At 34.8% G+C, this 138,640-nt stretch overlaps 1 protein-coding gene and 1 long non-coding RNA gene across 2 annotated transcripts; both read right to left on the reverse strand.

Moving 5' to 3' along the window:
- Positions 1–33,261: 33,261 nt before the first annotated feature.
- On the reverse strand, positions 33,262–96,186 carry LOC126882287 (zinc finger protein 112-like). Its single transcript, XM_050647147.1, has 2 exons — positions 95,045–96,186; positions 33,262–36,355 (listed from the first exon to the last, which is right to left on the reverse strand). The coding sequence occupies exons 1-2, from the start codon at positions 95,280–95,282 to the stop codon at positions 35,016–35,018; spliced, it is 1,578 nt and encodes a 525-aa protein (XP_050503104.1). The 5' UTR covers positions 95,283–96,186; the 3' UTR covers positions 33,262–35,015.
- Positions 96,187–97,606: 1,420 nt separating this feature from the next.
- On the reverse strand, positions 97,607–100,391 carry LOC126882288 (uncharacterized). Its single transcript, XR_007697258.1, has 3 exons — positions 99,851–100,391; positions 99,598–99,792; positions 97,607–97,783 (listed from the first exon to the last, which is right to left on the reverse strand). It is a non-coding gene; the product is annotated as an uncharacterized LOC126882288 (long non-coding RNA).
- Positions 100,392–138,640: the final 38,249 nt, after the last annotated feature.

Consider the following 138,640-nt stretch of genomic DNA (forward strand, 5'->3'; position numbering starts at 1 on the left):
CCTTGATGTTACTTTAATATATCAGCTTTCCTTGTTTACCTCTTACTAAGTTATATAAGTTTATTCCATAAAATGTTTGAGTCCAAAATGATCGTACAGTGAAAATATTATATACATTTAGTTCAGTGTTTTACCGTTTTGTCGCTGCCGTTATATACATGAAAACGTATATCCCACTTTCATTATCAATCATTTTGGCATCACTGTTGAATACAATATTATTCACAACGAAAAATAGACAATTTGAGAATGTATATATTATTTTCATAAAGAAATCAGTCTGGCATCATGTTTTATTGTTTTCACCCAATTTTGAAAAAATGTGAAAACTTTGTATTATCCACGTCCGTCTGTCCGTCTGTCTGTAACCACAACTCCTCCGTCAATATACCAGCTAGAATGACAAATGAGGTATCAAATGAAAGCTGATAATCCAAGGATGGTACTAAAGGTGAGATATTTGACCTTGGCGGTCTGTCCGTCGGTCTTTACGACCGCGAATATAACTCCTCCATCATTATACCAGGTAGAATGACAAATGAGGTGTCAAATGAAAGCATATAATCCAAGGATGGTACTAACGGTGAGATATTTGACCTAGGCTGTCTTTCCGTCGGTCCCTCCGACCGCAAATATAACTCCTCCGTCATTATACCAGGTAGAATGACAAATGAGGTGTCAAAAGAAAGGTTATAATACAAGGATGGTACTAAAGGTGAGATATTTGACTTAGGCGGTCTGTGACTCGGTCCCTCCGACCGCGAATATAACTTATCCGTCATTATACCAGGTAGAATGACAAATGAGGTGTCAAATGAAAGCTGATAATCCTAGGATGGTACTAAAGGTGAGATATTTGACCTAGGCTGTCTTTCCGTCGGTCCCTCCGACCGCGAATATAACTCCTCCGTCATTATACCAGGTAGAATGACAAATGAGGTGTCAAAAGAAAGCTTATAATACAAGGATGGTACTAAAGGTGAGATATTTAACTTAGGCGATCTGTGCGCCGGTCCCTCCGACCGCCAATATAACTCCTCCATCATTATACCAGGTAGAATGACAAATGAGGTGTCAAATGAAAGCTTATATTCCAAGGATGGTAATAAAGGTGAGATATTTGACCTAGGCTGTCTTTCCGACGGTCCGTACGACCGGGAATATAACTCCTCCGTCATTATACCATGTAGAATGAGAAATGAGGTGTCAAATGAAGGCTGATATTCCAAGGATGGTACTAAAGGTGAGATATTTGACCTACATGGTCTGTCCGTCGGTCCGTCCGACCGCGAGTATAACTCCTCAATCATTATACCAGGTAGAATGATAAATGAGGTGTCAAATGAAAGCTTATAATCCAAGGATGGTACTAAAGGTGAGATATTTGGCCTAGGCAATCTTTCTGTCGGTCCGTACGACCGCGAATATAACTTCTCCGTCATTATACCAGGTAGAATGACAAATGAGGTGTCAAATGAAAGCTTATATTCCAAGGATGGTACTAAAGGTGAGATATTTGACCCAGGCTGTCCTTCCGTCGGTCCGTACGACCGCGCATATAACCCCTCCGTCGTTATACCAGGTAGAATGACAAATGAGGTGTCAAATGAAAGCTGATAATCCAATGATAGTACTACAGGTGAGCGATTTGACCTAGGCTGTCTTTCCGCCGGTCCGTACGACCGCGACTATAACTTCTGCGTCTTTATACCAAGTAGAATGACAAATGAGGTGTCAAATGAAAGCTGATAATCCAATGATGGTACTACAGGTGAGCGATTTGACCTAAGCTGTCTTTCCGCCGGTCCGTACGACCGCGACTATAACTTCTGCGTCTTTATACCAAGTAGAATGATAAATAAGGTGTCAAATGAAAGCTTATAATCCAAGGATGGTACTAAAAGTGAGATATTTGGCCTAGACAATCTTTCTGTCGGTCCGTACGACCGCGAATATAACTTCTCCGTCATTATACCAGGTAGAACGACAAATAAGGTGTCAAATGTAAGCTGGTAATACAAGGATGGTACTAAAGGTGAGATATTTGACCTAGGCGGTCTGTCGGTGGGTCCGTCCGACCGCGAATGTAACTCTTCTATCATTATACCAGCTATAATAATAAATGAGGTGTCAAATGAAAGCTTATAATCCAAGGATGGTACTAAAGGTGAGATATTTGAGCTGGGTACTCTTTCTGTCGGTCCGTACGACCGCCAATATAACTCCTCCGCCATTATACCGGGTAGAATGACAAATGAGGTGTCAAATAAAAGCTTGTGGGTGAAAACCTAGGACTTACGAAGTCCAATTTAAAAATAGGGCATATCAGAGATATGCCTTAGACATCATAGAAGACAATGACACAGAAAAATCAAACAAGCAATATGTCAAAAGGGCCTTAGTTATGTATCTTCGGTCCTGTTGGTCCAATCGTGATGTATAGCACCTCAAATGATAGGATTTGACAAACAGAATACAATGAGAGAAAAATCAAATACAACCTCATGTCAAAAGGGCCTTAGTCGCGTATCTTCGGTCCTATAAGACCAATCGTGACGTACGGCATCTCAAATAATAGGACTTGACAAATAAAATACAATGAGACAGAAAAATCAAATACAGCAACAAGTCAAAAGGGCCCTAGTTATGTATATCTAGTCCTATTGGTCCAATTGTGACGTACAGCAGCTCAAATGGTAGGGTTTAATGAACAGAATACAATGACACAGAAAAATCAAATACAGCAATATGTCAAAAGGGCCTTATTTACGTATCTTCGCTCCTATTGGTCCAATCGTGGCGTACAGCACCTAAAATAACTGGATTTGACTAATATAATACAATGACGTATGAAAATCAATTACAGCATCATGTCAAAAGGGCCTTAGTCTTGTATCTACGGTTCTATTGGTTCAATCGTGACGTACAGCGTCTGAAATGATGGGATTTAACTGGCAGAATAAGATGGTGTAGACAAATGAAAATGACGGCATGTAATAACACTTTAAAATTGTAGAAAAAAAATGGATTAACACACATGGTATGACATATTAGGTGAGAGTATTTAACAAATAGAATACGATTACATACGTCCAGTTTTTGACAAGCGACTTCTCTACATATGATAAACGCGAAAGGGCCCCAACGTTCACTGCTCGACATAGGCCTCCCGTTCACTGCATATACCCACTGCTTTCTGACGCTGTGACTTGAGAGGATAGGATTTAACGAATAGAACGACAAAGAAGACTAAACAAGGCAGCTCACGGGAAAAACACAACTGTCCGTTTTATACTCTACAGGGAAGCATCAAATATTCAACGTAAGAATATATTAGAGTATAACGGTATGATAAATCTTTTTCTTCTTTTTTTCATTTAGTGCATTCCGTACGTTTTTTAAACATAATCAGGAGAAGTTGTTGAATTTCTGAAGTCTATAAAAGAATTTCTTAACAAACCTTTTTTTAATTGTGTTATGGATTATTTTTAAGAATGTGTTTAAAAGGCAGTTCGCAGGCTTATTGTTCAATGGTCTTATCACTTTCAAGCGCCTGTCTTTTTTGTAGGACTATTAATTGTTACTTGTGATTTCAACCATTCTAGCGGGGCAATGCCTTTTCTATAACTGAAATGAATATTGTTATCCATTTAATTTTTTTCCTCAATTAATTGAATGCCTCCTACTGGTGTTTGGTCTAAGCTTACCGCTTTTCCCCATTTAAGCTAAACTGCTCGTCAAAAGTTAGGGATATAGAAAATTATGCTCATTTTCATAGCTAATTTTTTCGAGAACAGATTAACGGATTCCACTATTTTTTTTTTAATATTTTAGATTTTTCTTTAATATTTACACAGTTGTGCAAAGGTTTACACAAACTTCTTTTTTGTACTTATACCGAGTGGTAGGTATAAGTACAGAAAAGAAGTTTGAGTAAACCTCTTGATAGGTATTAGTTACGTATCTTCACTCCCATTGGTCCCAACGTGTCGTACGGCGGCTCAAATCATTGGAATCAGCCAACAGAATACAATGACTAGGGAGCGGATTTATATGCGATCAATTTTGATGAAATATTCGCATATATATGCGGTAAAAAATTACGAAATATGCGCAAGATATGCACAAAAATTCAAAAAATGCGCATTTCGGGAAACCACAAATTTTCTGTCTTATTTAGTAATCTTATTTATTATTTTTCAAATAAAATCATTTTTTATATATGCAATTTATTCACAGTTTTTACAAAAACTGCTACCAATAGTTACCTATTTAAAATAAAACAACAATATCACTATAAATATATCTTCGATTATAATTCACTACAATGTGTTTTTCCAAATTCTTTACGAGGAAACATATTCTTTGATCAGACAAAATATTTTTATAACTTGAAAAACTCCTTTCAACATCGATAATTGGTGCGTATTTAAAATAACTTGTTAATTTCCGTTAGAAAATCGTAAAACTTTGGCTAAAGGTGTAAATTCTCTTAACAATAGAGGATTTAAAAAATCACCAGAATTATAGGTAGGTACCTACCCTAATAGCACAAGGGCGTCCAATGGACGTCCTTCACGGACTTTAGGGACGTCCATTGGACGTCCGTTTTCGTCCGAGGAACGTCCTTTATACGTCCTATTTTGGTCCAAATGTCGCGCTACCGAACGTCCATTGGACGTCCATCTAATGTCCGAGGGGACATATATTGGATCTTAATCGGACGTAAATTGGACCTTAATCGGACGTCCTAGGGGACGTAAATTGGACCCTAATCGGACGTAAATTGGACCTTAATCGGACGTAAATTGAACCTTAATCGGACGTAAATTGGACCTTAATCGGACGTAAATTGAACCTTAATCGGACGTAAATTGGACTTTAATCGGACGTAAATTGGACCTTAATCGGACGTAAATGGGACCTTAATTGGACGTAAATTGGACCTTAATCGGAGTAAATTGGATCTTAATCGGACGTCTTAGGGGACGTGAATTGGACCTTAACAGGACGTCCAATTTTGGTCCAAATTCCACGTTGCCAAACGCCCAATGGAGGTCCACCTAACGTCCGAAGGGACGTTCGGTGGACGTCAATTGGGCCTTCATAGGACGTCCCAGTTTGGTCCAATGTATTGCTGCCGATCATCCATCTAACGTCCTGGGAGGACGTTCGGTGGACGTCTAGAGACGATATTTATACCTGTGGAGAATGTATTGTGGGAAATAAAAAATATATTTTTTAAGGAACTTATATTACATCTTATATTAATTTACAATTATTGGATATTAGATTATTTACATTAAATTATAATTACATTTCTCCAAGAAATTAACGCACCACCTTAAAAATGGGCCATTTTTGATGTCTCGAATTTCCTAAAGCCATTGTCCCATCTAAGTGATTTTTTTAATAATATTATAGCCTAGGCTATATGGGCTACCTCCATAAGCTTGTCATGCACGGGGAGCTATACTGTAATAATATTATATCACATCGCTGAGGGAACTCTACATTACATATACTTTTCGAATCAAAACTTTTATTCTCTTAATATTATTACTTAAAAAATATATACTACATTCGTCTCGCTAAACTCGAAAAATAACTTATAAACCATAAAAATCTCCAAAAATATAAATGACATAAATGAGAATTGGCACAATTATTATTATGGTTTTAAGTTGATTTTTCGGATTTAACTACAATATTATGCAAAAAATTATGTTATATCGCAGATTTAAAATGGGTTTATCTCGAAAACAGTTATATTAAGTTTAGCGAGATGATTGTAGTACACTTTTTTTAAGTAAAAATATTAAGAGAATAAAAGTAGACTGGTACGCAGTCTGATTTTTGCATAAGAGTTTAATGAAATGGTAACAAATCAATTGGAAGTTCTGTCCGACAAAATACATGGAACGTTTTCGGTAGTCTGATGTTCCAAGTTTTTAACCTGTTCCACAATTAAAACTTCCCCGGTTCCAGTATTCCCGTACATCAAAGTTTGTCCGACTAGACACCGTGAAGCTATTAACAAATTTTCAGCTTGCTGTTAATCAACTTTTTTTATTACGCGGGATCCAGGTCTATAAATGAATACAATAAATAAGTAGGTAGGTACATATTATACACTTATTTATACGAGTACAATTAATAGTAGAGCTGGTTTTTGGGATGTTACAAGCAGCATTTGCATTTCCACAGAGATACTTATGACAGAAATAATAAAATACCGAGACGGACTATTATTATAATAATTTACAATAGGACCCGACGGCCGACGCTATAGGGACAGGTAAAATTTATGACTGAACAATGCACCGAGCATCGATACAGCAATATGTACCGGTCGAAGGTTATTTTTTATTGTGCCAAATGGACGTATATAGTACAGTTTATCCACTAATAATTTTCCAACATAATCAGCAGTCATATTGATATCAAAGAGACCGGCTTTCGAATCAAGGTTGTCAGATATATTTCCTAAAATTCCTAAGTTTATATATTCTGAAAATGTTTTCTCTACTTTACTATTCAATTGTTATTCAATGACACTGTTAGAAAGATAATATCAAAATATTCTTAAAAAATATATAAATTAGTTAACTAGGTACTTAAAATTTCAATGGGCCTTCACTAATAAATTGAACCAACTTTGTATATATTATACTTTAAAGAAATTTTAGAGTATCGGCAACACTGTAGGCGGGACAAAATTAAGAAGCCCCTTTTAAATTGACGTTGCCATGTTGATGATTTTAACGAGATATTAAAAATTTGCTTTAATGTTAAAACAAGTTTAAACATTGAAAGTATCAAATTTTAAGTAATAAATAACCAAACTGTGATGGTCACATCCATTACTTATATATTTCGTTTTAATTCAACAACAAAAGAACACTATTAGTTAGTTCGTCCCTACTCTGCCTAGCGTTAAATTGGCATCGTATTTTTCGGCCATCGTTGGTGGCAACACAGCACAGCGGAACACCTGTCTCTACAAACAAATTTTGTCGTTGTCCATCCAACAGTGGCGGAGTTGTAACTGGAAGGTTAGGTTATATTTTGCTACTATATAAATAATAAATCGAATTAAAAAACAACGATTTGCACGTCCAATGGTAACTCGTTTCAAAAAAGAAGATACTGGAATGACTGACAATGCAATTGTTTCGAGAATTCAGGAATTAACAAAAATCGAGTATAAGACGATCTAAAAAATTGTTAAATTAGGAACTATTACATATCATTCCTTAAAACGAAAGCGACGAAATAAAAAATTGGGTAGGGTTGACACCGCTGCAAAGGACGTTTATCAATGTTTATAAGACAGTTTATAACTTATTAGTTTATTACAAAGAAATTAGGTAGATATTCCATATTGTGAGGACGTTCCAATCTGAAAAAAAAATATAATTCGATTTATTTGCAAATTCCTGTTCAAAAATATCCCCTTAAACAAATCTTAAGGGCGTCGAGCTAATTTTTTGTGCAGAATTTGTTTAAACTTTAAAAGATCGCCTTTTTTGCTCCAAAATATATTTTTTTAAATTTTTTGGTCATTCTAAACAAGACAGGTACCTTGACATTTTTCTCAAAAGTTGATAGTTTTCGTCTAAGAAAAAACTCATATTTAAATTATTATTTTTGAAAGACTAAGTTTTTCAACTAATAAAAATATTTGTAAATTAAATATTTTTAAAAGATTTTTAATTGAAAAACTTTATTGGCCCATTTCCTGGTGACAACCTCCAAGGCTTCTACAATATGCAAGCCAAATGGATGCTGCAGTGAAGACTAAAGGGAAGGAATTCTACACTATGCAATTCACAACCCCCGTCTGCAGCGTGGTAAAGTTCCAACGGAAAATGGACCTAGTTACTCTATAGGAGTAATACTAATATAAAAATAAAAATGTATACCATTTTTATTCATTCAGTTGCGGTGCGAAACCAAAACTGTCTTAATTTTTACTCAGATCAGAGAGTGCAGCCAGCACCCTTTAGCAGATGCCGCTAGGCACCTACTACCATCTCGTCAGTTGCGGTGGGAGATGGATATGTCGAAGATTTTTACCTGGGCCAGAGAAAAGCAGCCTATGCAGTCTCTGATGAACCTCTAACAAGAGGTGAAATCGTCGATAAGGGTGCTGGCTGCACTCTCTGATCTGAGTAAAAATTAAGACAGTTTTGGTTTCGCACCGCAACTGAATGAATAAAAATGGTATACATTTTTATTTTTATATTAGTATTACTCCTATAGAGAAACTAGGTCCATTTTCCGTTGGAACTTTACCACGCTGCAGACGGGGGTTGTGAATTGCATAGTGTAGAATTCCTTCCCTTTAGTCTTCACTGCAGCATCCATTTGGCTTGCATATTGTAGAAGCCTTGGAGGTTGTCACCAGGAAATGGGCCAATAAAGTTTTTCAATTAAAAATCTTTTAAAAATATTTAATTTACAAATATTTTTATTAGGTTGAAAAACTTAGTCTTTTATTTAGCAGATGCCGCTAGGCACCTACTACCATCTCGTCAGTTGCGGTGGGAGATGGATATGTCGAAGATTTTTACCTGGGCCAGAGAAAAGCAGCCTATGCAGTCTCTGATGAACCTCTAACAAGAGGTGAAATCGTCGATAAGGGTGCTGGCTGCACTCTCTGATCTGAGTAAAAATTAAGACAGTTTTGGTTTCGCACCGCAACTGAATGAATAAAAATGGTATACATTTTTATTTTTATATTAGTATTACTCCTATAGAGTAACTAGGTCCATTTTCCGTTGGAACTTTACCACGCTGCAGACGGGGGTTGTGAATTGCATAGTGTAGAATTCCTTCCCTTTAGTCTTCACTGCAGCATCCATTTGGCTTGCATATTGTAGAAGCCTTGGAGGTTGTCACCAGGAAATGGGCCAATAAAGTTTTTCAATTAAAAATCTTTTAAAAATATTTAATTTACAAATATTTTTATTAGGTTGAAAAACTTAGTCTTTTATTTAGCAGATGCCGCTAGGCACCTACTACCATCTCGTCAGTTGCGGTGGGAGATGGATATGTCGAAGATTTTTACCTGGGCCAGAGAAAATCAGCATATGCAGTCTCTGATGAACCTCTAACAAGAGGTGAAATCGTCGATAAGGGTGCTGGCTGCACTCTCTGATCTGAGTAAAAATTAAGACAGTTTTGGTTTCGCACCGCAACTGAATGAATAAAAATGGTATACATTTTTATTTTTATTATCCAGATTTAGCCATACGGCTCACACTCCCTCTAAGGGGAAAATTGACTCATCCCAGATACCTACGGTATCAAAAGGATTGAGCTCTGGTGGGACTCTTTCCGTGTTTTCGAGCCCTAGGTGACTTGGTATGCTGGAGTTTCTCCCAGAAATTTTCGTACGCATCTGGCCGTCGCAAGTAGTACAGCCTTCTGCATGGTCTTATAAAGGTGTTCATTTAGACCCAGCTTTTTTATGCTTTCGAGGAGGGTCTTCGGAATGACTCCAGTAGTAGAGATAATAATTGGTATCGTCTGGGTACTTTGCATTCTCCATTGCCTTCGTATTTGAATTTCCAGATCTCTGTACTTGGCGATCTTTTCAGTAAATTTACTACGTAGATTATTGTTGTTAGGTATCGCCACATCAATTAGTGTTGTCTGTCTTGTTAATTTATTAACTAGTACGAGATCTGGTCTATTATGTGCCACTGTTTGGTCTGTGAGAACAGTGCGGTCCCAGTATAGCTTGTAGTTGCCATCCTCAAGCATACTCTCAGGGACGTATTGATAATACGGGAGATGATCCGTTTGGAGAAGTCCCAGCTTGACAGCTATCTCTTGATGAAGGATTTTTCCCACTGCGTCATGCCGTTCCTTGTATTCAGTTGCAGCAAATGCCTGGCAGCCCCCTGTAAGATGTTGGATGGTTTCTTGGGCTTGACATCCATATCGGCATCTGTCGTTTTGAACCTGAGGGTCTTTGATGATATATTTCAGGTAATTTCTGGTTGGTATAACCTGATCCTGAATAGCCAGTAATGAACCCTCCGTTTCAGGGAACATCTTTCCTGATGTCAACCAATAGTTCGACGCTGTATTGTCGACATAGTCTTGGCTGACCTCATTGGGATGTCGCCCGTGCAGAGGTTTACCCATCCAGGTGCGCAGTTTTTCGTCTTTAGTGAGGTGGTTTATGCGCATTTCTGGTTCCCTCAGTTTGATCGGTGTTGTGTCATCTACTGCGCAAATAGCTTGATGTAGAGTAGATGTCTCAGCTTGCATCTGAAAATAAGCTCTTAAATTAGCAATTTGTTTATCTAATTGCTCACCTATATCCATAAGTCCTCTTCCTCCCAGATTCCGTGGTAATGTTGTTCTTTCTACTGCACTTTTAGGGTGGTGTTTTTGTGCCTTTGTGAGGTGTGTTCGTACTTTTCGCTGAAGATTTTCTATATCTGTTTTTGTCCACTTAACAATACCAAATGAATAGCTAAGTGCGGAACAAGCGTAGGTGTTTAGTGCCTTAAACAAATTTTTACTGTTAAGCTGTGAACGAAGCAGCTGTTTTATCCTTCGTATAAACTCAGTAGTTATTTCAGTTTTCATTTGCTTATGGTCAATTTTCCGCGCCTGCTTTACTCCAAGATATTTGTATATATCGTTTTCACCCATGGCCTCGATGTTCTGGCCATTTTGCATATCGAATCCACCGGGCTGTACCTTTCCTCTGACTATATTCAAAACACGGCACTTGTCTAGGCCGAACTGCATATTAATATCATTAGAGAATGTTTCTACTGTTTTTAGCATCTGCTCTAGATTGTCTCGAGTAGAAGCCATTAATTTCAAATCATCCATATACAACAGATGATTAAGCTTCGCTAGTACAGTATTGTTGTTTTTAATGCTAAAACCTGAGTCAGTGGAGTTTAATAGCTGTGATAGAGGGTTCATAGCCAAACAGAACCACAATGGACTCAGCGAGTCTCCTTGAAACAGGCCCCGGTTGATTGCGATATTTTCCGTTTCGATATTGTTTTCACCAGGTATTTGGAGGTGAATTTTAGTCTTCCAACTTGTCATTATATGCCTTAAAAAAGTCACTATGTTATCATCGACTTTGTATATTCTTAATATATCTATAAGCCATTCATGCGGCACTGAATCAAAGGCCTTTTTGTAGTCAATAAAGGCAGTAAAGAGGTTCCTTTTTTTGGTGAATGCCTGGTTAGAAATGACTGAGTCGATGATAAGTTGTTCTTTACAACCCATAGAACCCTTAGCGCATCCTTTCTGTTGAGGCTCTATGATATTGTTTAGAGCACAGTGTTGGTAGATACGCCGGGTTATACAGGATGTGACCAATTTATACAAAGTTGGAAGACAAGTAATTGGGCGGTACTTGGCTGGATCTTGGGTGTTATTTTGATCCTTCGGTATTAAATAAGTGGTTCCCTGAGTTAGAAATGATGGTATTTCCTGCGGGTTAGAAATAACATGATTAATTAATGTTGATAAGCAATCATGAATGCTCCAAAACTTCTTAAGCCAGAAGTTCTGGACTCCGTCTGGTCCAGGAGATTTCCAGTTATGAAGCTCTTTGATGATATTTGAGACCTCTTCAGTAGTGAATGGTTCGTAGTTAGCTGTGACGTAGTGGTGACAGTTGTGCGTCGTATCTTCTATCCAGCCAGCATTGTTGTTAAGAGCAGCTGGTGTGGAAAGTTGATTTCCCCAAAACTCATGAATCTCTTCCTGGCTTGGGTAAGACTTGTCTACAGTTTCTACGGTGGAGTTCAGTTTTCGGTAGAACGCCTTCTCAGAGTTCTCAAAAAGTGCATTGTCACATTTTCGGTTGTTACTAACTTTATACCTTCTTAATCGTCCTGAATAGACGGAGAGTTTTTGTTTTAATGTATCCAGACACTGTTGGGCTGTGTTATTTTCTGGATCGTATCTCGAGTGTGTTGCAGTGCTCCGCATTATTTCTTCAGCTCTCTTAATGACTTTTCTACTTGTTACACCTCTTACATATTCTGTGACTTGACCAATATCCCTACGCAGTAATTCAATTTTTCCGAGAAGTCTCTTTTCCCAGGGTGCAATTCTGTTACCAGTCCTTCCGTTATTAGTACTCCGTCGTGTTCTGATCTTAACGCCCATTACATTAGCAATTGCTGTTGCTGCACAGTAGATTAGCATATGCAGATATTCCAATGTGTGGGCTTCTACGACATAATTGGGTAGGACTTCAGTGTTCACAATTTGTAACAGCTCACCTAGTTTCTTACAAGAGTTTATTCGTGGTAGCGGTGGTCTGCTAAGTGGATTTGTTCCATTAAACTCTTGTACGGCACGAGCCATTTCGTTTGCTAGACTATCGCGCAACTCGTTGTTTTCCTGTTGTGTATTGTCAGGTTGAGTTTCTGGTAAGGGAATCTCAGGAATCTGCTCATCAAGGATTTCATTTAGGACTTGATCTAAAACTAGCCCTTGGTTGTTAATCTCCCGTTCGACTTCGCTTTTGATCGTATTGCGTCTAGCCTCTGGGATAAGGTTGTTTCTTATGATTACCCGGTATTGATCTGATACTCTTTGCTCCGATACTTGAATATCTGGGTACTCCCTGCAAAATTCGGCATACAGCTGTTGTCTGTAGCCGATCGTTTCTTGACCGAGGTTTGTCACCTTATAATAGAAGCGCAAATGCTTTCGTTATTTTTATTATTATTATTATTATTATTTTTATTATTTTTGAAGTTGTCAAGAGCTTAAATTGAACACATTCATTTTCAAGATTCTGAATAGTAATCGGGTCTAACTTCAATTTAGAACCGTTATTCTTTAAATGTTAATTATGCGCGTCCATCCGATTTTATGCGGTATACTATTTCAAAAAACATTTTTTTTAGATTTTGTAGGCCATTCTAAACACAAAATATTTCTTTTCATTGTTCTGAGAAGTTCATAAGAGATTTCTGAAATGATATACGGCATAAAAATCGGATAGACGCGCATAATTACCAATTAAAAAACAACGGTCTAAATTAAAGTTAGGCCCGATTTCTTTTAGAATTTTGAAAATGAATGTTTAAAATTCAATTTAAGCACACGATAACCTCAAAAACTATAACTTACATATGAGTTTTCAAGCCTCGAAAATGCGTATTTTTTGCATTTTTCAGATTTTAAATCGCTTACAACTCGAAAACTATTAACATCTTAGAAAATTACAAGAAACCTTTTTTGTTTAGAATGACACACAAAATAAACAAAAAAATGTTTTTCAGAACAAAGCAAAATAAGAAATTTTTGAAATAGTATACGGCATAAAAATCGGATGGACGCGCATACTTAACAATTAAAAAACAACGGTCTAAATCGAAGTTATACCCGATTACTGTTCAGAATCTTCAAAATGAATAGGTATTTAAACTTCAATTTAAGCTCTTGACAACCTCAAAGATAATAATTTTAATATGAGTTTTAAACCTCCAAAATGCGTATTTTCGCATTTTTCAGATATTAAATCGCCTATAACTCGAAAACTATTAACTTTTGAGAAAAATGACAAAGTACCTTTCTTATTTCGAGTCACCCAAAACCCTAAAAAAATATTTTTTGGAGCACAAAAGGTGATATTTTGAATTTGTTTAAAAAATTGTTTAAACAATTTCTGCCCAAAAATTGAGAGATTTTCCTGAATATAATTATGCAAAAATTAATAAAAATTATATGATTTTTCTTGAAATATGCGTGTGATGAACTGATCCTTTTTCTTAATTTCCACGCCAATGGTCGGCATCGGCATCAAAGAATCTCAAAAGCCGACACTTGGCAAACTGACTTTGGAAAAAGAGTACCTACCTTTAAAAATCGAATACACAAATTAAAAGATATTTAACAACCATAAAGATTTGTCAAACTCTATCACCGACTTCATGAAAACAAGTATTACTACATTCTTTGATGGTTTTTGCTGTAAATTTTAAAGGATTGACATGAAATTTGGCATACGCATAGCTAATATGCCAAAGAAAAAAAGTGATATTGTGCCAATGTGTGCTATTGCCCTGGGGCGAGTTTCACTCTTTCTCTGGGGTGAAAAACGTTCAAAATAAGTCCGGACTTCGATAAACTGATTAATATTAAGCAACCTTTATTCCATACTTACAAAGTATGTGTACTTACAAATTAGTATGTGAATTTGGGGGGTGAGTTTCACCCCGAGGAGGGGTGATATACAAAATATAGATAGATACACAAAAGATATACAAAAATGTTTCAAAACATCGAAAAAATGTGGTAAAATGCAAATATACATATCATATTATGATAAAATTGCGATTTTGGCGATTTGCCTTTTTGGATAGAATGATGATGATGTTGATTAGGATAAAACTGCGAAGAATTTTTTTATCGAAATATAGTAAAAAATATGAAAAATATACCAAAAAGCTTGAAAAAATATGTAAGTATGTAAGGAAAAACATAAATAATTAAATAAACTTTTGACAACACAACACAAAAGTTTGAAACACTCACTATTTGGATTGGTTGTCCTGGCTTGTGATTTTCTTCTTTGCAGATGACGCTCACGGATCGATGTCAATGTCCAACGGACGTCCGAGCACGGACGTCCAATGGACGTCCAAAGGACGTTCATATTTATTCAACACGTAAGTACGTCCAACGTCGGACGTCCGAAGGACGTTCATTTATAGTCCATCCGCATTAGGACTAAAACTGGACCTATTTTGGGCACACGTACGCTCAACTTCAAAAAGATGCTCTCAATATTCATCTGTAGTAAGGATACATTGATAAAAATTATATTTTTGCTTATTAGAATTAACCACCAAACTTCTATCATCTTGGTAACGGGAATAATAAAACATTATAAAGTCCACTTTACATCAACAATAATTGAACAAGAAATTGACGACAAGTTATTCAAGGTCAAATTTGGCTTATACAAAACACAATTCTACTTCCAATTTTGCCGTGAATAAACAGAAAATAAAGAAATTTGACAAAATAAAACATATCCAATTAGGGATGGACTCGAGCCGAGCCAAGCCGAGCTTTTGAAAAGCTTGTGCTCGGCTCGAAATTTCGAGCCGAGCTCGAGATAGAAGCTCGGCTTGAACTTCGAGCTTGCAGGTTGAGCTCGTGGCTCGTGCCGGCTCGGCTCGAATAGTTCGAGCCGAGCCGAGCTCAAAAACATAATAATGAATGTAAAATATAACATTCGTAGTAATTTTTTTTACTTATAATAGTCAAATATAAGAAATAATAAGAAATTCACTAAATGCTTTTCACATAATAGCTACATACTCTGTCATAGTAACGTTAGGAGACAAGAAGAGCGAGATATTTTTTTTCTTAGATTAATGAACAAATAGGAGAAATTAAAAATGTTTATTTCACAGTTTGTCTTAATTTCTGTTTAAAAAACTATGATAATGTATGATTTTAGTGTTCGTCCTGAAATAATGTCAGTCTTTTTAAAATAACCGGATTTAAAGGAAGCCAAGAAAATAGTTTTATCGCTGAGAAACTATATAGGTAGATATATTACGATAGTTTAATATAAATTTCAAATAAGATGGCATATTTGTATTAAGTATTATGACAAGATAGTGGATGAATTGTTTGATAACACCCGGATTTCGTATAGTGTAGTGATAATAAATAATACAAATAACAATAAAAAGTAAAGTCTAATACGACCAGACTAATCCATAAATAATCGGAGTAGGAAAAAGCAGCATATTTTATGAAAACATTTTTTTAAATATCAATATTCATATGTACATACAGTGTGGCCAAGCCAAATGGAATAAATTTATTATTTCGTGAATAAGCGCTTTTGGAAAAAAAATCCGAAACAGGTCGGTTTTTATTTTTAAATTACAATTTTTTGGCATATACTCGTATATGATAGTAGCTCATTTGAACGGTTATGAAATTCTCTATTCAGTAATATAAATATTAACATAATATACAGGGTGTCCAATTTTTTTTTAATTAAATTAATTGACACAAAAATGAGAATGTATATGTAATTTATTTAATTCAAAATACATTTTGCTACTGTCAGTAAACAGAAAGAATGTTCATTTGACAAATAAACATAGCTTTTCACTTAAATTCAATGTTCAAGATGCCACTCACCTGCCTCTTGGTAGTTTGAACATTTAATTTAAGCGAAAAGCTGTGTTTATTTGTCAAATAAACATTTTTTATGTTTTCTGACAGCAGTAAAATGTATTGTGAATTAAATAAATTACATACATTCTTCTTTTTGTGTTAATTAATTTAATTCGAATTTTTTTTTGGACACACTGTATACATAATTATGTTAATATTGATATTACTGAATAGAGAATTTAATAACCTTTCAAATGAGCTAGCACATGACCCCTATTCCCATTTAAAAAAATAATCGATTACGTCATGACGCCCAGATGGATGACGTCATTAGTATGATATATGTAGGTATTATATATGCCAAAAAATCGTAATTTAAAAATAAAAATCGACCTGTTTTGAGATCTTTTTCCAAAATCGCTCATTCACGAAATAATGAATTTATTCCATTTGGCTTTGCCACACTGTATAATACTATTGGTAATATTGTAATGTAGTACCTACCACCTAAAAGACCTGCATAAATAAATAAAAAATATAAATAAAAAGTATCAAGTATTTTATTGTCTTATATTACTAGATTCGCATAAAATAAATCTTTCACTAAACTTAATACAGATGAGTTGTAACTCTTTTTTTTTAATTTAAGTAACTAAAAAACCTGTGTCACCTGAAAAATATTTTTGTACACTTACAGTCAATTATAAATAGGTACATAGTATCTCCATTAACATTTTATATCGGAGATACTATTTAAAAAAAAATTACATTGTTAATAAAAATCATTTACAAGAGGAAAGGAGGAAAGTGTAGGTATATATTTAAAAATAACATTATAACTCTATTCTTACCAAATTATACATATACGACTCTACTTCAACAATAAATAAAATTAAACCTAGAACTAATTTAAACGATTAAAATTAAAAAAAAATTGTTTTACACATTTTTCAAAATTGGGTTTTCTACCCAAGAGTTTAGACATAAGAGGCACTTAGCCGATTCATTAGTCAATCTATTGCGTTGTTTTCGAATAATTAAGCCAGCTTTCGAAAACAATCGCTCAGATGGTACGGACGTAGCAGGAATACTTAGTAAGTCTCTGGCCATTTCAGCAAGAACAGGAAATCTTCCTTTATTTACCTGCCACCACTTTAAAATATCTTCGTTGCCAGTACTTTGCGGGAGTGCTATGTAGTCATAGAATTCAGTACTTAAGTCTTTTGGTTTTGTTATGACCTTTGATTGATAATAGCTTTCGAAATTGATTTCAAGCTCATCTTGTACTTCCATGACCACCGACGATTCAGATGTACTTTGCGTTATATTTTCTACAGCTTGCTGATTTCCTTCATACTTTTTTAACAGTTTTTTAAACACTGAATACGATTCGTTCTTTAAGTCCCTTCCCCAAAGTGAGTTATCAAATGCTTCAAGTTTATGTCTTGGGTCTAAAATAAGTACTGCACAGTAAATCCAATTTGTTTGTCTGTAATGTTTTAAAATTTTATCTCTGGCCTTTTGAAATGCAGTTAAAAGTTGTTCATCTACACAGGAACGATTCGGTTTATCGTCAAGCAACTTTGATTGTAATTCGATTTTGTCTAACAGTATATTTAAACTGACTATCACTGATGGAAGCGTTGCGTATTTGTCTCCTCCAAGGTTTTCGCTTACTATTTTAAACATCTTTAAAAATTTACAGACGGAAGCTAACATCTGCCATTCGTTTTGGTGTAGTCGAAAATTGTTTAATTTATTGACACTGTCGCTTGCACATAGACAGTCGATCCCCTTTTTTAACTTTAATGCGACATCCAACATATCATGAGTGGAGTTCCATCTTGTTGGAACATCCAGAATAGGTGAAATCTGTGTAGATGCCCCAGCAGTTTGGCACGCACTTTTAAAACGGATCCGTAATTTTTCAGATTTTTTTATTTTCTTAAATATATAACGAATTTTATCCAAACAGTTAGTTGGTGTTTGAATATCTTCATCTAGAACATCGTTGTGTTCGAACTCAACCTCTTCATCTACGTTACTGCTTTCTTCATCTTCAGCCTCCCCTCCTACGTCTTCTTCTATTTTCAGAGATTTTAAGCAATCTTGAACAGCCAAGTTCAGAATATGTGCTACACATTTAAAATGTTGATTAACGTCATCAAAAGAAGGAATAAGCTTTTTTAACTCCTGCATGAACGTTGTATTTGCTGCAGTGTTGTCAACAGTTATGCCTTGAATTTTCGATGTGATGCCATAGCTCTGCAAAGATTCATAAAACAACTTGGCAATATCTCTCCCAGTATGAAGCCCATGTGAAGGTGAGAAATCGATAACTACAGACTGGAGTTGCCAATGGTCATCAATAAAGTGGGCGGTGATCCCATAATAAGATTTTCCATTAATTGCCGTCCAGCCATCAATGGTAAAAGATATTCTTGATGTGTTTTGTTGTAGTATATGCATAACTTTTTTTTGATCCTGTTCAAAACGGGACACAACCATTCTCTTTAAAGCTTTTCGTCCAGGCAGGTTTATTCCAGGTTTGATTTGATCGAAGAAGTTCCTTGTTGCTTCGTCGTCAAAAAACGAAAAAGGTAGGTATTTAGTGGCCACCCAATCAACGATAAAGTTTTCATCTTTAGGTTCATTCACGGATTTCTGCAATAAACATAAACGAGTGTAAATTACTTGATATTTGAATGTAAATTTGAATTATTTTTAAAATAAAGCTATTATTTTATTGTATTTATTTTGCTATTTATTATTTCCCAGCCAACATGAATTCACACTAAATTACCAGAGCCCGCTAATAGTTAAAATAGGATTGGAGGTCGTTGGGTAGGTACAATGAACTGCACACTAAAGGGATTACCGAATTGGGCGCTGAATTTTTTGAACTTTTTTTTGGTTTTTCCATAAATAAACAAATTAAATTGACCTAGTCTTTTAGAAAATTATGAAATATAAAATATTTTAATTATAACTTTTATTTGTTCTTTAAGTCAATATCATTTACATTGTTAAAAAACTAAATCATTGAGAAAAGTAGTAATAGATAATGAGAAATTATCTAATTGTTTAGAATTATTATAGCAGCCCAGCGGGTAAACAAAATTATTTTTACCAACTTTACGGCAATTGAACCAACAAGAATATTAGCAAGAATAAGGAGACAATGGTTGTTAAGTGTTAAATGTTCTTTACGTATTTTATATTTTAATTTTTGGTTCCTTTCAGACTTTTGTAAGCTTTGGTTTCAAACAACACAAAAATAGAAGTAATTAAAAACTAAATTATGGACGAAAACGGCAAGAATTACTTGTCGCAGACGGAAAAGTTTTATAAAAGTAAAATGAAAGTGATAAAACATGGTAAAAAACATAAAAGGGAGTTTGGGTGTGGTACCAATTATTAAAGATAAAATGAGATAAGTTTAAGGTGGTTATGGCGCGTACAATGCGCAAAGGTACCATTTCATCCAAAAAGCGAAAATGTATGTCGCACCTGGAGCTAGTAAGAGAGGAAGAAGAAGCCGTTATGGTAAAGTTAGGAATGACATGGCGGTAAAGAATATTTATTCTGATGTGGCTCAAGACAAAAAAGGCAAATATGTATAATGATGATGATGTAATAGAAGAGAATATATTAGGCTATTGATTATGTTCAAAATAAGATGGCTAAAAGGAACTACAACGTTCACGGGGTTTTATTGTTTCTTGTTTCATATGGTCAATGGACCTCTAAATATGAAAACACCGCGGAGTGCTTCCATTTACAGGGGTGCGTTTTTGAGAAAGGGGTGAATTAACCCCTATGAACTAAGGTGCATAGTATGAGTTCTATGCCCTTTTAGTACATACATTTCTACAGCAAAATTGTTCGAAATTAAATTTACTATTGAATTATCACCTTTTAAAGTTTAAAAGTGTTTTTTAAAAAATATAATAAAAAAATGCAAATTCATCCTTCCTCTTTAAAATGACGTTTGGCAGAGGTCATCGCTTATAACTCGACAACAACTAATTTTAGACAAATATCACAAGAGACCTTTTTTGCTCAGAATTATCCAAAGAATCTAAAAAGACCTTAATACTATCAATTTCTTTACAGGGCTTCTCATAAAGCCCTTATTTTACCATAATTTGTTAATAACAATTAAACGGACCATATTTGGGCTTCCAGACCACTTCCATTGGATTCAGCGACCCAAAAAACTTATAATACCACCATTAAATCACGGGGAGCTCGAACTTTCCCACGGGACCCCCTCTGTTGCGACTAGACAATGGATCTCGGATTTGCATTTTAGGTTAAGTAGGTATATCAATTTTCATTATAATTAATGCAATTGTTAGTACTGAAAACTAACAGCTTAAAATTTTATAATTTTACTCAGTTTGACAACATTGTTTAACGTTAAGCAATTATTTAATGCCAAATATTTATCAGATTATTACATCGACCAAAATTTTATTAAGAAAATTCCCAAAAAAACTGGTTATGAACAAAAAATTTTATTACACTTTTTTTTCCAACAATAATAAATAAAAACTGAAACATCATGCAAAAAAATAATAAAATATTATTTTTGAATATTTGCATTGTTTTGGCACATCGAAAACTTTGGCGTTAATACTTTGAATATTGACATTACAATAGTAAAATGTGTTCTTACCTTAATTGTTAAGAAATTATGAAGTGGTCCAGCTTTGCTAGTTCCAGGTTGAGAGAGCTTTGGAAAAATAGTACCATATTCCTTTGGATGTTTACTTAATAAGTGCCTTTTTAAAGTAGTTGTAACGGAAAGTTTTACTTTAAACTCACTTTTAATTTTTCGTTTGTTACATAATTTGCATGTCGCTAATTTGTTTATTTTGTCAATAATTTTAAACTCAAAAAAGCATGTAAACTTGCTCCGAAATGTCGAAGTTTCGTCAAGAGTATAATCGCCGCTAACGCTTTCAGTCGACTTAGTTGACACTTCACTATTTTCACTTGGACTTGGAGAAGGAAGATTTGTGTCCATAAAACTATCATCACTATCGTAATTAAACATTTTAAAAACGCGAAAAATTTGGAATTAGGTTCCTAAACAGAAATGGACGAACAGCAACTTCAACTTCTTTCTCAAGACTGAAAAGATTGTAATAACTATTAGATTTCTTTCCTACTACCCGTAAAATACAAATGTGCTAGTTTTCTTAAAATCGGAATTATTTTCTTAATACCTACAGATTTAGCAAAGTTTATACTGAGAAATAAGTTACAATAAAACATTCAACTGTACAGATTAACAGTAAATTTCTATTGTTAAATTCATATCATTATGTCCAAAACCATTCAAGTATGGAGGTACGAGGTAGAATCCCAATTTTATAATCCTCCATAAACTTAAACTGCCTCTTGTAACCTTCTTAAGAATTTGTTTATCAAAAAGACTAACTTCTAGGAATGCGAATATTTACATTTTACCATAACAAAAAAATATGTTCATTAAAATTTTTACCTCTTCCGAGTAACTATAGTAAAAATGAGAAGTACATAACTGCATTTTATAAATCCTATTCAAATATTTAGTGACGATATTAGGGATAATCGAAATGCAAGAATATTATTTAAAAAGGAATTTATACAGAGTGTCCGTAAAATATGTAATAAATTAGATACTTCCTTAATCCTTTTTAAAAATATCTGGAATTCGTGGAGTTTTAATTTTAATGTTCTACCTTCTACCATAAAATTTGATTATACAGGGTGATATACATTAAGCTGATATGTATGAGGTAAATGTACACTCTGTACCTACGTTGTGACATTTTTAGATCGAAAAAATGAGCTGATGTTAAAAAGGTATGATACTTGGGGTCTAACGGACAGAATTTCAAAGATATGCGCTATGAAAATAAATTTTATTGATTTCAAATTATTAATCTAAGAATTTGAAAGTAATCCAGTAATTGATACATGACTTTATCTTAAATTTTCACACTCCCACGTCTTCCAATCCACCTGTTCGGAAAAATTTCGTCTACGTACCTTGGAACATCTACAGCATAATGCGGAGGCGCAATATCCTATTGAAACCATAAACTTTCATCAAAACCTCCAGGATTAATTCTACTGGGAAATAAATAAATTAAAGTAGGTGCGAGATACCCCGTTAAAGACTGATGTTATGCGACTCGTTTCAATTACCTTTGAAAAGTAGGGTCCGATAATTGTTAGCCCACATATTTACCTTTTGCAGGTATTGTGTATGAAGCTGTTATATTTACAAAAAATCCGATGGCGTCATCACCTTTATGTGTATCACTCTGTGTAATTAAATTTGGTTGTAAAATGTAGATCATTAAAATTAAAAATCGACGTGTTTTAGATTTTTTTCAAAAGACTTTTAGTTTAGGAAATATCCCATTTATTTAATACATTACGGACACACTGTATATTGCAAATACATATTTGTCGTCTAAATTACTTATTCTCAAACAAAAGTATCAGTGGTATCAAAAATAAATAGAAAAAATATTAGAGTATTAGCTAAAATATTGACAAGCTCGTTAAGGAAAGCTCGGCTCGTTTCCAATTCAGCTCGGCTCGGCTCGAAAAAAATTTGGCTCGGCTCGAAGCTCGGCTCGCAAGAAACAAACAGGCTTGAGCTCGAAGATCGGCTCGTCAAACGAGCCGAGCCTCGAGCCGAGCCGAGCTAAGCTCGAGCTTGTGTCCATCCCTATATCCAATTGTTCTATTTCATCAAATTCCTTCATTTTCTTTTACAAATCATACATTTTGTACTCGTCAAATTTGGCCTTGAATAACTTAGTCAATTTCTTGTTCAATTTATTGTTGATGTAGAGTGGACATAACGAATAATTTACCGATCAGATTTTCACACTTTACATAAAAACAAAAACATGTATTAGATATTAAACTACATATACAGTTTTGAATTAAATATGATTTATAATCTTTTCCATTTAAACTATTTTATTAACATAATTAAGTTAATATTTTATTAAATAATTTTGCTGTTTAATCCCCTTATTGGTAGAATATGTCCAATATGGACGATTGGAAAAGGTCCGTATTTCGTCCGAGTACGGACGTCCAAAGGACGTTCATATTTATTCCACCCGAAGGACGTCCAACACCGGACGTCCGAAGGACGTACATATTTAGTCCACCCGAAGGACGTCCAACGCCGGACGTCCAAAGGACGTACATATTTAGTCCACCTGAAGGACGTCCAACGCCGGACGTCCAAAGGACGTACATATTTAGTACACCCGAAGTACGTCCAGCGTCGGACGTCCAAAGGACGTCCGTTTATGGTCCATGGACGTTAGGACCAAAAATTGACCTATTTTGGACGTCCAAAGGACGTCGTGTGCTATTAGGGTATTAAATATAACAAAAGTATATAAAATTCGGATTTCCGGGTAAAACATCCTTCGTCATTTTAACATCCTACAATCATTTCATAACGGCGGCGTATTATCCTATAAGTACTTTGTGTAGAGATCGTTTATTTTCTAAGAAAAAATGAAAGGCGGTTAATGAGCTGTCTCTCTTGGTTCTCGAATTAATACAGACCACAGCCTGTGCGTGGAAATATTTTGTCGAATTAAAAAATTTAAATTTTGTTTTGGACTAATGAAATAAAACATTTTAGTAGTTCCAAAATGACACAAAATCTAGGCATCGGATAAAAAAGTTTATTTGAAGAAAGTGTATTTTTTTGTTCTTCTTAATGGCGGTACAGGCTCGTTTTTTTAATATTGTATTTAATTACAGAATAATTTTCAAATATTACCTAATATATTTTTCAAATTGGGCTCTGTACCGCCATTCTTTATTATATTACGGATACGTGTGCCAAATATCTTGAAAAAATATTCAAAATTACAGCCGCAATCTTGGAACGCGTTTTGGCTACCTGTTGATCGCTACTGTATCACCTTAAACAATTTTTTAAACAAATTCACAAAAATAATTTTTTCATTACGAACGATTTTTTAGATAAGTTGGGTTATTCTGAGCAAAAAAGGTATCTTGAGATTTTTCTCTAAAATTGATTTTTGTCGAGTTATATGGCCATTTTCGCATTTTTCAGGTTTTAAATCGCGTATAACTCGACAACAATCAATTTTAAAGAAAATTGACAAGAGACCTTTTTTGTTCAGAATGTCCAAAATTATCTAAAAAAAAATTGTTCAAAGTGAAAAAATTATTTTTGTGGATTTGTTTAAAAAATTGTTTAAACAATTTTTCGACCACGGCACCTTGTGAATATGTTATAAGGACCTCTTTTTGAGTAAGTTTGTGCAAAAAAATCGAATCGGAATAATTTCACTAACAGGGGCGACGATAAATCCGGGACTATAGCGCTAATTATTAATAATTAAAAATAACAGCTTTGTAATAAAATAATGACAAAAATCTCTTAAGGACCTTGAAGCAAGGGTTTGAAACTTGATCTGCTCACTTTTTAATTTCATAATAATAACTTTTAATCGAGTTATTAAGACTTAAAAATGGCCATTTTCGCATTTTTCAAATTTTTAATCGCATATAACTCGACAACAATCAATTTTAAACAAAAATGGCAAGACACCTTTTTTGCCCAGAATGACACAAGTTATCTAAAAAAAATTGTTCGAAATGAAAAAATTGTTTTTGTGAATTTGTTTCAAAAAAATTTTTTAAACAATTTTTCGACCAATGCACCGCCCGGCACCCTTTGGATATGTTATAAGGACCTCTTTTTGAGTAAGTTTGTGCAAAAAAATCGAATCGGAATAATTTCGCTAGCGGGGGCGACGATACTGCCCGGTCTACTTTTGATGCTGATGGTGATAGAATAGATACTTTTTATATAACAAAAATAAAACTTTTTTTAAACTCTTTAAAAAATTTGTGGCGGGTTTTCCCCGAAAAGTGCGTTATTTTTTGGACATTTTACGTTGAACTAGTCGATTTGGAATTTGACGAATAAGAACCAACTTTTGATTAGCTCCAACTCTGTTTTTATTGTGTGTCCAGACTTCATACATACATCATTTTTTTTACTGTTTTATAAGCTTTATATTTGCTAGGAATAGTTTTTCGATCAAATACTTACTTTTTGATTTATTTGCGAAAAACCATCTAAAAACAAAAGTTACAAGGAATTTAATTAGTTTATCCACTTACGGACTTATTTGGACCTATATTTTTTCACACTCGAGAAGGGGGTGGTACTCATCCCCAGAAAAAAAGCACACACTGGCACTCTGATGTTCATTTCGCGAAATATCGCAGGGTTCGTATTTAAAATTTTTAATTTACTCCTCACCCCTTTCCGTGGGGGTTCGTTTTTGGTATCATTCGATAGACTTTTTAAAAATATTGAACACGCATTTTTTAGTTTTTCGATCTGACGTTCATTTCGCGAAATATTCGCTTTTTTGTGAAACTTTGTGACTCGCCCATCATTTCTTCAGATTTGGGAACACTTAATAATCGGAGGGGGCCAAGTCAGGAGAGTAAGCCGCATGAGAAAGTAATTAGAACCCCAACTCGAATTTTTGCTACTGTCACAACGCTCTTGTGAGTCGATGTATTGTCTTAGGTCTTGAGAACACTTTTTTCTTCTGCTTATGGAGTCGTTTTTCATTCATCACATACCGGAACTCACCACATAAATTTTGAAGACCCTGACATCAAAACTGTATTAAATTATATGTGATCTAAGTAAGTTAATGAAAAGTCAGAATAGATAGAGTAGAACACTTATAAAAAAAATTGTAACAAGCAATTGGACATCGTAAGTTCTAATTTTTCACAAAAAGTGACCGGAAGTTGAACCGGCAGTCGATATTTGAACCCTTCGTGTAACTTTTTGTCAGCTGATATGACGGATGAATTTTGTTCACCTACAGATATGGACGAACAGACAGGCATGAAACCGGAAGTATGTATTTGTTCTGGTCTTTCTTAGTCGTGTTGACCAATAGTTTGTACTATTTCGACGAATTTAAAACAGTACTTTCGGTTGCAACTCTGGAACAGGCAGTCCGAGGTCAAACTTCTCACATGTAATATCATATTTTGGTTATAGGCTTTCATTTGACACCTTATTTGTTATTCTTTCTGTCCTACTAATAGACGAGTTGTGTTTATTGACGGACAGACATGGATAATTCTAGGTTTTCACATTTAATGATAAAAACAATAATTATACAATTCAGTTAACCTGACTATATCATTGTGATAATGACTTCTTATCTAAAAGTGACAACGGCAATAATTGCCGTTGTAATAATTATTATTCCATTCACTCACGATAAAATATCGCAAAACCTCCAGATTTTAAAGAACCGCTTGGATTGACATAAAATTTGGCACACACGTAGCTAAAATGCCAAAGAAAAAAGTGAGATTATGCCGATATGTTCTCTTGTCCTGGATGTGACTTTCACCCCTTCTTGGAGGTGAAAAAACATACGTGCAAAATAAGTCCGGAAGTGGATAAACTGACTAATTCTAATTCTAAGCAAATTTTGTTCTATAAAAGTTTTAGGTCAATACTTTTCGAGGTATGTGCGAGTGAATATGTTTATTTTTCATAGAAAAACACGTTTTGGACGGATTTTCGCAAATAACTCAAAAAGTAAGTATGTACATATTTTATCGAAGAAAATATTCCTAGCAATAATATAGCTTATGAAAAAGAGGTGTCAGTATAAGGTCTGTAGACCCAGTAGAAGCAGGGTTGCAGCTAATGAAAAATAGGTTCTTATTCGTCAAATACCAAATCGAATATTTCAACGTAAAATAACCAAAAAAATAAAGCACTTTTCGGGAAACACTCATCATAACTCTTTTAAAGTGTTTAAAAAAAATTTTTTTTGGTGTTTTTAAAACAGTTTCTAGCGTGAAAAGTAAGCAAGTTACGCTGAAAATAAAATCGTTCCCTTTTTTTTGGCAAAAGAAAGTAATGAAAATTAATTGTTACCGCTTCACACGTTACTTTAGATAAATGTATTGTTTATACAGGGTGTCTCCGAAAATAGTGCGTTCCTTTAAGGTGTGGATATAATACACAATTTAGAACAAAAAGGTGTTGTAACATTTTTTCCTAAAGTTAACCGTTTCAACAAAAATTACGTTGTTCTCCATAAGAGTAAATTTTTATTTTCATAAATTTATATGACCTGGCAACATGGCGTAGAAGAACCTGTGACTGTGAAATTTAATCTAATGGGACCCCTTGTTTATTTACTAATTGAGTATCAATTTGCATATCAAAATGTATTTTCGTTTTTTGGTCAAACGGCTGAATTTAGAATAAAATGATAAGACTTTTTTGCTCTACATTGTGCTTTCTATCTATACCTTTAAGGAACGCACTATTTTCGGGGAAACCCTGTATATGATCTGTAAGTTGCATTGGTTCAAAATGCTTATTTTTGAAAGGGGTTTTGTTGAAAGGCCTCGAACGAATCACTAGTCACGAGTATGTATATGCAAATTTTGAACAGCCATATCTTAACCAATTTTTGTCTTCCAGAAAATCAAAAAATTCCAAATATTTAAAAAAGCAACACCTACATTTTTTACTCTTTAAGATATTTGGTATCACTAATAATTTTTAAGTTATTTTGACAAAAGTCTTTTTTTCAAAATTAAAGATTTAAAAAAATTTACTTTAAAACCAAATTTTTCCACAAATAAGCACTTTGAACTGATGAAACTTACAAACACAAACAATACATAAAGTTACTTGTGAAGTGGTAACGATTAATTCCATTTGGGCTGTTAATTAGAGGGAGTTTTTAGAATATTTTTAACCAAAAAAAAAGGAACAACTGTATTTTGAGCGTAACCTGCTTACTCTTGCTGCTGGAAACTTAAAAAAAAAATAAAAATAAACGTTTTCTTAAACACTTTAAGAAAGTTGTAATAAGTTTTCCCAGAAAAGTGTTTCATTTTTTTTATTTCACGTTAAAATATTCGATTTGGAATTTGAGATATATGAGCTTATTTTTCACTATAGTCTGTTTTTAAACAAGAGGAGTCATTCAAAATTTCCCGCGCCGTACACCTTGTTTGTAATTGGTACAACCTCAGGCAATTTTACTCATATCAAATTTTGACACTATTGGCATTTCATAGGTCAGTTTATTTATTTTATCAGCAATTTTTGTATTTTCTGCGTTCTTCCTTTTATTTTTAGATTTTTAGTCAAGATTACCGTCAAAGGCCGATATGATCAACCAAAAAAGAAGATTTATCTGATGATATTTCTAGTGACTTTCTTGGGTGTGAATCTGCCATTTAGTTTACCTACTCCTCTTGGTTTTAAAACAAAGCTTAGCAATAACTCTGCTTCTACTGGGTCTACAGACCTGACACATATACCATTTTTTCACTTTTTTATAAGCTATATTTACTATTTGCTAATTTTTTTTCAATAAAGTACCTACTTTTTGAGTTATTTGCGAAAAACCGTATAAAAACGTTTTTTTTTTTTGTTGAAAAATGAACATATTCACTCGCAAATATCTCTAAAAGTATTGACTTAGTGAAAAACGCTATAAAATAGAAGTTGCTTAGAATTAGTCAGTTTATCCAATTCCGGACTTATTTGAACGTATTTGTTTTCATACCCTATAACCGACGAAACTCACCTCCAGATCAAAAGCACATATCGGCACAATATCACTTTTTTTCTTTAACATATTAGCTATAGGTACGTGTCCCAAATTTTATGTCAAACCAAGCGTTTCTTCAAAATTCTGACCAAAAACCCTAAGTAAATTAAACGAAAATATAAAATGAATTTTTCAAACAAATATTTTAAGTCGGTATGAGAAATTTTAATTTAACAGATGAAATCAAATAAACACAATTCAACTCGTAAAATATTTAGACCCTTGCTTGGTAATCCAGCTGAACAGGTAAAGAACCTACCTTTTATGTAGTTTATAATCTGAGAGGATGGAATATTTTACCAAAATATTCCATCCTCTAAGTTTACAATAGACCTTTTCTACCTGTCCTCAAAAGATCGGTATTTTTAACTCGTGGCAACGTCGAAAAGCGGCAAAATGATGGGAAATACACATTTTTATGTGGTGGAAGTCAAAATGGTTATGAAGTGTAAAAATTTTTGTATACCTATAATTTAAATTTTTAAAATTAAAATTTTAGAAAACTGAGAACGATACAGGGCGTTAAAAAATGCGCTCAACAAACATACACGAATTAAAATTCGAAAATGATAGTATTTCTTGGTGATGCCAAATGACTGCAACATGAAAAGATGACATAATGATAGCGGGATGTATATATATATATATATATATATATATATATATATATATATATATATATATATATACACTCAGTGAACCAAAGATCCAAGGTTATTGGTTTAACGACCACTCGTACGAAATCAAATAGATGAAATAGAGAATGTGGAAAAATCCCCTTACGAACAATTCACACATCCACCATTTCGGGCTGGGAAAAATTTTTCGAATAGAATCAAAGATCCAAACACCAGTTTGGATATATATATATATATATATATATATATATATATATATATATATATTATATATATATATATATATATATATATATATATATATATATATATACATATATATATATATATATTGCCTTAAATACTTTCATTTTTGTACTTTGCGCTATTTCCTCTTTTCCTATAAAAGTTGTGTTCACTGCATAATATGAATTTATTGCTTTCTCTATACGTTTATCGATTTCTAAACCTTGTTGACCTGAATCTTCAATTTTTACACCCAGGTATTCGAAGCATTCAACTTGTTGTATATGTATACCATTGATCTGAATACTCACGTTTTCTTTAGTTTCTGCTACTATCATTACTTTTGTTTTTGTTAAGTTTAGTTTCATGCCATTTTCTTCTAATATTTCATTCCACGTTTGTAAGTTTTCTTGTAGGTCCTTTTCTTTTGCTGCCATTATAACGATGTCATCTGCAAAAGCACATTGTGATATTTCGATCGGTTGCAAACTTTTGTATCCTACAAATAGGTTTTTTGTTCTGTGACTAAATTTTTTAATTATTTCGTCCATAAACAACGTAAACAATGTTGGACTTAGTCCTCCTCCCTGTCTTAGACCATCTTTTGTTATAAAATTTTCTGACTTGAGGTTTCTAGTTTTAACACAATTCGTCATATTTTTATATAGACATTCAATATTCTTCCTTAGTTTGGTTGTTACTCCTCTTTGTTCCAGGAGCGACCATACTTTTTGCCGAGGAACAAGATCAAATGCTTTTTTCGATAAACGCAAAATAAGCTTTTCCTCTTCTGAGTTTCGTTTTCTCAATGATCTGTTTAATAGTGAAGATGTGATCTTGCACACTTCTTCCTTTTCTATTTGAGATTCTGCTAATCTTGTATCGATTATCTTTGTCAGCTTTTCTTGTAATATTTGTTCGTACAGTTTCATCGCCGAGCACAAGAGCATTATGCCTCTATAGTTTTTGCATTCTTTTTCATCTCCAGATTTAAATATGGGTAGTATCAACGAGATCTTCCATTCTTCTGGTATTCTTTCAGCTTTCCATATCTTGTCCTTGTACTCCCACCCAGATAGCACATGACATCCCGAGGACGTCCGTTTCAGGTCCCAATTAAGTCCGAATGTACGGGGACCTCAATCGGACGTTCCCAGGAATTACAAATCCAGACGTCCCCAGGAAGTACGAATACGGGCGTCCCCAGGACGTCTGTTTCAGGTCCCGCTAAGTCAGAATGTAATGGGACCTTAATCGGACGTCCCCAGGAAGCACGATTACGGACGTCCCTAGGAATTACGAATCCAGATCAGGAATGGATCTATAGTAACCTTCAGTTATTTGGAATTTGCAGTGTTGCCATACTTTATTTGTCTGATTCTTGTATAATTGCAATCAATGGTATAATATACAAGAATAGTAAGATTAAGTATTTTTTATGGGAAATAAGCCACAATTTTACTAAAAAATGAATTTATTAACGTTTCGAAGCCCAAATCGGGTTTCGTTGTAAATATAAATATTGCAACTCATAAATATTGGCGATATCATTTTAAAGTCTTCTACTTTAAAATGTATAATATACTTACGTCTAAATTGCCAATATAATTGAGTCAGATTAAATAAATTATTAGAAGAATTTTTTTACTTAGCAACAACATTTTTGTTTATTTTAGTTGTATTTTGACAACGAAACCCGATTTGGGCTTCGAAACGTTAATAAATTCATTTTTTTTAGTAAAATTGTGGCTTATTTCCCATAAAAAATACTTAATTATAAAAATGCCACAAGGAAATAGTTTCAGAACAACATTAATAGTAAGATTGTATAAGAACGTTTAAAATATAGAGATAGATTTATAGTCTAAACAAAATTTATACAGTTTATCTTCATTTACCAGTTGATCTTCCTTTTTATAACAGTGTTAGTTAACTTTGAATATAATCTACTGAATAATTTAAATTTCAATTAATGTTTTAATAGTAATCATTAATAAAAAAAATTTAAATTATCTTTAGATTTAAAAACATTTATACAGTTGATCTTTATTTATCTTTTTTGTAACAATTTTAATTAACTTTGATTTAAAATGCCTCTTTTGAGTTTTTTCTATCCAGTATTTACATTGATATTGTACTATTTACTTTTCCAAACTTTATTTTTTTGGTGCTTCAAAACTATTGAAGCAGCTATTTTTAAATGTAACTTTATGTGATGTGGTTATGTTTGTGAAAAATTGAGGATACGGCAACGGTGTCATATTATGCCAAGCGTAAACCCAGCCTGGCCAATCATAGGATAGCGGGTAGATTAACCGTTATAGAAGGACAGAAAGAAATGTTAGCACAAAAGATTAAGTTTCTATGCAAACAGAGGATACAGCTATACTTCAGCAAGAACCCGATAAGCCATGGCTTAAGTGTTTTTATATAAGGTAGGAACTTGGTAATATTCTTTTATCTACGATTGTAGGTAAAAGAATTATCAAAATTTGGAGAAGCAAGCAAAGCAAAGAAGATAAGACATCTTATTGTTTGTTAAATTTTAATAAAAATTTGTTTGATGTAGGTAATATGTGTTTTTTTCATTTTAAATGCAGATTTCATCTTTACAAGTTATGAGTAAATTTATATAAAATAATTTTAGACTTTTTCAACATTGTTTATTAGTAATTACACGTCATGTTTAAAATTTCTGAAAACATTTTACATAATGCCCTAAAAAGGTGTGGTCGGAGGTTCCAAGGGGGTTTTGGACGACTGTCCCAAGGAGGTTTTAGTCGGACGTCCCCAGGAGAGTTTGGTCGGACGTCCTGGGCACGGATGATTTTGTAACATCGGAAGTCCTCGGTACGTCCCGAGGATGTCCCAGGACCTGAAACGTACGTCCTCAGGACGTACTAATGTCCTAGTGGTGCTGTTTGATACTTGTGCTGTTTGGGCATATACTTGAGCATCTCCGTTGTTATTTTATCATGCCCTGGTGACTTTCCATTTTTCATTTTTGTCAGTCCTTGTGTAAATTCTTCCCATGTTATTGCAGTTTCTTGCGTTTCTTCTATGGTTACTCCGGTATTTGTCACGTTAATGGTATACTGTGGTGTTTCGTTTTCGGTTGATAATAGTTCTTGAAAATACCTTTTCCATCTTTCCATTATTTCTTCTTCCTATGTCAAAATGTTTCCTGTTTCGTCTCTAATTGTCAATTGAACTGTATTTTTTCCCTTTCTTCATAGTCTTATAAAACAGCTTTTGGTTACTTTTACTATCTGATTCTAGTTTTTCCCCGAATTGTTTCCAACTTTCCAAAATTTACATATTTCACCCAATAGGGCTTTTCATCGATTGTCATTTGTTTCGAGCTTCTGTCATATGTTGTACAATATGTGTATAATATTAATATATACGGATTATACGACATATGACAGAAGCTCGAAACAAATGACTGTGAACGAAAAGCCCTATATTTCGTTGTTTTATGTACTTGTAGAAGATTGCGACGTTGCCAAACTATTATTTCGGAATAAAGTGAGAATACTTATAACTAACTTATACCGAGTTTATTAGTAACAAATTATTTTCGTACTAAATCTACCTTATACTTAGGATAACTATTCTAGATATAAATACGGAATAACCTTAGAATACGAGTGTTTTATTAGTAAGGCAGTTAAATAAAATATTCTTACTTACCGAGATACAGAGTGTCTTATTACAAATGTTCTAAAAGGATTTTAGCCCATTGTTAAAGCACCTTTTAATATTTTTTGTTCAAACTTGACACACAGTTTACACGTTTAGGGTAGCTTAACTAGTGTTAAATTACAATCTACGCCACTGTCGTAATAATCATTTCAGCATGTTTTTTGATTATTTGTTACTTTTTACGTAAATATCATCCTTTAGTCTTAATGCGACAGAGTAAGTAGTTTTCAAGTTATTTGCGTTTTAATGTAATGGATTCAATAAAATTATGTATTTTAAACACATAATCTTAGTGAATGTAGTTTAAAATACATAGTCTTATGGAATCTATTACCTTTAAACGCAAATAACTTCAAAACTACTTACTTTATCGTAATGACACAAACGGATATTTATGTAAAAAGTAACAAGGAATCAAAAAACAGGCTGAAATGATTATTACGACAATGGCGTAGATTGTGAGGGCGAAAATAAAGTATATATCCCTACAGATCGCCTCTGGTAACAGCGGAAAACAATCTTTTAAGACTAGTCAAAGTATCCTAACATGTGTAAACTGTGTGTCAAGTTTCAAAAAAAAATGTATTAAAAGGTGCTTTAACAATGGGCTAAAATCATTTTAGAATATCTGTAATAAAACACTCTGTATCTCGGTAATGAGGAATATTTTATTGAAGTGTTTTAGGTTAAATCTTCGAATTTTGTGCTAAGGTTTCTCCAGTTACTATATGGACAATTATTAATGAAACAGTCTGTATATAAATATTTGTATAAGATAACTGCTTAAATCAAACATACTGTCAAATGGGTTTTCAAATGAATTTGAAACTCGTCGAATGTCTCGTCGCACTCTCGAATGTCTCTTCAAATTTCGCACTAGTAAGGATTTTCTCCAGTGTGCACTCTCATGTGATTTTTCAAATTACATAATTGACAAAACTGCTTAGAAGAAATTTCACACTTGTATAGTCCTGCAGACAACTAAGAGAGTCATTAATATTCAGCTCAGCGGGGTGGTATTGTTGAAGTGCGAGGTCCATAAACAAGATGCTTCTCCAGTGTGCACTCTCAAATGTTTTTTCAAAACAATAGCTTGACTAAATTGCTTTGAACAAACTCCACACTTGTGAGGTTTTTCTCCGGTGGGCACTCTCAAATGTGCTTTCAAATTACCTGAATCACTAAATTGTTTAAAACAAATTTCACACTTATAAGGCTTTTCTCCAGTGTGCACCCTCATATGTATTTTTAAAAGTCTTGCTTCACGAAACTGCTTAAAGCAATTTTCGAACTTGTAAGGCGTTTCTCCAGTGTGCACTCTCAAATGTTTTTTCAAAAAATTGCTTGACTAAATTCCTTTAAACAAATTTCACACTTGTGAAGTTTTTCCTCAGCGTACACACTCAAATGTTTTTTCAAAACATCTGCTTCACTAAACTGTTTTAAACAAATTTCACACTTGTGTGCACTCTCAAATGTTTTTTCACGGAACCTGCTTCACTAAACTGCTTTAAACAAATTTCACACTTGTAAAGCTTTTCCCCAGTGTGCACTCTCAAGCGTACTTTCAATTGATTTGTTGTAGTAAACTGTTTTAAACAAATTTCACACTTTTGTGAGGTTTATCTCCAGTGTGCACTCTCAAATGTGTTTTCAAATAACCTGCTTGACTAAATTGTTTTAAGCAAATTTCACACTGGTGAGGTTTGTCTCCAGTGTGGGTTCTCAAATGTGTTTTCAAATGAGTTGCTTGATTAAATTGCTTTAAACAAATTTTACACTTGTAAGGTTTTTCTCCAGTATGTGTTCTCAAATGTTCTTTCAATTGGTTTGTTGTAGTAAACTGTTTTAAACAAATTTCACACTTGTATGGTTTTTCCCCAGTGTGCACTCTTAAATGTTTTTTCAAAGAACCTGCTTCACTAAAGTGTTTAAAACAAATTTCACACTTGTAAGGCTTTTCTCCAGTGTGCACTCTCAAATGTATTTCCAAACTGGCTTTCTTGGAAAACTGCTTAAAACAAATTTTACACTTGAATGGTTTTTCCCCAGTGTGCACTCTCAAATGTGTTTTCAAATAACAAGCTTGACTAAACTGCTTAGAACAAATTTCACACTTGTAAGTGTTTTCTCCAGTGTGTATATTCAAATGTGTTTTCAAATGACCTGCTTGGCTAAACTGCTTAAAACAAATTTTACACTTGTAAGTGTTTTCTCCAGTGTGTATATTCAAATGTGTTTTCAAATTACCTGCTTGGCTAAACTGCTTAAAACAAATTTCACACTTGTAAGTGTTTTCTCCAGTGTGTATATTCAAATGTGTTTTCAAATAACCTGCTTGACTAAACTGCTTAAAACAAATTTCACACTTATATGGTTTTTCCCCAGTGTGCACTCTTAAATGTTGTTTCAAATGACCTGTTTCACTAAACTGCTTAAAACAAATTTCACACTTGTAAGGTTTTTCCCCCGTGTGCACTCTCAAATGTGTTTTCAAATTACCTGCTTCGCTAAACTGTTTAAAACAAATTTCACACTTGTAAGGTTTTTCCCCAGTGTGCACTTTCAAATGTTTTTTCAAAACACCTGCTTCAATAAACTGTTTAAAACAAATTTCACACTTGTAAGGTTTTTCTCCAGTGTGCAACCTTAAATGTGTTTTCAAATAACCTGATTCACTAAATCGTTTAAAACAAATTTCACACTTGTATGGTTTTTCTCCAGTGTGCAATCTCAAATGTCTTTTTAAAGAATGGCTTCTAGCCAACTGCTTTAAACAAATTTCGCATTTATAAGCTCTTTGTCCAGTCACAACTTCCACATGTTTGTTTAATATTTGTCCTTCTGCGTGTTGACCTATGTAGTTTTGTTTCTGAGATGAATGTGCATATAAAGTTTCCATAGTTTCCATTTTGTTCTCCTCCTTGGGGAAACCTAAAATATTTTAACAGTTCATGTTTGTTTAAAATTAATAGAGACAAGTTATATCAAATATGTGTGAAGTTAAGTGAGTAATCTTCGCGCTGAACGAAAAATAATAAACTAAATATTGAAATTGTGCTCCAAATTGGCAAAAATCAAAGGTAAGCGTAACACATAAACAAATAAAACGTCATCGATATTACGATATTCGAAGTGGATTCTTGTTTGATTGGAACGCGGTGTTGCCAAGTCGACAGGGAAGTCCTGTAAGTAGGGAGGAGCGAAATAGTATATACTGCTCAATATAATTTTATCAAAAAAAAAAGAAAAAAAGTAAGACGCTACACTGAGAAAGGTTAAGTTTCCGCGGAGATAGTCCGAACGAGACCTTTATCGCAGTAAAACGAACCAGTTGTAATGAGCAGAGAAGATAAAAAATACGAAGAGCTATTATTTCGAACAGAAAGTGACGGTACCACGACAGACGAAAACGACAAGAAGAGAAAAGAGGAAGAATTGGAACGGGCTTTTAACAAAAGTCGAAAAATAAGCAGATCTCCCTCCTACAGAAAGGAGAAAATGGAGGAGAATATACAAAAAATTATGGAAATGATGGCAGGAGTAAGTCTAAAAATCGAGGAACAATCAAGAGAACTTAGCGAGATGCGTAGAGAGCAGAAAGAATATAGAGATGAAATAAGAGAGCTACGCCAGGAGAATGTAACATTAAGAGAAGAAAACACGAAACTAAAACAGGCAGTTTATCAAATAGAAGAACAGCTTGAAAGTTTAGAAAATCAAAAAAGGCGGAAAAATATAATTATACAGGGATTGAACATAGATACAAATGGGCCAGATATCCTAAAACATGCAATGAAAAATTTTATGCAGACTGAATTAAAATTAGATGTACAAATAGAGAAGGCTCTGAAGTTAGGAGAAAAAGTTTGTCTGGTTGAGCTTGAAAAGGAAGAAGATAAAAGAAAAATCATGCGAAACAAAACCAAATTGAGAAATCGAGAAGAGGGTCTAGTTTATATCAACGATGACCTATCAAAGAACGACAGAATTGTACAGAAACAGGTCAGACAAAAAGCGCAAGAACTAAGAAAGGAAGGGAGAAAAGTGAAAGTAGGGTATAAGAAAATATATGCCGATCATGAAATATGGCGCTGGGATGGAATGAACCAAACGTTGGTGGTAGAGACCAAAGCAAAAAACTAAGCAATAGCAATGAAAGGAAACAAATGACGACGAAAAATGCAAAGAATAGGATTACGAACTATGGAAATAAAACAAATCAAGACAGCAATAAAAAAGAAAAGCCGAAAAATGACAAGATACAGTTTGCAACAGGGATAAATAAGAAGGAAACGACGCAGGCAATGGACAAGGCAATAAGTAAAGATAACAAAAAGAAAACTAAAGTCAACTTGGGTACATGGAATGTAAGAGGCACATACGAAACAGGAAAACTCAAAGAATTAATTAGAGAAATTAAAAGATATAATGTAGAAATAATAGCTTTACAAGAGACAAAACAATTGGAAACAGAAATAGTAGAAATAGAAGAAGTGGTATTTTTTAAAAGCGGGGGAGAAACCAGAAGGTTAGGAACAGGTTTTATAATACAGCGAAAATGGAAGGAAAGAGTAATGGCAGTCCAACCAATATCAGATAGACTATGCACAATAAGATTAAAAGGGGACAAACGAAACATAAGTATAATAAATGTACACGCACCGATTGAAGATGCCACAGAAGAAGAAAAAGATGAATTCTACGAGCAATTGGAAAGAGAATATGATAAATTACCAGGGTTTGACATCAAAATAATAATGGGAGACTGCAACGCCAAAGTAGGAAGAGAGAATATATACGAACACATAATAGGGAAATATAGTAAGCATGAGGTGTCGAACGATAATGGCCAAAGAATAATAGGCTTTGCAACAGAAAGACAAATGGTGATACGAAGCACACAATTACGCCGAAAAGATATATATAAAGGAACGTGGATTTCCCCTGATAAGAAGACAGTAAATCAGATAGACCATATTTTAATAGAGAAGAAGCATGCAAACAATGTAATAAATGTAAAGAGCATGAGAGGAGCGGACTGTAACTCTGACCACTACCTGGTGAGAGCAGAATATAAAATCGAGCATAACATAAAGCGAAACAATAAAACAACAGAAAAAATTGGAAAACAATTTAACATAGGACTACTAAAAGATAACAACACACAGAAGAAGTATGAACAGGGAATAACCAACAGACTAATCAGGGAACAAGAAACGTCAAGCCCAGACAAACAATGGCAAAATATCAAAGAAGCAATCTTGGACACAAGTAAAGCAATCCTAGCGAAAACCAAAAGAAAACACAAAACAAAAGATTGGTATGATGAAGAATGTCAAGAAATAGCAGAAGCAATAAGAAAAGTAAGACTCAAAAATCTCACAAATGACGAAGAAAGCGCTAGAGAAGAATACAGAGAATTGAGAAAAATCATGAAAAGAAAATGTAGAAGCAAAAAGAGAAAATACAACGAGAACAAACTGAAAGAAATAGAAGAAAAATTTCAAAAAAAAAAGAAATAAGATCATTCTACCAGGAAGCAAAAAAAATGGAAAGAGGATATCAAAAAAACAACCCATATATGAGAGATGATAAAGGGATGTTGCTAAATGAGCCTGAAAAAATAATGGAAACTGGCAAAACTATTTCACAGAACTGCTAAATAAGAGCGAAGTACAAAAGGAAACAAACCATGAAATTGAAGATGATCAGATAGCAATAGAAATACCCACAGAACAAGAAATAAAGAACGAAATAAAGAGCTTGAAAAATAACAAAAGCCCAGGAATAACAGAAATATCGGCCGAAATGATAAAATCAGGAGGGAAAAGACTACAGAAAGAGATATATGATCTGATAAAAAGAATATGGGAAGTAGAAAAAATGCCAGAAGAGTGGACCATAGCAAGAATATGCCCTATACATAAAAAAAGGTGATAGAATGCTACGCGAAAACTACAGAGGCATCGCACTATTAGAAATAGTTTACAAAATCTTGGCACAAAGTATAAGTAAAAGGCTAAGTCATTATTCGCAAAAAATACTGGGGGAATACCAGGCAGGTTTTAGAAACAACAGATCAACGACTGACCAAATATTTGCCTTAAAAGAAATACAGACTACCTGTTACGAACATAAAACAGTACTATATGCTTTGTTCATAGACTTTAAGCAGGCTTACGACACAGTAAATAGACAGCAGATGTACGAACTGATGAAAGAATTGGGGATACCAAGTAAAATTGTCAGGATGATAAAGATGACGATGGAAAACACAACAAACGAAATAGCTTGGAAAGGGTATACATCCAAAAAGTTTGAAACCAAGGAAGGATTACGACAAGGAGACCCACTATCAACAATGGCATTCAATCTAACATTGGAAGGAATAATCAGGAAAAGCAGAATAAACATGCAAGAAACGATATTTAAAAACGGCCACCAATGCATAGCATTTGCAGATGATCTGACGCTATTAGCAACAAGAAAAAAAGAACTACAAAAGTTAATGAAAAACATAATAACAGAAGCCAAAAAATTCGGACTTAAAATAAATGAAGAAAAGACAAAGTATATGATAATGGGAGAGATCCAAAAAGAAAAAGAGAATAACATCATAGTACAAATAGATGGAGAAAAAACATACTCGTTTAAAAGAGCCAAAGAAATTATTTACCTGGGAGCCAAAATAGATGAAAATGGTCATGAAGAAGGGGAGATAAAGGCAAGAATAGCTAAAGGAAATAAAAAATATGGAGCATTACGCACATTATTGAAATCCAAATACGTATCAAGAAAAACAAAAATAAGAATTTATAAGACTGTTATCAGACCTACAGTAACATACGCAAGCGAAACATGGGTGCTCAAAAAGTCAGAAACAGACCTGTTAGAAAGATGGGAGAGAAAAATGCAAAGAGCAATATATGGAGGTGTGAAAATAGAAGGTCAGTGGAGAAGAAGAACCAATAAAGAATTGGAAGAACTATATCAAGAGCCAACGATTACGATGACGATCAAAGCACAGAGAATACGATACTTGGGGCACATAGAGAGAATGGGAAGTAAACGAATGCCAAAAATGGTACTTTCACGAAGACCAATACAAAAGAGGAGGAAAGGCAGGCCAAGGAAAAGATGGAAGGACAGTGTATATGAAGACTTGAAGAAAAGTAACATTGAGAGATGGAAAGAACTAGCATTGGACAGAAGGAGATGGAGAGAGGTTGTGAAGGAGTGTATAAAAAGACTGAAGTGTATTTAAATAAAATTTATAAGTTATGTAAGTTATATTAAGTTATTTACTATATTATTTATGTAATCAGAAATGTAAACATTTTAGCCCTAGGCCTACAAGGCCTGTTGCGCTTAATAAATAAATAAAATTAACATCCCTAAAAATAAAAGCAGCAACGGAATTGTTAACAACTGTCAGAATTCAATAGTCAAAAGTATTAAAGCAAGGAGACAGTCTGGCACCGACACTATTCAACTTGACTTTCGAATATCGTCGGCAGGGTTGTTTTACTTTAATCAACTGTTTTAAACATTCGTTTAGGTTTAAAACAGTTTTTGTTTAAAACATGTTTAAAACGCTTCCATGACATCTCGTAACGCGACAGTTCGTAACCGGACAAATGGTAACGGACAATTCGTAACAGCGACAGTTCGTAACGGCGACATTTCGTAACCATACAAATTCGTAACGTCCAAATTGAATTATTCTGTTTATTTTTGTTAAAATGGAAACTGTTATTTTTTTTCTATTATGTATCTTTCAGTGCGTCACAGTTTTTCGATTTCTTTCTAACGCATTAAATTGTATGTGACAGAAAAAAAGGCACGTCCGTGATTACAGACATTTATAACATTTATTCTAGTTGTCGATAGATAGCGCTATAATCGAAAAAAAAAATTTAAGTATTATACAGTGATGAGCGCGATAATAACCGGCAAAATAGCACAAAAGATGGAAAACGTATTAAGTTGTGACATAAAAAGAAACGAAACTAGTCGAGCTGGGAGATTTAGCGATACATATTAACCTATAAATTTACATTATTCCATTGTTTCCCACCTTTAAACGTATCGCACGAGTTTGGCAACTACTACTGTCACAGTGACAGTTTTAGTTGACATACTCACATAAAGGTGGGTTGACATACTCACAATATACTGTAAATTTATAGGTTAATATCGCTAAATTTCCCAGTTCGACTAGTTGTATTTCTTTTTATCTCACAACTTAATAGATTTTCCATCATTTGTGCTATTTTGCCGGTTATTAGCGCGCTCATCACTGTATAATATATCTACGAATATAATCTGTACAATTTATAAGACTATACAAATCAAAGAAAATACCATTTTATAAATGCAATAAACACAATTGATTTGTTCGTATGCCAAATTGCAAATAAAATGTGACAACTGTCAGATTTAACTAAAATGTCATGTTAGAATAAATGTTATAAATGTGTATTATCACGGACTTACCTTTTTTCTATCATTTGTGACGCACTGAAAAATGCCCATGAAAAGGACCATATTACAGTTATAAATGAAATTATGTTTATAGTCCAGGGCGCATCTGTTTTGAGATGGACGTTGAGAGGTGACTCAAATTTTTTTGCAGAAATTGCTTGAAAATAAATCAAATAATAATATTTGAGTCATCCTCCCTCTCAAAAAGGTCCGGAACATTGTTTAATTAATCAAAATGTCAAAAAATTAAGAAAAAATTCGATTTCTTTTTTCGTTTTTTTGATTATAACTGTAAAAGTATTCATTTCCGAGAAAAGTTTTACTGACATAAAAGTTGCGTAATTAAATTTCCTACAATATAGAATTGGTATAAAATTTTAAAAATAGTCACCCTTGTTGCAAAATAGCAATAATTGCGAAAAAACAATACAAAAACAAGTATTCGCATTTTACGTTTTTCAACCATTTATGCTATACTTAGGACCTTCATATTTCACCCAGAAAAACTTTATGATACAGTAAAACAATACTGTAAATTTAATTAAGATCGGTTCAATAGATTTAGCAAAATAAATTTTGCAATCCAGCTTTCGCAAAAAAAATTCATTTTTTCAAAATGTTACAGGACTGAAAATAAAGCAGATAGCAAGTTGAAATTTTTTTGGCTTATAGAAGTGTACTGTACCTTTCATTTGCAATTTGCAAAATTAAAATCGATTAGTTACCACGGCGTCAGGAAATTTTTAAAATAAACATTAATTTTTGGTGCTACCCGCAGGACAGCGGTGTTCGATTCACACAAGTTGATTTCCACCAAAATTTCTTCTAATCTTTATCTAATATATTTTCTTACACTATATTTTCTTGTATTTTAATATTTTAATTCCACAAAAATCAAACTAATTTTATTATTGTTTGTGAAATATTGTTTAAACAATTGCATATATTTAAAAATAATAAACTTTTATTCTCTAAGTTAAAATATATAAACAATAAAGTTTTTGATAATAAAAGTGTTATTTCAAAGGATAGAGTATGTGTTTTTATTTTGCAATAAACAAATTTATTTATTTATACCGAAATTTAATAAAAATTAAAATGTATCAATCATTATCAAAGGTCATTGGAATGCCCAATAAGAGCAAACTATCCGCTGTCCTGCGCGTAGCCAATAATGAATGTTTATTTAAAAAAATTCCTAACGCCGTGGTAGTTAATCGATTTTAATTTTGCAAAATTGCAAATGAAAGGTACAGTAAACTTCTATAAGCAAAAAAAAATTCAACTTGTTATCTGCTTTATTTTCAGTCCTGTAACATTTTGAAAAAAATGAATTTTTTTGCGAAAGCTGGATTGCAAAATTTATTTTGCAAAATCTATTAAACCGATCTTAATGAAATTTACAGTATTATTTTACTGTATCATAAAGTTTTTTTGGGTGAAATATGAAGGTCCTAAGTGTAGCACAAATGGTTGAAAAACGTAAAATACGAATACTTGTTTATGTATGTTTTTTTTTTCGCAATTATTGCTATTTTGCAACAAGGGTGACTATTTTTTAAATTCTTAACCAATTCTATATTGTAGGAAATTTAATTACGCAACTTTTATGTCAGTACAACTTTTCTCGGAAATGAATACTTTATAAGTTATAATCAAAAAACGAAGAAAAAAATCGAATTTTTCCTTCATTTTTTGACATTTTGATTATTTAAACAATGTTCCGGACCTTTTTGAGAGGGAGGATAACTCAAATATTATTATTTGATTTATTTTCAAGCAATTTCTGCAAAAAAATTTGAGTCACCTCTCAACGTCCAAATGTGCTAATATTTTTACAGATGAGCCCTGGTCTATTATCAATTTAACTAATCAGTATCAGGATAAACATTTTTAAGGCATTTCATATTTCGTGATTCAGAATATGATAAGTATTTAAACCAAGTATTAAAAGTCATCTCTCTTATTCTCTTATCAACTATAACAGTTGATTGAATACCCCAACGCTATAACCAATCACAAGTTTTATTATAATAACAGGTAATTATAATCTTTCCTTTACAAAATGTTTACTTGGAAAGTTGGAAATGTCTAAAGACGGTGGTCGGCTTAAAGATTTCACGAATTACTTCATTATTCCTTTGTCTAGGTATATGCAAATTTAAGGAAAAATAAGAGGGATAAACTTTTAAAAATATCGTTAAAAGTTTGTATGTATTTAAATATTTGTTTGTGTTTAAAGTCTTTTAATATATTCTGAAACACTAAATATAAAATGTGTTAAACATGTTTATCCCGGTACTTATTCGTTAAATTGGCAAACATAATTTCAATTATATCAACTGTAATAACAGTTAGTTTCCACGTTAACAAAAATAAACAAAATTATTTAATAATGGACGTGACGAATTGTCCGTGACAAATTGCGCTTTACGAGATATCTGGTCACTTAAATTAAACAAGCGTTTTTTTCATTTTCTTTGTGAATATAATACATTAATATGAAAAAAAAATCTCAAACACGAATTGTTATTCCGATTTTTTAACAAATATATTATTATCGATTTATTATTAATGGGAACACAACAAAAATTGGAAAACTTCAAAATATTTTGCATGCAAGAGTAAATAAATTTCTCAAACTGTTTGTCTCATAGTAATCTTGTAATCTAAGTCATCAATCTGATCAGCCACGTGATCACTTATAGAATTAAGCTCTTTAAAAATTGAAACCAACTTAGCAGCTTTGACATTGCCTAGCCGATTACATAGTTTGGAATTGACTAAAGCGTATGATGAGAAAAGTTTCTTATGTTGGATGACCATAGAACGCCACCATGCCAATGGTCTTACATTCTGGGATAACATGATTAGAAAACATTATACAGGGTAGCGAAAAAGAAACACGGTAATTTCTCAGAAACAGCTAGAACGATTTTTATAAATTTTGGTGGGTAAGGGTCTTATAAGATATTATAGTGGTAATTACATTGTTGTCAAATCTTCCGTTTCTCTGGGAATCTAATGAACTTTCTTATTTTAAATTGAATACCTTGTATATTTTTTACGTTTTGAAGTCCTTAAGAAATACTGATTATTTTCCATTTTATAGTCTCTATACCTAAATGCCGTAAGTTCGGAGTTACTGCTACATTTATTAAAAAAATTTAAAAAATTTTAAAAATAAATTTTTTCGGCCCGAGTAAACATTATTTTTGGTTCTTTGGATAATTGGGAACAAAGAAGGTCATTTGCAATTTTCTTGTAAAGTTAATTGTTTCCGAGTTATAAACAATTTAAAACTGAAAAAAATCGAAAAATTCCTATTTTCAAGGTTCAAAAACACAAGAAAAAATAATAATTTTTGAAATTACGAAGCACCTAAATACAAGTACAAACCTTATTGTATCAGATACCGATAAGTGATTTGGTCTTATTTTATTTTAAAACATTGATTTTTAGTTGTTAAGCCCGTCCTCTCATATGCGCTTCATTAACAATTAAAAAAACAATGTTTTAGAATAATTTAGTGCCAACAATTCTTATAGGGAGCTGATAGAAGAAAGTTTGAACTTGAAATTACGTACTTTTAATTTCAAAAATTATTTTTTCTTGTGTTTTGAACCTTGAAAATCGGTATTCTTCGATTTTTTTCAGTTTTAAATTGTTCATGACTCGGAAACAATTAACTTACAAGAAAATTACAAAAGACCTTCTTTGTTTCCAATGATCCAAAGAACCTAAAATAATGTCTACCCGGGCCGAAAAAATTAATTTTTATAATTTGTTTAATTTTTTTTTTATATAAATGTAGCAATAACTCCGAAATTACGGCATTTAGGTATAGGGAATATAACATGAAAAATAATCAGTATTTCCTAAGGACTTGAAAACGTAAAAAATATACCATTTAAAGGTGTTCCATTTAAAATAAAGTTCATTAGATTTCCAGAAAAACGGAAAATTTTAAACAATGTAATTACCACTATAATATCGGCAGCATTAGAAGACCCTTATCCATCAAAGGTTTAAAGGGTACACACTTTGCCTGGTAAATAATAATAATAATAATAATAATAATAATAATAATAACCTGTGGGAGTTTTTTGTCAGTTCTTCTATCAGGCGCGGCCCCCTGCGAATGGGGGATGCTTTCTGGGTATTCGTAGCGCCAATACCCAGAGAGTAGCAGGAATACTTGCCGTGGAACAAAAACTGACACCTGGCAGTAGGTATAAAATGCACACCCATGAGAATGGAGAATAATAATTTGTGTTTAGGATCGCTGCCTGGGGATCGCCAGGGCACGTCTGGAGCCGGCGCTGGACGTGACAGCATGCGGGACGTCGGTGGCAGGGTGTTGAGGAGGCGGGCCCCTGTCATACAAACAGCTACAGCCCAACAACAACAACAACAACCACAAGCGAGCCAAACAACAGCAAGAGCTCCACTCGCTGAAGGTGCTGCGCCGGAACATCAGCCGGCGCTCACTCAAGCGGGACGACCGAGGCAGCGCATGAAATGGACTGTGTCCATTAACGAAAGCATTTTGCGCTTCTATTATAAGGTGACAAACCTCGGTCAAGAAACGATCGGCTACAGACAACAGCTGTATGCCGAATTTTGCAGGGAGTACCCAGATATTCAAGTATCGGAGCAAAGAGTATCAGATCAATACCGGGTAATCGTAAGAAACAACCTTATCCCAGAGACTAGACGCAATACGATCAAAAGCGAAGTCGAACGGGAGATTAATAACCAAGAGCTAGTTTTAGATCAAGTCCCTAATGAAATCCTTGATGAGCAGATTCCTGAGATTCCCATACCAGAAACTCAACCTGACAATACACAGCAGGAAAACAACGAGTTGCGCGATAGTCTAGAGAACGAAATGGCTCGTGCCGTACAAGAGTTTAATGGAACAAATCCACTTAGCAGACCACCGCTACCACGAATAAACTCTTGTAAGAAACTAGGTGCCCTGTTACAAATTGTGAATACTGAAGTCCTACCCAATTATGTCGTAGAAGCCCACACATTGGAATATCTGCATATGCTAATCTACTGTGCAGCTACAGCAATTGCCAATGTAATGGGTGTTAAGATCAGAACACGACGGGGTGCTAATAACGGAAGGACTGGTAACAGAATTGCACCCTGGGAAAAAAGACTTCTCGGAAAAATTGAATTACTGCGTAGGGATATTGGTCAAGTCACAGAATATATAAGAGGTGTTACAAGTAGAAAAGTCATTAAAAGAGCTGAAGAAATAATGCGGAGCACTGCAAGACACTCGAGATACGATCCAGAAAATAACACAGCCCAACAGTGTCTGGATACATTAAAACAAAAACTCTCCGTCTATTCAGGACGATTAAGAAGGTATAAAGTTAGTAACAACCGAAAATGTGACAATGCACTTTTTGAGAACTCTGAGAAGGCGTTCTACCGAAAACTCAATTCCACCGTAGAAAGTGTCGACAAGTCTTACCCAAGCCAAGAAGAAATTCGTGAGTTTTGGGGAAATCAACTTTCCACACCAGCTGCTTTTAACAACAATGCTGGCTGGATAGAAGATACGACGCGCAACTGTCACCACTACGTCACTGCTAACTACGAACCATTCACGACTGAAGAAGTCTCAAATGTCATCAAAGAGCTTCATAACTGGAAATCTCCTGGACCAGACGGAGTTCAGAACTTCTGGCTTAAAAAGTTTTGGAGTATTCATGAGTGCTTATCAACATTAATTAATCATGTTATTTCTAATCCGCAGGAATTACCATCATTTCTAACTCAGGGAACTACTTATTTAATACCCAAGGATCAAAATAACACCCAAGATCCATCCAAGTACCGCCCAATTACTTGTCTTCCAACTTTGTATAAATTGGTCACATCCTGTGTAACCCGGCGTATCTACCAACACTGTGCTCTAAACAATATCATAGAGCCTCAACAGAAAGGATGCGCTAAGGGTTCCATGGGTTGCAAAGAACAGCTTATCATCGACTCAGTCATTTCTAACCAGGCATTCACTAAAAAAAGGAACCTTTTTACTGCATTTATTGACTATAAAAAGGCCTTTGATTCAGTACCGCATGAATGGCTAATAGATATATTGAAAATATACAAAGTAGATGATGACATAGTGACCTTTTTAAGGCATATAATGAGCGATTGGAAGACTAAAATTCACCTCCAAATACCTGGTGAAAACAATATCGAAACCGAAAATATCGCAATCAGCCGTGGCCTATTTCAAGGAGACTCGTTGAGTCCATTGTGGTTCTGTTTAGCTTTGAACCCCCTTTCCCAGCTATTAAACTCCACTGACTCAGGTTTTAGCATTAAAAGCAATAATACTGTGGTAGCGAAGCTCAATCATCTGTTGTATATGGATGATTTGAAATTAATGGCTTCCACTCGAGAACACCTAGAAGAGATGCTAAAAACTGTAGAAACATTTTCTAATGATATTAGTATGCAGTTCGGTCTAGACAAGTGCCGTGTTTTGAATATAGTCAGAGGAAAGGTACAGCCCGGTGGATTCGATATGCAAAATGGCCAGAACATCGAGGCCATGGGCGACAACGATATGTACAAATATCTTGGAGTAAAGCAGGCGCGGAAAGTTGACCATAAGCAAATGAAAACTGAGATAACTACTGAGTTTATAAGAAGGGTAAAACAGCTGCTTCGTTCACAGCTTAACAGTAAAAATTTGTTTAAGGCACTAAACACCTACGCTTGTTCCGCGCTTAGCTATTCATTTGGTATTGTTAAGTGGACAAAAACGGATATAGAAAATCTTCAGCGAAAAGTACGAACACACCTCACAAAGGCACAAAAACACCACCCTAAAAGTGCAGTAGAACGAACGACATTACCCCGGTATTTAGGAGGAAGAGGACTTATGGATATAGGTGAGCAATTAGATAAACAAATTGCTAATTTAAGAACTTATTTTCAGATGCAGGCTGAGACATCTACTCTACATCGCGCTATCTGCGCAGTAGATGACACAACACCGATCAAACTGAGGGAAGCAGAACTGCGCATAAACCACCTTACTAAGGACGAAAAAGTGCGCGCCTGGATGGGTAAACCTTTGCACGGGCGACATCCCAATGAGGTCAGCCAAGATTATGTCGACAATATAGCGTCGAACTACTGGTTGACATCAGGAAAGATGTTCCCTGAAACGGAGGGTTCATTACTGGCCATTCAGGATCAGGTTATACCAACCAGAAACTACCTGAAATATATCATCAAAGACCCTCAGGTTCAAAACGACAGATGCCGATATGGATGTCAAGCCCAAGAAACCATCCAACATCTTACAGGGGGCTGCCAGGCATTTGCTGCAACTGAATACAAGGAACGGCATGACGCAGTGGGAAAAATCCTTCATCAAGAGATAGCTATCAAGCTGGGACTTCTCCAAACGGACCATCTCCCGTATTATCAATACGTCCCTGAGAGTATGCTTGAGGATGGCAACTACAAGCTATACTGGGACCGCACTGTGCTCACAGATCAAACAGTGGCACATAATAGACCAGATCTCGTACTAGTTAATAAATTAACAAGACAAACAACACTAATTGATGTGGCGATACCTAACAACAATAATCTACGTAGTAAATTCACTGAAAAGATCGCCAAGTACAGAGATCTAGAAATTCAAATACGAAGGCAATGGAGAATGCAAAGTACCCAGACGATACCTATTGTTATATCTACTACTGGAGTCATTCCGAAGAACCTCCTCGAAAGCATAAAAAGGCTGGGTCTAAATGAACATCTTTACAAGACCATGCAGAAAGCTGTACTACTCGCAACGGCCAGATGTGTACGAAAATTTTTGGGAGATACACCTGCATACCAAGTCACCTAGGGCTCGATAACACGGAAAGAGTCCCACCAGAGCTCAATCCTTTTGATACCGTAGGTATCTGGGATGAGTCAATTTTCCCCTTAGAGGGAGTGTGAGCCGTATGGCTAAGTCTGGATAATAATAACCTGTGGGAGTTTTTTGTCAGTTCTTCTATCAGGCGCGGCCCCCTGCGAATGGGGGATGCTTTCTGGGTACTCGTAGCGCCAATACCCAGAGAGTAGCAGGGATACTTGCCGTGGAACAAAAACTGACACCTGGCAGTAGGTATAAAATGCACACCCATTAATATGGAGAATATTAATTTATGTTTAGGATCGCTGCCTGGGGATCGCCAGGGCACGTCTGGAGCCGGCGCTGGACGTGACAGCATGCGGGACGTCGGTGGCAGGGTGTTGAGGAGGCGGGCCCCTGTCATACAATCAGCTACAGCCCAGCAACCACAACAACCACGAGCGAGCCAAACAACAGCAAGAGCTCCACCCGCTGAAGGTGCTGCGCTGGAACATCAGCCGGCGCTCACTCAAGCGGGACGACCGAGGCAGCGCATGAAATGGACTGTGTCCATTAATGAAAACATTTTGCGCTTCTACTACAAGGTGACAAACCTCGGTCAAGAAACGATCGGCTACCGTCAACAGCTGTATGCCGAATTCTGCAGAGAGTACCCAGATATTCAAGTATCGGAGCAACGAATATCAGATCAATACCGGGTAATCATAAGAAATAATCTTATCCCAGAGACTAGACGCGATACCATCAAAAGCGAAGTCGAACGGGAGATTAACAACCAAGGGCTAGTTTTAGATCAAGTCCCTAACGAAATCCCTGATGAGCAGATTCCTGAACTTCCCATACCAGAAACTCAACCTGATAATACACCGCAGGAAAACAACGAGTTACGTGATAGCCTAGTAAACGAAATGGCTCGCGCCGTACAAGAGTTTAATGGAACAAACCCACTTAGCAGACCACCGCTACCAAGAATAAACTCTTGTAAGAAACTAGGTGCGCTGTTACAAATTGTGAACACTGAAATCCTACCCAATTACGTCGTAGAAGCTCACACGTTAGAATATCTGCATATGCTTATCTACTGTGCAGCAACAGCAATTGTTAATGTAATGGGCATTAAGATCAGAACGCGACGGGGTACTAATAACCGAAGAACTGTTAACAGAATTGCACCCTGGGAAAAAAGACTGCTAGGGAAGATTGAATTACTGCGTAGGGATATTGGCCAAGTCACAGAATATTTACGTGGAGTACCAAGTAGAAAAGTCATTAGGAGAGCTGAAGAAATAATGCGGAGCACCGCAAGACACTCGAGATACGATCCAGACAATAACACAGCCCAACAGTGTCTGGATACATTAAAGCAAAAACTATCCGTCTATTCAGGACGACTAAGGAGGTACAAAGTTAGTAACAACCGAAAAACTGACAATGCACTTTTTGAAAATTCCGAGAAGGCATTCTACCGAAAACTCAATTCCACCGTAGAAAGTGCCGACAAGTCTTACCCAAGCCAAGAAGAAATTCATGACTTTTGGGGAGATCAACTTTCCACACCAGCTGCTTTTAACAACAATGCTGGCTGGATAGAAGATACGACGCACAACTGTCACCACTACGTTACTGCTAACTATGAACCATTCACGACTGAAGAGGTCTCAAATGTCATCAAAGAGCTTCATAACTGGAAATCCCCTGGACCAGACGGAGTTCAGAACTTCTGGCTTAAAAAGTTTTGGTGTATTCATGAGTGCTTATCAACATTAATTAACCATGTTATTTCTAATCCGCAGGAAATACCATCATTTCTAACTCAGGGAACCACTTATTTAATACCAAAGGATCAAAATAACACCCAAGATCCAGCCAAGTACCGCCCAATTACTTGTCTTCCAACTTTGTATAAATTGGTCACATCCTGTGTAACCCGGCGTATCTACCAACACTGTGCTCTAAACAATATCATAGAGCCTCAACAGAAAGGATGCGCTAAGGGTTCCATGGGTTGCAAAGAACAACTTATCATCGACTCAGTCATTTCTAACCAGGCATTCACTAAAAAAAGAAACCTTTTTACTGCGTTTATTGACTACAAAAAGGCCTTTGATTCAGTACCGCATGAATGGCTTATAGATATATTGAGAATATACAAAGTCGATGATAACATAGTGACCTTTTTAAGGCATATAATGACAGATTGGAGGACTAAAATTCACCTCCAAATACCTGGCGAAAACAATATCGAAACGAAAAATATCGCAATCAACCGGGGCCTGTTTCAAGGAGACTCGTTGAGTCCATTGTGGTTCTGTTTAGCTTTGAACCCCCTTTCCCAGCTATTAAACTCTACTGACTCAGGTTTTAGCATTAAAAACAATAATACTGTGGTAGCGAAGCTCAATCATCTGTTGTATATGGATGATTTGAAATTAATGGCTTCCACTCGAGAACACCTAGAACAGATGCTAAAAACTGTAGAAACATTCTCTAATGATATTAGTGTGCAGTTCGGCCTAGACAAGTGCCGTGTTTTGAACATAGTCAGAGGAAAGGTACAGCCCGGTGGTTTTGATATGCAAAATGGCCAGAACATCGAGGCCATGGGCGAAAACGATATGTACAAATATCTTGGAGTAAAGCAGGCGCGGAAAATTGACCATAAGCAAATGAAAACAGAGATAACTACTGAGTTTATACGAAGGGTAAAACAGCTGCTTCGTTCACAGCTTAACAGTAAAAATTTGTTTAAGGCACTAAACACCTACGCTTGTTCCGCGCTTAGCTATTCATTTGGTATTGTTAAGTGGACAAAAACGGATATAGAACATCTTCAGCGGAAAGTACGAACACACCTCACAAAAGCACAAAAACACCACCCTAAAAGTGCAGTAGAACGAACGACATTACCGCGGTATTTAGGAGGCAGAGGTCTTATGGATATAGGTGAGCAATTAGATAAACAGATTGCTAATTTAAGGACTTATTTTCAGATGCAGGCTGAGTCATCTACTCTACATCGCGCTATTTGCGCAGTAGATGACACAACACCGATCAAACTGAGGGAACCAGAAATGCGCATAAACCACCCCACTAAAGAGGAAAAAATGCGCACCTGGATGGGTAAACCTCTGCACGGGCGACATCCCAATGAGGTCAGCCAAGACTACGTCGACAATACAGCGTCGAACTATTGGTTGACGTCAGGAAAGATGTTCCCTGAAACGGAGGGTTCATTACTGGCCATTCAGGATCAGGTTATACCAACCAGAAATTACCTGAAATATATCATCAAAGACCCTCAGGTTCAAAACGACAGATGCCGATATGGATGTCAAGCCCAAGAAACCATCCAACATCTTACAGGGGGCTGCCAGGCATTTGCTGCAACTGAATACAAGGAACGGCATGACGCAGTGGGAAAAATCCTTCATCAAGAGATAGCTATCAAGCTGGGACTTCTCCAAACGGACCATCTCCCGTATTATCAATACGTCCCCGAGAGTATGCTTGAGGATGGCAACTACAAGCTATACTGGGACCGCACTGTGCTCACAGACCAAACAGTGGCACATAATAGACCAGATCTCGTACTAGTTAATAAATTAACAAGACAAACAACACTAATTGATGTGGCGATACCTAACAACAATAATCTACGCAGTAAATTTACTGAAAAGATCGCCAAGTACAGAGATCTGGAAATTCAAATACGAAGGCAATGGAGAATGCAAAGTACCCAGACGATACCGATTATTATGTCTACTACTGGAGTCATTCCGAAGACCCTCCTCGAAAGCATAAAAAAGCTGGGACTAAATGAACACCTTTATAAGACCATGCAGAAAGCTGTACTGCTCGCGACGGCAAGATGCGTACGAAAATTTCTGGGAGAAACTCCAGCATACCAAGTCACCTAGGGCTCGATAACACGGAAAGAGTCCCACCAGAGCTCAATCCTTTTGATACCGTAGGTATCTGGGATGAGTCAATTTTCCCCTTATAGGGAGTGTGAGCCGTATGGCTAAATCTGGTATAATAATAACAGCTGCTTCGCTCACACCTTAATAGTAGAAATTTGTTTAAGGCACTAAACACCTACGCATGTTCCGCGCTTAGCTATTCATTTGGCGTTGTTAAGTGGACAAAAACTGACATAGAAAATCTTCAGCGAAAAGTAAGAACGCACCTCACAAAGGCACAAAAACACCATCCAAAAAGTGCAGTAGAAAGAACGACATTACAACGGAATTTAGGAGGAAGAGGACTTATGGATATAGGTGAGCAATTAGACAAACAAATTGCTAATTTAAGATCTTATTTTCAGATGCAGGCTGAAACATCTACTCTACATCGCGCTATCTGCGCAGTAGATGACACAACACCGATAAAACTGAGGGAAGCAGAACTTCTCATAAACCACCTTACTAAGGACGAAAAAGTGCGCGCCTGGATGGGTAAACCTCTGCATGGGCGACATCCCAATGAGGTCAGCCAAGATTATGTCGACAATATAGCGTCGAACTACTGGTTGACATCAGGAAAGATGTTCCCTGAAACGGAGGGTTCATTACTGGCCATTCAGGATCAGGTTATACCAACCAGAAATTACCTGAAATATATCATCAAAGACCCTCATGTTCAAAACGACAGATGCCGATATGGATGTCAAGCCCAAGAAACCATCCAACATCTTACAGGGGGCTGCCAGGCATTTGCTGCAACTGAGTACAAGGAACGGCATGACGCAGTGGGAAAAATCCTTCATCAGGAGATAGCTATCAAGCTGGGACTTCTCCAAACCGACCATCTCCCATATTATCAATACGTCCCTGAGAGTATGCTTGAGGATGGCAACTACAAGCTATACTGGGACCGCACTGTGCTCACAGACCAAACAGTGGCGCATAATAGACCAGATCTCGTATTAGTAAATAAATTAACGAGACAAACAACCCTCATTGATGTGGCGATTCCTAACAACAATAATCTACGTACTAAATTTACTGAAAAGATCGCCAAGTACAGAGATCTGGAAATTCAAATACGGAGACAATGGAGAATGCAAAGTACCCAGACGATACCGATTATTATGTCTACTACTGGAGTCATTCCGAAGACCCTCCTCGAAAGCATAAAAAAGCTGGGTCTTAATGAACATCTTTATAAGACCATGCAGAAAGCAGTACTACTCGCAACGGCCAGATGTGTACGAAAATTTTTGGGAGATACACCTGCATACCAAGTCACCTAGGGCTCGATAACACGGAAAGAGTCCCACCAGAGCTCAATCCTTTTGATACCGTAGGTATCTGGGATGAGTCAATTTTCCCCTTAGAGGGAGTGTGAGCCGTATGGCTAAATCTGGATAATAATAATAATCGATGATAATATAGTGATCTTTTTACAACATATAATGACAGAGTGGAAAACTAGAATTCACCTTCAAATACCTGGTGAAAGTAACATCGAAACAGAAAATATCGCAATCAGCCGGGGCCTGTTTCAAGGAGATTCGTTGAGTCCTCTGTGGTTCTGTCTAGCTATGAACCCACTATCTCAGCTATTGAACTCCACAGATGCAGGTTTTAGCATAAAAAATAACAACAATGTGGTGGCTTAGCTTAATCATTTATTGTACATGGATGATTTGAAATTAATGGCTTCCACTCGAAACCAACTCGACGACATGCTAAAAACTGTAGAAACTTTTTCTGATGATATTAGTATGCACTTCGGACTAGACAAGTGCCGTAATTTAAATATCGTCAGAGGAAAAGTACAGCCCGGAGGATTCGATATGCAAAATGGCCAGAACATCGAGGCCATGGGTGAGAACGATATGTACAAATATCTTGGAGTAAAGCAAGCGCGGAAAATTGACCATAAACAAATGAAAACAGAGATAACTACTGAGTTTATACGAAGGGTAAAACAGCTGCTTCGCTCACACCTTAACAGTAGAAATTTGTTTAAGGCACTAAACACCTACGCATGTTCCGCGCTTAGCTACTCATTTGGTATTGTTAAGTGGACAAAAACAGATATAGAAGCTCTTCAGCGAAAAGTACGAACACACCTCACAAAGGCACAAAAACACCATCCTAAAAGTGCAGTAGAAAGAACAACATTACCACGGAATCTAGGAGGAAGAGGACTTATGGATATAGGTGAGCAATTAGATAAACAAATTGCTAATTTAAGAACTTATTTTCAGATGCAGGCTGAGACATCTACTCTACATCGCGCTATCTGCGCAGTGGATGACACAACACCGATCAAACTGAGGGAACCAGAAATTCGCATAAACCACCTTACTAAGGACGAAAAAGTGCGCGCCTGGATGGGTAAACCTCTGCACGGGCGACATCCCAATGAGGTCAGCCAAGACTATGTCGACAATATAGCGTCGAACTACTGGTTGACATCAGGAAAGATGTTCCCTGAAACGGAGGGTTCATTACTGGCCATTCAGGATCAGGTTATACCAACCAGAAATTACCTGAAATATATCATCAAAGACCCTCAGGTTCAAAACGACAGATGCCGATATGGATGTCAAGCCCAAGAAACCATCCAACATCTTACAGGGGGCTGCCAGGCATTTGCTGCAACTGAATACAAGGAACGGCATGATGCAGTAGCAAAAATCCTTCATCAAGAGATAGCTATCAAGCTGGGACTTCTCCAAACAGACCCTCTCCCGTATTATCAATACGTCCCTGAGAGTATGCTTGAGGATGGCAACTACAAGCTATACTGGGACCGCACTGTGCTCACAGACCAAACAGTGGCACATAATAGACCAGATCTCGTACTAGTTAATAAATTAACAAGACAAACAACACTAATTGATGTGGCGATACCTAACAACAATAATCTACGTAGTAAATTTACTGAAAAGATCGCCAAATACAGAGATCTAGAAATTCAAATACGAAGGCAATGGAGAATGCAAAGTACCCAGACGATACCGATTATTATTTCTACTACTGGAGTCATTCCGAAGACCCTCCTCGAAAGCATAAAAAAGCTGGGTCTGAATGAACATCTTTATAAGACCATGCAGAAAGCTGTACTACTCGCGACGGCCAGATGCGTACGAAAATTTCTGGGAGATACACCTGCATTCCAAGTCACCTAGGGCTCGATAACACGGAAAGAGTCCCACCAGAGCTCAATCCTTTTGATACCGTAGGTATCTGGGATGAGTCAATTTTCCCCTTAGAGGGAGTGTGAGCCGTATGGCTAAATCTGGATAATAATAATAACCTGTGGGAGTTTTTTGTCAGTTCTTCTATCAGGCGCGGCCCCCTGCGAATGGGGGATGCTTTCTGGGTATTCGTAGCGCCAGTACCCAGAGAGTAGCAGGGATACTTGCCGTGGAACAAAAACTGACACCTGGCAGTAGGTATAAAATGCACACCCATGAGAATGGAGAATAATAATTTATGTTTAGGATCGCTGCCTGGGGATCGCCAGGGCACGTCTGGAGCCGGCGCTGGACGTGACAGCATGCGGGACGTCGGTGGCAGGGTGTTGAGGAGGCGGGCCCCTGTCATACAATCAGCTACAGCCCAACCACAACCACAACCACAAGCGAGCCAAACAACAACAAGAGCTCCACCCGCCGAAGGTGCTGCGCTGGATCATCAGCCGGCGCTCACTCAAGCGGGACGACCGAGGCAGCGCATGAAATGGACTGTGTCCATTAATGAAAACATTTTGCGCTTCTACTACAAGGTGACAAACCTCGGTCAAGAAACAATCGGCTACCGACAACAGCTGTATGCCGAATTTTGCAGGACTTACCCAGATATTCAAGTATCGGAGCAACGAGTATCAGACCAATACCGGGTAATTATAAGAAACAACCTTATCCCAGAGACTAGACGCAATATCATCAGAAGCGAAGTCGAACGGGAGATTCATAACGATATTGTAATTGAAGATCAAGTCCCCAATGAAGTTCATGAGCAGATTCCTGAGCTTGCCATACAAGAAACTCAACCTGACAATACAGAGCGGGAAAACAACGAGCTACATGATAACCTAGTAAGCGAAATGGCACGTGCTGTACAAGAGTTTAATGGAACAAACCCACTTAGCAGACCACCGCTACCACGAATAAACTCTTGTAAGAGACTAGGTGTGCTGTTACAAATTGTGAACACTGAAGTCCTACCCAATTATGTCGTAGAAGCCCAGACATTAGAGTATCTGCATATGCTAATCTACTGTGCAGCAACAGCAATTGCTAATGTAATGGGCATTAAGATCAGAACACGACGGGGTACTAATAATGGAAGGACTGGTAGCAGAACTGCACCCTGGGAAAAAAGACTGCCCGGAAAGATTGAATTGCTGCGTAGGGATATTGGTCAAGTCACAGAATATATACGAGGTGTAAGAAGTACAAGAGTCATCAGGAGAGCTGAAGAAATAATACGGAATACTGCAAGACACTCAAGATACGATCCAGAAAACAACACAGCCCAACAGTGCCTGGATACATTAAAACAAAGACTCTCAGTTTATTCAGGACGACTAAGAAGGTACAAAGTGAGTAACAACCGAAAATCCGACAATGCCCTTTTTGAGACTGCTGAGAAGGCGTTCTATCGAAAACTCAATTCCACCGTAGAAAATCTCGATAAGTCTTACCCAAGCCAAGAAGAAATTCATGAGTTTTGGGGAAATCAACTTTCCACACCAGCTGCTCTTAACAACAATGCTGGATGGATAGAAGATACGGCACAGAACTGCCAACACTACACTACTACTCTCTACGAACCCTTCACCACTGAAGAAGTCTCAACTATCATCAAAGAGCTTCATAACTGGAAATCTCCTGGACCAGACGGAGTTCAAAACTTTTGGCTCAAGAAGTTTTGGAGTGCTCATGAATGCTTATCAACACTAATTATTCATGTTATTTCTAATCCGCAGGATATACCATCATTCCTAACTCAGGGAACCACTTATTTAATACCGAAGGATCAAAATAACACCCAAGATCCAGCAAAATACCGCCCAATTACTTGTCTTCCAACTTTGTATAAATTGGTCACATCCTGTGTAGCCCGGCGTATCTACCAACACTGTGCTCTGAACAATATCATAGAGCCTCAACAGAAAGGATGCGCTAAGGGTTCCATGGGTTGCAAAGAACAACTTATCATCGACTCAGTCATTTCTAATCAAGCATATTCCAAAAACAGGAATCTATTTACTGCTTTTATTGATTACAAGAAGGCCTTTGATTCAGTCCCGCATGAATGGCTTATAGATATACTGAGAATATATAAAGTCGATGATAATATAGTGACCTTTTTACAACATATAATGACAGAGTGGAAAACTAGAATTCATCTTCAAATACCTGGTGAAAGTAACATCGAAACTGAAAATATCGTAATCAGCCGGGGCCTGTTTCAAGGAGATTCGTTGAGTCCTCTGTGGTTCTGTCTAGCTATGAACCCACTATCTCAGCTATTGAACTCCACAGATGCAGGTTTTAGCATCAAAAATAACAACAATGTGGTGGCGAAGCTTAATCATTTATTGTACATGGATGATTTGAAATTAATGGCTTCCACTCGAAACCAACTCGACGAGATGCTAAAAACTGTAGAAACTTTTTCTAATGATATTAGTATGCACTTCGGACTAGATAAGTGCCGTATTTTAAATATAGTCAGAGGAAAAGTACAGCCCGGAGGATTCGATATGCAAAGTGGCCAGAACATCGAGGCCATGGGTGAAAACGATATGTATAAATATCTTGGAGTACAACAAGCGCGGAAAATTGACCATAAACAAATGAAAACAGAGATAACTACTGAGTTTATACGAAGGGTAAAACAGCTGCTTCGCTCACACCTTAACAGTAGAAATTTGTTTAAGGCACTAAACACCTACGCATGTTCCGCGCTTAGCTACTCATTTGGTATTGTTAAGTGGACAAAAACAGATATAGAAGCTCTTCAGCGAAAAGTACGAACACACCTCACAAAGGCACAAAAACACCATCCTAAAAGTGCAGTAGAAAGAACAACATTACCACGGAATCTAGGAGGAAGAGGACTTATGGATATAGGTGAGCAATTAGATAAACAAATTGCTAATTTAAGAACTTATTTTCAGATGCAGGCTGAGACATCTACTCTACATTGCGCTATCTGCGCAGTAGATGACACAACACCGATCAAACTGAGGGAAACAGAAATACGCATAAACCACCTTACTAAGGACGAAAAAGTGCGCGCCTGGATGGGTAAACCTCTGCACGGGCGACATCCCAATGAGGTTAGCCAAGATTATGTCGACAATATAGCGTCGAACTACTGGTTGACATCAGGAAAGATGTTCCCTGAGACGGAGGGTTCATTACTGGCCATTCAGGATCAGGTTATACCAACAAGAAATTACCTGAAATATATCATCAAAGGCCCTCAGGTTCAAAACGACAGATGCCGATATGGATGTCAAGCCCAAGAAACCATCCAACATCTTACAGGGGGCTGCCAGGCAGTTGCTGCAACTGAATACAAGGAACGGCATGACGCAGTGGGAAAAATCCTTCATCAAGAGATAGCTATCAAGCTGGGACTTCTCCAAACAGACCATCTCCCGTATTATCAATACGTCCCTGAGAGTATGCTTGAGGATGGCAACTACAAGCTATATTGGGACCGCACTGTGCTCACAGACCAAACAGTGGCACATAATAGACCAGATCTCGTACTAGTTAATAAATTAACAAGACAAACAACACTAATTGATGTGGCGATACCTAACAACAATAATCTACGTAGTAAATTTACTGAAAAGATCGCCAAGTACAGAGATCTAGAAATTCAAATACGAAGGCAATGGAGAATGGAAAGTACCCAGACGATACCGATTATTATGTCTACTACTGGAGTCATTCCGAAGACCCTCCTCGAAAGCATAAAAAAGCTGGGTCTGAATGAACATCTTTATAAGACCATGCAGAAAGCTGTACTACTCGCGACTAGTGTTGCCCAAATGCAAGACCAAGACGAGACTTGGACAGTCTTGGTCTTGGTCTTGCACCAGTACACCTGGTCTTGGTCTTGGTATTGCACTCCCAGTCTTGGTCTTGGTCTTGCAGCAAGAGTCTTGCAAGTCTCGCAGTTACCCACTAGCATATTGATATTAATTAATAAGCAACTCACATTAGGTGGGTTTGTACCCACGATCTAAACTATCCCTGCCTATACTCTAACTAACTGGGCTATCTACCATGTCCCACGGGAGACAGTCTATACATCTTCTTTTTTGGTTGACCATATCGGCCTTCGACCGTAATCCATACAAATTATATTATACTAATACGTCGCTAAAGGGTCCCAAAAACAACTACTATTTTTTATATAAAAGTAGACTAAAAATCTAAAAATTAAAAATAGCACAGAAAACACAAAAATCGCCGATATAACTTAATTAACCTATGAAATGCCAGTAGTGTCAAAATTTCATAACAGAGGAGTAAACTTGGCGGATGTTGGACCAGTTACAAACTAGCATTACTGTACGGTAAATTTGAATCCTCTTTTGAAAAAATTCCTTTTTAATCCACTTTTTTAAATTCATTTTCCATTTCCAATTTTTGCGTTCCAATTTATTTTTACGTAAGGAATCCAAATCTGCAATAAAAAATGGGGGATACTATTTAAAATTTAAATTACCCCCCACCCCACCTCCGCAGGGACCGCGTTTGGTGTCATTTGTCATTCGATAGATTTTTCAAAAATATTGAATACGTGTAATTTTCAGTTTTTCGATATATTTATTTCGCGAAATATCGCGAGGTTGTTCGCATTTACAATTTAAAATTTACTCCCCACCCCTCTCCGTGGGTGGTCGTGTTTAAATCATTCGATAGATTTTTGAAAAATATTGAACGGATTTTTAAATTTTTCGATCTGACATTCATTTCGCGAAATATTCGCTTTTTTGTCAAACTTTGTGACTCGTTCATTTCCTTTCGCCCCGCACAAATCGTCAGATTTTTTAAATATACACTGTTTTGCATGTACATACTTAACTTACCTTATCTTAATCTGACGATTTTGAGTTTTTCTAAGAATATGTATTTTTTTCGGGCCTCCCTTAACGAATTCCCCTGTATTAAAACCAATTTATGGTAGAGGTACATTTACAGGGTACAAGGTTTCTCCCCATGTGATAATCTGACGCGCTCCAGTAACTGCAAAAATCTCCGCTTGGGCTCCTCTATTATTAAATACATCATTTTATTTCAATTTTTTATAAGATATATTTTTGCTTAGAATATTTTTTTCAACAGAATACTTACTTTTTGAGTCATTTGCGCAAAAACCGTCGAAAAACGTGTTTTTTCTTTCTTAAAAAATGAACATATTCAGTCGCAAATAGCTCGAAAAGTATTGACTTGGTTTATTTGTAGATGAATAAAATAGAACAAAAGTTGCTTAGAATTAGTCAGCTTATTCAACCTAGACTTATTTTGAACCTTTGTTTTTTAACCCCCCAAGAAGGGGTGAAACTCATCCCCAGGGCAAAATCACACATCGGCCAATATCTCGTTTTATATAATAATATCTCTTTGTTTGAAATTTTAAGGTTTTGTAACATTTTACCGTGCGTGAATGGACTATACAGGGTAGCCAAGCATTGTCTTATCTAGTGCCTTTTCAGCAAAAAATTTTGTTTGGCCGATTGATCTAATATCTAATTGCACACCCGGCAAACAGTTTATAAGTAGGACGTTTAGTCTTTACGATAGGGATAAGGAAAAACAATTGAGTGGTTGTCTGTAACACTTGATACGCTATTCGTATTATATTTTTATTACCTTTGTTAGGCGACATACTTCTTTAAAAGTTTCAATGCCATATTATTATACTGCCGTGTCGGCGTAACACAACACAAGAAGATTATTTTATGAAAGGTTAGCTATTCTCAAAATTTAGACAATACTCAATTGTAATTAATTTCGGAGCGAAGGCGTCGCGTCGTCTGATATTAGGAAAGAATGAAATATTTTATTTTTATATTGTATGTATAATAATTTATTATCACCTCTGAGTACGTATCCAATAAATAAGAGTTTTGTTATATGAATATTTTAATTCGGTATGTATGTTTATCATATTGTTCATAATGCGGATAAATCCAATTTTCCAAATTTTTGTTACATATTTTTTTGTATCTCATAGTCTCTAAGCGTATACCCTAACTAATATACAGGGCGTAACAAAAATACAGGTCATAAATTAAATCACCTATTCTGGGACCAAAAATAGTTCGAATGAACCTAACTTACCTTAGTACAAATATGCACATAAAAAAAGTTACAGCCCTTTGAAGTTACAAAATAAAAATCGATTTTTTCCAATATATCGAAAACTATTAGAGATTTTTTATTGAAAATGGACATGTGGCATTTTTATGGGAGGAATATCTTAAAGAAAATTATAGTGAAATTTGTGCAACCCATAAAAATGTTATGGGGGTTTTGTTCCCTTAAACCCACCCAAACTTTTGTGTACGTTCCAATTAAATTATTATTGTGATACTATTAGTTAAATTCAATATTTTTAAAACTTTTTTGGTTCTTAGTATTTTTTCGACAAGGCAGTTTTTATCGAGTTGCGGCTTCTTTTCTAATATGTTTACATAGAGATTTTATGGGGGTTTTGTTCCTTTAAACCTCCCAAATGGTTGTATACGTTCCAATTAAACTATTACTGCGATACCATTAGTTAAACACAGTGTTTTTAAAACTTTTTTGCTTCATTGTATTTTTTCGATAAGGCACCTTTTATCGAGATGTGGCTTCTTTTTTAATATGGTTCAAAATATACCTAAAAATGTAAGTAGTAGAGATATGAGAATCTGAGATCCAAGATGGCGGCCAGCTTGATGGCTAGGATGGCGTTGAGGCCGTAGAAGTAGCCTCTGGTGATGTACAAGAAGAAGTACACCCTGTCGTTATAAAAGAACCCTAAGAAGTACACCCTGTCGTCATAGGGGGTGAGACGTGTTGGCGGCCAGCGGCGTTGAGGCCTCTGAAGAAGAACCCTGTAAAAGAACCCTGTCGTTATACAAGAACCCTGTCGCACCCTGTCGTCATAGGGGTGAGAATTCGTGTTGGCGGCCAGCGGCGTTGAGGCCTCTGAAGAAGAACCCTGTCGTTATAAAAGAACCCTAAGAAGTACACCCTGTCGCACCCTGTAGGGGGTGAGAATTCGTGTTGGCGGCCAGCGGCGTTGAGGCCTCTGAAGAAGAACCCTGTCGTCATAGGGTGAACGTGGGGCCTCCGGGGCGGTAAAAATGGCGTTATGTAACAAAATTAGGCAATGTAGATACGGTGTCGGCAAAAAGCAACGATTTTTTAGTATTATAATTTCATACAAACGAATGCACCCCGCCTGCATTCTACAATGTGCTTTTAGAATTCAAAGAAAAATACGTGAGTACCTCCAAGTAATAAAAATATATTGCAATGTGGACGCTGACGCAACGGCAACTATAAATGTCGTTCCCACGAGTGAACCGGATACATCCACATTCCAATGATGTCATACGTTAATGCACGTGTGGCGAAATGAGTGAACCGCGGGAAATACGCTGACAGTAACTATAAATATTATATGTCGTTCCCACGAGTGAACCGGATACATCCACATTCCAATGGTTTGCAAATTACTAAAGGATGTAATTAAAACTTATGTTCACGACGCTTGCAATGTGGGAAAATACGCTGACGCAATATGGTAGCAAATTCTATAAATATTATGTCGTTCCCACGATTGCGTTTATTGTATAATTAGTAATAAACAGATGCAGAAAATTTAATGACGCTTGCAGGAAATTCCAATTAAGATGCACATACTATTTAACACATAAATATTTTATTAGGAACAGGTCAGGACTAAGGAAAATTTCAAACAAATATAAAATTAATATATATGTATATTTATATATTAGTTTAAGTAAAAGATGCTTCATTTCATCAATGTCTTCCGTGCAGTGTAGATTGGTAGAGTTTTGCGAAAAAATACAAAAGTTGAAAGCGGATATACAGTGGTACGAAGATAGAACCGCAATTGAAAAACGATTTGCAGAGTTTCATTTGTCTACAAGAAAACTACCAAAAACACAATACCCATTAAAAAGAATTCAACCAGCAAGATGTCTCAATTAACGGCATCGTTTATCATTCTCACAGCTATTGTTAACAATGTCCTTTATACAAACGTTCCAAACAATGTTAAGAACATAGCGATATGTTTTAACGATGTAAAAACTGATTGTAATCGAACTGAATGGACTCTAATGGATCATGAAGTGGTGAATTATGGCCAGCTTCCAGTATTTTTCAAAACGATACCAAAGTCGGGAGGAGCATTCTACAAGATCAAGTTAATATCCCCAAATAACACTGAAAGTGATTCAAAATGGAGCAAAACTAATAATGATGATGACATCATCCAATATGGTTCATCGATTATACTGTTAACAATAATATTAGTAATAAATGTATTTCTAGCTGTTAATATCATTATAAAATTTTTTGTAAGTCGCAAATGTGAATCATCTTGCATTAAAATAAATATGTAAAAAAGGAAGGCAGTGTTTTTTTAAATAAAACTAAAACAATACTTTTAATCTTTTATTCAAAAACCTAATTTACATAGGTAATATTTTTTCACAAAACCATTGGCGAAGGTGATCCACATTTCTCTCGGTGCAGGAAAATAGTCCAGTTGTGTGACAAGGATTGGCATTCTGAATAAAGTTTCCAGTATCAAGGGGTGTATCATCAAATTTACAAACATCAATAATGGTGGGAAAAACTCCAAAAATATGACATTTCTTTTGTAAAAATTCCACTTTTTGTTCTCCGCGAACGTAGATGTAATCAGCTGCATACAACAACTTAGATTCTAGTATTTCATTTATTTTTGAATATTCAACATCCCCATTGGAATACCGAAGACCGTGCAGGTGTCTCTCCAAGTAAGATACAGTCTTCTTATCTTTATTACTCAATGTAGCAAACGGTTGTGGAGACGTAAATATGTAATGGCATCGTTTATGGCCAATTTCAATGGTAAGCTCTTTGGGTACAAACCACCCATCTACGGTGAATCCTTGTATGTCAACTAATGCGATCCTCATGATGTTGCGATCAATACTGAAAGACATAGTTGTAGATTGCCCTATTTAAATTATATTTTTGACAACTTCAGTTAGTGGAAAGTATTCGAGTAGGCTGTCGTGAACAATTAAACAGTAAGCTCGAGTACCTGCTGGAAAACCTTCATCTGCTTCGATTTCCAACTTAACATCGACAGTTCCGGATCTAAACGATGTATCATCCTGCTTGGAACAGTCAAAAACAAACAAAGCATATCTTTTAAATGCAGAGTAATCTAAGATGGGATGTTTTGTTAGCGAACGAGCATAACTGGGAAAGAATTCAGTATAATTGTAGTGAGCTATAGCGTAATCATTTTTTGTGAAATCCAATTGCATTCTCTCGTTAGGCCAATAGTCACCATTAATAACCACTCGTACGCTGGACATTCTAATGTGATCGAATAGCGTCGGATCAGCGTGAATATCATCTCGTTTAGAAGTTTGAAAAGCTACAATAACGTAGCGTGGACGTTCAACAGCTGAAGTTGTCTTTACACTCCATATCTCTCGTCGAGATCCTGCCGTAAGTGAAGGTAGTTCATTGAGCTCCCATTTACGGAAAGGTATGGTTATCGGTGTATTATTCTTAATCGGAGTCATTAATTCGATTTTCACATCATCATTGGGAAAGACATGTTTGACCTTGAGTTCCATGCTGGCGATGGTTAATGATACTGTTGTTACCGTCGTGGAACCAGTAGGTTCTTGGACAACAATGCAATCTTTATCATTACGCGCTCGAACAAAGCGAAACACTTGACGACCATAGGTTAATTTAGTGTAATCGTTGAAAATGTTGAAAATATGTTTGATTGGAATCAGTAAACTAAAGGCGTCCCCTGTTAAATGTGGATAATTCGGATAGTTCCATCCTGCAGTACTGAGAAATTTGGAATCTTCAGGTGTATAACACAACAAACTGCGAATAGTGCTGACTACACCTGGATCTCGAACTATTTCCATGTCATGTGAACTTTGGATGTATGTACAGGTATCAAACAAGAAGGATCCAGCATTCGGCGCAAGAGAAACAGTTCCATTACCAGCTTTCTTGATACTTCCTTTAATTTCTAAAAGTGTGTCGTGTATCGCAAAAAATGCATCTGATTGATTTATGATAAACTCGACAACATCACTATTATTAAATGACTTGATGTAAGGTGTATATGTACGAAATTCTTCTTTTCTAATAGTATCGTCGAACCGAGGTTTTTGGTAAAGATCGAAAATATGTGGTTCCTGCTGATGAACCTGGCGTCGAATATAGTGGCGTTTTGGCATTCTTCAGCCGTAATCCAATGGAAACAAGAAAAACTTTATTGTCAGCAGACACGTCACGTCCCATGCAGGATCCGTGTGAGACTAATGAATATGGATGTGTAGAGTTGTGTTTTATATCTAAACCCATCTATCGTTCCTTAAAATCCAAATGCAGAGTACTTTTCTCTCCTCTAAAGTTGACTGGTCTTAATTCTTGATCGACTACACTAACGGTAATTTTGGTAATTTCACGTATGCTGCTGCTTACTGGTATGTATATAGGGTTATGAGGACGTTCATCAATAGCAAACCCCGGATCAACACTAAGTGGAAAATGTAGAATAGTGTGCGCAGGTCTGTCCTCGTAGAAGGCTCCTTCGGTAATGTTGCATTCAAAAAGTAGACTCGATACTTTTATAATGTTTACAGGTTGATCTGAAGAATGCAGTGTACCTGGCGCCAATATTCTATTTGAGGAGAAACCCAATAATTTACCAAGACTATCATTTTTCTCGAAAGTAATGGTATGCTCTTGACAGAAAATTTCACATTTAAGCGTATTGTTGTTCGGTCTTAAAGTGAACTGCTGAACTGAATTGTATTTAGTGTGTAGTGCACTTCGAATGTACGCTTCGATATCGGTAATTTCATAACATCCGGATGGAATGTCGATATGACGCAACTTTTTACGGTCATTTTGCTCATAGAAATAAAATTTTTCACCATCGATGTTTGGGATGGAATTAAATGTATGAAATCCCAACACTGCTACATAATACTGCTGAAGTGGATCAAGTACAAGAGGCACTTGAGGAGTAAACGAAAATTCGTTTGTAGTACTTGTCAAGGTTAACAATCGAGACATGACTGATACTTAATATAGGGTGTAGTAAGTTAAATATCAATATATTATGGTAAAAATTTCTTTATTTTTCTTATTATACTGTTACATGGTTTTGTCTTATTTACATTTTGCTCATAGATACCGCTCTCATAGACACCGCACAATACACATGTAGATTTCATATTGCCGCAAACATCACCCCATTCATGTTTATTATGATCTTTCTTGCAAGGTAAATGATCTCCTAGTGCGAGACGAATATCGTGGGGTAGTTTATACCAAACACCGCTCGTTATATTTTCCATAAAAATGCATGTGGCACGCCTCAAGATGTCGTTAGATGGTTCCATTGTAGAGAAACTTTAAGCATAAATGTCCACAGTTAATTTGGTTATAAGTTTGGTATGCGTCGTTATTATAGAAAATTCGTCCACCACTCAAATATGATGCTAGTTCCCGCGGTGGCTTCAAGCAACCATATGAATCAAAGTATTCTATGTTGTTATTTATCTTTCGGTAAGCTACCCAATGTGTACCAGGGTTCTTGGAAATATCAAGATTAATAATAGCACATTCGTGTTTACGGGGGGCTTGAGGTAAATTGTCCCGCATAAAAACTCCACGAAAATTTGAAATTTTTAATTGTTTAGCAAATTTATTCAAGTCCACATTGGTTAGAGGTCTATTAGGTAGCTTCAGCGGGAGTTTTTTGACTTCTTCAAGTATAATCCAAAGCCACCTTTAGCGTTTTTTCGTAGGTATAAACCTTTGCCTAGATGTTCCATTGCTTTATTATGACGTTTATCTTCTTCCAGTTTCTTTTGAGCATTCTTTGAGTCGATTACTGTCTTGGCAATGGCACTCGCACCTCCCGCTAAAGAGCCGAGAGCTGATAAGCCTGCAAAGATAGGGATTAAAGGTAAAATACCACCTGATTTTGGTTCAAATGGAATAATTCTTGGAACCCGCACATTTTTTTTCCCACCTACGTTTTTAACGGCCGTTCTAGCTGCTGCAAGTGCAAGTAGGGCTGATTTACGCAGATTTGGTGCTGGAGGAGTACGTTTCAATCTTCTGATAATTGGTTGCAGCACGTGTCGCTTAAATGATCTAACGCCTTTACCACGTTTCACACCCATACCTAGTTTTCGTTTGGCTTTCATCGCTGTAGTAGTTAACCAGGCAGTGGTTTTTTCACCCAAAGATGCGTCTTTTGCTTTAACTCGTTCCCACGCTTTATTTTCCAACACCCAATCTGCTTTATGTCGATCTTTTAAGGAATTACTTTGAGAGTATGCTATATCGTGATCTCTCGCAGCCTGATCTAATGGATTTATCCCAGGATCTCCTCGTGCTAGACGTTTCTGTAATTTAGTTCCAGGTCCTAGATAGTGGTAGCCAGGAGCGTGCAATTCAAATGGTAGACTATTGATTATAGAATTTAAAACTCCTTCACCTTGAACAACCAACATTGAAATGAATCGTTTCACACAAAATTGCTTTTTATATAACCAAGTGCATAAAATTCATCTCGATCACAAGATGAAGGTTGTTCAACAAGACAAGACACTAGCAGTGGAAAACTTAGATTTTGTCGATAACGTGACAAGAACCAGTAAACATGGTGCATTGCTACCACATTCTTTTCGTGCTATCATATGCGGCCCAAGCGGATGTGGAAAGACTAATGCTATGTTGGCATTATTGTTTGACCCGAATGGCGCTAAATTTCAAAATGTTTACGTTTATTCAAAATCGTTGTTTCAACCCAAGTATCAATTTTTGAAGGAAGTGTTAGCATCTGTGAAGGAGGTGGGCTATTTCCCATATAAAGATAATGATGCCGTAATAAGTCCTGGTAAAGCCAAACCAAATTCTGTATTCATATTTGATGATGTATCAACGGATCCGCAACAAACAATACGTGAATATTACTGTATGGGGAGACATAAAAATATCGATTGTGCATACCTATGTCAATCCTACAGTCGAGCAGGCAAACAACTCCTACGTGATAATGCTAACCTTATTGTATTGTTTAAACAGGATGAGCTCAATTTAAAACACGTCTTTGACGATCACGTCTCTCCTGACATGATATTTGAGCAATTTAAACAATTTTGTTCTGAATGTTGGAAGGACAAGTATGGTACATTTGTTATTGTTAAGGATTTTGATATTTCTAACGGACGCTATCGTAAAGGTTTCGACAAGTTTATAAAAGTTTAGACGTGGCTGAGATACCTGCATTATATAAAAGCATGTTGGACAAACAAGTGCTTCTACGCAAGCGCAAAGTTGCGGAATTAGCTAGAGCTATTCGCAAAAAGTATTTAGCGTTAAAACTAGGTAAATCGGAGGAGGATGAAACTTTGAAAAAAATGTTTAAACCCATAACCAGTGTTCTAAAAACATCGCAATACAATGCTAACGTTAAAACGGAGTCGATTAAAAAAGAAGAACCAATGGAAAAAGAAGAAGAAATTAAAAAAGAAGATATCAGCACCATAAAAAATACATCATTTATCAGCGATGAAGAGGTATTCAGCGATAAATCCGATGAAGAATACGAAGATAGCATAGAAACAAACCAATCGCAAGATAAGGTATCCGAACAAGAATTTCAAGATTACCTAGAAAAATACCATCATCTAATTCATCCTTATGTGAAAGACCATTGGCAGTATTCAGATAAAATAGATAGAGTATACGGTCCTACTCATGACCCCGTAACCTCTAAATGGAAACTTGGAAAAACTGTTATTGATTTCGCCCATAATGGTTGGATTGTGGCGAAAGGAGACTATGTTGTTGGAACTCGCGGGCTATATGAATTAATATTTTACAAAGAACCTGATTATTACACTGAGGACGATGTGAAACGATATATTACATTGCTGGAATTAACCAATGCTCATAAAAAACTGAATGGTACACTAAAGGGAACCAAAACCTATAAGTGGAATGAAATTATTAAACCTAATCTTAATAAATCACTTCTTAAACCTGACCTGAATAAATCATTTCGTCGTAATACAGTATCTGGTAGGGAGGAGGTTGGCTCAGGAATACCGACACATTGGGAAGACAGCGATGATCATGTGCAATATGTGTATTGGGATGACCCAAACGAACTTTGTGAGCGCCTCAAATTGTTGATGGCTGAGCAAAAAGCAGGAAACACCGCATCCCTCAATAACGAAATTGTTGCCATTATCAACGAATTACGTGAAGCAGATATTATATATTAACGTTAGATCAGATTATTGTAGCATCATTTCCAATATGAATGTTGACAAGTTTGGTCGCCATCATTATCGTTCTAATGAACAAGCTGTTAAAAAGCTACGTGAAGGCTTAAAACAATCTATTTTGGATGTACAAAACCAAATACATGCAGTAAAGAAGGATATGCAACGGAATCCTCCTGTAGCTGATACAGATCTTTCCAACAAGAAATTCGTAGATAGTCGCATTGTTCATGTCAAGTCTTTTGTAAGAAAAGAGTTTAATTTGTTGCACAAAGAATATAATGCAAAACATGTTCAACTTGAACAAAAAATCTCAGACACCATAAGTAAAGTAGAAAGTGATTCTAATAAAAAAATTAATTTGTTGCTTGATGAGAACAAAGTGAATGCTGCAAAAATATCCGATTTGTCGAAACAAGTACACGAGTTTAGAAATGACCTAGATTTATTTAAACGTGAAATGAATAAGAACGTTACAGATGCTGCTCACCAAAGCGCACAAAATATGTTGAAATCGTTGGAAATGGAAAAAAAGATTAAAACAACGGATCTTAATTCACATGATTTAGAAAATCGTCTTAAGGTAGTAGAAGAATACGTCGAAAATAATAAAATTGTCTAAAGAGTCAATTGATGGACGAGTTACATAAAACCTATTGTACAAAGAATATTGCGTTAGAACGTAAACAGTTTAGGTAGAGTGAAGATGTCTGATGCAAAAAAGGTGAAAGGCAGAAAACATAATAAATTACTAAGCGAGTTACAGGTAAATCTACAAACCATAAATGATAATAGGATTCATGATCTTGAGCAATGGCAGAAAAGCATTCGATATGAATCAGATATGAGATCTTTACTAGATAGTAGAGTATCAGAGCTGTCAAAGACTTTGTATGAGTTGGATGAACGTTTATCTTCAGCAGTAAAAGAAATCCAAGATACACTTGCTATATTTAACACATATTTACACCCTTTACTCCAAAGAGTTAAAGCTTTAGAAAGTAGAAATGGCGTCGTCCATGGAAAAGGTCCAACTAGTTAACGAGCTACACAAACCTGCTCGAAAAAATTATCCAAGACGACGTACAATAGTCAAAGGCTTAGACGATTTATGGCAGATGGACTTGGCTGAAATGCGACCTCATTCTCATAACAATAGAAATTTTAAATTAATTTTAGTTGTTATTGATTGTTTTTCGAAATATCTGTGGACTCGTCCATTAAAGACAAAGACGGGTGAGGAGCTGACTCGAGCATTTTCGGATATCCTCGCACACAGCAAACGAACACCGAAAAATCTGCAGTCGGATCAGGGAACTGAATTTTACAATAACAAGTTTCAAAATTTAATGAAAAAACATAAAATAAATCACTATTCTGTTTTCACTACCATGAAAGCAGCCATGGCTGAACGCGTCATTAGAACGTTGAAATCCAAACTTTACAAGTATTTCAGCTTACACGGTACTTACAAGTGGATTGACATATTGCCCACAGTTACGGCTGAATACAACAATACAAAGCATTCAAAAACGGGGTACAAACCATCACAAGTGAACAAAACCAATGAAAAGGAGATTTTAAAAAACAAATTTACGCATTTAAAAATCGCAGGTCCCCGAAAATTTAAAGTCGGCGATATTGTACGCATCAGCAAAACCAAAATGTTATTCGACAAGGGATATGTTCCAAGTTGGACAACAGAATTATTCAAAGTTACCAAAATCAATATTACCAACCCTGCAACGTACATGCTCGAAGACATGCAAGGTGCACCGATCAAAGGAGCCTTTTACGATGAAGAGTTACAGAAAACAGCCAATCCTGATATTTACTTAGTTGAAAAAGTTTTACGTCGTAAAGGTAAAAAAATGTACGTCAAATGGCTTGGCCTTGATGTAAAACATAATAGTTGGATCGATAATGATGCTGTCATCTAAAAAGGTGGGGGGGAATTCTGAAAAATTAGCAGAAACACGTTTTTCGTTCTCAGTGTGTTGCAGTCAGTTAGCTAGTAAAAATGTATTCCCAAGATACTGAATACTCAAGCGGCAGCGAGTATGATGTCACCCTTTCACCATCATCTGAAACATCAACTGTATGTGAAGACTACGATCATGAGCTGGATGCTCTTCTAGAGAAGTATGAAGAAGCAGCTAAGAACGAGTCCCATTATCTGCTGTACACACAGTTGTTAAATGGATCATACCAACTTGGTTGTGGTCTAAGTCCAGCCAGAACATATACTCCAGCTGTAATTATGTGGAAATCGCCATGGCAGAAAATATCTTTCAGTGCCTATGAATGGGAACAATTAATTACCCAACTCAATGAGCAAAGTTTTTTCCACGAAAACGTGACCGTCTCTGATGATCCTGTTGAAATTCAGTGTGGTGAATATTGCATAATTCGACAAATAACCTACAACAGCATGAAATTCCTCGAAATAATCAAGCACGGCATTAACTTTTGTCTCTCAGAAGTGCAAGTGAACACCCTTGTGGAAGCAAATAGTGAACTTTTAACACCGTATATGTCCATGCTAGAGACTATTGAATTTCCACATTATTATTATAATACGCTTAATATTGTTCGAAATAGTTTTAGTAGTCATAATTATACGTTTTCAGACGCAATTCAAAAATTGTATACATTTACACAGGAAGGAAATACTTTACAACATATAGCGTTAGGGCAACTTATATTTTTCTGTAAAAATAGGATCGCTAATGATCTTGAAAGAATTTAATAAAGCTTGTAAAATATATCTCTGTTGTTTTATTTCATGAAAATAAATTACAAGAGGAGTATTGGCTGGTGGGGTTTATTTATATCACAGTGATGTTTTCTTATTTGAACTAGTATCATTCGAGATGCATATCAATAAAGTTGTTCTGCTCATCGCAACCAGCATAAGTTTTTGCTTAGGTGGAAATTTTACTGAGACAAATGCAGTGTCATGGCTAGAACAATATGGTTACATCACCACAAGTGAAACTGCCAGTACTGATATTACTGAAACACTAGAACAGTTTCAAGAAAGATATAATTTACCGGTAGATGGGAAATTAAATAAAGAAACGATGGAGTTAATGCAGAAACCACGATGTACACAAGGAGACAATGCTTACGCTGTAAAATCAGCATGGAAAAAATTTGATATAAAATGGTATTTTCCACAAGCAACCCCTCAAGCTTTGACAGTCACTAAAAGAGTATTTGAAATATGGGAAGAAGCATCAAAATTTAAGTTTACTTATCTGAGAATCCCAGATCCAAATCCGGATATAACTATAACAGTAGTTCCAAAACAGCACTATTTTCGATACAATTGTCAGGGTAACGACGAATGTCCTTTTAAATTTACAAGTGGTATATTAGCACATTCTTATTTTCCACCTACATCTGGGTGCATAGAAATTCATATGAATAGCAATCTAACATGGGATTTCAGTTTAAATTCTACAGCAGAAGGTCGAACAAATTTCTTTGCAGTCCTTCTCCATGAAGTTGGTCACGCTTTAGGTTTAGCACACAGTAGCGATAAGAAGGCTGTAATGTATCCCTTTTATGAAACCTTTCCTTCTCACATAACTGATGATGATAAAAGAGGCTTAGAAAAGTTATATGGACATAAAAGTAAATCTGCATCTATTCCAACTCAACCTAGGAGTAGTTCACCAACTACAACAGAAAGATCTAGGACAACCACAGCAGCTAGGACTAATAAATCAAAGCAAAATATAATAACGAATGTATGTGAATTGGAATATCCAGATTTAATATTTTTAGCGTATGCTCCATCATTTCCAACATACCGAATGTATATAGTAAGTAAGGATCTGGTATGGAAATATGACTTAAATAATGAAAAGATGCCCACCAATGCTGAACAATTTATAAGATACTTTCCAAGGGGAATTACGAACGTGACACATGTTTTTCAAAGTTCCAATGGAGATATGATTGGTGTAAGCAGAAATCGTATATATGCAGCAGCATTTCCTAGCTTAAGAATTCATACAGATAACATGGTACCTGAAATCAATAACGCAAGAAGTATTAACGGTTTATTCCAAACAAATTCAGGAAAAAAATTTGTTTGTTTTGATGGTTCATTTATTGAATTTAATGATAAAGACATTATCTCAAGAGGACGCATAAGTGACGTTTTTCCAGGAATACCAAATGATATTACATCAGCATTTAATTACATCGATGGACATATATATTTCTTAAAGCACAACGTCTATTACAAGTTTAATGAATTTACAAGAAGTGTCATTGAAAAAGGTACTTTTAATTGGAATATGTTGGGGATCCCTTGTCCTGATAATGGATTAATAAAACAACTGAAATCCTTATTATCTAAAGTAAATTTATTTTATGAATAATTAATGTCTGGGGGTCCATCATCAATGGGATCTGGGGATCTGGGGATTTTGTATGGGGAAAAGGTAAATAAAAATAAAGCATATTTTACAAGAAAGTCTTTTATTCGTTATTAGTAATCGTAATCGCAAATCGTATTCGTTTAATCGAAGTAACGTTTTGTGATCAATACAACTAAAAGGTAAGTAATTACTTTACAAGAAAGTTTTTTTACATTTTACAGGTATAAACGTACAAAATATGGAAAATGATACAAATATACAGATCGTCTTTACCAAAAGGTTTAAATTTTATTAGCATCTTAAATATCTGAGAATCTTACTTTTTTATTACGATTCCTGTGTAAGTCCTCCTCACAATCATATCTATCCTTTAGTTCAAAGAGTACCTCACAAAAACCATTTTGACACCAGGATGATTTTTTTCTAAATATCAAATGTAAGTCTGAAGCTAAACAACTAACATGAAAATTATCAGATTTAGCTTTTAGACATTTTTGTTTTTCAGAGAAAATTATTTTAAATACCCTGTAACATGGTCGACAGAGTAGCAAATTATATTTTGGTATTTGATAATACCTAAACCATAAGCAATAGTAGTCATTAAGTGCAAAAGTTTCAAAATCCTGACACTCTATAATTGCCTGACGAAGTTCAGGTGAAATATTCAATTCTAGATCATGATTCTCAAAGTCACAAACTTTAAAATGTTCATAAGGAACGGGATTAGTTTTAATTTGCATCCATTTAATTTTACTAAATTTTTGAACTATTTCCTCCGTTAATACCCATGGTAAAGGCGATTTACTAATAAATTTTGAAATTTCATGTATGTTTTCGATAATAGAGCTTATGCATAAATTCTGTAGACTTTCCATCTTCCACATCTGAAAAATGAATTCACCTATGTGTTATACTGTAGTGGCCCCAGGGCAACGTATCAAAAGTGTTGGAGAGTAAGTGCCGTTTGTCATCAAAAGGGTTTAAGGCTATTTTAGTTTGCTCAATACTGTAAACTTCATGTAATTTAGATTGTATACAACGCTGTGTTGCATAAAAAAGTGATTTTGTTTCGGCAGTTTCACGAAAACTTTTCAAACAATTCAAATAATCATCAAAGTTAATTTTCATCTTTACAACATTCATCTTAACCCCTTTCGACTTTTTAACATCTTTCTCCCCAGCCACTTTATATGTATATTGCTTTGAACGAAGACCAACGAAGTGAGTCATGATTTTTGAGTTATTCTCATCTTTCATTAGACCTGGCACTTTTTTGTTTACTAAAGGAATATTCCAAGGATTATTTGGGGGATAATCGCTTGTATCAAATCTATGAATGTCAGGCTTAATCATTTCCTCGTATATATCATTACATACAGTTTCATAAATCAATCCATCAGTATCAATATAAAGCAATTTATTTTGATTTAATGGGAATTTTTGTAACATATAGTCATAATGAAATTCATATATGCAGGTTTTAGAAAGTTCTAAAATTGCCATTCCAACATACAATGGTTTATTAAAAATAATTTCAGCTTTCTTTAATTCTACTGCCATTAATGATTGATCGAAAATAACGCGACTATGAAACTTCGGGCTAGCAATCAAATTTCGAGCACCTACGCGTCCCTCCCATTTATTTACTAGTTTCACCAGCCTATGCTTCCTTTGGTTCTCCATGGTCTTCCCGAATACAGCGTTGTTCATGAGCTTGTATAAGTTTTTCTCAAAGCTTGTTTTAGCTTGAGCCCTCAATTGTGTATTAAGAGCAATGTAACCTTTTAACCAAGTCATTTGCTTGAATCTCAATACCTTATGAATTTTAGTAAGAACTAATCCATGTGATATAGCCTGTTTTAGGTTCCTGTAGTGAATAACGTAGTTAGTTTTATTGTACAGAGTGGACAAGAGTTTAGATTGTTTGGAACCAGGAGGTTTGCAATGCTCTACACAAAACGGTAAATCTTTATGGTAGTCATGTAAGTTTTCTGGATAAGAGAGATCAACTTCAAGAATGTATCCCTCTTTTGCATCGTCAGGTATTGACATAACATCGATATTTGTATCATCCCAATGGAAACCTCCATAAGGGAGAGGTTCACTCATCGCCCAACCATATAGATTGTTAACATCAAGGTACATGAGATATTTAGAAGGTTTAGATGGATCGTAATTCATCATGTATTTGCTGTTAGCCTCCCCCATCCGGTTACAACACTGTGATATACCTCCACGTATACCTCGTTCATAGAATAAAAGCATATCAACATCTTGTATAGTTTCCAAGTGACATCCTGTATACTTGAGCATTGCATCCCATGTAAAACCTGGGATGGTATAGTAGTGTCCTGGATCTAATCCATATGTCTTGAAGCATGTGTCTCGAAAAGTTTCGAAAACTACAGCCAAAAGAAGTATATCTGTCTTCATGTATAAATTACTGTAATCCCAAAGAGTCTTCATGTTAAATTTCTCCCACACTAATTTAGCGTGAGCATAATTTGAATCTGATATATGCTCATCGTTCAGTTTATTGTAGAATTTTTCTTTATTTGGCAACTTTGTTTCATCCAACCGTTCAATTTTATCTAAATAATCATAAAAGAATACTCCTTTTTTAGTTAACAACTTCAACGTTTCATCATCTAAATTTGGAAATTGTTTTCTTAAAATTCCAAAATTTTCTGGCTTCAAAGTTGAAACTAAGCTATCTAATGAACTCCCCATAAATCTAAAAGTATCAATGAACCGGAATCTAATATTTGTCTTTTTATGGTAAACTGTGAAACTAATATATTTTTCTTTGTTGACTGGTAAAATGGAAATGTCGTACATTTTCGCTAAATCCTTTATTATGAAATGCGAGTCGTAACCACTCATATTGTGGAAGGCTATTGGAATCACAAATGCTTTTTTATAATTTAAATTGCACCCATTGTGTGCAAAACCTCTAAAATTGCCAGTCAAATGACAATGGTCTCTTACAATTCGATCCTTCTCCAAAAATTTTCTATTACAAATGTGACATCTCTCAGTAGCATCTTTTAAACTTACTTCAACGTTCATGGGTTGAATATTTATTAATTTTGAATGAATAAATTGAGCTAAATTGTCAATTTCATGTGAAAACCATGACATACAGTCCAAACCCACATGACTTTTGTAGAATGAAAAATTATCGTCATAATTACACTTAAAATATAATCCGGCACTGTACGCTGTGTGTCTTTGATATGGATGCGTTGACGTAGTTGATGGTGTTGAGTGGGATGCGCGAAGAGGAACGAGCAGTGATTCAAAATCTGCGTATACTAGGAATGGCAATTTTTCTTTGTAAACAAAGTTTTTAAATTTGACATATGGTTCTTTGGTGAAACTTATTTTGCAGTCATCTATCTTTTCACAGTAGATGATATGAGCATCCAACTTTTCTTTTGTATAAAAATAATTAAGACATCTGTCACATATATATTTCTTTCCATTGTGTTTAGAAAGTTGTGAATTGACAAGTTTGCCTAAATCTTTTATCCAAATATAGTGAAAATGTATTAGATCTTCATCACGTCCACCACTCCATGGTCCGACGTTGTCCACTTCATTATTAAAATAATATTTATTTTGAACTATCAACAGATTGACATGTTTTTCCCGTTTTTGTTTAGTTAATCTCACAGGAAGTACCGAAAAATTGAAAAGCTCATCTTTAACATTTAACTCGAAAACATTAACGGAAATATTTTCATTATTTTTTTCAAAGAGGGAAATTTGATTTAGAGTTACTGGAAATGTAAGACCTTTTAAATTAAGGACAGTGGTGTAATGAGGATATGAAGTAGTTTTGTTAGTGTTTATGTTAACTGAATATAGGGCTGATACAATGGCCCAAGCAAAACAAGCCTGGTCGTTATTCTTAACATTGATACAAGCTCGTTTTTTGGTAACTTTAGGATGCAATTGAATATACGATGAGGCTCCTTTAGCCATTTCAAATTTATTAATGTTTATTTCTAAAGATATAATTTGATTCAGTGCCCAACCACTCTGAGATTCCTCAAATTCAGATAAATCGGTCAAAACAATATTTTTAACGTAAACTTCAAACCAATAATTTAAATCGGTAGTCACATCAATAACTTCATTTTTAGTATTAAAATATTTTCTTTCTAAATTTTCCACCTCTTCAGCTTTTTTGATAAATTCCCCACAAAATGTAGTATTTACTTTTAACATGCCCATTCTTTTTAAGTTGTATTCAATTTTCTTTTGAAATAGTTTAAAAGCATCGGCAAAAAACTGTAAAATATCTTTATGTTCTTTGTTAATAATTATTCCTGTTTGTACTCTACTTTGAAAAATTGATACTATATTTCTCCATACAACCTTTGCTTTACTTCTACGTATATTATTTAACCCACCGCCTGCAACGGAATTTAAATTTTGAAGTATAATTAAAAATCTTTTAAGGATCCCTACATTGGTTTGAAGTTTTCGTAGCGTCCCTATACTTAAATCGCCATCCTTAATAGCTAAATTGCATAAACATATATGTTTTTTAACTTGTTTTATCCAATTTTTTGTTTCTCTATCCGAACAACGCTTTTTTAAAAAAAGTAATTTTTCAGTTTTATCAAATTTTTTAATTATCTCACTACTAAGAATGGCGATTTCCTCAGAATTCATTTTTCAAAATTTTGGATATGAAAAATCTACTTACAGTTTTTTAAATTTCAATTATTTCGAATGACGCTGCAGGATTTAGCTTGCTCGACGTGCTCACCAGGCCTCTGAATACGACAGCGTACTTTTCTGTCCTCAACTGATCTATATAGGGGGCGTAGTCCTCGGTAACCCGCTTCGGTAGGAACACCACACTTTCCTCTAATTCTAGAAGCACCGATTGGCCAAATGCAGTGTTGACGATTTTACTGTTTATTATTTTATATGGTTTGTCAACTTCCAGTTGCTGTAGTTTTGTAATCGGTTTGTCTTCTTTCTTAACAACAGAAACTTTGTTTAGTTTGTTTAGATCCATCTGAAATAATTGCGAATGTAAGTTCATTTGCTACATTGCAGATTCTATTATTAAAAATTACATGATTTTGAAGTAAATTATAATAAAATTGCAACAGTGAAAATATGAAAAAAGACATTGACGTAATAAAAAGCTACGACTACAAAATCATGTCTATATAATAGGATACATTACATACGAGTTTTAACAACTCATAATAGACGGTAAACGTGGACTAGGATACAAACGAAGGTCATAACTTAAAAATGTACACACGAATACCACGCTACGCTGTCTCTTGCAGGTCTGAGGAAAATTGCAACAGTAAATCATAAAAGATGACATTGAAATGATAAAAAACTAAAACTGAGGTAAAATTGTAACAGTAAAATATAAAATATTACAAAACATTAAACTGGTAAACATACAGAAACTACATAATCACAGTATAAGGGCTATACGGGAACGAGCACACAAAAATAAAATTTCCCCAGATCTACTGAAAAACTGGGCCTTTCACAACATCTGGCAACAGCGCCTCCCATAAGAGCCTGTGTATTAGCGTAAGATAGAAAATCAATTTTCTCCCAGATTCTGGGGAAATTTTACAAAGATTTTAAGGATGCATTACGTACGAGTTTCTACAGCTCGTAATAGAAGGTAAACGTGGACCAGGACGCAAACGCAACTCATTACGAGTTTCTACAGCTCGTAATAGAAGATAAACGTGGACCAGGACGCAAACGACACTCATACCTTAAGAATATACACATGAAGGTTTGAAAAAAATGATTTACCGGCTATTATGTAGATTTCAGGTCTTTAAGGTAAAATCGCAGCAGTAAAACATTGAAATGATGAAAAAGCAGAAACTACAAGATCATTATTCTATACTAATAGGATGCATTACGTACACCTTTCTACAACTCGTAATAACCGTGGACCAGGAGGCACACGCAACTCATAACTAAATATACACACATGAGGGCTTGAAACACAAACAGCATTTACCGGTAGAAAAGCGGAAACTACAAAATCATAGTTATACAATAGGATGTTTCTACAACTCATAATAGAAGGTAAACGTGGACCAGGACGCAAACGGAACTCATTACTAGTTTCTACAGCTCGTAATAGAAGATAAACGTGGACCAGGACGCAAACCACACTCATAACTTACAAAAAATTACATAAGAATATACGCAAGAAGACTTGAAACAAAAAGCATTTACAGGTAAATAGGCTCCAGGCCTTTAAGGTAAAATTGCAACAGTAAAACATAAAAGAAGACGGAAGACTTCTGAAGTAGCAAATAATTAAATACTAAAAATATTTACTTACTTTTTTTTTTTAGTTGTATTGATCACACTCACAAAACGATTACTTGGTGTAGTTCGTGACTGACAGAAACTCTATGAAATGGCTATCCCCCGATTTCAGTTTAAATAGTAGCTACTCCGGAAATGCCTCGTGAACACATTCACGTTTTAATTGCATCTTTTAACTAGTAATTTGCAAACGATTAAAAAACATTTGCACTTAATTCGTGGGAACGACATGTGCATAATATTTATAGAATTTGTACATCCTTTAACTAGTAATTTGCAAACCATTGGAATGTGGATGTATCCGGTTCACTCGTGGGAACGACATATAATATTTATAGTTGCTGTCAGCGTATTTCCCGCGGTTCACTCATTTCGTTGAAGCCACACGTGCATTAACGTATGACATCATTGGAATGTGGATGTATCCGGTTCACTCGTGGGAACGACATATAATATTTATAGTTACTGTCAGCGTATTTCCCGCGGTTCACTCATTTCGCCACACGTGCATTAACGTATGACATCATTGGAATGTGGATGTATCCGGTTCACTCGTGGGAACGACATTTATAGTTGCCGTTGCGTCAGCGTCCACATTGCAATATATTTTTATTACTTGGAGGTACTCACGTATTTTTCTTTGAATTCTAAAAGCACATTGTAGAATGCAGGCGGGGTGCATTCGTTTGTATGAAATTATAATACTAAAAAATCGTTGCTTTTTGCCGACACCGTATCTACATTGCCTAATTTTGTTACATAACGCCATTTTTACCGCCCCGGAGGCCCCACCCTATGGGATTCTTCTTCAGAGGCCTCAACGCCGCTGGCCGCCAACACGAATTCTCACCCCCTACAGGGTGCGACAGGGTGTACTTCTTAGGGTTCTTTTATAACGACAGGGTTCTTCTTCAGAGGCCTCAACGCCGCTGGCCGCCAACACGAATTCTCACCCCTATGACGACAGGGTGCGACAGGGTTCTTGTATAACGACAGGGTTCTTTTACAGGGTTCTTCTTCAGAGGCCCCAACGCCGCTGGCCGCCAACACGTCTCACCCCCTATGACGACAGGGTGTACTTCTTAGGGTTCTTTTATAACGACAGGGTGTACTTCTTCTTGTACATCACCAGAGGCTACTTCTACGGCCTCAACGCCATCCTAGCCATCAAGCTGGCCGCCATCTTGGATCTCAGATTCTCATATCTCTACTACTAATGTAAATCATAAATAAATTTTCCTATTATTATCAAGTCTCCATAATCGTACTTAGCCATATACAAATATGTGGTGGATTTGACAAATATGCAAAATATCTCGATAAATACTGATTTTTCGAAAAAGTACTAAGAGGCAAAGAAGTTTTTAAAGCATTGTGTTTAACCAATAATACTACAATAATAATTAAATTGGAACGTACACAAAAGTTTGGGGGGGTTTAAAGGAACAAAACCCCCATAAAAATTTTATGGGGTGTCTAAATTTCACTATAATTTTTTTTAAGATACTACTGTCATAAGAATACCACATGTTCATTTTCAATAAAAAATCTCCAATAGTTGGAGGGAAAAGTGGAGGAGAGAAAAATTAGTGGAAAAGGGCTGTAACTTTTTTTATGTGCACATTTGTACTAAGGTAAGTTAGGTTCAGATTTAGGTTCAATTTTTGGTCCCAGAATATATGATTAAATTTATGACCTGTATTTTTGTTACACCCTGTATTATTCCATAAAACAACACTCAGTCCTAACTGCAAGACGCAAGAGTCTCGCAGGCTTAGTCTTGTTCTTGCTCAAGTCTTGCACGGTCAGTCTTGGTCTTGGTCTTGCTAAAATAAGGCGGTCTTGGTCTTGGTCTTGCTAAAACGCAAGAACAAGACCAAGACTGCAAGACCAAGACCGATTTTGGGCAACACTACTCGCGACGGCCAGATGCGTACGAAAATTTCTGGGAGATACACCTGCATTCCAAGTCACCTAGGGCTCGATAACACGGAAAGAGTCCCACCAGAGCTCAATCCTTTTGATACCGTAGGTATCTGGGATGAGTCAATTTTCCCCTTAGAGGGAGTGTGAGCCGTTTGGCTAAATCTGGGATAATAATAAATATAAAGTCGATGATAATATAGTGACCTTTTTACAACATATAATGACGGAGTGGAAGACTAGAATTCACCTTCAAATACCTGGTGAAAATAACATCGAAACTGAAAATATCGCAATCAGCCGGGGCCTGTTTCAAGGAGATTCGCTGAGTCCACTGTGGTTCTGTCTAGCTATGAACCCACTATCTCAGCTATTGAACTCCACAGACGCAGGTTTTAGCATCAAAAATAACAACAATGTGGTGGCGAAGCTTAATCATTTATTGTATATGGATGATTTGAAATTAACCTGAGTACAAGGAACGGCATGACGCAGTGGGAAAAATCCTTCATCAGGAGATAGCTATCAAGCTGGAACTTCTCCAAACCGACCATCTCCCATATTATCAATACGTCCCTGAGAGTATGCTTGAGGATGGCAACTACAAGCTATACTGGGACCGCACTGTGCTCACAGACCAAACAGGGGCGCATAATAGACCAGATCTCGTATTAGTCAATAAATTAACGAGACAAACAACCCTCATTGATGTGGCGATTCCTAACATCGTACTACGTAGTTCCTACGTACTAAATTTGCTGAAAAGATCGCCAAGTACAGAGATCTGGAAATTCAAATACGGAGACAATGGAGAATGCAAAGTACCCAGACGATACCGATTATTATGTCTACTACTGGAGTCATTCCGAAGACCCTCCTCGAAAGCATAAAAAAGCTGGGTCTTAATGAACATCTTTATAAGAACAGGCAGAAAGCAGTACTACTCGCAACGGCCAGATGTGTACGAAAATTTTTGGGAGATACCCCTGCATACCAAGTCACCTAGGGCTCGATAACACGGAAAGAGTCCCACCAGAGCTCAATCCTTTTGATACAGTAGGTATCTGGGATGAGTCAATTTTCCCCTTAGAGGGAGTGTGAGCCGTACGGCTAAATCTGGATAATACATAACCTGTGGGAGTTTTTTTGTCAGTTCTTCTATCAGGCACGGCCCCCTGCGAATGGGGGATGCTTTCTGGGTGTTCGTAGCGCCAATACCCGGCGGGTAGAGGGGACATCTGCCGTGGAGCAAAAACTGACACCTGGCAGTAGGTATAAAATGCAAACCCATTAATATGGTGAATAATGATTTATGTTTAGGATCGCTGCCTGGGGATCGCCAGGGCACGTCTGGAGCCGGCGCTGGACGTGACAGCATGCGGGACGTCGGTGGCAGGGTGTTGAGGAGGCGGGCCCCTGTCACACAAACAGCTACAGTCCAACAACAACAATCACCAGAAGTGAGCCAAACAACAACAAGAGCTCCACTCGCTGAAGGTGCTGCGCTGGATCATCAGCCGGCGCTCACTCAAGCGGGACGACCGAGACAGCGTATGAAATGGACTGTGTCCATGAACGAAAACATTCTGCGCTTTTACTATAAGGTGACAAACCTCGGTCAAGAAGCAATCGGCTACCGACAACAACTGTATGCCGAATTTTGCACGGAGTACCCAAATATACAAGTATCTGAACAACGAGTAGCAGACCAATACCGGGTAATCATCAGAAATAATCTTATCCCTGAGACTAGACGCGATGCCTTCAAAAGCGAAGTCGAAAGGGAGATTAATAACCAAGAGCTAGTTATGGATCAAGTCCCTATCGAAACACATGAGCAGATTCCCGAGCCTGCCATACAAGAAACTCGACCTGACAACACACATGAGAACAACGAGTTGCACGATAGTCTGTTAAACGAAATGGCACGAGCAGTACAAGAGTTTAGTGGAACAAACCCATTTAGCAGACCACCGCTACCAAGAATAAACTCTTGTAAGAAACTAGGTGCGCTGTTACAAATTATTGATAAAAAACATGGTTAGTTGTTAAAGCACATAACTTTTTTATTTTCCAACATAAGCAAATGAATCAAAAAAGAAAATGTTAAGAAAGCATAATTCTACAATCGAGTTTTAATTTTAATATTTTATATATGCTGGAATATTCCACAGGGTGTTCCAAACTTTAAGAAAAAAACACAGTATGATTGGTACACCCGGTATAAAATGACATTTACCTGTATAGCAACAATATTATTACACCGATATTCTTAAATAATAAGGCTATAACATACTAAAAGAATCACTCAAATCGGACAACTGGTTTATGAAATACGAGACATCAAACATGTCTCATTTTTAACGTGTTCAGCTAATTTTGCCGGTGTGTGTATTTTGAGTAGTTTCTTGACAGTATCATGACAGGGATGAAAGTCACATCTGAGAATGGACCGGATTAGCCCATAAGCATAGGGATTAGGTACATACCCATGTGTCTAGTATGGTGACTCTTACTATATAGTTTTTTTTATTCGCCGTAAAATGTACAGAACTGCAGTTGTAAAGTACACAAATCTTTTTAAAGGCTATTACCAAAATTCAAATGCATTTTTTAAAAATATATTCCAAAAAATTGTTGAGCTTTATAGTTGCAAAAAAAAGACAACCAGAATCGGGTACCTTTATATTCGGACCCTGGAAGCGTCCTAGGTTTTCGAAACGGACCCTCAGGGAATATAATTGGTGACCACTGGTCTAAGGGATAAGACTGAAAGGGGTACATATGTGTAATTTTAACTGTTGACCTCTTGTCTATCTACAAATTATTTATTTCTTTGATAAATCATGAAGTAAACATTAATGTCTAGGTGCTGGTTTGAGTTCAAAGTTTATATTTTTTAAGTTGGGATCTGTTTAGACCCTGGTCCATCCTTTATGACCTAACTTTATAACTATAGTTATTTAGTTAATTGCCATTTGTTTATTTGAATTTTATTGTATAATAATAAAACCGTAAAACTTATTTTTGAATGATAAAAAATCGGAAAAATAGTGTAGTATATTGCTTATTAAGCATGGAGCCCTCGTGAATCCCAGTCCATCCTTTTCATACAATTTGAAGGTTCGGCCCATGAACGTTAAGATGTTCCTGCTATAAGACTGCCACATTATATACATTTTCAATAAAAACTCTCTAACAATTTTCGATGGAGCTCTGAAAATACAAGGGGCCTGAAGATAAATACAAGAAAAATGAAACTCTTAAAAAACAACCAAAAAACTAAAATTGAAATAAATTGAAGACAAATAGAGGAGGTAGATAACTACATATCTGGGATCAATCATGGAAAAAATACTAATTTCAAGGATCACTGTATTTAGAAGTATAATTTAGCCCCATTTTGACTACTGTTCAAGTGTTTTATATATTTAAGTGATAAAGGATCAATTCAATCATTGCAAATTTTGTATAACAGAGCTATGAAAACAATACTTCAATGCAAGCGCTACACACCAATTGAGATTGTATTCTACTTTAGGTTGGTTTTCAGTTCAATTAAGGCTTTACTACCTTACTATAGTTTTCATTTTTAAATTAAAAAAAGGAATGATGCCTGCATATTTTAATGAATATGTTACATTGAGGGGTCATGATCATTCATATACTAGGAGAAATATTGAAGATTTTGACATTCAAAAAACTAATAAACATAGTACAACGACATCCTTGTTTTACAAATGTATGAATGAAATTAACCATCTTCCCCCCAGTGTTAAAAATGCAGTGACAGTTCCAACTTTTAAAAAATATAATATTTTACCTGGTTAAAAAATCATTTTTAACAAGTCTGTATGTGTTGTATATTGCATGTATTGTATATTACATTTAATTAAGCAAATTTTTATATTTATTGTTAGTAGGATTTCTATTTAAATAAAGAATTTAATTTAATTGAAACTACTTGTTGTTGGTGACCCCAGCCATAAGTAATTATTGTTTTATTATTATTCCTTAAATTTGACTGATTATTTTTCTTTAAATTTCACTTTATAAAAAGTTAATAAACCTCAACTTTCAGTGTGCTCGAGAAAAATCCAAATGGAATATTGCCGTTCTTCCCTTGTATCCTTCATATGTGTAATTTTAAATGTTGACCTATCGTCTATCTACAAATTATTCGTTTCTTTGATAAATCATGAAGTAAACATTAATGTCTAGGAGCTTGTTTGAGTTCAACATTTATATTTTTAAATTGGAATCTGTTTAGACCCTGGTCTATCCTTTATGATCTAACTTTATAACTATAGTTATTTAGTTAATTGCCATTTGTTTATTTGAATTTTATTGTATAATAATAAAACCGTAAAACTTATTTTTGAATGATAAATCAGACAAATAGTGTAGAATGTTGCTTATTAAGCATGGGGTTCACGTGAACCCCAGTCCATCCTTTTCTTAAAATGTTAAGGTTCGACCCATGAAGGTTAAGATGTTCCTGCCATAAGAATGCCACATTATATCAATTTTCAATAAAATATCTCTAACAGTTTTCGATGGGGCTCTGAAAATGTAAGGGGCCTGAAGATAAATATAAGAAAAGTGAAACTCTTAAAAAACAACAACTAAAAAACTAAAATTGAAATAAATGGAAGACTAACAGTAGATAACTACATATCTGGGATAAATCATGGAAAAAAAGATAGTAGTAGATCAGATGTAGAAAAAAAAGTAAGGCTCAACATGCATATAACTTCTTAAGAGGCTACAGTAGTGATCAACAGGTAGCAACAAACGCAGTCCAAGATTGCGGCTGTAATTTTGAATATTTTGTCTAGATATTTGCACACATATTCGTAATATAATAAATAATGGAGGTACAGAGCCCAATTTGAGAAATACATTAGTATGTGGAAATTACTTTGTAATTAAATACAATATTAAAAAAACGAGCCTGTACCGCCATTAACCTTCCGTTACTCGCGCCAACTTTTTGTGATCGAATACTCGCACACGGTGCAGAAGACCAGGTCCAAAAATATGGGTCAGCAATATTTGAAAAAAAATTTTTTTTGCAAAATTTTGTACAATTATATTATTTAATGAATATATGATCATATAATTGTGTAAATATGCGTTTGTGTCAACATTATATTACTTTAACAAAAAGTAACTTTGTTAATCATCATTTTCATACGTTTCCTCGTCAGTCAATACTTCCTCAAATAATTTTAATAATATTTGCTTCTCCTTCTCGTAATCTATATCTAAATATAAATAAACAAATATACAGGGTGTCCAGAAACTCTACCGACAAACGAAGACAGGAGATTCCTCAGGTAAATTTAAGATAATTTAACCCAATTCACTTAGTCCGAAAATGCTTCTTAAGGGAGCTAGAGCTCTTTGAAGATGGCGTCTTGTAATTAGTTTTTCCTAAAAATTGGTACGCGTATTTATCTTCAAGATATAAATCTAATCCATACATTGCAAATTTCTAATACCGATCATAGGCGTCCGTTTTGGGTAGGGCAACGGTTATTTTATCGCATAACTTTTTTATCTTTAACTTTTATGCATTTCTGACACTGGATTATTAAATTGTGAAGTATTCTAGTACTAAAAGGTACTCTTGTTTTAAATCGGTAGGACACACCGTTTTCTAGAAAAACCGATTTGAAAATTTTTCACTTTCTGAATTACAAAAAAAAATTTCAAAAAAAAACTGTTTAGAAAGACGAAAACTGGTACATTTATTTATATTCCAGAGATAAATCGATTTCATTAATTGCGAATTTCTAGTACTGGTCATAGGCGTCCGTTTTGGGTAGGTCAACAGTTATTTTATAGCATAATGTTTTTGTCTTGAATTTTCGAGCATTTTTGACACTAGATTATTAAATTATGAGGTATTCGAGTACTAAAAGTTACTCTTACTTTATGTTGGTAAAATACTTCGTTTTTTGTTGAAAAGTTCTTTCAATTTTTTTTTTCAAATTCCAAAAACGAAAAACTTTCAAATCGATTTTTCTAGAAAACGGTGCATCCTACCGACCTAAAGCAAGAGTACCTTTTAGTACTAGAATACCTAACAATTTAATAATCCCGTGTCAAAAATGCATAAAAGTTAAGGACAAAAAAGTTATACGATAAAATACCCGTTGCTCTACCCAAAACGGACGCCTATGACCGGTACTAGAAATTTGCAATCGATGGAATCGATTCATCTCTGAAAAGTAAATATGCATACCAATTTTCGTTTTTCTAAATAGGAGCCTTCTGGAGGTATTTAAGAAAAACTAATTTCATGACGCCATCTTCAAAGAGCTCTAGCTCCCTTCAGAAGCATTTTCGAACTAGGTGAATTGGGTTAAATTGTCTTAAAATTATCTGAGGAATCTCCTGTCTTCGTTTGTCGGTAGAGTTTCTGGACACCCTGTATAAACATTAAAAAATAAGAAAAAGACCTTAAATTACCTGACTAATTAATAGGTCTTGCCTAATAATAAAAGTACAATACACTTTTTTACACTGCACGTGGACTTCACACACAGTTGACTGATGACTGAAGAGGTATATGCAGCAGCAATTGAAAATATGAACTACAATCAGAGTTACAGGCAGTTATTTAGAGGCCCGGTCTCATACACCGTGTGCGAGTAACGGGAGGGTTAAGAAGAACAAAAAAATACACTTTCTTCAAATAAACTTTTTTATCCCACGTCTAGATTTTGTGTCATTTTGGACCTACTAAAATTTTTTATTTCTAACAAGAAATCGAACATATTATTATAACTAATAACTAATTAGGCAACATAGACAAATTGTCACTGTTTTTTTGACAAACCTGCATCAGATTTTTTCTTATCTGTTCTGTTATCTTCTTGGCCTATTTGCAAAAATAGATTATTGTTAATTGTGAGTTTTAGTTATATATGTAGGTAGGTAAGTATATTTTACATGAAAATATTTCGAATTCTAATGCGAGTATATAAAGTTAGAGTGCCTATTCACTAATAACAAAATTGTTTTCTATTACTTCCATTTAGCACGCCTATGAGTATAATTGTCAAAATATTCATCTTAGATAATGTAAAAGATTACCACTGTTGCCAAAGTTTCGCAGACCTTAGGAAAAAAAGGTATGATACTATCTCCCGAAGTTATATTGATGACATGCTACTGTATGCTCTTAAAGAAAATATGGAACACACGTGATATTCAAAATTAACCAAAATCAAAATATTTAACAGCTGTATTAAGAGAATATTATTGTTTGGGGCAGAATCTTGGGAGACAGGAAGAAGCAACTTCCAAAAAATTACAAAACTTTTTAAATCTAAAAATAATACTGGCAAGATAAAATTACAAATGTAAAACTATGGATAAGAACAAAACAAGATAAAATAACAGTCACAATTAAAATAAGGAAATGGATTGGACATACTGTTAGTGAGGAACAACATAATATAACCAGACAAAAGATAATATAACCAACCACACAAAAGAAGAAAAGAAAGACCTGTTAATAGCTGGAGAAGAACACAGATATATATATATATATATATATATATATATATATATATATATATATATATATATATATATATATATATATGAGCAATATTTCTACTTTTCGGTGAATTTTGTGGGGAGGGTCCTCGGATTTTCTTCAAATTTTAGTATGTTATTGGACCTATTGAGAAAACGTCATCCTGAGAGTTACAGCCCCCTAGGGGCCGTAGAGCCCTAGATAGGGCCCGTCAAAGACCCAAAAAAGGTCGTTTTTAGCCTATCTTTGACAGGCTGTATATCGACTCCCAGTTAACCGATTTTAACTTACCAAACGTTATTTTCTTTATAATTTTAAGTAGTTTTATCAGTGAAAATTTCAAGTCTCTAATTAATAACCTTGATTTTTGGGACCATTTTAAGTAACGCTAAAAATTTCAAAAAATTGCTATTTTCAAAAATTTGTTAAAAATCTAATTTTAATCCGATTTTCTTTTTCTGGTCGGCGGTTTAAAGGTAATAAAAAGGTCTTTAAAACAGTATCTCAAGAGTTAAAATTCGTTCGGTAGAAGCGGATATACAACAGATTGAAAATGGACATTTTTGTAAAAATCGCGTTTTTACGGATTTTCAAAGTGCTGACACGTTTTGGGGTATATATTAAATTGTACCAAAATTTTTTTAGAAGTAGCTTTTTATATAAATAATAACTTCGTATTGGAGATTTTCTTGGCCCGGTCCTCTATCTACCTTATATGACCCTCAAAAAATGAGTATTTTGTTACTCAAGTGAGGTGACTTAACAAACAACTTACGGTCTATTTATATCAATCAGAGAGCCTGAAGACTTTAACTATTACGGATTAGAAAAGTAGAGATCACAACATTTTATTTGAGGGCTCACACAAACTTCTAGGTAGCCTAGAAGTACAGTTATGATATTTCAAAGTCCTAACTAAAATTAAAGTATCAATTCTGTGAACGCTACTTTTATAGACTAAGAGCCGCTATGAGTGAAATTTGTTAACTATTTTAGGCACGATAAGAGGCCATAACTTAAACAATAAAACCTAAAAGAAAACGTATGAACACTATACTGTCACTTTTTAGAAGCACATACCTCGACAGTGGCGCATCAAACTTTCCACTTATGAACGGGATAAATAAATTAAAAGGTACCCTTCCTTACACCCAGAATTCAATTCTGTTAATTTTTTAAAGTTTTACGTTATTAAGAAATAAAACTCAGTGTAATTTTAACACACCACCCCCATCCCCCTTCCCCCACCACCAAAAAATCCAAAAAACTATTTTTTAGGGGATTTTTGGTGATTTTCCCTATTTTATAGACTTCAAAATAGATTAAATTAATGTTTTTTATAGGTTATATGTAAATTGAAGTAACTGTGTCCTGTAGAATATTTAAAAATTGGAGAAATACGTTGAAACCCCCAAAAACCCCCTCGAAAAACAATTTTTTGGATTTTTGAAGATGGAGAACCTTACAGAAACTTCTGAAATAAATTAGAAATATAGCATTTGATAAAATACACAAGATTAAAACAAAATAGTCCAACAGCCATCCCCAAAAAAAAGTTTTTCGTTTAAAAGTTTATAAAAATAAAAAAATAATTTTTTTTAGGTTACGTCACTCAACCTACGTGTCTATAAAAAATAGGCATGTTTTGTAAAAGCCACAAGTATGCGTGTGAATTTTTTGAAATTTTAAAATTGATTACATCCCACCTAAAAAAATAAAAAACGAGAAATGAACTTTTTGATGGTGGGGGTAGGAAAACAGGGGAGGCGGGTTGAAATTACACTGAGTCTTATTTTTGAATCACGTATAACTTTAAAAAATAAAGAAAAATAATTCTGGGAGTGAGGGAGAGTACCTTTTAATTTATTTATCCCCTCCATAAGTAGAATGTTTGATGCGCCACTGTCGAGGTGTGTGCCTCTAAAAAGTGACGGCAAAGTGTTCATAGCTTTTCTTTTAGGTTCTACTATTTAAGTTTTAGGCTTTTATCGTGCTTAAAATAATTATCAAATTTCATCTATAGCGGCTCTTAGTCTATAAAAGTAGCGTTCACAGAATTGATACTTTGATTTTAGTTAAGACTTTGAAATATCATAACTGCACTTCTAGGCTACCTAGAAGTTTGTATGACCCCTTAAATAAAAGGTTTTAATCTCTACTTTTATAATCTGTGATAGATAAAGTCTTCAGGCTATCTGATTGATAGAAATAAGCCGTAAGTTGTTTGTTAAGTTGCCTCATTTGAGTAACAAAATACTCATTTTTAGAGGGTTATATAAGGTAGATAGAGGCACGGGCCAAGAAAATCTCCAATGAAACGTTATTATTTATATAAAAAACTGCCTGTAAAAAAATTTTTGTACAATTTAATATATACCCCAAAACGTGTCAGCACTTTGAAAATCCGTAAAAACCCCATTTTTACAAAAATGTCTATTTTCAATCTGTTTTATCTCCACTTCTGCTGAACGGATTTTAACTCACAAAATATAATTTTAAAGCCCTTTTTAATACCTTTAAACTGTCGTCCAGAAAATGAAAATCGGATTAAAATTAGATTTTTGACAAATTTTTGAAAATAGTAATTTTTTGAAATTTTTAGCGTTACTTAAAATGGTCCCAAAAATCAGGGTTATTGACTAAAGCCTTGAAATTGTCACTGAAAAAACTACTTAAAATTAGAAAGACAATGACGTTTGGTAAGTCAAAATCGGTTAAATGGGAGCCGATATACAGCCTGTCAAATATACGGCAAAAACGACCTTTTTTGGGTCTTTGACGGGCCCTATCTAGGGCTCTAAGGCCCCTAGGGGTCTGTAACTCTCAGGATAACGTTTTTTAAATAGGTCCAATAACATACTAAAATTTGAAGAAAATCCGAGGACCCTCCCCACAAAATTCACCGAAAAGTAGAAATATTGCTCATATATATATATATATATATATATATATATATATATATATATATATATATATATAAACACAGACTTCGCCTAGTCTCTGCACTTCCTGGTGACAAGATCTCTTGGACAGGTTTGCAGTATCTCTTTCTGGTACATTGTACTTATCAAGAAACTAACTAAATGAGATGGAGAGAAATCAAACAGAGAGCAAGAAATAGAGAGGAATGTAAAAGACTTCGAAAGAATAAAACAGAACAGGATGCACTGATCCAACCAATCAGCCATCTTTTGATTTTTCACTTTTGGGTAAAAAACGAAAGAGCGCCCAATAGTCCATTAAGGAGGAAAGGCAATAGAGAGTGAATAGCTACATATTGGAAAAAATCGATTTTCATTTTGTTTAAAGGGCTGTAACTTTTTTATGTACACATTTGTACTAAGGCAAGTTAGGTTCAATCAAATTATTTTTGGTCCCAGAAGGTGATTTAATTTATGACTAGCCTTTTAGTTATACCCTGTATAATTGGTGTCAGTGTTACTTACCTTCATCATTTGTTGTTCGATTTTCTTCAAATAGTTTAAATTTATATTCATCTTGTTCTAATTCAGTGTTTTCAGAGATTTCATTGAATTGTGAATAGTTAAATGCATCGTATGTATGTTCTCGCTTGGGTTCCTCTTTTATTTCAATTTCGAAGGTACTCAAAGGATTATCACACACCTGATTATTATCTCTTTCTATTTTATAAGTTTTCACACTAACTTCTTGTGTTGTTTCCATACTTTAATTTTATATTCCCAATTCCCAGCGAAAACAACAAACAACACTTGTTGTGTAAATTTTAATAAGAATCAATGTCTTCTTCTTCTTCTTGTAATTTCATGGCCTCCACCTCTTAGGTACTTGGCCAGTCCTCGTATTTAGACTAGCTGGAAGGACAAGAATCTACAGGTCGAGCAAGTCTCGTAAATTTCACGATTGCGAGCCACGATTCACGCAACCGTGTTTGCGTACTTGTGTTTCAAGTTGCGTGGTCGTGCGGAGTTATATTTACCAATTCGCGCAATCCGCAATCGTACTTGAGACGCTGTGTCAGGGTCAGGTGAGGTGTTTGAAAATTTGTGTAACTTGATTGCTTGATCTTGATTCTGTGGTGTGAAGGTGGTTAAACTTTTGTTTTATTTTTTTTTGTTTTGTTTGTTTTTGTTGTTGCGAATATATCGCAGAAAGTTTTTAGATGAAGTAATTGTATGATGAAGATAACACAGAAAATACAAGAGGGCAGAATACTTTGCAAAACAACTGTTACAATTTGAAATCAACAATTTGTTGTTGTCTTGCAGGTAAAAAAAGTGACTTTTTAAAAAAATTATATCTTGGAAACTAAAAATTATTTTTATTTATAATTGAAACATGTAAAAGTATAGTACTCTCAAAAAAATTTCAGCCAAAAATATTCATTTTTGTAGAGTTGACTGCAATTTTTCAACAACAGTCCTTTTTTGCGGTGAGCAGCATAACAAGTAAAGTCTCATCTGAAATCAAAGTTTCTTGTAGTTTATACCTCTGGCTAGTGAATGAACAAAGGATTTTTTATTAGATGAGGTCATTTTTGTTTTATAAAAAAAACTACTTTAAAAATGAGAAAAATTGGGGTCAAAAATGTGTTTAAACTTATGTAAAATCTTCAAATTTCATTTTTTTTTTAATTCCTTCGTTCATATTCTAGCCAGAGGTATAAACTACAAGAAACTTTTTGATTTCAGATGAGACTGGACTTAGTTATGCTGCCAACGCTAAAAAACTTAAACTCTACAAAAATGAATATTTTTGGCTGAAACTTTTTTTGAGACTACCTTAAGTACTATACTTTTACATGTTCCAATTATAAATAAAAATAAATTTTAGTTTTCGAGATATAATTTTTTTAAAAAGTCACTTTTTTTACCCACAAGACCTATGTAACCCCTTAAAAAAATGTTTGGAAGAATATGTTTGATGGCCAAGATGCATACATATATTTAGAAGGAAAGTTCCTGATTTCTGTAGTATAATACATAATACCGAAGAGGAAGTAGCCCTAAGCGCCGGACTCCACTTGCGATTTGTAGTTGTGAAGATTGAACACATTCTTTCAAATAGAAGTCAATCCATGATTATTTAGTCACAAATGGATTGACTTGTATTTGAAACAATGTGTTCAATCTTCCTGATTACAAATCGCAAGTGGAGTGCGGCGGTAATAACACCAAAATATTCCATATAGGTCCATAGAAGGTACACAGACATTGAAAAATTCCTGGAATATCCCCGAAAACATGTTCCCTGAACATCCCAGGAAAATCCTGTGTCAGCATTTTAAACATTACCTGAATGTCTTATTGGAACATTCCATGAATGTCCACGAATGTTCTCTGGACATTCAAAATATATTTTGTAGACATTCCCTGGATATACCAGAAATACAGTGATGAGCGCTCTAATAACCGGCAAAATAGCACAAAAGATGTATTAAGTAGTGAGATAAAAAGACATGAAACTAGTCGAGCTGGGAAATTTAGCGATATTAACTTATACATTTAGATTGTATTGATTGTGTACCACCTTCAGACGAGTTTGGAAACTACCACTGTCACAGTGACAGTTTTAGTTGACATACTCCTCCGATATGTGTAAAGGTGGGATCAATATAACGTAAATTTAAAGGTTAATTTCGCTAAATTTCCCAGCTCGACTAGTTTCATTTCTTTTTATCTCACAACTAAATATGTTGCCCATATTTTGCCGGTTATTAGGGCACTCATCACTGTACATCCTTGCTGATGTGACAATACCTCCTATCTGTTTTTTCATGAGTTTTGTATGAGAGATGGAAAAACATGTTTTAAGGTCACCTCCTGTGTTCATATGTAAGTTTTGACTTGTTTTGTAGTTCATAGATAGTTTAATTTACTACAAAACAAGTCAAAAAATATCATATGAAAACAGGAGGTGACCCTAAGACAAGTTTTTAGTCTCTCTTACAAAACTCATGAAAAAACAGATAGGATGTATTATTACATCACTGACGATATGTGGCCATACCAAATAATACATCCTTGATAAAAAACATTTTTATTGAACAAAATCTTTTCATACATTTTTTTAATGCAATTTACTGATATTCCTAAATATTTCAAAAAAATGTGTCACATTTGCTTTGTAAACCTTTCTTTTGCCTTTCGTAGCCACATATTCCGTTTCCTTCCTGGTTTTTTGTAGACCACTTCTCTCAGCTGATTCTAAAAAAAATAAAATAAATGGTAATTTTTCTATCCTTTACAATTAACAATCAGAAGAAATATTATTTACAGATAATGATATGCATAATAATAATAGGTTTGTTCTAGCATCAGTTTGAAACCATCAGCGAATAGTGGACCATCAGCACCAGCGAATAGTCCATCAGCGCGAGTAGAGGGGATCTCACTGGTGACTGTATTATGTTCTTTTACTGACCAACTGTTTGCTGATGGTTTTTGACTAGTTTGACTGTTTGCTAGAACAAACCTAATAATAATGAATATTTTGTATTTTGACAATGACATCTGATTTGGAAGTCAAAACATTAATAAAATTATTTTTTCAAGTTAACTTTCACATGCGCGTCTTAAAATTGTACTTTTAATACTTATATCATAAATAACTATTAAAACTATCTTAAGAGGAAACAGTATCGATCAACAGGTAGCGAAAATGTGTTCCAAGATTGCAGCTGTAATTTTGAATATTTTTTCAAGATATTTGGCACACATATTCGTAATATAATAAAGAATGGCGGTACAGAGCCCAATTTGAAAAATATATTAATATGTGGAAATTACTCTGTAATTAAATACAATATAAAAAAACGAGCTTGTACCGCCATTAAGAAGAACAAAAAAATACACTTTCTTCAAATACAACTTTTTTATCCGATTTTGTGTTATTTTGGAACTACTAAAATTTTTTATTTCATTAGTAGTTCCAAAATTACACAAAATCTAGGCATCGGATAAAAAAGTTTATTTGAAGAAAGTGTATTTTTTTGTTCTTCTTAATGGCGGTACAGGCTCGTTTTTTAAATATTGTATAATTACAGAGTAATTTCCACATATTAATATATTTTTCAAATTGGGCTCTGTACCACCATTCTTTATTATTTTACGAATACGTGTGCCAAATGCCTCGAAAAAATATTCAAAATTACAGTGACAATCTTGGAACACGTTTTGGCTACCTATTTATCGCTACTGTATTAAGTACCTTAAAACATTGTAATTTGCTAAACCAGTATATTTTACTCTACTACTACTCTACTAGCTACCTCATTTTCCACTGTTTCTAAAGACTTGTTTACATGGGTAGAGTTTTGAGGAGAGTAGAGTAGCGGTAGTACTCTACCAAAAATGGCTTGATACCATTCACATGAGGAGAGTACAAGTATAGTACTGATGCTAGTATAGTGAAACCGATTTTTGTATTTTTAAACACTCTTGATTATAAGTGCACCTTAAATTCTTAATTTTTTGCTTAAGCTCGTTTACTCCAAAGCCCCCTTTGCCATTCTTTCGACGATTTCATCCTCCACAGCTTGCTGCAAACTTTTATTTCTGTAGTATACACTACCTAAATTCCATAAACACTGGTATTCGCCGTATTATAGCTCTACAAGTTTTAAAGTTTCATCTTCGGTGAACTTCATTTTCACTATTTACACAAAACACAATTCCAGCCAGAATAACAGCGCCCCCATGTACTCTCCTACCTACTCTATTCTGCCATAATTGAGCGTGTTCCATGGGTAGAGTGTGCAGCCGAGTAGACATTTTGGCAGTAGTGGTGGTCATAGAGTAGTTATTTTGCCATAGGTTGCTAGTCACTCTACTTTAACTCCAACTATACACTCTACCAGCTATTCTACTGTGCTGAGCATTTTTACAGGTAGAGTTACTCTACTCTATCAAGTACTTGCATCATTACTCTACCCGTGTAAACAAGTCTTAAATCTACTGAATGAAAATCTACTTAATCTTAATCTACTCTTAATGAAAAATGTCTAAAATCATTTACCCACCTAGTATTATTGTAGAATTTAAGACAGTCCAGTGCCTTATAAATAATTTCAATATGAATATTTTTCCCTTTAATTCTCCTTTGATACCACTCCATTTTAGATTTTGGGAAACTTATTTCATTGTGTTTATAGCCCATATTTATTGAAGGAACCCAATCTGGAGATTGATATTATCGATTAAGTCGGCTGGTTTTCCTATAAGATTAAAATGTTAACATGTTCAAAAATCGTTACTGTTGTAATTGTAACTTACCAGATATAAAATGATTACAGCAGACAGGACAGGAAAATTTTCATTTCGCTAGCAAAACCTGTACATTGTATTGCATTTAACCATTGTTGTCTCTCAGATACCTTCTTTAGTTCAGTTTAAAAGTGAACTTTATCTTGACTTTATCACAATTACATACTTTGCATTTCACACTTCAAAACACAACACCAATGAAGCATAATATTATCTTTCTAAATTAATACTTCCAGAGAAAATGTTAAATTAATCTTTGTACAACACAAAATTACAAAGAAATACAACTAAAATTATCTAAAACTCATTAAGAACAGATAGAATAAATTTATCTTTTACACCCAGTAGCCATATTGACATATTGATTTAATTATTATGAATCAGTAGAAACGATTAATTTGGTAAATATAGCTCCGCACGACCACGCAACTCGAAACACAAGTACGCAAACACGGTTGCGTGAAGCGTGGCTCGCAATCGTGAAATTTACGAGACTTGCTCGACCTGTAGATTCTTGTGCTGGAAGGGAGTCCTCTTTTCAAAGGGTCTCCGGATTTTTCCATATTCCCTTCTTTAAATTGATTGTGATTTGTGATATGATTTTCACATAACTATTTTTATTTTTAGTCCAGTCGGGTTAGACGAATAACAGGCCTAACCTTGCATTAGGAGCTGTCCCAAATTTTATTTTTTTAATCTTTAGGGGGGGGGTCAATAGTAGTGTAAATTTAAAATCTCGACTGAATTCCGCCATTGCATTAGCCGCCATCTTGATTTTAAACGGGAACCGTTTTTGCTATCTCCGCCATTTTCAACTTTTCGACAAAAAGTATAACAACCAAAATTGTTGAAAATGTAATTTTCTATCATTTCTATTTTTACAATTTTTTCATGCCATCGATATTTTCCGAGTTATAGCGGAAAATAGTGACAGTTATATATAAATAGAGCATAATTATTGAATTATCTCGTTTATTGTTAGTTTTACGACAAAAATGTTCCTATACAAAAATAGAGATAATTGAATTCTATACAATTTTAGTGTCTTTCATTTTTTTGCTAAAGTTAATATTTAAGCTAGTATGTATGCGATAATGGCGCGAGCGTAAGACCTGATTGATTTTGTAGCAATTGTTTTTGTTTAATATCTACGCCATTTTCAACTTAAATTGTTCCAAATATGATTTCCTACAATTTCTTTTTAACAATTTTTTTCATGCGGTTGATATTTTCCGAGTTAAGTGGGAAAATAGTAAAAAGTGGTGGGGGGAGCATAATTACTGAATTAAATCTTTTTTCCGAGCTGCCCCAAATTTTATAATTCTATCCTTTAGGGGAGATCAATAGTAGTGTAAATTTAAAATCTCGACTGAATTCCCCGGTTGAATTAGCCGCCATATTGATTTTAAAGGAGAACCGTTGTTGCTTAATATCTCCGCCATTTTCAACTTTTCGACAAAAACGGTAGGAACCAAAATTGTTGGAAACGCAATTTCCTACAATTTCTTTTCCACAATTTTTTTATGCGATCAATATTCTCCGAGTTAAGGAGGAAAATAGTGGAAGCGGAGGGGAAGCATGAGTATTGAATTGTCTCATTTATTATTAACTTTACGACATAATTGTACATAAACAAAAATAAAGAGAATTATATTTTATACAATTTTTGAAACTTCCAATGAAACACGAACCAAACTAAGTACATAAAAGACATAAATAATAACTTATATGCATTAAGTCCACTTAATTTTATTTAGCGGGTTTTATTGGTTGAATTTGTCTGTCGATAATTAAGTTTCATGTCAGCTAACATATTTTACTATTTCAACAATTTTTTTTTTTAATTTTGGACCCCTTTGGGGGAATTTTCTCATTTCCCCCTCCTAGACCCGCCACTGGTTCTCTCGAGAAATTGTAGTAAATCGTAATTGCAACAATTTCAGTCCTTACACTTTTTGTCGAAAAGTTGAAAATGGGGAAGATATTGAACAAAAACAATTGCTTTAAAATCAATCGGGTCTTACGCTCGCACCTTTACCGAATACGTACTACCTTAAATATTGATTTTATCAAAAAAATGAAAGAGATCAAAATTGTACAAAATTTAATTCTCTTCATTTTTGTATAGAATAAAATTTGTTGTAAAAGTAATAATAAACGAAATAATTCAAGAAATCAATAATTATGCTTTAACTGTCACTGTCTTTCCCCATAACTCGGAAAATATGGACCGCACGAAAAAAATTATAATAAACGAAATTATAGAAAATTGTATTTTCAACAATTTCAGTTTCCATATTTTTTGTCGAAAAGTTGAAAATGGCGGAGATATTGAGCAAAACCGGTTCTCGTTTAAAATCAAGATGGCGGCTAACGCAACGGTCAAATTCAGTCGAGATTTTAAATTTATTTTACTATTGAGCCCCCCTGAAGATTAGAAAAATAAAATTTGGGGCAGCTCCTAATGCAAGGTCAAATGGTATCCCGACTGGGCTATTTATATTTTAATTTGAAATATTGTTAAAAATTGATTGATCTTTCTTAAGGTTTGGTGATTAATATTATGAAGGAGATTTTGTATTGAAATGGGGGTTGGACTTCCTATATTAACAAGTTCCTGATACAGGTCAAATTTATTTGTTTTGTTAATTGGGCATTCAAGTAACATATGAGTTATACTTCCTATTTGTCCACATAAACAAAAAGGAGTATCACTACAATTAATTTTAAACAAATGGTCTGGTGTGTGACAATGGCCCGTTCGCATTCTAATAATTGATGTCAAGTGCCTTCGATCTAAAAATCAGCGGCGGCTCGTGGGTCAATCTTCAGGGGGGTCATTTTGGTTTGAAAACTTCAAACTGTTGATTTTTTAAAGTATTTAAAAGATCTTTTAGCATTTATATTTTAGATAAAAAATACAGACTTAGATAAAACTCAATACTATTTACCCTAGTTTTCCGAAAATTAAATTTGTCTTTTTTTAGAGTAAATCTTTTAAAAAATATAGGAAAAATGGTATGAACAGGTTATTGACTGATATATAGATAGGAATATTTATAGTATAATAAATTGTAAATTTATTAAAACGAAACTTACTTTAAATATTTTTATATTTTAAGTCAATTCTTCTATCCTTTAGTTCTGCAAAATAGTCTATGACCTTCTCATTGAAATTTGGAATGCTCTTGACAAGCGTTTTCTCGATGCTCAGCATAGACAAGGCACTAAGTCTAGGTTGTCCCATCGTATTACGCAGGAATGTTTTTACTCTTTTTAAAGTAGAAAAACATCTCTCACTTTCCACGGTTGTCATAGGGAGTGTGCACAAAATATTTAATAACTTCACTGCTTCAGAAAATGTTTCAGACAAATTCATGTTAATAAAAAGCTGAAGTATGGCTACTGCACCAGCACTATTGCGAAAATCCTCACGACAATATAAGACTTCAAGTTCCGATTTTAGTTTGGAAATATTCACTGTGGGATAATTAGCCGTCACCATTTTTAAAATATTTTGCGGAAAGTTGGTAGTGTATGCTTCAAATTTCTCTATGTAGAATAACTGTGAAATCATGAGATGATCATTGAAACTAAACCTGTGATTTATTTCAGATATAATAATATCACAAATTTCAAGTGCAGTTCGTCGCTTTGGATCCTCTGCAGTAGTTTTTCTTTTTTTTGCTGTTGATGTGCTTGGTACTTCTGATTCCAAAATAGTATTTCTAATTATTTGGATATTGTTGTTAAAAGACAGGATACAATTTTTGACAGATATAACATCAATGTCTCGCATTTGCAATTGTTTAAACAATATATCAACATGGGGCATTATTTTATGGAAAAAATTTAACCAAAATAAAAAATGCTCATCTTCCAAATGTCTTTTTAAACCAGTTGCTTGATTTATATTGTTACCATCTTGCTCCTCATCAATAATTTCCTCTAAGCAAGATTTTAAATCATCTTTATAAGTGTATACAATTTCAACACATTTTGTATTGAAAGCCCATCGAGTAGGCGCAGCTTTAGGTAGCCTTACTTTAACCACTCTATCCAGAACCATCGTACGTTTTGGAGATCGGCCGAAAAAGGACGAAAATCCGTGTAAATTTGCAAAAAATATTTTTATCGGTTTGTGTTGACTCGCCGCTTTTTGGAGGATAAGATTAAATTGATGGGCATAGCAGTGAATGAAGTGTGCATTTGGGTATATTTCTTTAATTTTTGTTTGTACTCCTCCCAGTTTACCGCTCATGACTGATGCACCATCGTAACTTTGGGCAATCAATTTTTCAGGTGCTTCATTAATTTTTAATAATTGAAGTTCTTCCAATATTACATTAGTTAAATGTTGTGCTGTAGTACCTAGGGGGTTAACAAATTTCCAAAATCTTTCATGTACAATACCAGTTAATACATATCGCAATATGATAATCATCTGCGTTTTATTGGAGCTGTCTGTGGTCTCATCTACTTGAATGGCCACAAAATTTGTCTGGCCAATCTCCTTCATGATATGAGTATGCACAATGGCTAACATTGATTCTAAAATATCGTTCTGAATTGTTTTCGATGTTCCTTTAAATACTGTACTTTTTTCAATGTGTTCTTTAAACATTAAATCCAGTTCAGAAACAAAATCGATAAGGCCCAGAAAAATTCCACGATTATTGGAGCTGTCACTTTCGTCATGACCGCGCAATGCAATTTCGAAAACTCCACAAAATTTTACACAGTCGATTAGTTTGTTTAAAATATACCTATTTTTAGATACCAATTCATTAAAGTCATGCACAGATTTACGATATACACTATCAAGTTGCTGTCTTATGTTAACACGTCCTAAACTTGCGTAACTCATTGATGAATTTATATGAGTAGTTGAAGAGGCATGTTTTGTAATTTTCACTTTTAAATGCTTAATGTCAGTTACTCCATTTTTCGCCCATACAGCGTCATTCGAAAACAGTAAACACGGATAGCAAAAAAATGCATTTCTCACACTGCAGCCACAAATCCAATCACACAAATTGTACATTGATTCTTTAAAATATCTTTGAATGTCCTTACCCCTATCCTTTGTTGTTTGTTTTAAATTCATGTTTGGTTTTGGTCGACCACTTTCTTTTTTCTCAAGCCGCCGTTCATAATTTAGTGTTCCAGCAGATTTTAAGGCAATTATTTCGTCAACAACACTCATCTTGTTTTTGTTACAATCACAAAAAAATCCAACAAAACAAAATAAATTACGCAAATACGCCGCGATCGATATAGACCTGCCGTGAAGTGCGGTCAGCAGACGGTAACTAACTAAACGTGAGGCCGTCGACTCTACTAGAGGTATACGACGGAAAGGTCACTCCCACTCTCGCCCACGAAATTGCTATCTGCCGTCTCTTTTCTATTTTACATGCATTTGTCCATAAGCCATAAGAACTGTATATAGACAATTTAAAATACGGCCCAGCCACGGGCTTGTGTATAGCGCGAGGCGCGACGTTATTATATCTATTATATTTGTTTTGCCAATGCAGACTGCTGAGAGAGAATTTTATATTTCAGAGTGAAGTTTTAGATAAAAGATATTTTTAATAAAATTGGTATTTTTATGAGATTATTTTAGGGGGGTCATTGACCAATTGACCCTAAGGAGGAGCCGCGCTTGCTAAAAATGTGAATTTGTGGAACCAAGGGTTTTTAGAAAAATCACTTTGGCATTGTTGATACCATTTCCCTTTAGTTTTAAACTGCTTTGTCCATTCAACTTTAAACTCATTTACAATTTTTTGTTTAATAAAAGGCAAAAAGTCAAATTTATCTATTTTAATGTCTGCAGGAACATTTAAAGTCTTGCCTATATTTGCCAATTTATCAGCCTCTGTATTCCCCTTTACTCCAGTATGCCAGTATGGCCTGGAATCCAAGCTAAGATTATATTAAATCCTGCTTCCAATGACTCAATAATGAGTCTTTTAGTTAGGTTTACAATATGGTTGTTTGTCCCCCAGGTGGTGTTATGTAATTTTTGGATAACACTTTTAGCATCTGAAAAAATTATTGCTTTAATATTTTTTTCAATACAAACAGATACTGCCATTGACTCAATAATGAGTCTTTTAGATAATCAATAATTTCTGCAGTGCATATTTGAGTGTGCTCATGTAATCTGGATGCATAGTTATAATTGATTGAAGGTATGTGTACCCCAAAACCTACTGTCATCGACTCGGGATCTAAAGAGATATCTGTAAATACTTATCGTAAAGAGATATCATAATTTCCATATGAAGCTGAAAATTCATTAAGAAATTCCTGATGAGTATAGGTTTCCATTTTTTTGTGGGTTGAGAAAATTGTCTGAAATGTTCCCGTAAGATAATTCAGTTCGATCTCAAAGCAGGATTTAATGTTCTCTTTAATTAATTATAATAAGGTATTTATAAGGTATTTATAAGGATTAATAAGGTATTTGTCAAAATTATTTTTGATTTCAATCAAATATGGTGGCTTTTGTGATTTCCAAAATCCTATTTTATAATTTACTTTGGTTCCCAACTCTGACAGGATGTCGTTCAGTGGATTTTTCAGATCAGGGATTTTCAAGGGATCAGGGATCAAGGATTTTCAGATAGAACTTAGCGCAAAGTATTTTTCTTCTTGCATCTAATGAAATTTCTCCACTTTCTGCTAACAAAGCATTAGTGGGGGTAGATCTCATACAGCCCGTGATGATTCGTAAAGCTTTAAACTGAATTTTATCTAATATTAAGAGTGGGGACTTACTACAGGGTTTTAATATTGCACATGAATAATCCAAATGGGGTCTTACGATTCCTTTATAAATTAATGAGAGTGTATTGGGGTTTGCTCCCCACCAGGTTCCACATATTGCCCTCATTATATTCAAACCTTTTTGAGCTTGTGTTTCGATACGTTTAATATTTTCAATCCAGTTAAGTCGATTATTGAATATTGTCCCAAAATATTTAATTGATTCTCTAATATGAATTATCTCTCCCTCTGTTTTTAACGGAATACTATTGGCGATGTTTTTCTTTTTGTTAAAGATTACTGCAGAGGATTTACCATGGGACAAGGGTAGTTTATTTTCTGTTAACCATTGAGTTATGTGAGTAAGACATCTATTAGTTAATCTTATAAGATTATTTATATCTTCACCAACTGTTATGAGGGCTAGATCATCTGCATATTGAATTAGCCTGAAATTAGATGGAATAATGTCATGTAGCGCTTTGGTATATATGTTGAATAGTAGTGGGCTCAGGGGCGATCCCTGAGCCAGCCCTTTATCAGTGATGTTGGGTCCAATTATTTGGTATTCCCTATCTCGGATATAAATATTTCTGTTAAATAAGAATTCAAAAATTAGGTTATTATATGTATATGGTATTTTTAAATCCACCATTTTTCTATATAAAAGGTAAATATCTATATCATAATAAGCAGCTTTTAGATCAAGGAAGACCGTTAAAACCGCTTTCCTCTCAGTAAAAGCATTAAGTACTATGTGGGAAAGCGCTACATGCGCATTGCTACATCCACTTTCTTTGCGAAAGCCCAGCTGGTAGCCAGGTAAAACACTATTATGCTCTACGAACTATTCTTTTCTATTTTTAATTATGTTTTCTAGAATTTTACCTACACATGACGTTAATGCGATTGGTCGGTAACTTTCTGGACTGTTGTGGACATTTAGTAGGTTTTAGGAAAGGTAAAATTAGTAAAATAAAAATGTATACCATTTTTATTCAGTTGCAATGCGAAGGCAAAACAATCTTACTTTTCAATTAGAATACGGAGTGCAGTCCAGTCCCTTGAATCGCGATTTTCGGCTCTTATTGGAGCCTTCATCGGAAGGAACGTAGGCACTGTTCTCCATATTTTAACTGATTCGTATCGAGAGGTTCTCCCACCCACTGCAACTGAAGTGATGATAGTAGGTGGCTAGCGCCATCTGGCATTGAAAGACGAAGTAGTTTTCAATCCTAATAGTAAATTATTAATATTGAAAATATTAAAAATATTACTAAAAGATTTTTAAATTGAAAACTTATTGGTACACTTTCCTGGTGACACCTCCAAGACTTCTACAATTTGCAAGTCAAATGGATGCTGCAGTGAAGACGAGAGGGAAGGAATTCTACACTATGCAATTCACATCCCCCGTCTGCAGCTGGTAAAGTTCCAACGGAAAAATGCACCTAGTTACTCTACGGAGTAATACGACTATAAAATAAAAATGTATACCATTTTTATTCAGTTGCAATGCGAAGGCAAAACAATCTTACTTTTCAATTAGAATACGGAGTGCAGTCCAGTCCCTTGAATCGCGATTTTCGGCTCTTATTGGAGCCTTCATCGGAAGGAACGTAGGCACTGTTCTCCATATTTTAACTGATTCGTATCGAGAGGTTCTCCCACCAACTGCAACTGAAGTGATGATAGTAGGTGGCTAGCGTCATCTGGCATTGAAAGACGAAGTAGTTTTCAATCCTAATAGTAAATTATTAATATTGAAAATATTAAAAATATTACTAAAAGATTTTTAAATTGAAAACTTATTGGTACACTTTCCTGGTGACACCTCCAAGACTTCTACAATTTGCAAGTCAAATGGATGCTGCAGTGAAGACGAGAGGGAAGGAATTCTACACTATGCAATTCACATCCCCCGTCTGCAGCTGGTAAAGTTCCAACGGAAAAATGCACCTAGTTACTCTACGGAGTAATACGACTATAAAATAAAAATGTATACCATTTTTATTCAGTTGCAATGCGAAGGCAAAACAATCTTACTTTTCAATTAGAATACGGAGTGCAGTCCAGTCCCTTGAATCGCGATTTTCGGCTCTTATTGGAGCCTTCATCGGAAGGAACGTAGGCACTGTTCTCCATATTTTAACTGATTCGTATCGAGAGGTTCTCCCACCAACTGCAACTGAAGTGATGATAGTAGGTGGCTAGCGTCATCTGGCATTGAAAGACGAAGTAGTTTTCAATCCTAATAGTAAATTATTAATATTGAAAATATTAAAAATATTACTAAAAGATTTTTAAATTGAAAACTTATTGGTACACTTTCCTGGTGACACCTCCAAGACTTCTACAATTTGCAAGTCAAATGGATGCTGCAGTGAAGACGAGAGGGAAGGAATTCTACACTATGCAATTCACATCCCCCGTCTGCAGCTGGTTTATCCATTTGACTTGCAAACTGTAGAAGTCTTTGAGGTGTCACCAGGAAAGTGTACCAATAAGTTTTCAATTTAAAAATCTTTTAGTAATATTTTTAATATTTTCAATATTAATAATTTACTATTACGATTGAAAACTACTTCGTCTGGTAAAATTAGTGTTTGTTTCCACTGCCATGGCATCTTACTTGTTTTTAATATATTATTGAAAATTTTTATCAAATGGGATTCTGCTATTGTGGGTATGTTTTTTAACATCGAATAAGATACCTTATCCATACCAGTGGCCTTATCTTTTTTTGAGTATATTATATTAGTGTACTCAGTGTAGGTTATTTGCTCAACAGTTTCATTGCTAGGGCTCAGAAGTTTAAACCAGGGATCTACATTGCATGAAGTTAAATTATTTAGAATTTTTATTGAGGTTTCGTTATTGGGAAAAGTTACATGGCTATTAGAAAAATGAGTTTTAAATTTTTTAATTGTGTTCCATATTTTTTTAACTGGAGTTTCCCTCGTAAGTGATCCATAAAATCGTCTAAAACTAGATTTTTTTTTAATTTGTAATTGTTTTTTAACGAAAGCTTTAATTCTATTACAGTTTATGTAATTTTCCACGGTTTGGTTATCTACATATGTTTTGATTGCTTTTCGTCTATTTTTTATTAACTCATGGCATTCGTTGTCCCACCATAGTGCCCCCTTAGTTTTATTTCTAACTGTTATGTAAGGGATACTATCTTCTGCACTAGAGTTGACAATATTATGCCATTCATTATAATCCACGTCATGTCGATCAGACAGCTTAGTTTCTATAGTGCCCATGTATTTTGGCCAATTTGCTTTTTTGAAGTTTCTTCTGGTACCTAATGTGCTGCCTCCATTTGAGGATTGTGTTTGGTTAATTTCACATATAGTTGGGAAATGGTCACTTTGTCCAGTATCTGGGTGTACCCACCAATGACACTTAGATGCTAAATCTTGAGTTACTATGGTAAGATCAACTGCTGATGGACTCTGCCCTAGTTGTACCATTCTGGTGGAGGTACCATCATTCATTATAACTAATTGTTCTTCATCAACGAATTCTATTATTATTTTCCCATTATGGTTGTTACCAGCACATCCCCATACCTGATCATGTGCATTTAAGTCTCCCATGATTATATAAGGTTTGTGAAAATCTTTTTTAATTTTATTCCATGTTGATTGTTTTATTTGCTGACCTGAAGGGTTGTAGATATTAATTATATTTAGGTCAAATTTTGGTAAGTTTATACCTATCACCTGCATATTTGATGTTCTGTCAGAGTTGCTCACTCGTATACTAGTGTGTTTAAAACTATCTTTAATTAGGATCATAATGCCACCATATCCATCATATCTATCTTCCCTGTATATGAAATAGTTTTTTATATTAAATATGTACGTGTTATTTGTCCATGTTTCATTTAATAAGATTACATCTGGTTTAAGTTCTTTAATGAAGGTTTTTAAATTATCATAATTTGGTTTAATACTTCTAGTGTTCCACTGCATGAGAGTGAGACAGCCTTGCATTTGGAATTTTTTATTTTTATTTTGATCCATAAAGAACTACCAAACAAGAACTACTGTTTATATACATAATCAACTTGGATTTTTTCGCTGGTTCCAGTGGCGTGCTAGTGTATTACTCTTTTTTCATTTATTGTTTTATTCTTATTACACCATGCCTTCAAAAATTTGTATGTGTTGTAATAAATCGTTTAAAACCAACTTAATGATTTAATGTTCGGTCTGCAATAGACATTATCGACATGCTTGTGTTAACATAACATCTGAGGAACTCCGTGTCCTGAGTGATCCTGATAAAGGATATAATTGGTCTTGTTCAAGTTGTAGAGTAATTGGCAATCAAATAAGCGATTTGAAAAAATTAATTATATCACTTCAAAATGATATTCAAGAGTTGAAAGCTGAAAATGTGAAAATACAACCTAGTACACAGCAGGTGGATTTAGAAGAAGTCATCGAGGAACTTAACGACAGAAATAGACGCAAGAAAAATTTGGTCATCTTTGGAGTTCCAGATCACAGTCAACAGGGTGAAGTCGCTAATGATAAGCTGGAGGTTAATAAAATTATTAATCTCTTAGATCCGCAATTTGATATTTCAAATCTGAGGCTATTTAGGGTTGGTCGATTTTCTGATGGAAGAACTCGACCGATCAAAGTAGTTTTACGCGATGAAAATCAAGTATTAAAATTAATTCGCAATTCAAAAGTTCTTAGGAATGGAAATTATAAAAATGTTTCTGTTGCGAGTGATCGCACTCCGCGTCAAATTACACATTATAAAAAATTAAAAGAGGAACTTATTGTAAAAAATTCGGACGGCCAACAAAACTTCCGAATAAAGTATATTAATGGTGTGCCAAGAATAGTCCAAAATTTAAACTGAACAATCCCAACAGCTTTTCAACTTGTAAAGAAGATTTATTATGCTACTATCAAAATGTGCGTGGATTGAACAGTAAATTGAAGACTTTTTTGGCTGCTGTTAGTGTTTCTGAATTTGATATAATTGCTATAAGTGAAACTTGGTTAAATGAGGAAGTATCCAGTAATGAATTATTTACTGATGATTACGATGTATATCGAAAAGATCGTAAATTTGATTTAGTGGATAAAACAAAAGGCGGTGGCATTTTGCTTGCAATAAAAAATTTTATAAAGTCCGAGGTAATGGATACTTCACCATTTGATCTTCAGTTTCCATTAATTGATATGTTAGTTATTAAATGCAGCATAAGGTATATCGTTTTTTATGTAATGGTATTATATATTCCTGATAAGTTAAGTTTATTAGATTTTGAATTTTTCTTTGAATCTTTAGAGCAACTTGATTATTTGAATGATAATTTTGTGATTATTTTGGGAGATTTTAATGCGCCTAAATTTATTGAGAATGACATATCGGATAGAAAAACTGCAGCAATTTTAAATTTATTTAATACTAATAACTTGGATCAATATAACAATATAAAAAATACACTTGAACGAATACTTGATTTGATAGCATCCAATATAAAATGTACTGTGTCTCACGATGATTTGCCTCTTGTAGCTGAGGATGATCATCATCCGGCTCTACTAATAAATTTTAACAACATATTTTCTAAAGAAGTAACGTTTATTCCAAATTCACTTGATAAAGCTTATAATTTTAGGAATGCAGATTTTGTTAACTTATATTCAAGTATCCTACAGAGTGATTGGAGTTTTATCGAATGCTGCGACGAAGTAGATATTGCTGTACAAACTTTTTATAATAAAATTTATGACATTTTTGATAAGCATATTCCGGTTTACAAAAATCATGCTCATAAATATCCACCTTGGTTTGATTCCGAGATTATAAAAAACATAAAACTAAAAGTTAAATTCCGACGCAAATATAAAAAATCTAAGATTCATTCCGATTTTATTGAGTTTAAAAGATTACGACGACTAATAAAATATCAGGTCAAGGTGGCATATGACAATTACTTGGAGGATATTCAAACAAATATTTCTCAAGACAAAACTAAGTTCTGGTCTTACATTCACTCTAGAAATAAATCATCACGAATTCCTGGAAATATGAGTTTTGAGGGAAGTGATTACAAAGATCCGCAAGCCATAGTGAATGCTTTTGCGGAATTTTTCAGTAGTGTTTATTTAGTTTCTGATGATGAAGGTGGTTGCAATTATCCAATAAACCCATATATGACATCAATTAATTTTCAATCGATTACAGAGGATGAAATAAATGCTGCTATCAGAAAGTTAAAAGATAAGATGACATCAGGCCCTGACAAGATTCCCTCGTTTCTTATTAAAGATTGCGCTGGTGCATTTGTCATACCTTTAACCAAGATTATAAACTTATCTATACAACAAATGAAGTATCCAGAACTATGGAAGGAAGCAAGGGTGTGTCCGATATTTAAGGCTGGGGTGAAGTCAGAAATAGAAAACTATAGAGCTGTCTCTATTTTATCTAATTTTTCAAAGGTTTTCGAAATCGTATTATATAATAGGATATTATCTTCTGTTCAACTTTATATTTCATCTCATCAGCATGGTTTTGTTAATAAAAGATCAACTGTAACCAACTTGGTTTATTTTACCCAATATCTTTCTGAAGTTATTGACGATAATGGCCAAGTTGATGTTATATATACCGATTTTTCGAAGGCTTTTGACAGAATTGATCATGAAGTATTACTTAGCAAGCTCTCAACATTTGGTTTTACTGACAGTGCTCTTTTATTGTTAAAATCGTATCTTCAAGGAAGGATGCAGTTTGTAGCATATAATGGTTACGTCTCAGAAAAATATCTTGCTGCGTCTGGTGTGCCTCAAGGTTCCAATCTCGGTCCATTGCTCTTTCTACTATTTATTAATGACCTTCTTGAAAATATTTCATGCGAAAGATTGGGCTTTGCTGACGATTTGAAAATATTTTCTACTATTAGGGAGCTGGATGATTGTAACCAACTTCAACAGAATATAGAAATATTGGAAAATTGGTGCAACAGCAACAAATTACAACTTAACACAAAAAAATGTAAAATAGTCACTTTTTCTAGGAAATCAAGTTTATTTGTATTTAACTATAGTTGTCACGATAGAATATTAGAAAGGCAGAACACGGTTAAGGATTTGGGTGTAATTTTTGACACAAAACTCACTTTTGTGGAACATATGTGTGTTAAAGTTTCTGAAGCGTTGAAGGCTTATGGGTTTTTAATTCGCAATTGTAAGTCATTTAATAATATAAAGTCATTAACATTGCTATATTATACTTATGTCCGCTCTAAACTTGAATATGCCAGTATTGTATGGAGTCCTTTCTATGATTGTCATAACATTGCAATTGAAAGCGTTCAGAGAAAATTTCTAAAATTTTTAATGTTTAAAGTAAATGGTCTTTATCCGGCTAGAGGTATAGATAATAATTACTTGTGTGATCGTTTTAGTATGTGTAGTTTAGAATTAAGAAGAAAAGTTGCATCTTTAATTTTTTTGTACAAACTTGTTAATAATGCAATTGATTGTATTTCAATATTACAAAACATTAATTTTAATATTCCAAGGTCAAATTTAAGAACAAATGTATTATTTAGGTGTACAAGAGCTCGTACAAATATTCTATGTAAGGCTCCTATTAATGTAATGTGTAGAAATTTTAATGTTATTGGTAAGCATTGTGACATTTTTTCATGTTCTCAAAGGAACTTTATAAAAGTAGCTATTGAGTGTCTGAAATAAGCACTAATTTTTTATTTTATTTTATTTTTTTTATTAATTTATTTTCTTTTTCGGTTTGAATTTATATTAATTTTAGTCTAACTTGTATTATTAATGTTATTTTTTTTAGTACTACTGCTTAAATCTTACCTATAGGTGTTATAAATTATGTACCTAATATTTTTATCATTGTCCTGTAAATGGGAAACTGTTGGGCAATAAAGCTATTATTATTATCCCAGATTTAGCCATACGGCTCACACTCCCTGTAAGGGGAAAATTGACTCATCCCAGATACCTACGGTATCAAAAGGATTGAGCTCTGGTGGGACTCTTTCCATGTTATCGAGCCCTAGGTGACTTGGTATGCTGGAGTATCTCCCAGAAATTTTCGTACACATCTGGCCGTCGCGAGTAGTACAGCTTTCTGCATGGTCTTATAAAGGTGTTCATTTAGACCCAGCTTTTTTATGTTTTCGAGGAGGTTCTTCGGAATGACTCCAGTAGTAGACATAATAATAGGTATCGTCTGGGTACTTTGCATTCTCCATTGTCTTCGTATTTGAATTTCCAGATCTCTGTACTTGGCGATCTTTTCAGTAAATTTACTACGTAGATTATTGTTGTTAGGTATCGCCACATCAATCAATGTTGTTTGTCTTGTTAATTTATTAACTAGTACGAGATCTGGTCTATTATGTGCCACTGTTTGGTCTGTGAGCACAGTACGGTCCCAGTATAGCTTGTAGTTGCCATCCTCAAGCATACTCTCAGGGACGTATTGATAATATGGGAGATGGTCCGTTTGGAGAAGTCCCAGCTTGATAGCTATCTCTTGATGAAGGATTTTTCCCACTGCGTCATGCCGTTCCTTGTATTCAGTTGCAGCAAATGCCTGGCAGCCCCCTGTAAGATGTTGGATGGTTTCTTGGGTTCGGCATCCATATCGGCATTTGTCGTTCTGGATCTGAGGGTCTTTGACGATGTGTTTCAGGTAATTTTTAGTTGGTATTACCTGATCCTGAATGGCTAGTATTGAACCTTCTGTTTCAGGGAACATCTTACCCGATGTCAACCAATAGTTCGACGCTGTATTGTCGACATAGTCTTGGTTGACCTCATTGGGATGTCGCCCGTGCAGAGGTTTGCCCATCCAGGTGCGCAGTTTTTCGTCCTTAGTAAGGTGGTTTATGCGCATTTCTGGTTCCCTCAGCTTGATCGGTGTTGTGTCATCTACTGCGCAAATGGCGCGGTGTAGATTAGATGTCTCAGCCTGCATCTGAAAATAAGTTCTTAAATTAGCAATCTGTTTATCTAATTGCTCACCTATATCCATAAGTCCTCTTCCTCCTAGATACCGGGGTAATGTCGTTCGTTCTACTGCACTTTTAGGGTGGTGTTTTTGTGCCTTTGTCAGGTGTGTTCTTACTTTTCGCTGAAGGTGTTCTATATCCGTTTTTGTCCACTTAACAATACCAAATGAATAGCTAAGCGCGGAACAAGCGTAGGTGTTTAGTGCCTTAAACAAATTTTTACTGTTAAGTTGTGAACGAAGCAGCTGTTTTACCCTTCGTATAAACTCAGTAGTTATCTCAGTTTTCATTTGCTTATGGTCAATTTTCCGCGCCTGCTTTACACCAAGATATTTGTACATATCGTTTTCGCCCATGGCCTCGATGTTCTGGCCATTTTGCATATCGAATCCACCGGGCTGTACCTTTCCTCTGACTATATTCAAAACACGGCACTTGTCTAGTCCGAAGTGCATGCTTATATCATTAGAGAATGTTTCTACAGTTTTTAGCATCTGTTCTAGGTGTTCTCGAGTGGAAGCCATTAATTTCAAATCATCCATATACAACAGATGATTGAGCTTCGCTACCACAGTATTATTGTTTCTAATGCTAAAACCTGAGTCAGTGGAGTTTAATAGCTGGGAAAGGGGGTTCAAAGCTAAGCAGAACCACAATGGACTCAACGAGTCTCCTTGAAACAGGCCACGGTTGATTGCGATATTTTCGGTTTCGATATTGTTTTCACCGGGTATTTGGAGGTGAATTTTAGTCTTCCAATCTCTCATTATATGCCTTAAAAAGGTCACTATGTTATCATCGACTTTGTATATTCTTAATATATCTATAAGCCATTCATGCGGTACTGAATCAAAGGCCTTCTTATAGTCAATAAAAGCAGTAAAAAGGTTCCTTTTTTTTGTGAATGCCTGGTTAGAAATGACTGAGTCGATGATAAGTTGTTCTTTGCAACCCATGGAACCCTTAGCGCATCCTTTCTGTTGAGGCTCTATGATATTGTTTAGAGCACAGTGTTGGTAGATACGCCGGGTTACACAGGATGTGACCAATTTATACAAAGTTGGAAGACAAGTAATTGGGCGGTACTTGGATGGATCTTGGGTGTTATTTTGATCCTTTGGTATTAAATAAGTAGTTCCCTGAGTTAGAAATGATGGTATTTCCTGCGGATTAGAGATAACATGATTAATTAATGTTGATAAACAATCATGAATACACCAAAACTTTTTAAGCCAGAAGTTCTGAACTCCGTCTGGTCCAGGGGATTTCCAGTTATGAAGCTCTTTGATGACATTTGAGACCTCTTCAGTCGTGAATGGTTCGTAGTTAGCAGTAACGTAGTGGTGACAGTTGTACGTCGTATCTTCTATCCATCCAGCATTGTTGTTAAAAGCAGCTGGTGTGGAAAGTTGATTTCCCCAAAACTCATGAATTTCTTCTTGGCTTGGGTAAGTCTTGTCGGCACTTTCTACGGTGGAATTGAGTTTTCGGTAGAACGTCTTCTCGGAATTTTCAAAAAGTGCATTGTCGCTTTTTCGGTTGTTACTAACTTTGTACCTCCTTAGTCGCCCTGAATAGACGGAGAGTTTTTGTTTTAATGTATCGAGACACTGTTGGGCTGTGTTATTGTCTGGATCGTATCTCGAGTGTCTTGCAGTATTCTGCATTATTTCTTCAGCTCTCCTAATGACTTTTCTACTTGGTACTCCTCGTAAATATTCTGTGACTTGGCCAATATCCCTACGCAGTAATTCAATCTTCCCTTGCAGTCTTTTTTCCCAGGGTGCAATTCTGTTACCAGTTCTTCCGTTATTAGTACCCCGTCGTGTTCTGATCTTAATGCCCATTACATTAGCAATTGCTGTTGCTGCACAGTAGATGAGCATATGCAAATATTCTAATGTGTGAGCTTCTACGACGTAATTGGGTAGGACTTCAGTGTTCACAATTTGTAACAGCGCACCTAGTTTCTTACAAGAGTTAATTCTTGGTAGCGGTGGTCTGCTAAGTGGGTTTGTTCCATTAAACTCTTGTACGGCGCGAGCCATTTCGTTTACTAGGCTATCACGTAACTCGTTGTTTTCCTGCGGTGTATTATCAGGTTGAGTTTCTGGTATGGGAAGCTCAGGAATCTGCTCATCAGGGATTTCATTAGGGACTTGATCTAAAATTAGCCCTTGATTGTTAATCTCCCGTTCGACTTCGCTTTTGATGGTATCGCGTCTAGCCTCTGGGATAAGATTATTTCTGATGATTACCCGGTATTGATCTGATACTCTTTGCTCCGATACTTGAATATCTGGGTACTCTCTGCAAAATTCGGCATACAGCTGTTGTCTGTAGCCGATCGTTTCTTGACCGAGGTTTGTCACCTTGTAGTAGAAGCGCAAAATGTTTTCATTAATGGACGCAGTCCATTTCATGCGCTGCCTCGGTCGTCCCGCTTGAGTGAGCGCCGGCTGAGGTTCCAGCGCAGCACCTTCGGCGGGTGGAGCTCTTGCTGTTGTTTGGCTCACTTGTTGTTGTTGTTGTTGGGCTGTAGCTGTTTGTATGACAGGGGCCCGCCTCCTCAACACCCTGCCACCGACGTCCCGCATGCTGTCACGTCCAGCGCCGGCTCCAGACGTGCCCTGGCGATCCCCAGGCAGCGATCCTAAACATAAATCATAATTCTCCATATTAATGGGTTTGCATTTTATACCTACTGCCAGGTGTCAGTTTTTGTTCCACGGCAAGTATCCCTGCTACTCTCTGGGTACTGGCGCTACGAATACCCAGAAAGCATCCCCCATTCGCAGGGGGCCGCGCCTGATAGAAGAACTGACCAAAAACTCCCACAGGATTATTATTATTATTATTATTATTATTATTATAAAGTGATATGGGTGATGAGTTAATATCTAAATAGCCTGCGTCAAACGTATGTGAGCCTGTGCTTTTAAAATTACAGATTTGTGCAATAAAGTTGAGAACATGTTCTCTGTCTGAATTATTTAATTTACTAGCCATATTCATAATATCTTGAAGGGACTGAGAGCTTTCTCTGAAAACGTTTTCAGAGGTTTGTTTATTGGTTTTATTAAAATTTAGTGAATTTGGGGTACTGTATGTCATGGAGGAAGTGGATGGCAACCTACCGTTGGGGTTTAATATATTTTCGTTGTGTAGATCTTTATCATATGTCCCATTATCTTGTGCTCGCTTTTTATTTCCTTTAAGTGTGACACTATAAGTGCTGGATTTTTGTTGATTACTGACGTGTGTCGTTCGTCTAGAGTTTAATGGGATACTTTGTGGTTCCAGGTTTTTAGTGCCTTGAAAGGCAGGGAAATCACTCGGATGGTTAATGAAATTATTGTTTTTTGTTTTTGGAATTTTTTCAGAAGCCTCAAAAAAAGATAGATTTTCTAAAGACATCATCTCTCTAATTTTCTTTTGTCTCGTAAATTCGGGACATTGAGGGCTTGTGCTATTATGCTCAATACTATTACAGTGAACACATTTCATAACACACGTTTCATTTGATTCATGTATTTTAGTACAGTTAATGCATTTACTATTTTTTGTTTTGCACAGATTTTTGGTGTGCCCGTAATTTAAGCAGTTATAACACTGTATAACTGGCATTATATATGGCAAGACTCTATGTTCTATACCGCAGATCAATACTCCCCTCGGTAAAGTAGTCCCTGTAAAGGTATAATAAACAGTTCCAGTTGGAAGAAGTGTAACCACCTCCTCACTTTGGCTGCCCTGTCGAGATATCTCATCCATTTTTTGCTTAATTCTTCTATTAAAACGTTTGACATGAATAATTTTACAATTTTTTGTATTGGGTTCTGAGTTTTTCATTTAGTTCTGAGAATTTCATTTAATTTTAGATCATAAATTTCTCTAGCTATGGCCAAATAGTTGTATTTCCCGATATTTAAATTTTCATTATTGGATTCTATATAGACTTCAAACGGACCTTTATCATAAATATCATATCTAGATGGGATGTTATTTAAATTTATACTTTCTTTTTTATCATTCACAAGTATTTGTTTTTTGTTATTTCTTAAATTATTATTGCTTAGATTGCCTATATAACTCGTATTTGTAGTCATTGGAATATCGAAGTTATCATTTTTTTCGACTAAATTTAAAACTGGGGGCTTATCACCCCCAGACGTTTCCCCCATTTTTAAAACTAGTTTGCTTTATTTATTTAATTTTTTTTTAATTATTCTATTAAAGTGTTTTAATTTAGGCTATTAAAATTATAATTTATAAAGGATTTTATTAAAATACCTGACTTTCAAAAGCTGGCAGCAATTCAAATTCTGACACCACTACCTTGTAAAAAAATCAATCAAATTTTAAATTCCAAATTATTAGTTATTTTTATCCAAATTTTCTCAGAATTAACTTCGGAATATAGTTCTTGCAGCTACGTGACAAAAATTATTGCAGTACTACTTTTTCTGTCTCAACGAAACGGTTTTTTCAGAGAACTCTGATATAAAAGTCAAGAATCCATGTCCATAAGAAAATAATCTGTAATCAATCTGTGCTATGCCAGCTATGCTATAGTATTTTTACTACAAAAGCGATATTACGTAGGTCAAAATTTTTGACGTAAGAGAACTATCAAAACATTAGAATGTGACTTTTCATTATTGCCATGTTTATTATAAACATGGCAATAATGAAGTCACATTCTAATGTTTTAATAGTTCTCTTACGTCAAAAATTTTGACCTACGTAATATCGCTTTTGTAGTAAAAATACTATATAATATAATAGGTGGTCCATGTCATAATGTCATGCTCTGCGCCTGCGCGAGCCCGCAGCTTAAGGCGAAATTACACAGTTCATCCCAATTGAAAGGCAAAAGTTAAGTGGAATTTCGCCATTACCAATTAAACTTGTGCTCAGTGGTGGAGCACGTAAACTAACTATGTTTACTGTAAACTATTGAGAGGGGTGTATTCTGTAACACTTCAGTTAAATTTTATATATCGCTTATGCACGAGAAAAGTGTCACATTTCCAGTGGCGGCTCGTGGAATTTGAGCAGGGAGGGCGCAGATAATAACAATTGCACACAAAAATTTGCCCTCAGGGATTTAGTAGGAATTTGATCAGGGGCAGCGGGTTTTCATTTTTCTATCGGGTGCAAAGTGGATTTCCATTTACTATTTGAACGGTGTCTTTGCAATTTTTTCCCTAGAATGTTTGCTGAGAACTATTGTAGGTTTATATACGCAGATGGGTAAATATGACGGCAAAGCTTTTGACGCGGCAAACGGTTTCAAGTTCGCAGAAAACATTAAATTGGCGTTACGCAGGTAAACGCAATGAAGGGCAATACTCAAATAGGGGCAATAATTTTTACGACGGTCTGGTCGGCAAATTTCTCAAATTATGGGAAAAACCAACCTTACCGACTTTCGGCTCTGGTCAAAATAAAATAGTTAGGTACAACTTACAGGAACTAGGTACCTACTATATATTTAAATTTTCAAATACAAACAAATTTGATTTATAATAGTTTAATAGTTCTATTCAAGAAATACACTACGACATTGCGTTCATAATAATTAATACATTACAATTACTTTTTAAAATTAAAATCGGCTCTACGGTCTTTCATAGCAATAAATTTTTCCATAACTTTTTCCTCGAAATCATTGATCCCATCATGAAGTAAATTTCGGTTTATGGACATCATAGCTAGGGCATTTAGTCGATCATTAAGCATTGTGTTTCGCAAAAATGTTTTTATGCGCTTAAGGGTTGAAAAACAACGTTCCGATTCTGCAGTTGTCATTGGAATTGTCACAATAATTTTTAACACCATTATTGTTTCTGCAAAGGTTTCGGCAAGATTATTCTCTAACATAAACGTGAGAATGTTCATAGCTCCAACAATTTCTTTTAAGTCTGGCCTCGAATATATTACTTCTAATTCAGTCTTTAATCTGGTCTTGCATAACACGGGATAACAAGTAGTTACAGCATCTAGAATATTAACTGGAAAAGTTTTCGAATATTTTGAGTACATGTCTTTGTTGAATAGTTCAGCCGCTTGCAAATGGCCCCGATAAGAGAACCTTTCCTTCATTTGTGTTGTTATTACATCACACACCTCCTTGGCAATAACACTTCGCATATTATCATCAGTTCTTCTTCTTTTAGCACTTTCAAAATTTGATTCAACACTTTCTTTAATTTCATCAGTATCATTTCGAATGTTGGTAATACTTTGCTCAAAAATTTCTAAGTCCTTCCTCAATTCAACACTGTCCTTATTTCTTGATTGGAGTTGATTATAAAGTATATCGACTTGCGGCAAGACTTTATGGAAAATCGTTAACCAAAACATAAATTCTGGATCTTCTAACGCTCGCCTCAAGCCAGAAGCCTCATTGGAAGTAACACTCTTTTCACATATGTCCTCGACCTCTTCAAAAACTTCTATAAGTTTCTCACGATTTTCATATACAGAATTAACCGTACGAATATTATAGTTCCATCTAGTGACGGCCACTCTCGGTAATCTTTTATTTACTATTTCTTCTAAAATATCGCATCGATGGGAAGAATTTGAAAAAAACGCTGGGATAGCTGATAGATTATTAAAAAACACTCGCACTTAAGGGTTTTGCGATGCGGCTTTCTGCATAATTAGGTTTAATTGATGGGCATAGCAATGTATAAAATGTGCACTGGGATATTTCTGTTTAATTTGGATTTGAACACCGCTGGTAGAACCGCTCATAACATTTGCACCATCATAAGTTTGCGCTATTAGTTTTTGAGGAGTTTTTAACATTAACGGATCTATTTCGTTTTCAATGCAGGTTTTTAACCCAGCTGCTGTTTTATCCATAACCCTTAGCCCCAAAAATTTTCATAAATGGAATCTTCATAGAAATACCGTAATATCAATACCATTTGACAATTATTTGAGACATCGGTGGTTTCATCGCATTGGATAGATAAAAAGTCGGCCTTTTCAATTTGATGGGAACTTTCTTCCCGACAAACTAGTACCTAGCATACAGTCCAAAATATCATTTTGTATGGTCTTGGAGGTTCCTTTAAACACAGTTGCTTTCTGTAAATGTTCTTTAAGTGTAGCATCCAACTCTGCAGTAAAATCTATCAACTCTCTAAATATTCCTCGATTTTCAGATCCCTCGCTTTCGTCATGACCTCTAAGTGCTAGTTCAAAAGAACCACAAAATTTTACACAGCTAATAATTATTTTCAAAATGTGTCGGTTTTTTCTGACTTTATTATTGTGTAGTACTAAAGACTCCCTGTATGCAGAACTCAATTGTGTTAAAATATTGACTTTGCCAAGCAATGCGAACCCTGTGCATGAATTAATATGACCACGAGACGATTCATGTTTTTTTATTTTTGCAGGAAGGTGGTGAAGATCTTTTATCCCTGTTCTTGCCCAATTTCGGTCCATCCCTGATCCGGCATTGTAAAGTAATAAACACGGGAAACAGTACAATAAATTCGAAACGTCACAACCACAAATCCAATTATTTCTTGTATAAATGTCTCTTGAAAAATGGCGGGTGAAACTTCTGTTTTCTGCTGTGCGTTCACTAATTTGCGTTAACTTCAAATTTGGCAACGGTCTGCCCAATTCTTTAATTTTTAACTTATCTTCAAGTGGCAGATTGGAAAAGTTCGTATTTAATATATTATGAACAGTATTCATGATGCTAAAATAAATTCGTTCTAATTAGCCCATGTGTTATAATATGAAAAATATGTGTACTTACGTAATAAGAATAAGTGAAACTTTAAACACTACTACATACTGCAAACTTTTCCACTGCTTTCGCTTTATTGTTGTCAGAGATAACTGCTTGCAAAGCTTCTTGCCGCGTGCTTTCTTGCTCACTGAGGCCGCTAAAGAAGTGCGGCCAAAATGCAACATCACGCAACGTCCGAAGATGAGTGGGAGTGTTGGTCGACCGTCCTCGATTGCTATGGTTACGTGGCCGCACTTCTCTTGCGCCCAAATATCGTGCGTGCCCTCTCAACGTGGTCTCAACCATCGCCTACGTCCTATAAAGCTATGACAAGCTGGTTGAGCGTCGGAAAAATATCAGACAGTGTTTTTATGTGAATTTCAACAAATTAAAATTAGAATAGAAAATGTTGAAGTTGGTTGTATCAGAATTTTTTAACCAACATTATATCTGGGAGGACGCGCGGCCATGCGGCCTCAAAGAGGAGCCGCCACTGCACATTTCAAAATTTTGTCAAATCGAGTTAAATACACCAAAAAAACGAAAAAAAAACGGCGAATTTTATGAACGTAGTGTCATAACTAAACTCCGAATAGTTTCTGAGAGATGTACGCCAGGGCAGATAAATAAAAATGAGCGATTTCAGGGTAAAAATCAATACAGGTATTTGAAGGTGCTAAATCGTAGGGGGGACATAGTTAATTAAAAATAGATACAGAGGTACTCGCAAATCAACCTCAGTTTTTTATAAACAAAGGCTAAAGTCAGAAAATATTGTTTTTTGCCTGTAGCATTTTTTGTATCATGTTTACAGCAAAAGTTGTATTATGAAAGTTATGTATCATAAAAAAACGATTAATTTTAATTTTGATTAGTTAAAATTGATAAATAATTAACCGAGATAATTGCAAAAAACCACATTTTTTGCACTATTTTGTAAATGTTAATAACTTTTACTAAATATGCCCTAAGGAACATATTGTACCTTAATTATGAGGATATTATGTGCCTTTATTAGAGTGCAAAGTATCAAGAAGATCGTTTTGTTAGTTTACGAGTTACGTTAATTGTTTATCCAAAACATTGAATGTTTAAACATCTATTGTTGCCCAAGGAGTATTTTCAGAGCTTTTTAGCAAAGTGAAATGAGTTTTTAAAGACTCAAACTACTAAGAAATTAAAAAAAAAATGATACATTTATTATTTAAATGTTCTTAAACAAGTCGTTTAATAAACAGCGAGTTTTTTCCTTATAAACATTTAGAATAACTTTGTTATTTTTCACGACAAATAATTATAATTAGTTAAATCAGAAAAGTGGTAAAAAACACACATTAAAAACTAAAAATATACTTTCTAGGACCAATGATAGTCAAGTTATACTTTTTTTTTGAAAAATCGTATCTGTATTGTTTATAAATGAGTCTAAATTTGCAAAAAATCATATTAGACATCTATATTTTACATTGCAATTAATAACTACAGTATATCTTCTATTTAGAATGAGTAATAACCCTTTAAAATGAAGGTACTCGAGCTGACTTAACTGGGACCGTGTGATGGGGGAAGGATCTCTGAGTCCGCTTTCGCGCTTCGAGATTTTGGTATTGAAAGTTCAAATTGGAGCACGTGAAAAATTTTACAATAACTCTGCTTCCAGAGAACGTAACAATTAACGTAGCAATTAACACTACAATCTAAAACTAATGAAAATTATACAGGGTGCTTCAAAAAAGAGGGGTATATTAAAGTTATATTTTCTCTTATTAACACCCTACTCGTGAGCCATTTTTGAATTTTCCTTAAAAAATAAGCTATATTTTTATAAGGGTTTCCTACACGTAAATACATGGTGTTTTGATTTATTTCGATTTTTATAAGAATGTAAGGTTTAAGAAAAAAAAATTAATATCTACGAATCTAAGAATCGGTGACACATTTTTTCTTGGATCTTTATAATAGACTATTCAGCATATTGGAACAGATATTTATTGTAATAATATTTATAATTATTTAATCGTACATTTTTAGATTTAAAAATTAATTAAAAACAAAAACATTCAACAAAACTGAAAACATAAACAAAAACATACCTCATTATAGGGCCAAAACTAGTTTTAATGCGTATCTACAAAAACACATAATAAGTATGTGTTTTTGTGTTTTGTGTTTCTCCACAATACACCAGGGTAGAAAAATAAATATGAGCGATTTCAGGGTAAAAATCAATACAGGTATTTGAAGGTGCTAAATTGTAGGGGGATATAGTTTATTAATAATACATACAGAGGTACTCGTAAATCGACCTCATTTTTTTTATAAACAAAGACCAAAGTCAGAAAATATTAGTTTAGTATAGTTTACAAAATCTCAAGAAGATCTGTTTGTTAGTTTACAAGTTATGTTAAATGTTTATCCCAGACATCGAATGTTTAAACAATCACTGTTGACCAAGAAGTGTTTTAAGAGCTTTTTGGCAAAATGCAATGACTACTTAAAGACTCAAATTACTAAGAAAGTTAAAAAAAATAATATTTTTGTTTTTTAAATAATGTTGTTAAACAAGTCGATAAAAAATGGTAAGTTTTTTCCTTATAAACAATTAGAATATCTTTGTGATTTTTTCTGATTAATAATTATAATTGGATGTGTCAAAAAGCTGGTAAAAAAATGTACATTAAAATGAAAAAAAATTTTCTAGGACCAATAATAGCCAAGTTATACTTTTTTTTTGAAAAATCACATCTCTATTGTTTATAAATATTAAGAGTTGAAATTTTTAGAGCATGGTAATAAATATCTATATTTTATATGACAATTGATAAGTACGAAATATCTTCTATTTAAAACGAGTAATAACCCTTTAAAGTCAAGTTACTCACGCTGACTGAGCTGGGACCGTGTGATATGGAAGAATGTCGGAGTCCAGTTTCTCGCGTTGAGATTTTGCTATAAAAAGTTCAATTTGGAGCGCTTGAAAAATTTTACAATATCTCACCTTTCAGAGAACGTAGAGCCTTTAATTTTTTTTGAGGTAACTCGACGAAAGAATGACAACTAACTAATTTTCATTGGCCGAAAAAATCGGAAAATTCTGGAAAATGTATTTTTTATTCAACATTCATTTACAACGTTAACACTAATATATTTTGATAAATATTTTCATAAAATATTATAAATTTGTGAATAAATATTAAAATATAATTATAATAGTATGTATACAGGGTTGTTCATTTTATTCGCCTCGGTGTCTGTACGGAAAACGAATTGATTTAAAAAAAAATTTCTTCATAGAAATATACAGGGCCATTAACACTACAATTTAAAAATAATATGAATTATACAGGGTGCTTCAAAAAAGAGTGGTATATCAAAGACATATTTTTTATGGAACACCCTACACCTGATGAAATTTTTGAATTTGCCCTTAAACAATAAGCTAGACTATGCCTAAGTACAGGGTGTTTTGATTTATTTCAATTTAAAAAAAATGTAATGTTTTAGAAAAAAAAATAAACAGGTATTTACGAATCTAAGAATCGGTGACAAATTTTTTTTGGATCTTCATAATAGACTATTTAGCATATTTAAGCAGATTTTTATTGTAACAAAATTTATAATTACATGATCGTACAATTTCAGGTTTAAAAATTAATTGAAAACAAAAACGTTCTCAAATTGAAAAAAAATATATAGATTATAATAATTATTGATCTTCGTTAATTCTACACAGTTTTTCCTACAGGTTCATCAATTTCTTCCACATTATCCATAATTTCTTAAAATAAATCAATTGTACCGAGCTTTGCATAAATTGCAAAGACGATACTGACGAAAAAAATGCTACAACCTTTTGACAGTTATTATAGATGACAAAAGTGAAGTTGAAGAAAATTTGTTTAAAAAAATTAGGGATAATGTTTAAGAAATTAATAAATCTGTACATAAACTGTGTAGAATTAACAAAGATCAATAATTATAATCTATACATAAACATTTTTTCTTAATTTGAGAATGTTTTTGTTTCCAATTAGTTTTTAAATCTAAAAATGTACGATTAATGGCCGGTTTCGCCAACGAAGAATAGTAGTTTATTCTATGATTAAAGTTATTCGACCAATCAACTGACATATCTCCATTTTACTAACGTCAAACAAGACCTATTTTATTTATTTATCAAAAAAATACTTACTCTTTGAGTAAATTGGCAAGTTAATCTGACTGTAAATATTTAGAAGAAAGTAAATTCGCCAGTTTCACTTTAAATTATTAAAATTATATTGAAACAAAATATAAACTTAAACCTCTAATACATTTGATTCGAGGAATAGCATTCATTGATTTATTTGTTGTTGGTGAAACTGGACCTTTTTTTTTTTTTTTTTTTTTTTTTTTTTTTCGTCTTTAAAGAGGGGGGGGTCTGGAATCTTCAAAAGACACCTCAGTCCAGAACGCCGCCTGACTGACCTTAGTGCAGGATTCATTCTTCGTAGTACCAGCGATAGTTCCCGAGGTGCTTTAAAACGCTCTCTCGTCGCCGAGGCTACGCCGAATGCCTACCTGCTAAACCAGACCCTCCTCTGTCATCCAGCGCTCCGAAAACGGAATGGCCGCTGCAAGGTCGACATCGCTTCCGAAGCACTTTACCTTCATTTATCCACAGACTGTAAGCAAGGAGGCCCTTCATTTTCCCCGTTCCCCCTTTTTTTTTTTTTTTTTTGGTCCCAAGATTGGGCTTTTTTTTTGAGCTTCTTTCCCACAGTCTGTCTCATACAATATATCTCACTTATTCGCCTCTCGTCAAACCTTATTCGCTCTGCCTTCTACTCGCCATATATTTCACCCCTATCGTTGGTACAGCTGTTTTTCCTCCTCTTCTTTCTTCTTGATCACTACACGGATATAGTTGTGTATGCTAGTCCAACCAGTTTTATTTTCAATCATTCTCTCAATCATTTCTCGCACTGTCAAAAAATTCTCACCTGTCTCTCTTTCCATTCTATTTCTTTCTACTATCCATCTGTTGCACTCTAGCATGGTATGTGTAACAGTGTCCGGGTGTCTGCAGTATAGACATTCGTCAGTGTCAGCCTTTCCAAACCTAGAGAGGTAGGCTCTAAAACACCCGTGTCCTGTGAGCACCTGCGTCAGGAAATAGTCCAGTCGCCTGTGACCACAGTCCATCCAATCCTTTAAGTTAGGAAGCAGCATCTTTGTCCACTGTGCCACATGCTCCATGTTGTTCCATTCTTGCTGCCATCTTTCAATTGACCTTTCTCTTTCCTGTCTTCTCTCGGCCACAGTAAGCTCAAGGTCTCTTCTCTCATACAGTTCTTTTCTTTCTACTACCAACACATGCAGCGGAACACATCCAGTGATGGCCCACAAGGCTGCGGCAGACACAGTCCTGTAGGCGCATGCCACTCGCAGCAGACTTGTTCTGTCCACTCGTGTAATGAGCCCCCTGTAGGCCCGTATCCCTACCGCCTCACTCCAGACTGGGGCTGCATAGAGGACGATCGACTGAACAACACCGTGCAAGGCCCTCCTCCTTTCGGATTTGGGTCCTCCAATGTTGGGCATCACCCTCCCCAACGCAGCCGCACTGTTTGCAGCCTTCCGGGTCACCACCTGCACGTGCTCCCCCCATTTTCCATTCTGGTGCATCGTCACTCCTAGGTACTTTACGTGTTTCTTGGGTGTTAGACACGCTCCTGCACATTGTAGCTCCACACTTTGCCTGTTCCTTTTCCCCTTCAGAATGATGGCCTCGGTCTTCTCTGCCGCGAGTTTCAGTCCATGCTGTGTCATCCATTTCTTCACGACGCCGCCTGCTTTCCGTACCCGGTATTTAAGATCTGGCTCGTCCCGCGCCACTACCAGCACAGCGAGATCGTCTGCAAATGCGAAGGGAGACGTACCCTCTCCATATTCACAGTTCAGAATCCCGTCATATGCTAGATTCCATAGTGTCGGGCCCAAGACAGATCCCTGGGGAACACCTGCCGTCACATCCACGATCGTGCCTTTCTCCACCATAATTCTTCTTTCAGTGAAACTGGACCTAAGTAATTATAAATTTTGTTACAATAAACATCTGTTTAAATATGCTAAATAGTCTATTATGAAGATCCAAGAAAAAATTGTCACCGATTCTTAGATTCGTAAATATTTATTTTTTTCTAAAATTTTACATTTTTCTAAAAATTTTAATAAATTAAAACATCCTGTACTTAGGTATAGTCTAGCTAGCAGCTAGCATATTGTTTCAAATTGAGCAATTCAAAAATTTCATCAGGTGTAGGGTGTTCCATAAAAAATATATCTTTGACATACCACTCTTTTTTTAAGCACCCTGTATAATTCATATTATTTTTAGATTGTAGTGTTAATGGCTTTGTATATTTCTATAAAGAATTTTTTTTAAATCAAGTCGTTTGCCGTACTGACACTGAGGCGAATAAAATGAACAACCCTGTATATAAATAAATATATACATACTATAACTATATTTTAATATTTATTCACAAATTTATAATATTTTATGAAAATATTTATCAAAATATATTATTGTTAACGTTGTAAATAGAATGTTAAATAAAACAATCCATTTTCCAGAATTTTCCGATTTTTCCGGTCAATGAAAATAAGCTAGTTGTTATTATTTCGTCGAGTTACCCCAATTTAAAAAAAGTTGAAGGCTCTACGTTCTCTGGAAGCTGAGATATTATAAAATTTTTCAAGCGCTCCAAATTGAACTTTCTATAGCAAAATCTCGACTAGAGAAACTGAACTCCGACATTCTTTCATATCACACGGTCCCAGCTCAGTCAGCGTGAGTAACTTGACTTTACAGGGTTATTACTCGTTTTAAATAGAAAATATTTCGTACTTATCAATTGTCATGTAAAATATAGATATTTATTACCCTGCTGTAAAAATTTCAACTCTTAATATTTATAAACAATAGAGATGTGATTTTTCAAAGAAAAAAGTATAACTTGGCTATTATTGGTCCTAGAAAGTTATTTTTTTCATTTTAATGTGCATTTTTTTACCAGATCTTTGACACAACCAATTATAATTATTTATCAGAAAAAATGGCAAAGATATTCTAATTGTTTATAAGGAAAAATCTTACCATTTTTTTATCGACTTGTTTAACAACATCTAAAAAACAAATATATTATTTTTTTAACTTTCTTAGTACTTTGAGTCTTTAAGTAGTCATTGCACTTTGCCAAAAAGCTCTGAAAACACTCCTTGGGCAACAATGATTGTTTAAACATTCGATGTCTGGGATAAACATTTAACATAACTTGTAAACTAACAAACAGATCTTCCTGAGATTTTGTAAGCTAATAAACGCACTTAATTACCTCATGATCAAGGTACAATAAGTTCCTTACGACCTATTTATTAAAAGTTATTAACATTTCCAAAATAGTGCAAAAATCGTGGTTTTTTGCAATTATCTCGGTTAATTCTTGATGGATTTTAACTTGTAAAAATTCAAATTAATCGTTTTTTTGTGATACATAACTTTCATAACACAACTTTTGCTGTAAATATGATACTAAAAATGCTAAAGGCAAAAAACAATATTTTCTGATTTTGGCATTTTTTTATAAAAAAATGAGGTCGATTTACGAGTACCTCTGTATGTATTTTTAATTAACTATATCCTCCCTACGATTTAGCACCTTCAAATACCTGTATTGATTTTTTTTCCGTTTTTATTTTTCTACCCTGGTCTAATGGGAGGAAATGTCGCTTTGCCGGTGTAAAGTGTAAAGGTCCGATGGTTCGTCTATTAGTGTATCGACATAGACTCATAGACATAATTCAGTTGAGTGCGAGAAGTTGTCGAGGTAAGTACATATTTTTTTAGTAAACCGTCACATTTAAAATTTATAATAATTTGCTATGTGGCTTGTTGCTAGTATTATCTTGAAAAGTGAAATACTAAAATTGTAACAGTTTACTTTAAAATTATGCTTATAAAATATCTAACAGTTTTACATAATGTATCAATTAAAATATGTCACTTTTCTTAATAATACTCACGTGCCCATTTTTATTACTGTATGTCTCAAAGTGACACCTGTTTAAATGGGACGATCTGGTATTAGAAATGATTTATTAGGAACAATTGCCTTAACGTTGCAATCCTAACGAGTTTTGTTTATTTAATGGCAAAATAATGTAAAACCGATTATTATTTGCAGACTCTTTATAATGGAGAGACAAATAAGTAATCGAATATATTATGTTAATGAGGTTGGCAAAGTCCACTGTGGACACAGGAGGGTCACATAAAGAGCACTGGGAAGTTGTAAAAGATAATAACTATAGTTCTAAAGAAAATTCCTCTTAATAGTGAAATGGAGACTGTACACAGCAAGACCAGCAGATGGATAGCTACTCAAGACTTTCAAGCATCACATTCAATATCATTCAATGAACCTAGTCAGCCCACTAACGATAGGTATATGGAAATATAGACTGATAATGTTAAGATCGATGCTACGATAGCTCTAGAAGTTGAGACTAAAAATGTGAAGACGGACACTGTTGTTCATATGGAAGTTGAAGGTTAGTTTCCATCCTGATCAGTACTTTTCACTCATGAGAGAAATAAAAATAGGAAAGAAAAATTTCCAAGTTCTCGAAATGAGTTATAAGGACTTTTTGAACTAAAGTCAATGCCCTATGTATTTCCACAAGGGATTATCAAAATTCGAGACTTGCGCATTTTTCATTTAACAACTGAAAAAGTAGAATGTACAGATGCATTTGGATCCCAGTATTCCTCCATACCAATAAAACGAAAAACCAAAAGCAAAGTCAAAGTGATATTATCAGCATATCCAGAAAAACCAAAAATAAATGAAAAACAAGACGGGGATTATATCTCTATTCGAAAAAATATCATTCGATCTTACTATAGGCCCTTTTATGAGAGATTGTAGCTAATGTTTCAATAAAATGACATTTTCAAATTTGTCATAGTGTCTTATTTCTACAAAACCTTCCCATTTTTAAAGTTATACTTCTTTACGATCGAGAGTGAAATTTTATAATGCCGGGCGCATGCGCACACAGTTAGTATGTAGTATTTCAAGATATGTATGTATCAGCGCAAATAAGTCATTAAAAGGATATATTAGTCATCATCATTCTCTTTGCCTTATATCCCTATGCGGGGTCAGCTTCCCTAATTGCATTTCTCCACACAATTCTATCTTGGGTCATATCAATGTTAATCCCCTTTACCAGCATGTCCTGCCTTATCGCCTCCCCTCAGGTCTTCCTCTCCTACGCCTTCCAGGAATCTGCACTTTAGCTATTCTTCGTATTGGGTGATTAACGTCTCGACGTTGAACATGACCAAACCATCTTAACCTATGCTCTCTCATTTTGGCATCAATTGGTGCCACACCTAGACTTCCCCTAATATACTCATTTCTAATTTTATCCTTCTTTGTCACTCCACTCATTCATCTAAGCATTCTCATTTCCGCCACATGCATTCGTTGTTCCTCTTTCTTTTTCACTGCCCAACATTCAGTTCCGTACATCATAGCCGGTCTTATGGCTGTTTTATAGAATTTTCCCTTCAGCTTCATTGGAATTTTTCTGTCACACAACACACCACTCGCTTCTTTCCACTTCATCCATTCAGCCCTAATTCTACTGCATGCATCTCCATCTATTTCTCCATTAGTCTGTAATACCGATCCTAGGTACTTAAAACTATTGCTTTTCACAATCATTTCACCATCCAAAGATACCATTTTATTTGTAGTAGCTCCATCTTTAAATGAACATTCCATATACTCTGTTTTTGTCCTACTAAGTTTTAAACCTTTTTCCTCCAGAGATTGTCTCCACTGTTCCAGTTTTTGTTCTAAGTCTCTTTCACTATTTCCTACTAACACGACATCATCAGCATACATTAAGCACCATGGAATGTTACCCTGTAGTTTTGCTGTTATCTGGTCCAAAACTAATGAGAATAAATACGGACTAAGCACAGAGCCTTGGTGCAATCCTACTTTCACATGAAATTTATCAGTCTCTCCCACACCTGTCCTAATACTAGTCGTTACTCCCTCATACATATCCCTCACAATCTTTAAATATTCACCAGGCACTCCTTTCTTATTGAGTGCCCACGACAGAATCTCTCGAGGAACTCATATCATATGCTTTCTCAAGATCAATGAATACCATATGAGCGTTTGTTTCTTTACTCCTGTATTTTTCCATCAACTGCCTTATAATGAAAATTGCATCTGTTGTTGATCTACCCTGCATAAAGACAAATTGATTCTCGGATATTTCGGTCTCTTCACGTATCCGTCTATCAATTACTCTTTCCCATATTTTCATGGTGTGGCTAAGCAGTTTTATAGCCCTGTAGTTTGTACATTGTTGTATATCTCCCTTGTTTTTGTAAACAGGTACCAGTATACTGCTTCTCCATTCGTCTGGCATTTGTCCGACTTCCATAATTCTATTAAATAGACCTGCTAGCCACCTTGTTCCTGTCTCTCCCAATACTCTCCATACTTCCCCAGGAATATCATCTGGTCCTACCGCTTTTCCTTTCTTTATTTTTTGAAGCGCTTGAGCCACTTCCTCGTTGGTTATTTTGGTGACCATTGATGCTACTGTCTCCATTGACTCTACAGGCTGTCTGTCAAATTCTTCATTTAATAAGCTGTCAAAGTACTTTCTCCATCTCTTTTTGACATCCCTTTCGTGAACTAGTATTTTCCCACATAACAATGATGTTCGCATCATGTTCTAAGCATATCCTACCAACATTCGTCGAAGTATATCCTTTTTAGTATATGCGTAGTACAAGCATAGCATGTACCATAAAAAACATTCTAAATTTCATGTTCTTTGCATGTGCCTCAAAGAATATTCCTGCACCGAATATACTGGGCACATTCGGGTACGTAGTATCTCGGAATGTTCGTAAAAGTTTATTCTTAGAATATACCTTAATCGAATATTCTTAGTATATGCGTAAGTATATGCAAAAGTATATACTTAACACATACCTACTTTTATATACTTTTAAAATATCTAAAAATAATATACTGTATGTACGTACCTATAGGAAGAAGAATAATATGTGAGCCTATAGATTATCAACTTCGCGTTAAGAATAATTAATAAAATTTATGTATTTTAGTAGGTACTACTGAACTATCTAATTCATTTTTTTTAAACCGTTTTAATTGTATGGTAAAAAGTTTAAAACTTAATTCTATTGTGAAGAAAAATGAGAAATTCTCGTTTCGTTTTCAGTTGAAATGAATATACCATTTTGATTTGAGTTTATACCATAAGTAAAATAATTTTCGGGAATCCGGAAACGGCCATTCATTGTCATTCTGACCCTTGCATTGCATTTTATACCTGCACAAGGGAAGGGGGTAGGTAACAAAAGAGCAAAATATGAAAATACTTAGTTTCCAGTGCATTTACAGTGCATTTATGTCTACGCTGTTAGGAAGGACTAAGTATTTCTGGCTACAAGGACTAAAACATTTTTAAGAACATAAAAAGCAGTTTGAAAATAATAAATTCATATTGGTACTTCAATATTTCCTAAATACCTAGTAAGTAAAAGTATGTATAATGTATATAGATACCTATAAATTTTAGTAATTTACATACATATTATAATATATTTGGCTATTATATAATTATATAAGCAGCATTTTTATTTTGATGTGCACATAATAACTAAATATATTACTTATATTTTATATATAGGTTACTTACCCATATAATATTTATTATACATAGGAACCTATATAACTAACTAAAGTTTATATATTTTATACTTACTTTTCACGTAATATTGTAGAATGTAATAACTACATTCTCATATGCAATTAGAATATGTAAACATAATATATTAGTAGAACCAAAGAATACTAACACACCCTGTGGGTGTGTTACTATTCTTTGGTAGAACCTATAGGATGAGATTGGGTGATGTTGAAAACATACTTCTGAGAAATACAGCACATCCTTGGAATATTCTTCCCATATACTAAAAATATGTGCGATAGTACATTCTAAGTATATACATAGAAGGTATATAGCACTTTCTTGGAATATTCTTCCCATATACTAAAAATATGTGCGATAGTACATTCTAAGTATATAACTAGAAGGTATATAGCACTTCCTTGGAATATTCTTCCCATATACTAAAATATGTGCGATAGTACATTCTAATTATATAAATAGAAGGTTTATAGCACCTCCTTAGAATCTTCTAAAAAGTATGTTCTTGGTATATACTGAAAAGAAGTGCGGTAGTACATTCTAAGTATATACATAGAACGTTTAAGTACTGTAATGTAGTATATACTCAGTATATGCTCTGCACATTCGCAATAGTAATTACGCATATTCTAAGTATATACTTTTTCTGAAAAGTATGTTCTATGAATCTACTAAGAACATGAAATTGTTATGTGGGTTATTATTTTCATCTCGGATACATCTAATCTGATTAAAATCTTTTGCTTTCTTTGCTCTCTGTTTGGCTATTTTACCTATATATCTTCGTTTTGCCTTCCCTGGTATAAAGTTGATCGTATAGGTTTGAATACGCTTCTGCTTTGGCTTTTGCTACTGCTACTTTCGCTTCCTTTTTCGCCATCATATAGTTTTGAAGATCTGTGTCGGATCTGGTTTCTTGCCACTTTTTATATAATTTTCTCTTCTCTTTTATTTTTCCTTGTACTTCGTTTGACCACCACCAAGTCTCTTTATCCTCAAACTTTTTTCCTGACGTTTTCCCAAGTATTTCAATAGCAGTCTCTCTAATACTACTGGCCATTTTTCTCCAAATTGTATTAGGGCTTCCTTTCATGTTCCAACTGGATATATTAGTAGTATTAGGATAAAAAGGATATATATTAGTGTTTTTAGTAAATGTATTATTTATTACAATTTTTGTGTCTTTGGATTTGTCTTCCTCGGGAATAAGATATTTTATAATAATAGTAAGTATATTTAAAGTATTTTTGTATACTTCACTTGGTCTATTAAAGGACATCGCACACATCTTATGGAAAATATAATGTCACTCAAATTCAATAAAATTTATACGAATAGATTCGTTTTAAATTAACGGTCAAATCTTATCATTGCGCCAACTCTATATTTTCAATAATAAGAGCAGAAATTGATATAAATAAATCTGAAATCAAATGGGTACGTACATAAGTTAGAGAGAGAGAAAAAATATTTAATACCCAAATAATTGTCGGTACTCCATAAATCAGCGGATTAGTTTCACTAATCCGCTTAGGCCCAGCGGGGTTTGCTTGTTTAAGCTCTTTTGAATGGCACCCAGAGCAATAGTCATTGTAACTGACACTTTTACTGACTCCAAAAATGTGATTTCGATAAACTTTAATTGCAATTTGCGCCGTAATTAATCATAATTAAGAGTTGGCGCAATGATAAGCTTTGACCGTTAATTTAAAACGAATCTATTCGTATAAATTTTATTGAATTTGAGTGACATTATATTTTCCATAAGATGTGTGCGATGTCTTTTGTCAGTATGTATAAGAAATCTTGTAACCTGTCAAATCAAAGGGAATATAGCTCAGTGGTCGAGCGTGTGACCGGAGATCGAGAGGTCCCGGATTCAAATCCCGGACGATTCATATTTTTTTTAAATTTTTGGTATCGTTTTAATAAAAAAATTATAAAAGTGGTAGGTAAGAAAGTTAGTTTAATATTTAAATAAAATACAAATAACCTGTTAAGTATATTTATTTCAAATTATATAATAGAAGTATAACTTCTTACGTGCGTACAAAGTACACACATTCTTTTTTTAGATGAAAAGTGACACTTTTGACCAGAACTAGAAAAATTTTGGGTAATTTACCGTCAATATAAGTACAGGTTGTAAAGACCATTCCAAGGCACCACACTGCCAAGGTTCTACAGTAAATTGTTATTGTATGGAGCTACAAGTTGAAATTAAAAAACCGACATGACATTAAAATGGGAATATCTCGATCAGAAGTAGTTTTTTTGAAATGTGACACTTTTCTCGTGCAGATATGAGAGCGCTATAACCGGCAAAATAACGCAAAAGAAGGAAAACATATTAGGGGAGTGCATATAGATTTTCACTTCGGAAAAAATCAAACAAGATAGAACTTTTTGTAATTTCAAAGAAATGTTTAATAAACAACATATCAAAAAGTTCTACTCGAGAAGTGGGTGCTTCATTTTTTATTAAACAAATGAATTGCGAAATTAGATGTTTTTTAAATAACTCCGAAAATATAAATTTTAGAAAAAAACTGACTTGATCATAGAAAAATATTCAGAAAATTTTACAATAAAAAACCTTATATAAAATTTTTCTAAAATTAAATCTGTTGTAGCATTTATATTTTTTTATTTATATCGCTAAAGTCACCCTTCTCACAAACACTGGCGCACTGACTAGTGTTCGGCGAAGTGCGCGGTCGAGTTATTTTAATATAATTCTTTAACTAACGGATCAAATGAAATTTTACAAATTGGACATGAAAGAAGAACAATTAAGCTATCTTACGGTTATAATAAAAATAAATAAAATGTATGGGCATAAGTACGGTGTGAGCGGAGAGTGCGACTTTACATGAATTTTGTTTAAAAATGATTTAAAAATGTGTAACTAATACAATTTTTCTTATAAAACTCTCTTTGCACAACTTACCGTTCTTTTACCCCAGGCTGTGGGTGAAAAAAAGTGATATAATTCAGAAATTTTTGAAACCTATCAGGTGTTGTAAAGGACGATGCCAGGAATAACTTATACTAAAATGTGAACAAAAATATTATGAGCTTTTTTTATTGCGATTTTCATTTGTTAAATTAGAAATTTTTAAAGATTTTTAATTTTGCAGCTTAGGATATTGATTCTAGAGAAAAACTTTTTAATAGAAAGTTCTAGTAAATTAAAGAACCTACAATTTGAGCTATGGTAAGTTTAATTTCGTTTATTGGTTATTGCAAAACAGCCTGCGAAAGGTCCAAAATGGCCGTTTTTTACAATTGAGGTATTTATTGTACAAATATTTTTTTTATTTTTTAAAGCTTTAAAATGAAGATCTTTCAATTCCAAACATAAAAAAAAATTGTAAGGCCGGATTAACGAATTTGTTGCTTAGATATT

Source organism: Diabrotica virgifera, chromosome 3 (genome assembly GCF_917563875.1).
Source record: "Diabrotica virgifera virgifera chromosome 3, PGI_DIABVI_V3a".
NCBI classification, from domain to species: domain Eukaryota; kingdom Metazoa; phylum Arthropoda; class Insecta; order Coleoptera; family Chrysomelidae; genus Diabrotica; species Diabrotica virgifera.

Coding starts and splice junctions, on each gene's coding strand:
- LOC126882287 (XM_050647147.1), bottom strand. CDS start 95,282: ATGGAAACAACACAAGAAGTTAGTGTGAAAACTTATAAAATAGAAAGA. Junction 36,356..95,044: donor TCGAACAACAAATGATGAAG/GTAAGTAACACT, acceptor AAAATATTTTAG/GTTTCCCCAAGGAGGAGAAC.